The following is a 144179-nucleotide window of genomic DNA, read 5'->3' on the forward strand; positions in this document are numbered from 1 at the left end:
TTTATTTTATTGCATCTCTTCTGACTGCATATTTTCTGATTTCAGGTTTAATTTTCTTGTAAATCTATCCTAGCTAGTCTTCCTCTTTTCTTGAAACATTGCTTTCATGGAACAGCATGCAGATGAAGGGCTTCAGTCAAACTTCCATTTCCGTATTGCACACCACTGATTCTCTGGTTTGGAGGCATGTTTTGTTCTCTGATGCCTTTGATAGTTTCATTCCTGTAGTGCTGGGGCTTGCTGGAGTCCTGTGGAGGCAGTCAGGCAATAAATGCAGCAGAGCGGAAGACCTTAGGGGAGTGGGAAAAGTTAAGGTAAACTGGAGACCATGTCCCCCTTCTAAAGGAAGCTTCCACACCTCAGCTCCAGCTGAGTTTTTTGTTGTTGTTAGGTGGGAATGAAGCCCCGAGGTCTCACAAATCCGGTTTATTACAAAGATGTTGCATGATTTTTAGATGTTGACAAATTGTCTTCTATTTTAAAGAAGATTGATATTCTTAAAAGTGTTGCCAATACAATTCTATGAACAAACCCCTCTGAAGTCATTCAGCCCAATGGCTGTCAATTTATAAACTTTGCTGTAAGACAAGCAAACTTTACCAGAATTTACTCTTACAGAGTATTCAGAACTTTGGTTTTGTCCTAAGGAGATTGGCATTTTTTTTTCTCCCAGGACCTCAGCTTCTCTTCCTACCTTTCTAGGAAGGAAATACCTCCTTCATACACACCCTCTCCTTGGGATTCAATGAGTAGCCCAATCCCATCAATTACACTTTCTAAATATCTCTTAAATCCCTACTATCCTATTTCTACTACCATTGTTTTCCACTAGACTATTATCATCCCTTAATTGGGATCTCACCCATTGATCTTCTTCTAAAAATACCTTACCCCTCCCTCTACTTCCTGTCTTGTAGGTAGAATTTATTATTCCTTGTTTTCTCAGCACCCCCTCCTCCAGACTGTTATCCTTATTAACCCCCTATTCCTTATTATTGTTTTCATAGCAACCAGTCTGAATATCATCTACCAACTCAGTATAAGAAACCCATAGTAGTCCATTTCCTAGGTTCTCAACTTGAGCCCCACCATGGTGAGGAATTCAACTTCAACTATTCTTAGAGCTCTTTTGTCCCAAGGTTGTTGCCAAGTTTCTGAAGGACTCTAATGCAATACCAAGGTGTGGTGAGAGCCCTCAGTCACCCATCATTTTAGTTTACTGCTGAAATATACTTTTTCATGTCCATATGGTCCTTAGAGGTGTGGCTTCTCTGCTTCTTCCATCTAAGCTTGGGACAGGAGTATCACAGAGAGGGTAGGACCCTCAGTGGGATTCCCAAAATTGGTCCACCTCCCTGGGCCAGTGTTTCTCAATTTTTTTTTCTTATTTATTTATTTAGGTTGCATCGGGTCTTATTTGCAGGCACATGGGATCTTCAATGAGGCATACGAGATCTTTTTCATTGTGGCACATGGGCTCTTCGTTGTGGCACTTGGGCTTCTCTCTAGTTGTGGCTTGCAGGCTTTCTCTTCTCTAGTTGTGGCGTGGGTTCCAGAGCATGTGGGCTCTGTAGTTTGCGGCACATGGGCTCTCTCACTGAGGTGCGTGGGCTCAGTAGTTGTGGCGCGCAGGCTTAGTTGACCCGTGCCATGTGGGATCTTAGTTCCCTGACCAGGGATTGAACCTGTGTCCCTGCATTGGAAGGCAGATTCTTTACCACTGGACCACCAGGGAAGTCCCTCAACTTTTTTTTCTCAATACTTTTCTCTACATAGCTGCACTTTCCATCTGTTTAGTCTGTTGTGATCCTTTGGAAGGCCACAAAATATAATATGCAAGACTTTTTTCACCATTCAATAGCCAATTTTTGCTCTCTTGGAGTACCATCACCCTCGTTGATAATGCATGCCCTAGACCTGCTAGGAAGCCATGCTTCATGGAGTTTTGCCATGTCCTTGAGTTACCACTAGAGAAGAGGGCCCAGAATGCTAAGGTTCTAGAACAAGATGCATTTTTTCCAGCCCACCCCCAGCCAGGGTGATCTCTGTCTGGTGTGATGTAAGCACTTTTCTTGCACCTTCAAGGCATTTCTCTTCTTCCTTCAAATCATGTCATTTTTTGACAATATCCTTTGATAAACCATTAAAATGAGATACCAACGTATTTGCGCAAAAATTCTGTTTACCTTTCTTTTAAAGCAAGAGCAGGCCAAATCGTCATACTCTCCCAGTGGGTAAAAAATATACTTGCTTTTCTTCCTCTTATATAGTAAATAAGAGGAAGAGTTAGGTGAATCTATACAATAAAACTATTTAAAAGCTGTACATGTAGGGTATTTTGTCAGATGTACATTCATCTCTTTCTACTAGACTATATAAGCTTTGGTAAGGTAGAAATGATAATTTTTCTCATCTTTGTAATACTAAAGCTCTATAAAATTCCTGTCACATCATATGTGCATCATGTTCTTGAATAAATAAATGATCTAGGCCAAGGGTCAGTGTATTAGTCTACTTGGGTTTCCATAATAAAAACCACAGACTGAGTGGCTTACACAACAGAAATGTGTATTCCCACAGGTCTGGAGACTGGAAGTCCAAGATCAAGGTGTCAGCAAGGTTGATTTCTGATGAAACTTCTGTCCTTAGCTTGTACGTGGCCACTTTCTTGCTACGTCCTCACATGGCCTTTCCTCTGTGCACGCACAGAGAACAGCAAGAGCTCTGTGCCTCTTCCTCTTCTTAGAAGGACAACAGTCATATCAGATCAGGTCCCCATCCTTATAGCTTCATTTACTTTAATTACCCCCTTAAAAGCCTTATCTCCAAATATAGTCACAGTGGGGGCCAAGGCTTCAATGTGTGAATTTTGAGTGGACACAATTCATAGAGCCAGCAAAGAGTTTTAGGAAAAGTAGCAGCAACGTTTTCTGGTAAAAGGGGAAGACAAAATATTTTAGGTTCTCAGACCATCCAGTCTCTATTACAACTACTCAAGTCTATTGTTGCAGCATGAGTGAGTGAGTGTGGCTGTGTTCCAATAAAACTTTATTTACACAAAGAGGCAGTGAGTGAGCTGGATTTTGCCCATGGGCTGTAGTTTGCTGACCCCTAATATAGACTTGCAAATGTTCTACCTGCCTTACCTATCTATACATCTCTCCATTTCTAGAAGTACTTCACAAGATTCCTACTTGCAACCATTTAATGACTTCTGCTTGCCTCCGGACTATGACATAAACTCCTAGGCATAAGGAGGCTTTTTTTTTCCCTTCAGCCTCGACGCGAGGCTTGTGGGATCTCAGCTCCCTGACCAGGGATCGAACCTGTGCCCCCCTGAAGTGGAAGCGCAGAGTCCTAACCACTGGACCGCCAGGGGAGTCCCATAAGGACTATAAAAAGCCCATAAGGCTTTTTATATTGATTTGATAGCATGTCAGCAAACTTCTTTTCTACTCTGTACAGTAAATAAATAATGTTCGTTTCTCCAAATAAAACTGAGCCCCTTCGTAGTTGGTGTTTTTGCCTAGGGTATCTCTTTTCTATCTGGAGTATCACTCCCTCCGTAGCCATCACTGCCCCTGTCCCATTTACCTGGAGAGCGGCACTCAGGCTGCGCCATCTTTGCAGCAGCCCAAAGTCTAGTCAAAGTTATTCATTTCTTTTTCTTCTGAGCTAACACAGATCTTTATCATTATGCCATTAGGTAATTACTAACTCACCTTCCCCAATGCATAGTGAATCTCTTCTGCATTTCTATAACCCCAGCTAGTCCTCAGCATTTTGAGAACATTCTGGGAACTCTGTAACCCTTCTGCAACAGGGTTTTTTTTTCTCTGAGTAGAATTCTGTGCTCTAGACCAATAGCTCTCACCCAGGGGTGATTCTGACCCCACAGGAAATTTGACAATATCTGGAGAAATTATTGGTCATCATAACTGGGGGGAGGAAGGGTGTGTTTTTCCTGGCAACAAGCGAGTAGATGCCATAGATGCTGTAAACATGCTACAATGCACTGGATACTCCCCATGACAAAGAATTATCCCGCCCAAAATGTTAGTAGTACTGAGGCTGAGAAACTATGACCTACATCAGTCAAGGATATTCCTTTCCATTAAAATTTGCTTTTCCTATAACCACTGTTTTAGGTGATTCCCCATTCTACTCAAATGGATTCAGATGGCTTTGTACTGCTTACCTCTTTATCCATTTGTTTTCATAGTAACAAGTTCTGAAGATAGACTCTATTAAAGAGATAAGAGTAGCTAGGTCCATCTGGGGTCCATTTTCATTTAAGTACATGAAATATTTGTAGGGAAGACATAGGAATGTTTGATAAGAAGCTATAGTCAGAATATGTCTTGCTGGTCAGTGACAAGTAGTAAATTCATCCAAGTTTCTATCAGCATGCTCCCTCTGGGGAGCCTGGAAGTTCTGAAATGAAAACAGTGGCTTAAAGTTATTTCAGGATGAATCACCTGTAAATACCTCCCCTCTGTGTTTTATTTAGAGTTTCAGAACAGTAAGAAGAAATTAAGAACTTGTTTGCAGAACATGGAAAATAAATGTTATGAATAAAATAATATAAATCAATGTAAAAAACTGAAATATGAATTAACTTATACCTTCTTGAAAGAAGGAGAGAAACAGAAAGAGAGAGAGGATGGAAGGAAGGGAAGGGGAGGGGAGGGAAGGAAAGGGTCAGGCAGGGAGGATGGAGAGAGGGAAGAAGGAAGAAAGGATGGATAGATGGATGGATGGATAGATGGATGGATGGATGGAAGGACGGATGAGGGAAAGACATAACTAGTAAATTAGGACGGAAAGCATGAAGTTTGGGTCAGGCAGAGGCAAGTTTAGATTTAGTCACTGAATGTAATCAGTGGTATGACCTTGGACAAGTGTCTTATTTTCTTCTCTTTCCTTAGCTCAAAAATGGAGATAGTATTGTTACGGAAATTAGATGAAAATATATACAGAAAACATCACTGTATCTGGTACATAGAAAGTGCTAAATATATGCGTAAAAAATAATGTTTGACAATCTAGAGAGCATAACTTCCTGGAAGTAATAGAATGTTCCAAGATAAAGTATTTTAGGACCAGGCAGACCAGAGATATGATTCCTATGGAAATATTTGTATGGGTAGCAGTAAAGTTAATAAAAATCTCTGTTTCCTCCTCTCCCCAAAGTGAGTCAAGCATTTTAAATGAACCCCCGGTTGAATTCCTCCACTGCCAGTTCTGCTTTTAAAGTAAAATGTGCTATAGACAGATGTTATTACTTTCTGCTACCACACTAGTCCAAGCCACCATCATCTGTCACCTAGCCAACACAGGCTTCTCCAGGCCACCACAGATGGTCTCCCTGTTTCCCTTTTTTCTCTCTTCCAACTTAAAAAAAGTCCATTTTTTAAAGGTATAAATCTGCTTGTTTACCCTTTGTTTAAGATCTTCACTGGCTTTTGCTCTTCACATAAAATCCAGATGTATGGCTCCCAAGGTCTTGCTTGACCCCAATCCTGACTGCACCTCTGTCTCTCTCCCTGCTCCAGCCACAGAAGCCTGTAGACTTATCTTCAAGTGCACCACGTTTCCTCCCTCAGGGGCTTTGCAAAGGCTCTTCCTCTACCCTTCACAATAACACTGACTTCTGACACCTCAGGACTCAACTTGGAAGTCACTTAACTGCAGAAGAGTTTCCTTCCTTCTCTTTTAAAGTAAATCCTATGTTGCTGATCTCGAAATCTGCACTCCTTTTATTCCCTTTGTCATTTACCAGAAGCTGCATTTATATACATGTTAAATTGTTTACGTACATACATTTTGTTTCCCAACTAGGCTACCAATTCTATAAAGGGAGAGCCCACTGTGTATAGTTTACAACCCCATAACTAGAATCTATGACCATGCCGCGCAAAAAATAAATATTCAGTAAATATTTGAATGTATGAATGAATAAATGAATGATGAACAATAGGTTAGGAACTGATTTCCTTAAGAATTTACTAAACTTTTCTTGGACTTGTGGGAGATGGAAAAGGAGTACAATAAAAATTTTACAATGTCTTCAGTTTCAAGTAGTGATTTAAACATTTTTTAATAAAAATGCATGCATAGAAGCATAAAAGGATGACTTCTGATATTTCCATTCCTTGAGGTCTTTTTGTTCTTTATAGATAACAATGTGTCTTGTGTTCAGTAGGTACTCAATAAATTCTGGTTGAATTACAAATTGTCATAAAGAAAATATTCTAGAAATACAAGATGGTTTTTGTTTACTTTTTTTTTGGTGAAGAATGTTCGTATGTGGTACCATATTACTTAGGAAAGACAGTGTTTAAATTTTTTAAGAACTGAAATATGAATTGTGTTGAAGTAACATATTTTAATATCAAAATAATTCTAAAAATTCTAACATCATATAGTTAAAAGCACTTTTGTCATTGTTGTCACATTTATGATTTAAGGCAAAACGCTTGGGACAAGTTTTATTATCTTACATAAAAAATGATGCTCAGAAAAGTTAAAAAAGAAAACTTGTTAAAAATCACACAGCTATTAAGAAATAGGGCCAGGAGTAAAACTCTAATCAGACTTTAAAATCCATGTTTATACTTCTACATGACAGCTGTCTTTTCTGTAAATGCATACCTTTCCTTGTAAATCCACACCATCTATGTATCACTAAAGAGAATTTTATCATGGTTTTGAAATTAATAATTTTCTTTTTCTATGCTCTGTCACATTTCCTTAAAGCCATCTGAATGTCTAGACAGATTTTCTATGGGGCTATCAGTTGGATAACAGCCACCATATACACATTTTTGGAAAAAGTACTACGGCCTCTCAGCTATACTAGGTAATATAGAAGACAGAAAAGAAATACGAGACAAAGATGCTGCATTTTATGCGTATAAGTTGTATAAATTTTGATTCTCCAAGTGTTTGTTGTTTCATGCTATATGCAAGTCACTGAAGGAAGGGCCATGACCCATCCAAGAGAACACGAAGCATGCCAAAGTGCTTACAACTGAACAGGGGAAACAAATCATAAATACATGGATTTCCAAATAAAAGCATATGTCACTATATGACTATTTGGGGGGAAAAACCCCTGCAAACTCCTGGGAATAGAGTGTTGCTGTGGAAATTCAGGAGAGGGAGCAATTAATACAGACTATCATGGGTGATGTGGAATTTGAGTTACACTCTAATGTACATGCAGAATATGTCTAGACAGACAAGAGGGTGAGTCAGCAGTCTACACTGGGGTATCACATGAGTATTTCTTGTTAGGAACTCTGGAGAATTTATTTTAGAGTCTCTTAAGTATGAGAGAGTAACAACCAAACCAATTACAGAACACTATTAGATAATATATACTATTAAATCACATGGGGGCTTTAGCGTATCAAGTTGTAAAACTAGGGCGCCTTTAGAATTAGGCACTAACGTTAACTGTTGTGCTATTGATATATTTTCAATGGGTACGTATTCCTGTGCAATGTTGCACTTCTTGAGGTCAGCTTTCAGTCCAGGGAGTCAAAGAAACTAAGATAAACTACGAAAGGAAGCATAAATGCCCATCGGACAAACATATTCACTAGTTACCTACTTATAAATTTATCCCCTCCTCCATGATCTCAGTGTGTTTCTGGATCTGTGCCTTGCTGATGGTAGGCTATTATACACTGCTGAACGTTGTGTGAGAAAATCATGCAGATTGGTTGCTAAGTGAAAAATGTCCCCTTTGAAAACAATGCAAAATTTCATAAAGCCAATGAAAATGTTGGAGACTTATTCAGATTGCACACAGACTTGCAGTACACATATGGAAATACGTGTGTACTTCTCTATGTTTGTACATACAGAATAGGGAGCATGCATACATCATTTATACACAAAGAATGGATTCTTGGCATATTTGAATGTAACATTTGCAGTTTCATAAGTGACTCAAGAGGCTTATGATATTTTATACTATATAATAAATATCAATATTTACCTACCTCCCATGTAAAGCTGTTATACACATTAAATGAAATAATATATGTAACCTATTTAGAAAGAATAGAAAGAATTTGAACAGCACAAGCAGTGAACCTAACCTACTATCCTGTACTTATATAAGAATCAGTTATTTGTTAAATGCCTTTGGCAGCAAGAGAAGACATAAGAATGCATTCCTTATTAATGTCCAGAGACTCATCTATACATTTACCAAAAAAATAATTTGCTAATCTGATTCATCCTATTTTGTAATAGGGTTTCATTGCATCCTGGTGGCCTTCAAGAGGTATCGTTCATCCTCAATTATCCAACAATAAGAAAAATAATACAGTGTGAGTGTGTGTGTGAGAGAGAGTGTATATATACACGTGCATGTGTGTAAATTATTTTTATCCTATGAAACCTGACTTACCTTTAAAGCACCTGGGATGCTTTAAAGTTATGACATTATTTTCTAGGTGCTACCTGTATCTTTATAAATATTTATTCAACTTATAGAATGAGGCGTGCTGTTGCTTCTATTCTCATCTTACATATGGCATTTTGCATATGGCCTAGCTGAGGCACCAAAAGACTAAGTAACATACATCAGGTCACGGAAGTAATAAGGCTCAAAGCCAAACCCAGGCTTCTGGCTTCTGTGCCCGTTCTCTTAATCACCAACCAGTTCTCTGATTGAGTGGTTTACTCTGAAAAGTCATATGATGAATTCAATTCCATTTTCTTCTTTCGTTACAGATTAAATTTAGGACCAAATGCCACTCTAGGAAATTGTTTGAATCTCAAAATCTTTGGCAAGTTTTCGGAATTCATTTCCAGGGCCCAGTGGATGATAAGTTTCTTTATAATGAGTTCTTTAACACGTTTCACTTTACTTAGGTGATAGCTATAGGAAAATATTACGACCCTGTTTCCGAGACTGATCTTTCTATTTAGCTTCATAAATTGCTTGGTGTCAGCAGGACATAAATACAATCTGTACGTAGGCTCTGTGGAAGCCGATATCCTGAATAAATTTCCAACAGCCTTTTAGAAAATAATGGACTGCAGGATTAACTCTTCTTTGGTATCGGTAGACAAGCACTGAAGGCAACGTCATCTACTAAACTCAGAGGTAAATAACCTCAAAGAGTCTTCCCACACCACTTGAGAACTACAGTAAGAAATCTCACCCTCTGGGAGATTCTCAAGGGTTACGTAACTGTAAGTGTAATGAAAACGTCAGCAATTCTCTCTAGTTTCTGCTCGTGTTCTCTGCTAAGCAGTGGCTCTTCTAAACTGTCACCACACTCCTCAAGCCATCAGTAACCTCATCTCTGCAGGTAACACCTCCTACTTCTCAGATAAGTTAAGACACTGAGGGTGACCTCCTTCCATGTCCTGCCTCTGTCTCTCAACGTTTTTTGCACATAGTGAACTTAGCACTTTCTCGGCTCACGAGAGAGGTTTTACCTATGGCTAAAACTCCCCCATGCACGCTAGATTCCATTCCTTTCTATTCTCTGATAACTTGCCCATCAAATTTCCCTCTTGTTATTTTTTTCTTCGTCACTTTCCTTTTCATTGATTCCTTTTCTTTAACACAGAAGTATATTTATTTTACCTCGAAAAACAAAGACCTCACCTGATACTGGAGGGTCCTCTGCCTGTCTCTGCTCCCTTTCCATTCATGCTTCCTATAAGTTTGTCAACATTTTCTATCCTGGCTTCCTCACTTCCCCATGCATTTTGATTCCCCTGCAGTCTGGATTTTCTCCTGAAATCTTCAATGAAATGGCTCAGTATCCAGAGCTGCTTCATTTTCAAAGATTTTCACAGGTAAGAATTCCACTTTCTGAATTCCTTCTTTACTTCAATTTTGTCCGTCTTTCAAAATCTCTTTCAACTTAGGCTGAGATTAAGTTTTAGTTCCCATTGCTTCTGAGACATCTCTCTCTGGAGGGCATATCTAAGTCAAAAGGTCCAAACAAAACAAACCATACAGACTGACTCTCAAACCCACATCTGTTTTTCCTGTCTCGGCTAACAGCATAACCATCTTTCCATCTCCTAACCTAGAGAACTGGGATTCATTTCTTTCCTCCTCCTGGTAATTAAATCCAATCATACTTAAAAGTAGATATTCTAAACCTTCCGTCCTTTATTATTCCACTTATTCTAGCACATCACAGCTCTCTTGGACTACAATAATTAGTTTCATGTAGTGAAATAGCGACCCCTAGAATTCATGTCCACCTGGAACCACAGAATGTGACTTTATTTGGAAACAGAGTCTGCAGATGTAGTGAGTAAGAATCTCAAGATAAAATTGTCCTGGATTTAAGGTGGGCTTTAAATTAAATGACTAGTGTTCTTATAGTAAGAGAAGAGAACACAGATACAGAGAAGAAATACGAAGACAGAGGCAGAGTTAACGTGGTACAAGCCAAGGAAATGCCTGGGGACACCAGAGATTAGCAAGACGCAGAGAGGATCTTTCCTTAGAACCTTCAGAGGCAGCATGGTTCTACTGACACCTTGATATCAGACTTCTAGCTTCCAGGAATGTAAGAGAATCAATTTCCATTCTTTTAAGCCACTCAGTTTGCCATACTTTGTTATAACACTCCTAGGAACCTGATACATTTCCTAAGTGGTGTCCGTAACTTCTTCTAACTCCATGATTCTTTACGGAATGCTTTGGTAATCAGTTGAAAACTATAGAACTCCCAGGAAAAGTGCACAGACGTACAACTCCAAATTTCACATACAATTTCACCAGTTTCCAGAACCTCATAGGTCTGTCTATGGATCTCTTATCCTTGCAGCCAATGAAAAACTCCTTTCCTACACATAGTAACCAGAGTCCACTTACTACAATTCTGATCATGCCATCCTCTGATTTAAAAACATTAACATACTTCCTAAACTACACAACATGACTTGGTTCTTATACGCTACATCTCCCTGCTGAAACATCTTTTGTTTTTATCCCTCCAAACAAATACCTATTTCAGAGCATACATGCCTCTTTGCCTTTGCACTAGCTGTGCGTGCTGCCTTAAACTCCCTTCCTTCCACCAGCTCCCAGCCCTCTAAGGAATTCCTAGTCATTTTGATGTTTTATATTACTTATGTCATCTGTGAATCAAATGGTCTCACTGGCAAAGGACTATTTTATTTTTACAAAGTCATTAAAGTCTTTGACTGTGACATATTTATGAAATACAAGATGTTTTTGAGTGTAAGAAATTTTCAATTATATTGTAATATTTTGCTTAAATTTCTATATATATATCCACTATGTTTCCAATACTTTACATCAATAATTATAATTATATAACATATAACATAGTACTAAATATACTACAGTACTAAAATTATAGGTGTTTATTCCAATTAATATATATTGGAATCTCAGAATCGTAATTTGTGGACTTTTTGACCTTGAACATTTTATGATGTATAGAGATATCGAATCACTTTGTTGTGCACCAGGAACTAACATAGGGTTGTAGGTCAAATATATTTCAAAAGCAAACAAACAAACAAACAAACTCATAGAAAAACAGGTCAGATTTGTGGTTACCAGAAGTGGGATACGGGGAGAAGGGATTGGATAAAGGCAACCAAAAGGTACAAACTCCCAGTTATAAGGTAATTAAGTGCTAGGGATGTAATGTACAACATAATAAATACAATTAACACTGCTGTACGCTACTTATGAAAGTCATTAAGAGAGTAAATCCTAAGAGTTCTCATCACAAGGAAAAATATTTGTTTCTTTAATTTTGCATCTATATGAGATGGTAGCTGTTCACTAAACTTATTGTGGTAATCGTTTCATGATGTATGTAAGTCAAATCATTGTGTTGTACACCTTAAACTTATACAGTGCTGTATGTCAATTATACTGCAATAAAAATGGAAGAAAAAATACAAAAAGAATAAATGCTTAAACTTTATATATCTCAATTTTCTTCTATGTAGACTAGTAAAAAACATGCTTACTTACAGGATTGTTGTGAGGATTAGGAAGAAAAGACATCTAAAAGTTTAGCACAGCAACAGATATGTACTAGCAATTGATTTTTTATTAAATTTAACAATGTCTTCGTTTATAAGACTATAAGCAACATCACCTAGTTTATAAATAATACGGTAAGTTCCCTATATACAAACAAGTTCCACTCTGAGAGCACATTCATAAGTCCAATTTGTTCGTAAGTCCAACAAAGTTAGCCTAGGTACCCAACTAACACAATTAGCTATATAGTACTGTACTGTAATAGGTTTATAATACTTCTCACACAAACAATATTGATACATAAAAAGCAAAAAATAAAGAAAACATTTTTAATCTTACAGTATAGCACCTTGAAAAGTACAGAAGTACAGTACAACAGCTGGCATACAGGGGCTCGTATCGAGTGAACAGGCAAGAAGAGTTACGGACTGGGGGAGGGAGAGGAGGTGGGAGATGGTAGAGCTGAAGGATCGACAGCAATAGGAGAGGAGTGCAAGCTGCAATTTCACTCACGCCTGACGCTGATGGCACAGGTTCTAGTTCCTTGCTGGAACCAGATGCACTGTTTGCATCTTTGAAAGCTCGCAACTTGAAGGTTCATATGTAGGGGACTTACTGTACATCCAACCCTATTTTTTCTTATAATTTATCTGTTTCAGAAGCTGGTATGTTGATTGCATGTTCATGGTCTAGTTGAACATGGCCCTTTTTCACTTTACTTCCTGCAAAATGGCTGTTGAATCCAGAGACTTAGATCCCTGTGGCATGATTATACATGATGTTTGGCAAGATCTATAGAAAGCATATACTGCTTGGTTGTCTCTCTTTTTGTGACATAGTAGAAACTGATTGTAATGCCTATATCTATTAATTAATTGGAGGTTGCAAAAATGATGGTATTTTATTCTATAAGTTCTTTTTTTATAATTACTGGGGCTATTATAGAGATATATCCCCAAATCAATTATTTGGTGATCCAGTGGCAAAGTTCATATGGAATAAGCAAAAAAAAGTTTGACTGTTTCATTTCATGAATCAGTTCATATCATACTCTAAAGGTGACCAGTTCTTTTTCAGATGAAATTATGAACACATGGTTTTACATATATTAGATGGGTTTAAGTCACTTGCAATTGTTATCATCCTTGAAGCTCAAATTGTCTTATTTTCAGCCGGTGGAAGGCTCTTGAAGTTGACACTTGAGGCCTTAGCATAATCCTAGTAAGTCACTGCTACCTGGTATGTTAAGATGAGGCTCATATTGAACACTTCCTGCCCCAGACTTGGAATTAGCCATTTTTCCAGGAAACTTTTATTTTAGTGATTAATACAATTTCAAGACATTTGAACTGGATGCTAGAGAAATTTAATGTTACTGCATTGGTCACTGGTCATTATTTCTAGGTCTTTTCAGTGGAACAAGCAAGGATATACATATTCACACACACACAATACATATATATAAAATTTTATTTAAAATTTTAAGTACAAAATATTTATATTTATATATAGTAGTCAAAGTACCACATGAGATTATATTGATATTTTTAATTCAAAAATCAAAACTAGGGGTTTGGAAGACTTACTGGCAAGATGGCAGAGTAGAAAGATGTGAGCTCACCCCTTCTTACAAAAACACCAAAATCACAACTAACTGTTGAACAATCATTGGAGAAAAAACCTGTGAAACCTACCAAAAAAGGTACCCTACACCTAAAGACAAGGAAGAAGCCACAGTGAGATGGTAGGAGGGGCACAATCATGATAAAATCAAATCCCATACATGCCAGGTCGATGACCCACAATCTGGAAAATAATTATACCACAGAAATTCTCCCACAGGAGTGAAAGTCCTGAGCCCCACATCAGTCTTCCCAGCCTGGGGGCCTGGGCACAGGAGGAGGAGCCCCCAGAGAACCTGGCTTTGAAGGCCAGTGGAGTTTGATCACAGGAATTCCACAGGACTGCGGAAAACAGAAACTCCACTCTTGAAGGGTGCACACAAGGTCTAGTGCACACTGGGACCCAGGGAAAACAGCAGTGACCTCATAAGAGACTGGGCCAGACCTACCTGCTAGTATTAGAGGGTCTCTGGTGGAGGTGGGGGACAGCTGTGGCTCACTGGGCAGACAAAGACATTGGCAGTGGCAGCTCTGGCAAGTACTCATTGGCATGAGCCCTCCTGGAGGCCGCCATTTCCCCCCCAAGACCTAGCCCAACCCAACAGCCTTTAGGCTCCAGTGCTGGGATACCTCAGGCTAAACAACCAACAGGGCTGGAACACAGTCCAACCCATCAGCAGGCAGGCTGCTTAAAGTCTTCATGAGCATGACCCTGCCCACCAGAGGGACAAGACCTAGCTCCATCCACCAGAGGGTAGGAACAAGGCCCTCCCACCAAGAAGCCTGCACAAGCCTCTTAGACTGGCCTCATCCACCAGACGGCAGGCAGCAGAAGCAAGAAGAAATAGAACCCTGCAGCCTGTGGAATGGAAACTGCAATCACTGAAAGTTAGACACGATGAGACAGAAGAGGAATATTCCCCAGATAAAGGAACAAGATAAAACCCCAGAAGAACAACTAAGTGAAGTGGAGATAGGCAATCTACAGGACAAAGAATTCAGAGTAATGATAGTGAAGATGATCCAAGACCTTGTTAAAAGAATTGAGGCACAGATTGAGAAGATACAAGAAATGTTTAACAAAGATCTAGAAGAACTAAAGAACAAACAAACAGAGATGAACAATACAATAACTGTAATAAAAAATACACTAGAAGGAATCAATAACAGTGTAACTGAGGCAGAAGAACAGATAAGTGACCTGGAAGACAGAAGAGGGGAAATCACTGCCTCAGAACAGAAGAAAAAAAGAACGAAAAGAAATAAAGACAGGCTAAGAGACCTCTGGGAAAACATTAAATGTACCAACATTTGCATTATAGGGGTCCCAGAAAACGAGAGAGAGAAAGGACATGAGAAAATATTTAAAGAGATAATAACTGAAAACTACCCTAACATGGGAAAGGAAACAGTCACCCAAGTCCAGGAAGCACAGAGAGTCCCAGGCAGGATAAACCCAAGGACAAACATGCCAAGACACATAGCAATCAAACAGACAAAAATTTAAGACAAAGAAAAAATATTAAAATCAATGAGAGAAAAGCAAAAAATAATATGCAAGGGAACTCCCATAAGGTTATCAGCTGATGTCTCAGCAGAAACCCTGCAGGCCAGAAGGGAGTGGCACAATATATTTAAAATGATGAAAGGGAAGAATGTATAACCGAGAATACTCTACCCAGCAAGGGTCTCATTCAGGTTCCAAAGAGAAATCAAAAGCTTTACAGACAAGAAAAAGCTAACAGAATTCAGCACTACCAGACCAGCTTTGCAACAAATGCTAAAGGAACATCTCTAAGCAGAAAAGAAAAGGCCATAGATAGAAACAAGAAAATTATGACTGGAAAAGTTCACCAGTAAAGGCAAACATAAAGTAAAGGTAGGAAATCATCCACACACAAATATATCAAAACCAACAACTGTGAGAAAAGGAGAGCACAAATGCAGGATACTAGAAATGCATTTGAAATGAAAAGACCAACAATTTAAAACAATCTTGTTTATATATGATTATGTCAAATCCTCATGGTAACCACAAACAGAAAATCTACAATAGATACACACAAAAAAAAGAAAAAGGAATCCAAACATAACACTGAAGTTAGTCATCAAATCACGAGAGAAGAGAACAAAAGAGGAAGGGAAGAAAAAATACCTACAAAAACAAATCCAAAGCAATTAAGAAAATGGCAACAGGAACATACATATCAATAATTAACTTAAATGTAAATGGATTAAATGCTCCAACCAAAAGACAGACTGGCTGAATAGGTACAAAAACAAGACCCATATATATAATGTCTGCAAGAGACCAACTTCAGATCTAGGGACACATACAGACTGAAAGTGAGGGCATGGAAAAAGGTATTCCATGCAAATGGAAATCAAAAGAAAGCTGGAGTAGCAATACTCATATCAGAAAAAAATAGACTTTAAAATAAAGACTTTTACAAGAGACAAAGAAGGACACTACATAATGATCAAGGGATCAATCCAAGAAGAAGATATAACAATTGTAAACATACATGCAACCAACATAGGAGCACCTCAATATATAAGGAAAATACTACCAGCCATAAAAGGAGAAATAGACAGTTAAACAATAATAGTGGGGGACATTAACACCCCATTTGCATCAACGGACATATCATCCAGACAGAACATCAATAAGGAAACACAGGCCTTAAATGACACATTAGACCAGATAGATTTAATTGATATTTATAGAGCATTCCATCCAAAAGCAGCAGAACACAATTTCTTCTCAAGTACACATGGAACATTCTCCAGGATTGACCGTGTGCTGTGCCACAAAGTGAGCCTCAGTAAATTTAAGAAAACTGAAATCATATCAGCATCTTTTCCAATCACAACACTGTGAGATTAGAAATCAACTACAAGAAAAAAACTGTAAAAAACACATACACGTGGAGGCTAAACAATATGCTACTAAACGACCAATGGGTCACTGAAGGAATCAAAGAGGAAATAAAAAAATACCTAGAGACAAATGAAAATGAAGGCACAACAATCCAAAACCCATAGGATGTGGCAAAAGCAGTTCTAAGAGGGAAGTTTACAGCAATATAACCTTACAGCAGGAAACAAGAAAAATCTCAAATAAACAACCTAATCTAACACCTAAAGCACCTAGAGAAAAAAGAAAAAACAAAACCCAAAGTTAGCAAAAGGAAAGAAATCATAAATCAGAGCAGAAATAAATGAAATAGAAACAAAGAAAACAATAGCAAAGATTAATGAAACTAAAAGTGGGTTCTCTGAAAAGATAAAATTGATAAACCTTTAGCCAAACTCATCAAGAAAAAAGAGAGAAGGCTCAAATCAATAAAATTACAAATGAAAAAGAAGTTACAAGGGACACCACAGAAATACAAAGGATCAGAAGAGACTACTAAAAGCAACTATATGCCAATAAAATGGAGAACCTGGAAGAAATGGACAAATTCTTAGAAAGGTATAATCTCCCAAGACTGAATCAGGAAGAAATAGAAAATATGAACAGACAAATCACAAGCACTGAACTTGAAACTGTGATTTTAAAACTACTAACATACAAAAGTCCAGGATCAGATGGCTTCACAGGTAAATTCTATCAAGCATTTAGAGAAGTTAACACCTATCCTTCTTAAAGTATTCCAAAAAATTGCAGAGGACAAAGTACACCCAAACTCATTCTATGAGGCCACCATCATCCTGATAACAAAACCAGCCAAAGATACGACAAAAAAAGAAAATTACAGGCCAATATCACTGACGAACATAGACACAAAAATTCTCAACAAAATACTAGCAATCCGAATCCAACAATGCATTCAAAGGATCATGCACCATAATAAAGTGGGGTTTATCCCAGGGATGCAAGCATTCTTCAATACATGCAAATCAATCAGTGTGATACACTGCATCAACAAACTGAAGAATAAAAACCATATGATCATCTCAATAGATGCAGAAAAAGCTTTTGACAAAATTCAACACCCACTTATGATAAAAACTCTCCAGAAAGTGGGCATAGAGGGAACATACATCAACATAATAAGGGTCATAAATGACAAACCCACAGCTAACATCATACTCAATGATGAAAAGCTGAAAGTATTTCCTCTAAGGTCAGGTACCAGACAAGGATGTCCAATCTCACCACTTTCATTCAACATAGTTTTGGAAGTCCTAGCCACAGCAATCAGAAAAGAAAGAGAAATAAAAGGAAACCAAATTGGAAAATAAGAACTAAAACTGTCACTGTTTGCAGATTACATGATACTATACATAGACAATCCTAAAGATACTATCAGAAAACCTACTAGAGCTCATCAATGAATTCAATAAAGTTGCAGGATACAAAATTAATACATAGAAATCTGTTGCACGTCTATACACGAACAATGAAATATCAGAAAGGTAAATTAAAGAAACAATCCCATTTACCATCGCATCAAAAAGAGTAAAGTACCTAGGAATAAACCTACCTAAGGAGACAAAAGACCTGTACTCTGAAAACTATAAGACACTGATGAAGGAAATTGAAGATGACACTAACAGATGGAAAGATACACCATGTTCTTGGATTGGCAGAATCAATATTGTCAAAATGACTATAGTACCCAAGGCAGTCTACAGATTCAATGCAATCCCTATGAAATTACCAATGGCACTTTTCACAGAACTAGAACAAAAAAAATCTTAAAATTTGTGTGGAGACACAAAAGACACCAAATAGCCAAAGCAATACTGAGAAAGAAAAATGGAGCTGGAGGAATCAGGCTCCCTGACTATACTAGAAAAGTTACAGTCATCAAAACAGTGTGGTACTGGCACAAAAACAGAAATACAGATTAATGGGATGGGATAGAAAGACCAGAAATAAACCCACACACCTATGGTCAATTAATCTATGACAAAGGAGGCAAACTATACAATGGAGGAAAGACAGTCTCTTCAATAAATGGTGCTGGGGAAACTGGACAGCTACATGTAAAAAAAATGAAATTAGAACATTCTTTAACACCATACACAAAAATAAACACAAAATGGATTAAAGACCTAAATGTAACATCAGATACTCTAAAACTCTTAGAGGAAAACATTGGTACAACACTCTTGGACATAAATCGCAGAACAATTTTTAGCATAAATTGCTGCAATATCTATTTTGAGCCGTCTCCTAGAGTAATGGAAATAAAAACAAAAGTAAACAAATTGGACCTAATTAAACTCAAAAGCTTTTGCACAGCAAAGGAAACCATAAGCAAAATGAAAAGACAACACACAGAATGGGAGAAACTATTTGCAAATGATGCGACCAACAGGGATTAGTCTCCAAAACTTATAAACATCTCATACGGCTCAATATCAAAAAACAAACAACCCAATCCAAAAATGGGCAGAAGATTTAAATAAGACACTTCTCCTAAGAAGACATACAGATAACCAAGAAGCACATGAAAAGATGCTTAACATCACTAATTATTAGAGAAATGCAAATCAAAACCACAATGAGGTATCACCTCACACCAGTTAGAATAGCCATCATCAAAAAATCCACAAACAATAAATGCTAGAGAGGGTGTGGAGAAAAGGGAACCCTCCCACACTGTTGGTGGGAACGTAAATTGATACAGCCACTATGGAGAAAGGTATGGAAGTTCCTTAAAAAACTAAAAATAGAGCTACCACATGATCTAGCAATCTCACTACTTGGCATATATCATGACCAGAGAAAAACATGGTCCAAAAGGATACCTGAACCCCAATGTTCACTGCAGCACTATTTACAATAGTCAAGACATAGAAGCAACCTAAATGTCCATCAACAGATGAATGGATAAAGATGATGTGATACCTATATACAATGGAATATTACTCAGCCATCAAAAAGAATGAAATAATGCCATTTGCAGCAACATGGATGGACCGGGAGATTATCATACTAAGTGAAGTAAGTCAGAATGAGAAAGACAAATATCATATGATATCACTTATATACATAATCTAAAAAAATGATACAAATGAACTTATTTACAAAACAGAAACAGACTCACAGACTAAGAGAATGAACTTATGGTTACCGGGGGGAAGGGTGGCGGGGAGGGATAGTTAGGGAGTTTGGGACTGACATGCACGCACTGCTATATTTAAAATGGATAAACAAGGACCTACTGTCTAGCACAGGGAACTCTGTTCAATATTCTGTAATAACCTAAATGGGAAAAGAATTTTAAAAAGAATAGATACATGTATATGTACAACTGAATCACTTTGCTGTACACCTGAAACTAACACAACATTGTTAATCAGCTATGCTCTAATATAAAATAAAAATTAAAAACAATCAAAACTAGGAAGGCTTTATTTCCCCTTTCAATGCCGTTATGTGTCTTTCCTTCCATAGCACAAATACACAAAGACACACATAAATAAAAGTTCTCAAAGACACACATAAATGCTTGTTTATTTAATCCTTATATTACACACAGCAGTAGCAGAATGATAACAGTAATACTACCACTAATATGATTATGAAAACATTAAATTCTTTGCATGTATACTCTCCCCATTCTTCCCTATTTTTTAATAATTGTACTATTGCTATTATCAGAGCACATAACTACTGAATACTATACTCACTCTAGGGCTCAGCACTGGTTCCTGTGTTGCAGCTCCTGTCATTCTGGTTATCAGACTAGGTATCTTTGGTTATCTGAAGTGCATTTTCTAGCCAACATTGAGGAAGTACTCAGGGACAATACTCCCCCATCCCCAACCTACATGTTAATAGTTTTTCTGTGTCCTTTATACTTGAAAGTCAGTTTTGCTGGATATAAAATCCTCGGTTCATTATCTGTCTTTGGTTTTTGTTAATATGGTTCTCATTTTCTTCTGCCATAAAGCATTACTGTCAAAAAGTCTGATGAAAAATTGTGTAGATTTCCTGATGCCTGAAGCATTTTTTTCTTTTTCTGAAAGACCAATAATTTTATTAGAATGCCTTGATGTTGTCACACAGTGAGCTCCATCAACATGTAGATTCAGGTCTTTTATTTCAGGAAAGTGTTTATTTCTGGGAAGTTTACTTGAATTATGGTTTTAGTGATTGGCTTGTTCTGTTTTTCTTTTCTACTCAGGGATTCCTACTGTCCCAATGTTGGCCAGCTTTTACTATCATTTTCTTAGTATCTTTTGATCTGTTTTTCAAGGTCATCTTTAAAGTATGCTTTCATTGTCATCAGAGAATTTATTACAGTTGACCCTTGAAAAACTCAGGGGTTAATCCACTTATAATATACAGTGGGTCCCTCAGAATCCACAGTTTCTCCACATCTGCAGATTCAATCAATCACAGACCAAGTCTTTCTGCAGAATTTACTACTGAAAAGTATTCACGTATAACTGGATCCAGGTAGTTCAACCCCGCATTGTTCAAGAGCAACTGTACTCTCTTTTTTCCGACTGTTATTTTGTATGGGATTTGACCCAATATTTTCCTGTTTCCCATTTTTATGAGAAAGTTGTTTTCCTAGACTTTTAAAATGAGAAAGCATTCTAAATTCACAGAACTTCTCTTTTCTGTTTTGTTTTTTATTCTTTCTCTCTCCAACCTTTTTTTTTTTTTTTTTTTCTTTACTTGCCTGGCTCTACTCCCTTCCAAAACTTTGGTAAATCCTTCTTTTTACTTCATTTCTGATATTCCTGCCTTGTTCAAATTCATTTCGTTTATAACCTTCTTCCTTTCTTGGAAGGGTATCCTGATAAGTCCATTTTTGAGGCTCATAGGAACCCAACTGTTCCAGGCCCTTTGGTCCTTCTTCCCAATAGCCTTTTGCACTCACCTGCTGTTAAAGCCCCCCGGCCCCGCTCCGTGCTAGTTTCAGCCTCGTGTGCTTTCCACTTAGCTGATGCTCTCCTGTTTTCACATGCATCTGATGCTCCATGTTGATTCCTTCTTTTGCCTTTCACAGAGATGCTGATACTCTATAGGTGTTGTTTCCACCCACCTAAGATTTTGTGCTCATAAGAATACCTTGTCACCCAATTTTATTTTTTGGTAAATGCTGCCCATGTTATTTATTTATTTTTACCCATGTTATTTTTACTTATTTAATTTATTTTTGTCTGCGTCAGGTCTTAGTTGCAGCACACGGACTCTCTAGTTGAGGCGCGTGAGCTGAGTAGTTGTGCGTGGGCTTAGTTGCCTTGCAGCATGTGGAATCCTAGTTCCCTGACCAGGGATCGAACCCACGTCCCCTGCATTGGAAGGTGGATTCTTTACCACTGGACCACCAGGGAAGTTCCTGCCCATGTTATTTTTACTAAGTGGTTTCATTGTTTTTGTCTCCTTTATACTAGTATATTAGTTTCCTATTTGTTGCTATAACAAATGACAACAAGCTCAATGGCTTCAAACAAGGCAAAATGATTGTGTTTGAGTTCTGAAGGTCAGAAGGGAAAAATCAATCCCACTGGGCTAAAACCACGGTGACAGCAGGGCCGTGTTCCTTGTGGGGCCTCTAGGGGAGAATCCATTTCCTCACCTTTCCCAACTGACAGAGGCTGCCTGCATTCCTTGGCTCAGGGCCACCCTCTCCGTCTTCAAAGCCAGCAGTGTACCACCTTCACATTTCACTCTTGACACTCCTGTTTCTCTCCTTCCTTTGTGAGTGCATTGCACCCACAGACAATCCAGGTTAATCTCCCATCTCAGAATCCTTAATTTAATCATATCTGCAAAATATCTTTTGCCATATAAAGTAACATTCACAGGTCTAGGGGATTAGGACACAGATATCTTTGAGGAAGCCATTATTATTCTGTCGACCACAGTGGGTATTCAGTGAGATTAAAAAACCATGCTGCCACCATCTTCCCAGAATCCTCTCCTGAACTATCATAGTTTTCTCACCATAAATACTGATGCTAGCCTGAAATTCTGAAAGAAGATGAATTTGGATTATTACAGTTCTATCATGTTCCCCATAAACAAAAATTTTTGTCTGACTTAGTATATGCTACTTTAGCATATGTTAACCAGAAAACATTTTAAACAAACATAAGAATGAGATGCTAAATATCCTTGGTGTGTGTGTGTGTGTTTATAAATCCTTGACTATAACTTGGTAAGGTGCCTTACAATAACTAGATACATTTAAATGAAGAATGGTTAAAGTTTGCAAATCATTAAATCATGACAACAAAAAAAATCATTAATTCATCTGCATGTGGGTTACAGACAAGTAGTAACAGAAAAGCCATACCTCCCATATCTGGTCTGAATTAAAGCTCTTCTGAAGAAGGATGTGGAAGTCATTCAGGCTTATACATTCTTTAATTTCTTTTATTAAGGCCTGAGCAAAGTCAATGTAGCTAGAAGGCAATGTACAGCCTTCTAGAAACTACAAAGTGTAACAGCTGGTTCCAATTACTCTCAATAGAGTGTGACCATATGCACAAATGTTCAGCTTTCTGTTTAAGTTCACGAATTAAAAAAAAAAAAAAGAATTCCTTATAAAAATTTAAGAAATGCTGTGGTCTGTGCATACATTTGTTTCTGCTAAGTTTTAACCTGTTAGTTATGGTCAAATGTATGGATAAAACCTTTCAAATAAGACAAAGAGCCTCAGCTGACAGAAGAGAAATCTTTTAACTTTAAATTATCATACAATGCATAGTTTTTTAAAAGTTCATTTCCTGGAGCAAACATGTTTCAAGAAACACAGATTCTTAAGATAATCATTTAACAACTAAATCAAGCAGCCTTGTATTAAGCATATAGGCAGTATGTAAATCAACTATGCTTCCGTAAAAAAACACTTCTTTTAATAAAAAGATAAAAATAAAGTTTAAAATTAAACATTAAAAATAAAGCATATAGGCAGTGGGTAGTTTTTATAACAGCTGAGTAAGACTAATGTGATTTGGCATTTCTGACTCCAGTGACCTTTATGAAATAATAAGTTTTCTCATAAATACATCATATTGAACTAGAGATAACAAAGACAGATGCTGAATTGACCTTTTTAATAGCAATCTGAGGTTGAAAATCACACTTTTCATATTCTTTACTTGACGTGCCAAGTAGGTTTTAAATACTACAGTTGTCTCAGTTAATTTAAATTCTTAACTCTTTTTTTGAATCAATATGCTTTAGTTCCATTTATATTACTTACAGGAATGAGTGAAATGTAGCTAGCTCAGTTAAAAACACCTTCACTAACATTGAAACTCATTATCTAATATGTATCTTAATAAAATATGCCTTATTTTTCTTAAGTGGGAATATAGCAACTTGCTCAGTTGAGGAATATGCATCAACTCTTTAAGTTAGTAACAAAATGATAATAAAATGCATTTTTTGGTTAACTAAATGGTATTACGGACAAGTAAAGGAGAAATTATGTGCTGCATTGAAAACAGTATGTCTACCAAATTTAAGAAACAAAGCAATGAGAATAAGAACAGAGAGTATATTTATACAGGTTAGGAATTCCACAATCCCCCTCTTACAAGTATTTACTATTTGAACAAATGTGTTTTTCTGAAAAAAAAAATGTATTTAAGTAGGCATTTGAGGGCATAAGTTTGTAGCTACAATTATATTTTATAGAAATAGTAGTAGATGGATACTGTTTAATGTGTTCCCAATGTTAATTATGATTTATTAGTTTGCATAGCCTGGACAGGGAGAAATGTCAATAATTAGGCCTTCTTTCCAGACATATTTTAGTTACTATTAATTTGGAGGCCAGGAAGTGAAAATAAATTACTGGAAGGCAAATGGATTCCCATTTGTGTGGTTTGAGCTTTCTCCATTTGCACAGTTTGAATCAGCATATTAGAACACATTAACATGCTTACTTTTTGTATGAAACTTTGTTAAACTGGATGAAGCATATTCATCAAAGTCCCACTATCTAAACTTTATTCGAACATTTCACTGACCTTTCGCTACTGGGAAAAAATAAATAATAAATTTATTATTTAATTAATAAAATTAATATTTTATTAATAAATTAATAAAATGGCACTAACCTGTTCTAGGAATTCTATTGTAAAGAATTTCAACGATCTACTTGCACCATGTTCTAGAATTCTGACGGAACATACTTTTCCAATTTATTTAATATTTGGAGTACTAATTCATTTCGAAGTATTAGACACAATGCCATTCACAAGGTTGGAAATGTTTTCTGCATATTTCTATAATATACAAAATTTCTGTTTAATTTTCATAACTAAAGGGCAACCTTATTTAAATTTCACATTGTAGCTTATTAACTATCACTTAATCTCTTTGAACTTTATGCTGTTCTAAGCCTAAACAAGAACTGGTATTCCTCCAGCTATGTGATTCTATGATCTGTAAAAACACAACTCTGAAAGCTGAAAAGGCTCTTCAATCATCAACTGAATCTTTCATCATGCAACAGAAGTGTGAACATTAATGATCTATTTAAAATTCACTGTCAGAAAGATTTCAGGTTGACAGGAAAACACCTAATATTTCATTTTGGTATATTTCAGTAATAGATGATGACTCAACTTTAACTCATGTGTCAACCACAATATTGAATATTCTTCTGGGAAGATTATTTCAAATTATAAATCAAAATCCAAATAAACAACAGTGCTTCATTTGAAAATCATAAATGATTGCCAAATATCAGTGAGTGGCTTATTATACAGATGTCAAAGATTGACAGATGGGGTGGCTTGCACATTTGTTATTGCCATTTTCAAATCTGTCCATGTTTGGGAGTCTCTCAGTGTGATCAATAGGCATCTTAATAGGATGGCCAAGATCTTCAGGAAAGATACTGCTTTTCATTTTTCACCATGACTATGCTCTTCTACATTCTTTGCTATAAAGTTTTCTATTCCCTATTTGTGATATGTTTCAAACAGAGACCTAAACTACTTATATCCTAAAAAGGAAAAACAAAAATTTTGGTAGCTGTTGTTGTAAGTCTGTGGTGTATGGGAGAGGGACGATGCCTGTATATTGTCCCTTCCCCTGATCACTAAGGCAAGACCCCACTTACATTAGAATAGAACATCTTCAGTTTCTCCACATCTCTGTGCTGCCACTGCATTTAACTACAAGTGGAGGGTATTTATGCTTACATTCTGAAAAAAATGGCTAACTTTGGTAAGAGAACACCTCTGCATTGGAATTATTAAATTGTCCAGTCTGTGCAGCATCAATCTTCATTACTTCATTCTGATTAACTTTCATCGTGTTATGACTAAAAATATCATATGAGGTAAAATATCAATCGTAATATAGGAAAAGTAGTGTTATTATAAAATAATATAGCATAGAAAACTCATGAAGGAGGATCTCTCTTTCTCTCTCCCTCTCTTTCTCTCTCTGTAGCTCTCTAAAAACTATTTAGAAATGAACCCAAAAGAACAGTATGAAGGAAAAACTTAGGAGGCATAGGAAACATTCCATACCTCCACTCCCATATTAGAGACGCACATGATAGTATGTATCCACTATTGTTAAAATTTACTTTTATCCAAGTCACCATAATCTGTTCGGGCGCACACTAATGAAATGGACCATTATTCAGGTCAATACATTCTCTATCTATTCAAGACCGGTTGGTGTGGGATGGTGGAAGAAATTCAGCTAGGCAAGCTTCAGCGTGAGATTCTCAGAGTTAATGCTGGCAGTCTGTGAGCCTTCTTAGAAAGCAACGAGAAGGACAGCTTGGCGCTTCAGTGAACTTCCACAGGGTTTTTTTTTTTCTAGTCTACCTCTGAGAGTATGTATCTGAATCTATTCTGTGCTGTATTAACAGCCCTATTTTCCTTTCCACATTGGGAAACACACATGCTCTGCAGACTACTTATTGGAGGAAAGAGACCTTTGGGGTACACCTAAAATAATTATGTATACAGAGAGGAAATGTGGAGGTTTGAAAGGGGAGAGGGAGAACTTGGAATAAATTCTCATACTAATATTTAATATTAATAACTCCCCCTATACAAAAGTTGAATGTGGTATTATGAAGCTTCTAGAACAGTTGGTTTTTTGCAACTTTGAGCTCTATTAAGTATTTGGGAGCAGAATAAAGAACTATGTTTAAAATTTTCCCGAGTGCAAAAAACTTCTCATTCTAGGAAATTTCTTTCCTCAGGCCAATTCCCCCCCCAAAAAAGCCACAGCAGAATTTTCAAGGGGATTTTCCCCTAGAATAAAATATTCATTAATAGGAATTAATTTTCCCTGAGTCAATCCCAGAATATATTGTTACTTTTTAGTATATAAAAATGCACTTTTTAACTCAACCCAGGATTTTCAGGGTTGGCGAAGTCTAGCTTCAACCAGGGCCCTGTAGGCCTAGGGTTATCCCAGTAATTAAAATACTTCTGAGGAAAAAAGAAGAGGAGATGGAATAATTAAGTTTCTAGTTGAGTCTAAGAACAGAATTAAAAGCACTTTGGCTGGTGTAAGCCATAGCAAACTTGATACTAGAGTTTTCCTCCATAGACAAATCTATGATCCAGTCTCTTAAAGGGAGCGAGACAGGTGAATCACAGGTACAGTTCTACACCTGTTAATCTGAAACGAGTCGTCTTTTCTGTTCATTCTAGTGAAACAGTATTGAGATGGAAAAGGGCAAATGCAATCTGTTCAACATCCATGCTTTAGAATGCTCTAATTTTATAAATAGGAAAGAGATAATTCCTCTCACCTGGACTCAGTAGCTAAAGTCAAAACTCTTGACTCAGTAATTAAGCAATGGCTTAAAACTAAACATCTGTGAGCTCCTTTGCATTCTCCTTTTAAAATATATTCCTATTTGCTTTCCTCCTTCCTCCTCCTTAGTCTACCTTCCTCTTCCTGCACTGCTTCTGTGGCCCCTCTCCTCTCCCCACCCCGCCCTCCTTCCTCCTTTTCCTCTGCCCCCCTTCTCAGATGCCAAAGGAGAAATGGATATGAAGGAAATGACACAGATATTATAATCGTTTCCAGCTTCTATGGTCCCAAGCATGCCTTGGTTTATGGCAGCTTAACTCTAATCTTTACCTTCTTCTTCACATGCCCTCCCTGTCTCTGTGTTACTGTGCCTTTTTTCTTATAAGGGCACCAGCCATTGGATTTGGTACCCACCCTAAATCCAGGATGATGTCATCTTCAGATCCTTAACTTAAATCTGCAAAGACCCTATTTCCAAATAAGGTCAAATTCACAGACACTGGGCATTAGGACTTGGACATAGATTTTCTTTTGCATGTCAGTGGGGAGGAACACAATTCAACACGAAACAGAGAGTAATGACAAAATACGAAAAGATAAGGCTTCTTCTAAGTGCTGTTTGACTAGTTACGTTTTTATTTCCCCCTCATATCTTAAACACCAGTAGCTACATTAAACAGAACCTGCCAGAGGAATGCACTTTGTACATACTTCAGCAGCAGGCTCAAGGGGGGAAAAGAAATGGGTAGAGCAGGGAAACAAAACCCCCAAAGCTTAGGTGTTCCTCTTAGCCATTGATACAAAAAGTATGCACTGACAAATTCTTAGAAATCTCAGAATGTAAAATATACATGGATACATTGTCAGAAATAAACAGTATTTATTCTTTATATAGTCCCACCTTAATCTATAAAGATTTTGAAAGGTCTTACAAAAATAAAGTCATAAATAAGCTTAAATGAAGAAAATTAAAACAAAAATCAGAACATGGGATGTTTGAATATAATTAGAAAGTCAACAAAGGGGAAAAGTATTGTGCTGACAATACACATGTTTGGTCTTATTTATGACCATAAACACTATATGTTCATATTTGAATACTGAATTAGCTCTCAGATTTCTAGCAGTAAAAAAAAGACAGAATCAGCATAATTTGTTTTCAAACTTTTCAATATATAGAAGAAAATACTATTTTCTCCCATCATGTAGTTAGAAAGTGATTAATTAAATGGAAGCGTAATATAGAGAGGCACAGAGTAAATTTTTCAGAATGTTTTTCCATAGAAAGCAGAAAAATAATTTATTCCAAAAGATGGCAGAAATAAGAAATTCATCCCAGAAATACACTTTGGTATAATTCTGTTGGGACAGATCTTCCCTCTGAATTCGTTCTCCTGTTGACTGCCCCACTGGAGTCTTATTGTTATAACAGTTCTTAAACACTTTGCTGATTCCCATGTTGAGAGCAGGCAGGAGTCATCTTCACAGCCACAGGTTCCAAGGAGAGAGTAACACATTTCTCAGAAGAACAGCACTTTCTACCTCAGAGGAGTACATAAACGTTTTATGGAGTCAGCACAGTTTAGGTTGAATAGGCACATAACTCATCAAAGTATAAAAAAAGATGACAGGAAAAAATACTGCATTGTAGACATTCAAATGTGGTGTGATCATTTAAGGCAGCTGGTAGCCAAAAAGGCGAGTCAAGGAAGGCGGTCTGGGTATGGAGACAATTTTGCATCTAGAGGAGTTTTCTTCATTACCTCAATCACTGCACACTGGAGAGCACGTCTTCTTCCTGAAAGCCAATGATGCTTGTGGTACCAGATGGTTTCATTTTTCAACCATGGTCCAGAGACGCTTGAGTTGGGTCAGAACCAAAATCAGCCAGAAGAGAGCAGCAAACTGAACAGGTCGCCAACATGGTAATGATAACGACCTGATGGGGGCCTGAGGGATGAACCAGAATACCAGGAAGCCTTTGAAGCCTCAGAACATGCTCCTCATGGTGAGGATACCATGAGGCCCTTATACACCATGGTTGCCACAGGAGCTGCCAGCCCCTGCCCCACCGCCTCACTTTGGTTAATTTTTCAAAATTTTAAAAGTGAATACAGTAATAGTGCTCACATGTCAGGTTTTTCCAACATAAGTTTATAAAGGCAAAAAGGCAGCGTTAAAATCCCGCTAAGAGAAAGAAGATGAATCTAAACAAAACTAAGGTAATTTTTTCAGGCTTAATCCAATTTGATTGAATTGTCTAGAAGAGAGTGTGACTTTGAATCTTTCCAACTCATTCATAAATAGCCCTCTTATCTTTTTGGCCTTTGGAGGGTGTTTTCTTGAGGTAGTAGTACTCACCAATGACGGCAGTAAGGTCTACCAGTGTATTAGTTTCCTCTTGCTGCTATAACAAATTACCACAAATTCAGATTTACTATCTAATAGATTTCCAAAGGTGGTGGGTTGCTGTAGGTGTGGGTGTCTCATTGTTTTAGAAGTCAGGTGGGCTAGGCTAATGCCTCTGCTTAGTCTCACAAGGCCAAAATCTAGGTGTCAGCAGGGCCATGCCCCCATCTGGAGGTGAGAATCCATTTCCTGGTTTCTGCAGGGAAATGGCGAAATCTAGTCTCATGCAGTTGTAGGACTGTCTGTCAGTATGGCTTGTTCTCTACTTCTGAAGGCCACCACATGTTCCTTGACTCGTGGCCTTCTTTGTCTTCGAAGATAACAGTCGTGCATAATGCCTTCTCATGTCTCTACTCTCCTGCCTCTCCTGTTTATCAAGGCACACGTGATCACTCTGGGCCCAGCTGATAGCCCAGGAAAATCTTCTTAAAGTCAGCTGATTAGCAACCTTAATTCCACATGCAAAGTCCCCTTTGGGTCATGTCAGGTAACGTTCACAGCTATAACATCAGGGGATGAAGATGACAGGGACCAAAATCCTGCCTACCACACTAATCTTACATTGTTGGCTTAATGATAGAGCATACGCTTTAGGAACCAGGTGAGCAAAAGATGAGCTTGTAAACTTTCATGGAAACCTGAAAAGCTTAATCTGGTCTCCTTCAAAAGTCTGTGACTAACAGAATACCTAAAAGCAAAACCAGCATTTCTCTTTCAAGACTTTTTTCCCCTCCTTCTTCCTTCCTTTTTCCCTTTCTTTCTTCCTACCTTATTATTATTATTTTTGGTTCATGTGAATAATCACTTGAATTCCTCAAATTTTACTCAGTGGCACATGACTAATACAGTTTTAGCCTGGAAGATGTTTAATGTCATGTTACTAGTCAACCATTACAACCCTAGAAAAGCCTTACTGATGCTTTCAAGAACAGTCAATTTGGGCAACATGCCTTTCCATACTCCCATCAAACTGAATTAGGTACAATATGTATATAAATAAAACTAATAATCTGCTTTATATAAGTTAGAGATCAATTGAACTTCGGTAAATAGTTGTTAAAAACTGATATGCAAGTTTCAAAATAATCAACATTAAGCTAATGTTTTTGAGAGTATCTATTATTTCATACTGGCTTTTTAGTAAGGCATTAAATTGTTTGGTGTTCTTTGCAAGTATTTTAATGACCATGTAAATCCCTCCAACAAGGTTATATTATTTTCTTATCCACTTCTTTACTTGTATCCATTTTATTTAATTAATTAATTTATTTCACTTATTTTTGGCTGCACTGGGTCTTAGTTGCAGCACACAGGATCTTCATTGTGGCATGCAGACTCAGTTGCAGCATGCATGTGGGATCTAGTTACCTGAAGAGGGATCGAACCCAGGCCCCCACTGGACCACCAGTAAAGTCCCTTGTGTCCATTTTAAATTGTTTCTTTTTTATTTTCAAGGGTAGATGATATTAAATTCATTTTCATTTTCCAGCATTGAGTTTTTCCCCCCTCTTAATATTTTTTATTCTTCGCTAGTGCTACATTTGAAGATATGAGATTACTTGCTCCAAGTGGAATTAGAGAGACTTTCTAGTTGTTTATCAAAAAGGAATCAATCATTATTATCACTAGTGATGTAGGAGAATCATCAATTTCACTGTATCATACCAATAAGTCATTATTTTTTGAAGTTTTGCAAATTTTGGAAAAAAAAGTCTTTATCTAAATATGTGAAACCCCACATAAGTTCCTACCCTTTAATACTGTTTTCATGCATCTTTTCTCCCTCTCTGTCTCTCTTTTAAAATCAGGATTCTGGACTTCCCTGGTGGCGCAGTGGTTGAGAGTCCGCCTGCGGATGCAGGGGACACGGGTTCTTGCCCCGATCCGGGAAGATCCCACATGCCGCGGAGCGGCTGGGCCCGTGAGCCATGGCCGCTGAGCCTGCGCGTCCGGAGCCTGTGTTCCACAACGGGAGAGGCCACAACAGTGAGGGGCCCACGTACCGCAAAAAAAAAAGAAAGAAAAAAAAAAAAAAGAAAATCAGGATTCTGAGAACAGAGATAAGAGTAGATGGTTTCTTTAGGGAATTATATATAAATATCTGTCCTAGACTAAAAATAGTTACACTCAAAGGAAGTTGGTCAATTCAGGCTTACAAATAACTAAATTAAACAATGTTTGCCACAGCCTGAATTTTTAAAGAACTATTCTTTATTTTTTAAAAAAAGATATGCTTTTCTTTCAAACATTAATCCACACAATGATGTTGGAAGGAATGAGATAATGTCTCTAAAAAGTGTTTTGATTTATATGATGGAAATAATCAGATAAAAGCCTGCTATTATTATTTTAAATTTAGCTGAAATAACATTATTGCCTAAAGATTTCTTTGTTCCTCTGCTTGATTTAAGCCTAGCAAGCCTAACTTCTTTTTCACTTGTTTATTTTTCTCTCAAAAATCATAAAATATCTAAAGAGTAATTTTTGTAATAACAAACAAAAATAAAAATATGGCTTTTCATTAATTCATTCATGGGTACAAACGTTTTTCTTTGTTTAATATATAAACACAAGTTGCTCTATTAACAACTACAGAATATTAAATGTTTTTGAAGTATATTTAAATTGTCACTCAGTATACTCATCACTCATTTCTATAAAGTCAAGCAATGGGTGGTTATCCTAGATTTTTTTTAAAGGAACTTTTCACTTTAGAATGATTTTAGATGTACAGAAAATTGAAAAGGCAACACAAATAATTCCCATATACGGAACACCCAGTTTCTGCTCTTTTTAACAATTTACATTCATATGGTATATTTATAAGAACTAATAAACCAATATTGATGAATTATTGACTAAAGTCCATACTTCCTTTACATTTACTTAGTATTTACCTGGTGCCCTTTTTCTGTCCCAAGATACCATCTAGGATACTACTACAGCTTTAGCCAACCTTGTCTCCTTAGACTCCACTTGATTGAGATGGCTTCTCAGACTTCTCTTGTTTTTGATAACCTTGACATTTTTAAGGAGTATCAGACAGTCATCTTGTACAATGTTCATCAATTGGTATGTGTCTAATGCTTTTTCTCATGATGAGCCTCAGGTAGAAGACCACAGAGGCAAAGTACCAAAGGAACATCACATCACATCAAGGCTATGTATTATAATATGATTTATTATTACTGATGTTAACCTTAATCACCTGACTGGATTAATGTTTCTCAGTTTGCTCCACTATAAAGTCATTCCTTTCTTCTTTTCATACTCTACTCATTAGAAGAAAGTCACTATGAGTATCCCACGTTTAAAAGGTATTAGGATGGCAGAGTAGTAGAACATGGAACTCACCTCCTCCCCCACAAATACATCAAGAATACATCTACAAATGGAAAAGCTCTCACAGAACACCCACTCAACACTAGCAGAAGACCTCAAACACCTGAAAGGACAAGAAAGATCTCCACGTAACCAGGTAGGACAAAAGGAAAATAAAAAAGAGGAAGCAAAAGAGGAAGCAGGATGGGACCTGCACTCCTGGGAGGGAGCTGAAGGAGAGGAGAAGTGTTGCAATCTGGGAAGAGCCCTTACCAGCGGGAAGATCGGCTGGGACATAAAAGGAGCTTCAGAGGCTCAGAGGAGAGTGCAACAACCAGTTTGTGGCAGGCACGGCAAAGAGAGACCTACACGGACGGTCCATGCCACCATCCTGGGTGCTCCAGGCTGAGACGTGCATATGCTGGTGCAGGCAGGGGCTGGGTGCTGGAACGCAAGATTTAGAGGACAGACCCGGGGAGAGGACTGATATTGGCTGTGCCAAGACAGCCTGAAGGGGCTGGAGTGTGGGGCGCCATACCCAGGAGTGTTCGCTGCAAAAGGCCGGGCCGCCATAGAAGAGAAGCATCATTGTTAAGTGCCGTGTGAAGGGAGGGGAGGGGTAGCCACTGCAGTCTCTTTCCCTACACGCCAGCTGCCACCTCCACAGACTCCAGGAGAGGCTTCCACCTGGGGAGGTTCTCATGCCCCGGGTGCTACATTGGCCGACTCCAACCTGGACAGGCTCACGCACCCTGGCCACTGCCTCAGTGGCTCTTGGAACAGACACTGGCGGGTTGCCCACATGCAGAGGTGGGGCTGAGGCCCAGGGACTGTGCAACTTAGGAAGCAGAGCTAAAATCTCTCCCTGCAGCTGTGTCAATCGTGGATTTACACCTCCACTACTGGGTCTGTAAACTCAGCACCTGTGGGACATCCTAACAGAGAACAGGTGCTCCTGCAGCAGGGACAGGTCTGGCCTTAGCAGCTGTGGGGTTTGTGGGCATGTGTACCCATTGTCTGGGCTGGGCCAGCGTCTGAGTTGCCTCCATAGCTCCTACAGTGGGTCCAAGTACACACTTACTGCGGTCCTGGGACCTGACCTCACTGGATCTGTGCTGGTGGCCTTGTGAAAACAATGCCTGAGAGACACCAGGGCCAATGGACAGTATACCCATGACAGAGGTGGGGCCAGGGGCAGTGCCACCAACAGTGTTCTTTGTGAGCCCACACCACAAGTGACAGGTGACAGAACAGAGCACACTCACCAGTGAACAGCTGCAGCAGAGGAATACTCAGTGGCTCTTCTCCCAGTGGGAGCATGCCAGTCCTGCCTACCTTGCACTGCAGCTCAGAAAGAAATCTGGGGGCTTCTACTCCAACAACTAGGGAGCAGACCCTGCTCCTGACAATACAGTGAAAACCACAGAGCAAACAGGAGGTGCCACTCAATATCCAGTGCAGGCTCTGGTCACCACAACAGTCATACCTCCTATCAAGGGGATAATGGCCAGCATACACTGAGGAAAGAGGTGGCAGGCATCCACACTAAAAACAGCCCTCTCACCAAAACATATTAAACCCATGCAGGGTACATAGGACGTTCTCACAGAAACATAGCCCTCCAAGACCACAGTGGAAAGATAATTGTTTCTCCTAAACTCACAGAGTAAGAGAAATATCAGTCAAATGGAGAAGCAGCAGAAGCACTCCCAGTTAAAAGATCAAGAGAATTCCCCTGAAAGAACAATGAAACAGACCCCTTCAGTCTACTAGACACTGAGTTCAAAAGGAGATAATGAAAATACTGAAGGAATTAAGAAAGGCTATCGACAGAAATACAGATTATTGTAAAAAGTAACTAGAAACTATTAAGGAGGAGCCAAGAAAAATTAGAGAATTCATATGAAGAGATGAAAGCTGAGCTCAAGGCTATGAACAGAAGAATGAATAACGCAGAAGAAAGAAAAAGTGAGCTGGAAGATAGAATAATGGAAATCAACAAATTAGAACAGCAGACAGAAACCCAAATGAAAAAACAAATGAAAGCAATATAAGAGACCTATATGATAACATAAAGCATGCCAACCTACACACAATAGGGATCCCAGAAGGAGAAGAAAAAGAAAAGGGGACTGAAAATGTATTTGAAAAAATCATGGCTGAAAATTTCCCAAACCTAAAGAAGGAAACAGATACAGGAAGCATAGAGGGTCCAGAACAAGATAAACCCAAACAGACCTACACCAAGACATATTATAATAAAAATGGCAAAAGTTAAAGAGAGGATTCTAAAGGCAGCAAGAGAAAAACAAAGAGTTACTTGCAAGGGAACCCCCATAAGGCTATCAGCTGATTTCTCTACAGAAATATTGCAGGCCAGAAAGCAGTGACAATATATATTCAAAGTCCTAAAGGGAAAAATCTGCAACCTAGGCTACTCTACCCAGAAAGATTATCATTTAGAATAGGAGAGAAAGAATCTCTCAGACAAGCAAAAACTAAAAAAATACAGCAATACTAGACCTAACCTAAAGGAAACATTGAAAGGTCTTCTCTAAATAGAAAAGAAGTAAGACTCTATAGGAAAAAGAAAGTCACAGCTGGAAAGTAAATCACTTAAGTAAGCCTGTATACAGATTAAAAAAAAAAATCCAAAAACTTTTATTAAAGCGATGATAACCAAAATTAACAGCAAAAGGATGAGCATGAAGATGCAAAAGAGAACATCAAAAATAAAATGTGGGGGGTGAGAGTAAGAAAATGTAGATTTTTTTTTTTGGTTGAATATGTTTGAGCCTATATGACTATCAGTCTAAAGCAAGTAGATGTAGGAAGGGGTTAACATACTCAAAAAACAGGGCAACCACAAATCAAAAACATATAATAGATTCACAAAAACCAAAAGAGAACATAAGAATAAAAATCATCAAACCACAGAAGGAAAAACAAAAAGAAAAAGAGAAGGACAAAAAATGAAATATAAAATCAATGGGAAACAAGGTTTAAAATGTCAGTAAATACATATCTATCAATAATTACCTTAAATGTCAATGGACTAAATGCTCCAATCAAAAGACACAGAGTGGCAGACTGGATAAAAAAAACAAGAGCCTACAATATGCTCCCTACAAGAGACTTACCTTAGGGCAAAGGACACATAGATTGAAAGGGAGAGGATGGAAAAAGATATTTCATGAAAATGGAAATGACAAGAAAGTGAGGATCACAATACTCATATCAGACTAAATAGACTTTAAAACAGAGGCTATAAAGAAAGACACTACATAATGACAAACGGATCAATACAAGGAGAGGATATTACATTCGTCAACATATATGCACCTAATATAGGTGCACCTAAAAACATAAAACAAATATTGTACTAACAAACATAAAGGGAAAAACTGACAGGAATACAATAAGAGTAGGAGACTTTAACACCCTGCTCACATCAATGGACAGATCTTCAAGACAGAAAATCAGTAAGGCAACAGAGATCCTAAATGATACAATAGAACAGTTAGAATTAACTGGTATCTTCAGGACATTACATCCAAGAAATGAGAATACACATTCTTTTCAAGTATGAATGGAACATTCTCTAGGACTGATCACATACTAGGGCAAAAAACATGCCTCAACACATTTAAGAGTATAGAAATTATTTCAATCATCTTTTCTGGCCACAATAGCATAAAACTAGAAATCATCCATAGAAAAAGAAATGAGAAAAAACAGTTACATGGAGACTGAACAACATGCCACTAAAAAAAGCAATGGGCCAATGATGAAATCAAAGAAGAAATTTAAAAATACCTTGAGGCAATGACAATGAAAACACAACCATACAAAATCTTGGGATGCAGCAAAAGCAGTTCTTCAAGGGAAGTTCATAGCAATACACGCCATCTTTAAGAAACAAGAAAAATCTCAAATAAACTTCCTAACCCACCACCTAAAAGAATTAGAATAAGAATAAACAAAACCTAAAGTCAGCAGAAGGAAGGAGATAATAGAGATCAGAAAGGAAATAAATAAAATAGAGATGAAAAAAAATAGAAAAAAATCAATAAAACCAAGAGCTGGTTCTTTGAAAGGGCAAACAAAATTGACAAACCTCTGGCCAGGCTCACCAAGAAGAAAAGAGAGAAGATCCAAATAAAATAAGAAATGAAAGAGGAGAAATCACAACTGATACAGAAGAAATACAAAAAAACATAAGAGAAAACTATGAACAATTATATGCAAACAAATTTGACAACCTTCAAGAAATGGACAACTTTCTAGAAACATACAGCCCACCAAAACTGAATCAAGAAGAAATAGATAATTTGAGCAGACCAGTCACTATAAAGGAAACAGAATCCGTAAAAAACAAACAAAAAAAGAAACAAACAAAAAACCTTCCTACAAACAAAAGTCCAGGACCAGATGGCTTCACTGGGGAATTCTACCAAACATACAAAGAAGAACTTATACTGATCCTTGTCAAACTTTTCCAAAAGACTGAAGAGGAAGGAACACTCCCAAAGACATTATATAAAGCCACAATCACCCTGATACCAAAACCACACGAAGACACTACGAACAAAGAAAATTACAGGCTAATATCTTTGATGAATATAGATGCAAAAATTATCAACATGGGCTTCCCTGGTGGCACAGTGGTTGAGAGTCCGCCTGCCAATGCAGGGGACACGGGTTCGTGCCCCGGTCCGGGAAGATCCCACATGCCGTGGAGCGGCTGGGCCCGTGAGCCATGGCCGCTGAGCCTGCGCGTCCGGAGCCTGTGCGCCGCAACGGGAGAGGCCACAACAGTGAGAGGCCCGCGTACCACACACACACAAAAAAATTATCAACAAAATATTAGCAAACCAAATCCAACAACACATAAAAAAGGTCATACACCATGACCAAGTTGGATTCATTCCCAGGGTCACAAGGATAGTTCAACATATGCAAATCAATCAATGTGATACACCACATCAACTAAAGAAAGGATAAAAACCACGTGATCATCTCAATAGATGCAGGAAAAGCATTTGAGAAAATTCAACATCCATTCATGATAAAAACCCTTAAGAAAGTGGGTGTAGGGGGAATAGATCTCAACATAATAAAAGCTATTTATGACAAACCCAGGGACAATGTCACTTCAGCAAGTGGTCTTGGAAAAGTTGGACAGCCACATGTAAATCAATGAGGTTAGAACACACCATCACACCATACACAAAAATAAACTCAAAATGGCTTAAAGACTTAAGCATAAGACATGACCCATAAAACTTCTAGAAGAAAACATAGGCAAAACATTCTCTGATATAAATCATACCAATGTTTTCTTAGGTCAGTCTCCCAAGGCAATAGAAATAAAAATAAAAACAAATGGGACCTCATTAAATTTATAAGCTTTTGCACAACAAAGGAAACCATAAACAAAATAAAAAGACAACCCACAAAATGGGAGAAAATATTTGCAAATGATGTGATCGACAAGGGCTTAATTTCCAAAATATACAAACAGCTCACACAATTCAAAACCAAAACAATAAACAACCCAATCGAAAAAATGGGCAGAAGACCTAAATAGACATTTCTCCAAAGAACACATATAAATGGCCAATTGACCCATGAAAAGATGCTCAACATCACTAATTAATAAAGAAATGCAAATCAAAACTACAATGAGGTATCACCTCACACCAGTCAGAACGACCATCATTAAAGTGTCTACAAATAACAAATGCTGGAGACGGTGTGTAGAAAAGGGAACCCTCTTACACTGTTGGTGGGAATGTAAATTGGTGCAGCCACTATGGAAAATAGTACAGACGTTCCTCAAAAAACTCGAGTTGCCATATGACCCAGCAATCCCACTCCTGGGCATATACCCAGACAAAACTCTAATTCAAAAAGATACAGGCACCCCTATGTTCACAGCAGCACTATTTACAATAGCCAAGACGTGGAAACAACCTAACTGTCCACCAACAGATGAATGGATAAAGAAGATGTGGTGTGTGTATATATGTACATATTTATATATACATACATACACACACCATGGAATATTACTCTGCCATAAAAAGGAATGAAGCAATGTCATTTGCAGCAACATGGATGGACCTAGAGATTATCATACTAAGTGAAGTGAGTCTGAAAGAGGCAGACAAATACTATATGGTATCGCTTATGTGCGGAATCTAAAATGAACATATCTATGAAACAAAAACAGACTCACAGATATAGAGAACAGACTTGTGGTTGCCAAGGGGCCGTAGGGGTGGGAAAGACTGGGAGTTTGTGATTAGCAGAGGCGAACTATTATATATAGGATGGATAAAAAACAAGGTCCTACTGTATAGCACAGGGAACTATATTCAGTATCCTGTGACAAAGCATAATGGAAAAGAATATAAGAATATATGTATATATACATACATATATTCTTATACATTGTAAATCAACTATACTTCAATAAAAATTTTTAAAAAGCAGTATTAGTTAATGCTCTACCTCTCTGAGAGTAGGCTATCTGCAGAAATTATTTGCAATTCTTTTGCAAGGGAAATTTATCCCCATTTGTTTCCTTATTCACTTATCTCTTTACATTCGTTTAGATTCATGGATATTTAGTTTATACTTTGGGCAATAATTCAATACCAGTCTCCTTATTTATGGTACAAACTGTTCTTTGTACATTGAGAAGAATTTCAATTGGCACCTGTGTACCTTTGACATATCCCCCCCCCATCATTGTGAAGATTTTGTTTGTTTGTTATTTAAGTAATTCCTTACCTTTGGGCACTATGAGGTATTCTGAGTCATCTTATATATTCTCTGCCCTAGCTCTAGATTCAGTCATTTCTCCAAGTAGCCCTAGTTCCTTTTATTGAAGGATGATATTGGCACCAAGAGCTGCCTGCTAGGTGCCCTAGGGTATTTTTGATATCTAAGTCTGTCCTACAGGCAGAAACTCTTAAGACCATTTGCCCATGTGTATCTTTGACTAAGTCCCAAAAGTGTCCCTCTGATGCATGTTTCCAGCTCTGGGCAAATACAGGACGCCAGTCCACAAGAGTGTCATGGTGGTTTTATGATCTCCTGACACTGTCAGTCATGAACATATGTTGGTGCGTCAAGTTTATAATGTATCAATGTTGTCCTCTTCCTTTTATGAACCATAACATGGATTCTAAAATTTAAAAATGATTAGAATGAAGAGCTAAGATCGCTGACTACATGTCTCACTCTGTCAGCTATCCCCCTGACACCTCCCTCTGGAACCAGATACCAGAATGGTCACAACTTCTAGTCCTGGCCAAACCCACAGGAGAATCACTTACAAGGCCACAGTCTACTCCATTTATTTTATTGAGCAAAAATTGATTGAGCATTTACTTTTTTCCAAACACTATTCTAAGCACATTGAGTACAGTGTTGAACACAACAGAGAAGGGCCCTACCCACTACGTCATTCTAATGGTAAAGGTAGGCAAAAACCAGTAAACAAAGACACATAAGAGAATTTCAACGAGTGGGAGATATCATTAAAACAATAAAACAATGGTGTATTTTATATGTTCAGGAAAGGTGACATTTGGACTGAGACCTGAGTGACAGGAGGGATTCAACCAAATAAAAATATTACAGATGAGAATTCTAGGAAATAAGCCGGGCAAGTACAAATAAGTAGAGCAAGCTGGACGTATTAAAGGAACAGATTAAAGGCTGGTGGGACCAGCTAGATATAGAAGTGGAAAGTGGCACAAATGGGGTAGTTAAGTAGGAAGGGGTTGATTTCACATGTGACTTTCAGGAAGCTTAGAATCTATTCTAAAAGTGATTGAACCCCAGTGGATGGTATTAACAGAGGGCTGCTCTGACTTGATCTGGTGCTGCATGGTAAGGAAATTTTAAGAGGAGAAATTTGTAGCCGTTCCAATTTATCTAGCTCTTATGACATGCCCCGTACTATCTTAATGATTTTACATATCTCTTTTACAGTCATTACTTGACATAACACTATGAGGTAGGTATTAATAATTCTGTTTATATTCTAGGAAATTGAGGCTCAAAGACATTAAGAAATGAAGACCACCTAGCTAGTAAGTAGCAAAGCCAACATTTAAACCCCCCTAAATTAGCAGCTATTCCATAGATGCAAATTTTAAAACTGTATGATTAAGCCAGTTTAGAAGAACTGTCATATATGAAACAAGTATTAAAGAAAGGACATACCTAAGGTGTGATTTCAAATAATATTAAGGTGATTTTGGCTAGTAGTATCCATAATATTTTAATTCTGCCCTCACTCAAAACTATTTTACTCACAAAGACTTTAAGAGGAATATTTGTAGGAGGGAGACAAAAGAACAAATTGTTGTTCACTGGAGTGTTTTCTGAAATCCTAACGAAAAACTTGGGTAAGCTAGATTGGGCCGTACAAAGTCTGGAACTAAGTATCAGAGTTAATCACACTCTTCAACCTAGAGACAGAGAGTAAGTGTTAAAGCCATTTTCTGGTTCTAGTTCTTAGACCTACCTACGTTATGGCTTTTTGGGTAAATACTTCGTAAGAGCCTTTCTAGACTTTATAGGAGGAGAAGAGAGGCTAGAGATTATGCCCATTTGCACTCTTCCATTTTCTTTGAAAACTGTACTCAAATAATGTGCTTGAGCCACTATGACGCTCCTTCAGGGTGGACGTGTTTAATGCTGACTCAGCAGCGGGGCGTGGGTTAAACTTGAACTTCCCATAGAGTTCAGTACACTTTGTAGCCTGATGCTGCACATTAACACATTGAAGACTCCAAGATCCTTGCAGTAACGACACTTGTTTAACTTTAACCCTTCCCTATCATTTCAAAACAAAACAGTTTTGTTTTGCGGTACGCGGGCTTCTCACTGCTGTGGCCTCTCCCGTTGCGGAGCGCAGGCTCCGGACGCGCAGGCTCAGCGGCCATGGCTCACGGGCCCAGCTGCTCCGCGGCATGTGGGATCTTCCCAGACCGGGGCACGAACCCATGTCCCCTGCATCTGCAGGCGGACTCTCAACCACTGCGCCACCAGGGAAGCCCCGAAACAGTTTTTTTAAACGGGAATATTTTCTTTTCTACGTGGCACCTATTAACATTCTATAGGAAGGAAGTGCTGTGTTTCACATTGAGAAATCTTGCCTCGGATCACTGAGGACAAAACCTACAGTTTTGTTCCCTGAAGTTAAAGGTAATTCAGGTTTAACAGTGCCTTCTCCAGCCAGCGCCATCTTTGGACCAAAAAATCCAATGGTTTCGATTTCCCAGAGTAAAGTCATTATTTGTTGATGTCGATTGAGAAATGTGATACATACATGAACTCTGATTCAACTGCCAGAATTTACTGTCTTAAGTGCTGGGAAGAAACAGAAGGAGGATGGTCAGTGTCATATTTCTGTCAAAATCAGGGCCAGAGCGGTTTTTGCTCTGGGATGTGAAGTGACTCCTCAGAGAATGGGGAGAAGCAATCTCAGGCCCAGGGAAGGTGGAAAGCAGTGAGCTCACCCCAAACGTAGGATGGAGCAAAAGACACCAGTGAAAACAAAATGTGTGACATTTTAGTAAAGTATAAACATTAAATGACAATAAACTCATAATACCATGAGGAGGATGATTATCTGAGGTGGGTTTTTATAGCTTCGTCAACGGAAATGTAATTCTTGAATTTCCCTTGTAGAACTAGACTACACGGTGCCTTCTGACATTTGTGTCTAGAAATATCTTAACTTTAACACAGCAATTTCAAAACAGTAAGTCTCATGTCCTCTTACCTCACATAAACAAAATATTGGTATCCAGAATTTATTTACATTAAAAATATCAAATAAAATAGGGAGTGTTTTTCTGTCTGAGAATGAATAGTTTTTTTATATAAAGAAGAAAGAAGAGTTCAGAGAAGACTGCGGATTTGCACTAAAAGCTCAGATTCTATTTATTTTCCTTTTGGAGGGTCTATTGATATTTTTTTCCAAAATAAAGATAGTAAACTTATAAGTATCTTATTAAAGACAAACACAAAAAATAAAATTTCTCTGAAAAATATTTCTCTGTTCATCCTCTCTCCACCCTCCTACCTTATTTCTCCATCCTTCTCTTTGATAACGAAGTATTATGTCAAGCATAACCCTATGACACCAAAGTGTATGGTTAAGATCTCTGTTTTGAGTATAATTTGCTAACAGTTTATGTCACAGTATAGGGTAAATGACTTTCAACAGTATTATCTGCAGTATTCCTTGCACCGGAGTTTAAGTTTAATGTTATTTGTTGACCATTTTGCAAAACACTGTGGCAATTTTTGGCTTATGACATACATTATTCTTGGAATATTATTTGATACTCAATGCAGTACATTTTATTTAGATCTTCTAGATTCAGCAAGACTACCTTGAAATGAGGGATCAATATCTCTATTCTCAAAAGTACCATCTTTAAACAAAATGTGCCACATAAATGCCTTCCATAGCATAACTACTATGGTGATTCTGAGTGACATATTGATATATATTTGCTTTCTGTAGTATCCTCTCTCTATACCTACATATCGATGTAGATATATAGATCAATAGGCACCATGTAGCCTAATTCTACAAGGGAAATTCAAGAATTACATTTCTGTTGACAAAGCTATAAAAACCCAACTGCATATTTATATTTCTATCTGTGTGTAAATATATTTTTTCAGAAAGTAAGTGAATTTAACTTTTGTGATGATTTTTTCAAGAGATAGTTATAGGATAACTAATAAGCAACGACTACATATAAGTATTGTTTGAGATACTGAATGTTAACTTATCCACATGCTTCTTTGTTAAGTGAATTGATCTTTAATGAGACACTTACAAACCTTAAGTGCTATATACGTGAGGGAAAAAAGAGCACTCTGGGGCTTCCCTGGTGGCGCAGTGGTTGAGAGTCCGCCTGCCGATGCAGGGGTGCCCCGGTCCAGGAAGATCCCGCATGCCACGGAGCGGATGAGCCATGGCCGCTGAGCCTGCGCGTCGAGAGCCTGTGCTCCGCAACAGGAGAGGCCACGACAGTGAGAGGCCCGTGTACCGCAAAAAAAAAAAAAAAAAAAAAAAAAGCACTCCAAAAAAAAGAATTCTGAATGCAGTCGAATACAAAAAATTAAAAGTGACGGCAGAAGAGGCAGGTGTAACAGTAGCAATAGGTTTATAAAAGAAGACAGAAGTCATTTTTATTTATACTCCTATCTAAATATTTGAGAACTTTCCACATTAAAATGAGGTTCCAGGATGGGTCAAAGAAAAATAACCAAATGTTGCAGAACGTAATTGAAATAGCATATCTTTCTATATTAGGAAATGGTCTTGAACACATGCTTATACTAAGAAGTCGACTGTGATTTGGAGTTTACATTAGTTGTACAACCAGAAAGTTGTGGAATTTGCAAGCTGCAAAGCTATGAAAAAGCTGAGTGCAATAATGAGCTATAAAGCACGCTGTGTGAGAAAAGAAACAGACCCTAAACCCTCGCAGCTTTGCTCCCTTGGGATAAGCCTTGAGCTAACACGAGGAAACCATGCCTGTGGAGGTCTGTTCATTTTTCTATACTCCATGGACACAATTTTTTCCCTTTCTCTAGCCAGTCATTTTATAAACCCGTGTTATTTGTCACAAAAGGGACCAGACAAAGGAAATTATATAAACCTAGCATAATGATGTATCAGCAACAGTATTATTTTATACAAAGGGCATAACCATATAATCTTTCTATTATACATTATCCTCTGTTTACAAAGAATATCAGGATAGATTCTGGAAAAATATGCTGATATTTGAAATTCTAGATATGAACTTTCTTATTTACTTTTTTATAATATTGTATTTGTCCTCCCATTTCATATTTTACAAACAGTTTTGGTTTTTGTTGTTGCTTCTCATAATAAGAATATAAGTGAAACCTTATAAAGGAATTCTTGGTTTAATATCATTTGTGTATTAAAAGTAAACATGCATTGGGTGTGTTTAATCCTACAGCATACAGTACAATGATGAAATCACACAGCACTGTCTTCTTCCCCACGCCTTTGAAAACAACACTAAAAGAGCACTAATTCATTCAACTGATAGTTATTAATTAGGTCCCTCCAATTCCAGAGACTGAACTGGTTTCTGATTATTTAGTAATAAACCTAGGCTGGCATAGACCTTGTCTTCAAAGACCTCACAGTCTAATTGATAAGATATTTAAACAAAACAAAACCTATAAACAGAGCCATAATGTACAATAGTTGAAAATAGAGCAAACGAAGGACTTGGATGGTATGTGATGAAGTAAGACAGAATATTTTGATATGTAGCCGTTCTCTTTATGTACAATATGCTTCATTAAATCTGGATAAGCACAAACCCAACCATAGCATGACAATATTACACATACTTAGGAAGATAACATATTCCATGCACCTCTTGACTGTTTCAAATTAAGGCTTTTGAAATATTAAAGATGATCAAATATTAATGTCGCGTACTTCACCTATTCCGAAGTGTCTAAGGGTACAGCTTTACTGCACATGCTTACTTAGGAATCTAAACTTCATGTAACAGCAGAGAACTGCATCGACTTCCTGTTCGTATTCAAACACAATTAAGGTGCTGCTTGCAGTCTGTAAAGCTTTATTGCCTGAGTCTTCCTTACCTGAGGAACCACTTATCTGCTTTCCACGAAACAAACTTCGGAGCAGTTATGCTGACAGTTTTTTGCCTCAGTTCTGAGAGGCTGATGAGGCAGCACCACTCCTGGCAAACTGCGTGAACACTGGTGCTCCTGTTACTGCCATTTTGACCCGATCCATATTTGCAAGTGTAAGAAGACATAGCTGGGGCTTCCCTGGTGGCGCAGTGGTTGGGAGTCCGCCTGCCGATGCAGGGGACGCGGGTTTGTGCCCCGGTCCGGGGGGATCCCACATGCCGTGGAGCGGCTGGGCCCGTGAGCCATGGCTACTGAGCCTGTGCTCCGCAACGGGAGAGGCCACAACAGTGAGAGGGCCGCATACCACAAAATAAATAAATACACTATATAAGTTTTCCAAAATGAACAGCAAAAAATATTATTTCTATGTCCTTTCAAATACTGAGAAACTGTGTCCTGTGGTACACATGTATATTGCAACGTTCCAATGGACTGGTTTAATTAATTTTCTTCTCTACAGTCTTGATGACTCTCAGGATGTTAATTCACGATTATCATCATTGCCCACTTTCTAGAACTCACATTAGCGTAGTGCATACGAGGCTGTTCTTTTCTTTCGCTTAAGTAAATATCAATTTAAAAGTGGAGTAACTAAAGTTTCAGGATGACAGAAAAAAATGTCAATTTTGGTTCTGTAGGAAGATTTACCTCTATACTTAATTACTTCCACCATCTATGCTAGCTCTCTAGAACACAATCAATTTATTTAACGTCCATGGTTATTGCTTTCAGTACAGTGAAGCACGACAGAGTGAAATGAAATGCTAGGAACAAAATGGAAAGAAGGTCAGACAAATAAAGAATATAAAAGATAGGTGGCCACGCATAGAAGTTGTGTAATGATATTTGTATTTCAGGATTGCTGCCTCAATACACATAAAAATTATGAACTCTCATTTTCAACTTGCTTATCTGTTTAGAATGCAGCTTAAGAAGCAGACAAGTAGAGGGGACTCCCCTGGTGGCTGAGTGGTAAAGAATCCGCCTTACAATGCAGAGAACACATGTTCGATCCCTAGTCAGGGAACTAAGATCCCACATGCAGTGGGGCAACTATGCCCGCGCACCACAACTACTGAGCTTGCGCACCTCAACTAGAGCCCCTGTGCCACAAACTACAGAGCCCACGTGTTCTGGAACCCATGCCCTACAACTACAGAGCCCGTGCGCCCTGGAGCCTGCGCACCACAACTAGAGAGAAGCCTGCGTGCCGCAACAAAAATCCCGCATGCCTCAACGTAGATCCCTCATGCCGCAACTAAGACCCGACACAGCCAAAAATAAATAAATAATAAATACATCTTTAAAAAAGAAGTAGACAAGTAGAAATTTTTTGCCAAAGGGAAAATCATTCTATTACTGAGAGGCTGGATATATGGCATCATAACTGCTGCTTGAAAGTTGGAGGACAGCTATGGTGTCTTCTGCTCTCCTCTGTGCCAATAGGTTAGTTAGGTTCAAAAGGTTGGCAGGAATCATATCACATAAAGCATGGTTCCTCAGAATTAGATGGTGAAAATTAAGGGGAGCCATCCCAGAATTCTATGTACTGAAAAGATACCCTAACACTTTAGGAAGATCGATCTGTTTGCTAGAAGATTAATTTTAAGAGAGCCAAAAGGGGAAAAACCTGTTGCGTGCGACAGGTGCGAGATTTTAAAAAATGATGAATTGAACTAAAGTAATGATAATAATAACATAAACATACACTGTGAATGTTGCTCTTTCAATCTTCATTTTACTGATGTGGAAGCTGAGGTACAGTGGAGTTAAATAACGTACCCAGAATTACACAGCTAGCAGGAAGTAGAGCCAGGACTTACACATAGGGAGTCTCTATAATATACTGTTTGTAAGACTGGAGATAGTGATAGATTGTAGATTCAAGTGAGATTTGTAGGTAGGACTGATAGAAATTCGTCACTAAAAGGATGTAATAAGTGAGGGAAAACCAGAGGCTAGATGTATAGATCTGGGAATCATCAGCATCTACTGCGCAACTAACTCTACGGAAGAGGAAGAGGGAACACGTGTAGATGAGGAAAACACTACATCTAAAAATGACACCCTAGGAACCCCCTAGATTTAAAGGTATGTGGGAAGAAAAGGAGCCTATCATGGTGATTAATGCAGAAAAAATTTTGTCATAGATATCAAGGGGGGATGAGATTTCAAGGAGGGTGCTGTCAAGGGAACCAAATTCTAGAGAAAGTATAATAAATACACAGTGAAAGCTGACCATTGCTTTTTGATTTAATAATAGGTGACCAGGGAAAGATTGATTTCTAGGTGGTAGAGACGTGATCTAATTAAGCCTTAATTAGATCTAGCGTAGACTTGACACTGAACCTGATGATGTATATCTTGGAGAGCAGTAGGCTTGGAAAGGATACACATTTTGAGTATATGCTAAAAATAGGTATCGCCTAAGAAAGAACACGAAGAGATTTACTGGGAGAAAGAGAACGGGCTTCCCTGGTGGCGCAGTAGTTGGGGGTCCGCCTGCCGGTGCAGGGGACGCGGGTTCGTGCCCCGGTCCGGGAAGATCCCACATGCCGCGGAGCGGCTGGGTCCATGAGCCATGGCTGCTGAGCCTGCGCGTCCGGAGCCTGTGCTCCGCAGCGGGAGAGGCCACAACAGTGAGAGGCCCGCGTACAGACCCCCCCACACACACACAAAAAAAGAGAATGAAATATAGAGAGAAGGAAAGGGTATATTAAGTGATATTTTGAAAAAGAAGGTACAAATAGATCTAAAAAGTAGGAAATAACTGCTAAAGGATGACTCACTGAAGGATACAAAGGAACCATGACACTAGCATTATTTGAGAAACTTGTATTCCCCAAATGTATACCATATGGGATTGGTCACACTGTGTCTCTTCTCCCAGAGATTTATCACTTTCGAAAAATAAGTTCCTTTCCTTTTCAGTCTTTGTAATCTGTCACTTTGATGTCTCCACACAAGGTCTGTACTGACAGATATTTTTATGCAGAAAATAGCACTAATTTCCCTTTCTGTATATAAGTGTGTGAACGTATGTGATTATAAGAAAAAGATTTGAATCGTGAAAGCTAGGGTGAGGCCCTGCATCATTTTTTTTTTTTTTTACATATCCTTTAAAAATAATAATTACTTGAAGTCTGTTTCCAGAGTTATAATGGTTCGAGCCACACTGTTTTCTAAATGCTCAAATTTGGTATGTAGCTTTATGACAGGAAGTTGGCCTTCAGAGCAGGAATGTATGTAAACAAAGAAATGTGGCTCACAGGAAGGTTTAGTTAAATCAAATCCCAGAGGCTGCTCCCACTCTGAGCTTCTTTCTGGATCTTGATTATTTGCAGATGCTTCACATGAAGCTAGAGATGAAACCCAATAGCTAATCTCCCTGAAACTCCCAAAGCTGTTCACAGTCAGCTTGGAGTGTCAACCAGTTAAACCAAACAATGAGAAGGAAGGAAGAAATTTAATGCCATCCTGCTTCAAGATAAATGAAGTCTTTTTTCTCCCTTGGGAGTCAAACCTCAACACTGGACTTTGAAAAGAGACACAAAAAGTCAAATAATACAACTGCCTGGAATCATCACTCCAAACACGAAGGGTTAAATGTTGTAGTTGTTTGGCCCTTCGACATGATTATAAAATCACACACCTGCTGAGGTTCAAATGCTATTGTCTTGCCAGAAGTGCATAGCTCTGCCTCCTTTCTTGGCTGTAAAAGTGCTAAGACGCCAAGGGCTACAAATCGTTTTATATAAAGTCATGGAAACTTTATAGAATAAAATAGATGAAGAAGAAAAAAAAATGAAGACACTTTGGTCCGTCTTAGAAAGTCTGTCTGCATGAGTGAAAGCAAAACATTTCCTGATTCCTGCCATGCTGTCTAATACAAAGATGTAATCCCACTCCTCTGGAAACTAGGGGCTACTTTCTTTTCCCCAAGCTAAGCAACTAGGGGAAGTGGCAAGAAGGTAAAACTGGCGTGATGTTCTTGGAAATCTGCTGGGTGTCACGCTTTGTGTGAATGGCACAGTAGAGAAATGAGCTGAGAAAGGCCTGGCAGAGGGGGTCAAGGTCAGGGACCACCACACTGCTGCCCCAGCAGCTCCCACTTCCCAAGAAATATGGGAGGTGGATCCTGCAGGCGCCCAGAGGCCCTAGAATTAACCCTCAAACAGATACAGTTGGGCTGGGTGGTTTTGCTGACATTGCTACAGAGAGGCTGGCCGCTTGAGACCACCTACCTCCTGGGGCTCTGCTGGAGAGCATAGTAAACTCTCAAGGAACTGACAGTTCCTAAGGGCGCTGCTCAGAAGTGAGCTACCAGGACTTCCCTGGCAGTCCAGTGGTTAAGACTCTGTGCTTCAATGCAGGGAGCGCCGGTTCAATCGCTGGTCAGGGAACTAAGATCCCACATGCCGCGCAGACAAAAACGATAAAATAAATTAAAAACAAATTTTAAAAAGAATGCTCATTGTTATTAAAAAAAAAAAGTGAGGTACCAACTCTCCACATTGAGGCTGTGGATAAAGTGCTGGAACAGTGGGCATGGGTAGCAAGTGGGGAGACAGGCAGGAGGGTTGCAGCCGTCAAGTGAGAAAGGGTCTGTGTTTGCGTTCTCCTGTTCCCCTCACCAGTACCTGAGAAGCTGACATCCCGAAACGTGCGTAAGAAGTACGAGAGCCACATGAAACCCACCTCATGTGGTAGCTATTAGAACTTCAGCTCATACGGGGGAAAGGCAAGAATTTTTTAGAATATGATACGAACTTTTAAAATAAACAAGGGTGAGTTGTATAGACCAAGAAGAGACTGACTAAACTGAAAGTGGCTGAAAAACAATGAAATTGGGCCAAAGAATTATTAACAAATGTGACTTCTAGCCGGCGAAAATATGAGCTTCAATTTTGCAGAAATGTGGGCAAGTCACCAAAAAAAAATAAAATTGTTGCACATTTCCAACTTGGTCAGATGAGGCTGCTCGATAAACTCATTACATATGACAGCTCAGTTTTGGAGTGAATATATCAGACAAATTATTATGTACTCTCATTTTTGTGTTTCCTGTTTATTGACATTGAAAATAGTTCAATGAGTTCTTTATTCACAGGTAGGTAGTGCATTTCTATGTCTGGATATTTCCTGAATCTTTTGAGGAAAAAAAAATATGGGTGTTATGTTTTTAAAGAAAAATCTGTTGCCTTTCTCACTGTTAACACAGTCAAAAGCCCCAAAGCCTTTGGGTTTGTTGAGTTATGACCTCACACTCTGCTAATTCTACAACTTGCAAATTTATTTCTATTTCCACGTGCACTTGCCTAGTATACACACACACACACACACACACACACACACAGAGACTCTCATCTCGCAGATGCACACAGGTCTAATTCTAACTCTGTTTCATACTGACATGGTCCTTCTATTGCAGTGGGAGGGAGAAATGTACATGGCATCATGTCACCTGACTACAGTAAGCAGTGGTCTGGCCTGGCTTCAGGAGCCCTTTTTCTATGCGCACCGACCTCAAGAAGCTTGGCAGTTACCATTTTATTGTTGAGACGAGATCTTTCTCTTATCTGAGCTTACTTTTATGAAATTAGGTATGTTTTTCACCCTTAGGAGAATCTTTTTAAACAAACAGGACATTTAAGAGTGCACACTGACCAATCGAATCTGGGGCCAGAGCCTGGGTTTGGAGAGAGTGCTCATATACTGATCAGTGCCTCCAGAATTCCTCTGGGGAAATCAAAGCAGTGGCTAGGCATACAGTCATGCCAACAAGGCTTTACCTCAAATGTTTGATTTGGTTCACATGATCAAAATGTCAAAATAGCATTTATTATTTCCATTCCTTTCCTAAAAGAAAATAATATTTCACTTTCACTATGCTTTAGGTTTCATTGTTCCTATAATTATCTAAAAATATATTTTACTTTTTCCATGTGATAGATAGGAAATATCTAATTTTACTAATGCCAAAATGTTCTCTTTCTGATAATGTATAAATGTTCTTTTTTTCCCGTAATTTGATTTGTTGAAAGTAAGTTTTCATTAGTAAGCATGTCATAATAATGTAGACTTTTATTGTAAGTATTTCCATCTCCTCTAGCAAAGCTATGCATAGCATAGTAGACTTGCTAGGCTTCGAGAAGAGTAAGATTGCACACAGAGTTTGGGGGGGAAATGCAAATTGTACAAAAAAGGCAACATATGAAAAAAAGGTGAATTATTATGTTCATGTGAAAGAGAGCTAATGAGACTGAACAGAACCACTGAGTTAACTTCCTATGTCGTTGAAACTGAAGCCTAGGGAGAAACTACTTTCGTGGGTCATCTAGTTAGAACCAAATTAGATTCTCCTATTTTTCTTCCCCCCTGACTTAACCATCAAGTCGTCTCTTCTACTGCTTTTTACTGGTTTGGGATATTTAATGAAGAGGAGGCATTCTGAGAAGAGAAAATAGCTGTATGATGCTACAGATACAGACATGGAGAAGAGGGAAGTAATTCTAAATTAGTTACCTCAGTGGGAGAGCGTTCAGACTGAGGCACCCTGGGAAAAGCACCTGGAGAAACAGGTGTCACTCTCTAAATATGACTTACAGACTGGAGTCACTGTGAATTCTTGAAAAACGTTTTTCTTTGGAGTCCGAAATTTGGCACTAGGCATTCTCAGCCCTGAGGCTGGAGCGTCATTGAACAGTGAGGACTGGAAATGCTATTTGGGTCATCAGCATAGAGGAAATATTTAGAGCTATGAAAATTTATGAACTCTCCCAAGGAGTGAACTTAAAAGGTCATTGGTAAATACAGAATCATGGAGAAACTTAGGCATATGGGCCAGTAGGAAGAAGAGAAGAAATCAAAACGGATAGCATAGGAAAAAAACTGTAAACATTGAAATGGGATTCAGTTTTGCGCAGTATCAGAGTAACATATAAACAGACAATTTCAGGGAAGAAGCCATCTGTTAAGTAGAAAATAATGAAGAATTAAAATAGACATTTGGATTTTGTGGAAAAAAAATGTCTGTGAGTTTCCAGACTAATTTTAGTAAACAACAGCTTTTCAATTGCTTTAAAGACTTGAACAAATGAAAGAATAAATGAATAATTTAACAGATATTTATGGAGCAACTACTACATGATAGGCATATTCTATTGATGTTTTCATGTTATTTATGACCAACACCTTAGAACAGCACTTCAGCCTTAACTTTTTCCAGCATGTTTCTCTCTAGTAAGTATAAACACTCTCCTTCAAATTATTCAGTAATGCCATGATCTCTTTGGATTATTTGGTGCAGGAAACCCTTAGACAGAATGATCTTATGAGATTTCTATCTTTAGGACTGTATTTTGGCTCCAGTTGGGAAAAATACTTAAGGATCTTCATGAAATTCCTGTTAACTAGTTGGAAGAACAATTATTGTGGCTTACAGATGAGAAGGTTTTCATTTTAGTTCATATTTTATTTCATTTTTCAGTAAGAATTTCAGAATAAGGACCTTTGCTGTACGTCTCCTGTAATTTCCTATTTGGTTTGGTAAGATAGGACAGGCTAGTGGGATAAGTAGCAAGAATATCCCTTTAACCCCTGGAGTAAATAACTCTATGCAATGGTTGCTTCTTAACCTCTAGGTCAGTGTTCTCAAGAGACACCGAAATTCTTTCAGAAAGGAAAGGATAAGACACAGTTTGAGATCATAGGGAAAGGAGAATTTCAATATAACTAAAGTTATTTTACTAAAATTTTCTTCTGATCCAGACTTTTAAGAGACTTAGGCCAGGTCCCTATGCCAAGGGATGTCCATTCATTGTTTATTCATTCCATCAATATTTATTAAGCAACTATTAGGTGCTGGGTAACGGGCCTAAAGCAAGGAACAAGAGAGACAAGGATTTTTTTTCGTGTGTGTCTCTTATTTTCTAATATATAGAGTTATATAATAAATAAGTAAACCGTTTTGGGTATTTTGAAGTACTGTGAAGAAAAATAAAGAAAGCTAAGGAGAAAAAAGCAAAGTATATATATATGGGGGATGGGGCTAGGTAATGGCTTATTATACACACTGAAGCAGTGATATTAGAGCCTGGACCTCAGTGACATGAAAAAGTGAGTAATGCAACTATCTGAAGAAAAGAAATTCCACAGCAAAGAAATACAAAAGCACTGCCCTACAAGAGGATGAACTAGGGGCATGTTTGAGAAGCAAGAGATGGGGTGGGGAGGTAGTGGTAGAAATACAGCTGAAGAGGTACTATTTTTACGTCATCAAGTCGTGAATTGGGCTTTTATTCTAAGGGAGATGGGAAGACACACTAGGGTTTTGCATAAGGAAGTGATACTATCCGATTTTATTTTTTAAACATCACATAGCTACTTTGTGTAAGGTAAATTAAAGTGGGACAGGAGGGAAAGGAGAGGAATCAATTAAAGAGGCTGTTCCAGATGTACAGGAGACAGAAAAGTGGAGTAAGATGGCAGCTAAAGAGGACATGAGTGGTCCAGTCAAGCTGTGCAATATAATCAGTAGCAAGTTGAGAGTGCAAGCCTTTTTTTTTTTTTTTCTTGGGCAGATTTTATGACAAATAGGACAGTAGTTCTCCTAACTTTGGCATGGTGGTGATGGGACCAACGCAAAAAAAATAGCTAAAAAAGAAAAAAAAAAAAAAAAGAGCTATAGGGCTTCCCTGGTGGCGCAGTGGTTGACAGTCCGCCTGCCGATGAAGGGGACACGGGTTCGTGCCCCGGTCTGGGAAGATCCCACATGCCGCGGAGCGGCTGGGCCCATGAGCCATGGCCACTGAGCCTGCACGTCCGGAGCCTGTGCTCCGCAACGGGAGAGGCCACAACAGTGAGAGGCCCATGTACCGCAGGAAAAAAAAAAAAAGAGCTATAATCATGTGAGCATGAGTTAACAGAAGGAAAACCAGTTATATAAAAGTAAAACAGAGTTTCCTTACTTTAATACTAATCAGATAAAAATAATAGGAATTCAGATGATGAAAGAACAACACTAGAATCCAGTACTACCAAAATTTTGGATTTTACAGACCTTAAAAAGAATGACTATGTGATGTCCTCTTTTACTTCATCAACTAAGCATATTTTAAAAACAATAGCAGAATAAACAAACTAAAAGACAACCCACAGAATGGAAGCAAACAAATGAAGCAAACGAAAAGGGATTAATCTACAAAAAATTCATGCAGCTCAATATCAAAAAAACAAACAACCCAATCAAAAAATGGGCAGAAGATCTAAATAGACATTTCTCCAAAGAAGACGTACGGATGGCCAAGAGGCTCATGAAAAGATGCTCAACATTGCTAATTATTAGAGAAATGCAAATCAAAACTACAATGAGGTATCACTTCACACCAGTCAGAATGGCCATGATCAAAAAATCTACAAACAAATGCTGGAGAGGGTATGGAAAAAGGGAACCCTCTTGCACTGTTGGTGGGAATGTAAATTGGTACAGCCACCATGGAGGACAGTATGGAGGTTCCTTAAAAAACTAAAAATAGAGCTACCATATGATCCAGCAATCCCACTCCTGGGCATATCTGGAGAAAACCATAATTCAAAAAGATACATGCACTCTGGTGTTCATTGCAGCACTATTTACAGTAGCCAGGACATAGAAGCAACCTAAATGTCCATCAACAGAGGAATGGATAAAGATGATGTGATACATATATACAATGGAATATTACTCAGTCATAAAAAAGAATGAAATAATGCCATTTATGGCAACATGGATGGACCTGGAGGTTATCATGCTAAGTGAAGTAAGTCAGAGAGAGAAAGACAACATCACGATATCACTTATATGCAGAATCTTAAAAAAATGATACAAATGAACCCATTTACAAAACAGAAATAGAGTCACAGATGTAGAAAACAAACTTATGGTTACCAAGGGGGAAAGGTGGGGGAGGGATAAATTGGGAGACTGGAATTGACATATATCCACTACTATATATAAAATAGGTAACTAATAAGAACCTATTGAACAGCACAAGGAACTCTACTCAATACCCTCTAATGACCTATATGGGAAAAGAATCTAAACAAGAGTGGATATATGTATATGTATAACTGATTCACTTTGCTGTACAGCAGAAACTAACAGCACTAACTAACTAACTACTAGTTGTTAGAAACTAACATCTACTAGTTGTAGATCAACTAGACTCCAATAAAAATTAACTTAAAAAATAAAAATAGTGGAAATATCATCTCTTCTAATGCTCATTTATTTAATCACATTTTTTACCTTTATTATAAACTTTATCCATTCTTTATTTTTCTTGCTATTCAATGAAAAAATGAATTTTTTTTTCATTGACAAAATTTTACTGACAAATGAAAACTTCATGATCAGGCCCCCAACACTAGCCATCTTCTAAAGACTGACAACAAGCTTCAAGATTACTTTGTATAATATTAATTTTGGAGTCACTTTAGTACTTGCGGAGTAACTCAGTTGTTTTTATACCAATTTTAAACCAAAATTAGGATTGCCAGATAAAATACAAGACATCTAGTTAAATTTCAGACAAACAATAAATCATTTTTTAGTGTGTTTCAAATATTTCATAGGACATACTTACAGTAAAAAATTATTTGTAATTTACCTGAAATTGAAATTTAACTGAGTGTTTACATTTTTATTTGCCAAATCTGTCAACCCTGACCCAAATCCCTTCAGGAAGTTTCTACGTACATTTTCCTTTGTAGTTTCCACTGAAGTACCTAAAAATAGGTCGGTATAGATACATTTAAAATGTATCTATACTGTCACCAAGAATACTGGTACATTATCATTTTCAGACTCCTACAAAGAGCATTTTTTAGTTAATATACCAATCTCGGTTTCCCTATAAGCATTTTCTATTTAGTTATGAAAATAATGCAGTCTATCTACTGAAGTGGAAACAACTTCTAATTGCTGTCAGTGAAAGGTGCAGTACCTGTTACACTGATGCATAGGTACCGATTCATCTGAAGCCTGTAAGTCAAGTGCTTAAAGGAAAAGCATCCTTAATCCTTTTTTTAAGGGAATTTATTACCTTCAATAGTTTGACCAAGCTTGTAAATGCAATAATACATTCTCCTTCTTCTTGGATTCTGTGTACATATTATACACCTCCTGCAAGGCATGGAGTGACTAGATGAATGTTTGAAAATAATTGGGATGAAGTGAGTTTTCCTCACTTGTGTACACATGATTGTCCTGCTACTGCCCTTGGTATTGCTTTGACGATTTTGCTTCCTTCCATTAAATGCTAATACAGTGCATCATTTGGTGGTATTTCTAGCTAATGGATAGCAAGAGACTTAGGATCCTTATAAAGAAATGTTTCTAATCCAAATCCACATACTTTTTTTAATGTCTCAAATCTCTTTGCTATTTTTTAATAGAATCTTGGATGAATGTTATACAGAGGCAATCTATACCTCCATTGAAGCTTTTCGAAGTGTTTTTTTGTTTGTTTGTTTGTTTTGGTAGGAAAGAAGAAAGACCATTCTTTAAATTATACTTATCAATCTGAAATAGCAGCGAGTCTGAGGTCTTTGAAAAGATGGAGACACCGAGTAAGGGAAAAGAGAGAGACCTTGTTTCCTTGTAATTTGCAGATGTAATTATCCTGACTATTGAGGAGCAAGCTGAAGCAGCTGGCATGGATTTTGACCACATTTAAATTGTTTATAAGCAACGCTCTCCAGTAAACATGGGTGTTCCAGATGCAAGGGGAGATTGTGGTATTTGAAATCCGAGAAAGAAGAAAAAAACGGGTATACTCAGAGAGTATGCGGTAGGATACAAGGCCATTTATAAACAGAATGAACACCAGGCAAGCAAGGCTAGGCCTCTTGAACAAGCACTGACTATCTCTGCACCACTTTCAAGATGTGGAAATCTGACTTGAAACTCATTAAAAGGAACTGGAGAGAGAAAAGGCCCAGATACAGCAACTTAAAAAGAAAACAGTCATATACATTTCAATATGCTTATTCAGGATTGCATTAAGGCAGTGAAGGACGTTTATGCAAGTAACGAGCCCTAGAATTTCAACACCGGCAAGAAAGATTTATACTTCTAATCCCCCCCCCCCCAAAATGGCTTTGGATGCGAAAGGTGAAGATTGTAATTTGTAGCTTAATAGTACAGAGAGATTGAATATGTTTCTATACCATCTCTGCCATTTGAGGAGCTTCTGATTTTTCAGTTCAGATTCTCCTGAAGAAATAGAAGACTGAGGAGAGAAAATGTACCATGAGGCAAGGGTGTGCAGTACAGTGGGCCACACTGGGGCTTGCAAGCACTTATTAATGTGTGTACTGGATACCCGTGTTGAATGTCCCCTCAAGACACATCCACAGACGCTGGCGATGTCACACGGGTGTCACAATGTCTTACCTGCCTCCCTGGAACTCATCTCAGGGCCGAACAGGAGTGGGTCCAGTTCACTGACTGTGGGACTTTGTGCAACTTCAAGTTACTCAACTTCAGCCTGTTTCTCCCTCTAAAAACAAGAACAAAATAGATATACAGCCTTTACCTCAGGTAATGTTTTTTTCAGTTTTCAAACATCAACTCTGTTAGGATTATACTTCTCATTCAATCAAATTCAGTGTTTTGTGAGGACCTCTGACAAATGTATAGAGTCATATAAGCACCAGCACGAGCGTGATTTAGAACATTTGCATCACCCTAGAAAATTCCCTTGGGCCACCTGGCCATCATTCCTGCCCTGAAGACCAGCCCCTGACAAACTCAGATCTGCCTCCTGTGTCCTGTCACTATAGTTTTAACTTTTAAGATTTCATGAATAAAAGCAATCATACATCACATCCTCTTTGGTATCTGGCTTCCTTCACTTAGTAGAATGCTTTTAGAATTTACCCTCGTTTTGTGTATCAGTATTATTTCATCGTATCGACCTTATGTGTTGCCTAGATAATTAAGTAAGAGAGTTTATGGTAGAGGCTGGTGAGCAGTTCCTGATTTACAGAAATTGTTGAATGTGTGGCAACTGTTGTTAAATGATTCTCTGACTCAGACATTATTTTCTGTTGAGATTTAAGGAATAATAGCACATATAAGAAGTAATATTTTTGGCTAACGTCCAGAGGCTCCAGTTATAAATATAATAAGAAACTGGAGAATTTAGACATTCTCTGGAAAAACTGAAGCTGTCTTTGATTCAATTAGCGAACATTCTCCTTAGATTGATTTATCAAGTTACATTGTCTCAATTCTATTTTCACTCTGTATGTGTAGATAAGGCCACGCTTAGAAACATAAACTCCAAGGGTCAGTCTTTATTGTCGCAGACGTGACAAGTCATGTCATCGCACCTCTAGCAATCACAGTCTCTTAATGGCATCATAAAACCTGACACACCATTTTTTTTTTCCTTCAGGAGAGAAAATGAGGAAGTTCAATTTCAATATAGAAATGGCACTCAGAAAAGTGATCACAGATAAATCTCGAAGCTATTTTCAGAAAGAGGTTTAATTTCCTTGTACACTAAAAGTATGTAGTGTACAAGTCTTGTACACGAAAAGTATGTCTCTGAAATTAACTCATTTTTTATGTGTGACCACCATCCAAACCATGTTATAATTTCTACAATCCTCAAGTTACAGTCTATTTGATGCCTAGAATTAGAAGGCTAAATTTGGGAGGTAGCTTGACCTATAATACTTTACTAATTCAAAAGAGAACTGCATGCTAGCTCAGAACTTGAAATTTGAACTTGACTTTTGCTTCTGAGAACTGGTGATCAGGATTTGCAGTTTGCAACTTCAACCAATCCAGGATTCATTATTGAGATCAGTAGACTGCCTATAAACGCAACCCTAGGCTGCTTGCACTTAAATATAACTTAGCTGTAAACAGCTTAACTAGAACTTGTGGAAATGCCATCACTTTGCATGTGTAAAAACTTTACTCCATCACATATATTATTTATGCCTAAAGTATTATTTGGCAGGTTAGTTTTACTATTACTATGTTATTGATGGTCAGAAGCTTTAAACCCAAATTCTGATTTTTTTTCAACCCTTTGTACACTACTGCTTGATTGAAGACAGTCAGTTAATCATTACTGTGTACCAACTACAGCGTTCCTGGAGGGGCTGCATCAATGCACCCATGTCCTCTTTTAATTCCATACTCCTCAGTGTAAAAAGGAAAAGAGGGATATCAGTAGGCTGAGGAAGGTCTGGCATTTGTACCAAGGAAGAATGGAGCCAGTGTTCACCTGTATTTCAGTTCAGATCCATTTCACCTATTTGAAAAGCTACTGTCAATGAATTTGCTTACAACTATGATTCATATGCAATAACATCTTCCTACTCTTCAACACCAGGGGGAGGAAATGCCAGGAGAATTTCATTGTTGACACTATCTTCAGGAACCAATGAGGACTTGGCGGTGGTGGTGGTATGTTTTTCATACACTTTTTTTTTTTTTAATTTCTTTTTGGCTCCGTTTGAGGATGATGAAGACGAGTTGTGAATTGTGAACTCCAGAAGGGCAGAATTACCGTAAACACAGAGGTGGGGACAAAGGAGAGAGAGACATGGATCTTGTCTATCCACAAACTATCCACATAAAGTAAAGCTCTTTGAGATGGCTCACCGGGATGCATTTAATTAACAAAATAGCCTGTCTTTCCATTTCCAAAGAAATTTTTCATAAAAACATACTGTATTTTTGTCATCACCATATTTCTTGCAATAAGACTTCACATCTTTGTTTCCTTGTCTTTTTTCTGTCTCACACAGGATACATTTGTTAGGGAATATCTACACCCAGTGGTCTGAAAACATGTTTTTTTTTTTTATTACTGTGACTGAGACAAAAATATATTTTACATTGGCAACCGCATGTACACATTTATACTTAAATAGTTATAAAGTTATACTATAACTTAAATAAAAGTTAAACAAAACTCATATAAAACTTTACTTACCCTTACCATGAGTGATACACCCTTACTTTTCTATTCTATTTTATAAGAAATGTCTTCATGATCTACCATATTGATCTCACTACCCACGGATGGTTTGCAAACCACATATTGGAAAACTGGTATAAATATGTTTGCATCCTGCAATGGCTTGGTAGGATCTAGGTATGCCTGCGAAAAGTTGAATTTAGACTTTTTAAATATAGTCTCCCTGTAGTATAAAACTCTGTTCTTAAGAGGAAAGAAAAAATTGTTCATTTTGATTAATTTTTGTTGTATTCAATAAATTTTTGCATCCAAACTGTTTCTTAAACAAAGTATCATTAGTGTAGGAATCAGGAGGCCTGGCTTCTAGTTTTTGCCCTTCTGCTAATTAGCAATATGTCCTTGGGCACTTATTTCACCTAAAGGAGCCTCAAGAATTCTCTCTTTCTCTCTGTATGTATATAAATATAATATATATATGCATGTGTATGTGTGGATCTTTGTTTTGATTTTTTTTACCATGTGTTTATGTTTATCTTTTTAATAATATAAAGAAAAATGAATAAACTTAACTGGATTGCTTCTAAACTTCTGTTCAGGTTAAAAAAGAAGCATTCTGTTATTTGCCATCAGTAAGTTATAACCATGTAATTACTTCTCTAGTAGAGGTAACAAGATTGCCCAGCTCCATGGCCTTTTTCTTGACTGGTTCTCCTGAGAAATTTGGATCTCATATTTTGTTTGTTTGTTTGTTTTGTTTTTATGGTTTTTTTTGCGGTATGCAGGCCTCTCACTGTTGTGGCCTCTCCTGTTGCGGAGCACAGGCTCTGGACCCGCAGGCTCAGCGGCCATGGCTCACGGGCCCAGCCGCTCCGCTGCATGTGGGATCTTCCCAGACCGGGGCATGAACCCGCGTTCCCTGCATCGGCAGGTGGACTCTCAACCACTGTGCCACCAGGGAAGCCCGAGGATCTCATATTTTTTAAGATAACCTATTAGAGCTACCTTGTGGTACAGGTGATGGTGAGAAAATATGCAAGACTTGTAATAATCTAACACACAATCTCTGCTAATGACTAGCTGGTAACCCCTAACCCTAAATCTAACTTTATTTTTTAACTCCTTTTTTTTCTTTCCCAAAAGAAACCCATGATTCTATTGCTTATATGAGGTCTAAGACTTCTCTATATGGAACAGTGAAATGTGAACTATTCACCACAATGCTTTCCTCTGCTGTATTAATTTTTCAAGAACAAGTATTGGCTAAGAGATACTAAAATGTGATGCACCCTTATAATAACTTAATCACACTGGTAAAACTCAATTGTAGGTTCTTTTCTGTCCTTTTCAACAAGGGTGATATTTAATTAAATGTAATGTAAAGCCACATAAACAAAAAAACTTTCTTGTTATTATAAACTCTCACTTAACATGTTTTTCTTCTAGAAGTTTTGATATAAAGCTTTCAGATTTTCTTATGAATTATACTCTAGACGTGCTAAGTAAGATGTCTCTATTAAATTTGTGGATCCCTATTCAAGACATAAATTTATTGTTTGACCACTGCAGCATACACATACAGTGATACAAGCTTCATGTTTCTGTGCTGTATTTAAACCAGCTTCAGACATCAAAGATTTGCATTATACTGATGTGAATTGAACTATAGGGCCAAAGAATAGCCTTTTGTAGGGGGATATGGAGCTTAAAAGAAATAGCTAAGCGGTCATCCTTCACCCTTTCAAACTGCATATTTCATATTCAGTACCACAAGATGGTCTTTCTCTGAATAGCCTTCATTTCATGTGTCTGTTGGGGTGAGATAGCCTGTCTCAATGCAGGCTGGTTAAGTACTTGAGAACTGAAAGTTTCTTAATATACATACCCAGACCTCTCAGTCTGCAAGGGTAGATAAATTACAGTTTAATTGGAGATGTATACTGAATATTTGTTCATGTAAATATTTGCATTAAGGGTAAAGTTTTGAAATACTGTCTTTATAGCATTAGTTACATAAAAGCTGTGTGACATTTAGCGTGGATGACCAACAGGGACCTACTGTATATCTCAGGGAACCCTGTTCAATGTTATGTAGTGACCTAGATGGGAAGGGAATTTGAAGGAGAATGCATATATGTGTATGTATGGCTGAGTCACTTTGATGTACACCTGAAACTATCACAACATTGTTAGTCAATTATATTCCAGTATAAAATAAAAAGTGAAAAAGAAAAAAATTAAAGCTGCATGACAAATATGGAGTCCAAAAGAATAGGAGAAAATTTAGGAATCTGCATGTGGATTTCATGGGTTTCAGAAGAGGTATCTATCACACTATAAAAAGTACTTCTGGTGGCCAAAAGGTACAAACGTCCAGTTACAAAATAAATAAGTCCTGGGGATATAATGTACGGCATGGTGACTAGTATTAGTAATACTGTACTGCATATTTGAAAGTTTCTAAGAGGGTAAATCTTAAAAGTTCTCATCACAAGAAAAAAATGTATAACTATGTGAGGTGATGGATATTGACCATATTATTGTGGCGATCATTTTTCAATCCATACAAATATCTAGTTATTATGGTGTACAATTAAAACTAATACATCATTATATGTCAGCTATATCTCAGTATAAATACATACTACATAAATAAATGAATGAATAAATAAAATTACTCTAGTCCCTTGTAAATGTTCTATATGCCACATTTAGTTATGCATTTTTACTTGTAAAACTATAAAACTCAATAGTAAAAAGAATAACCAAAAAATACATAATAGGTACTCAGCATTAAACTAGCTTTTTGGCTAAGGGGATATTTAGGACCTAAAGTTGATTTTAGTCATGAATTGCCTCCCTGAGAGGTGATTCTGTCAGAACTGAAGGGTGATGTGGGAATTGAGAAGTTGCGAGGAGAATTCTGGATTGAGCTACTCTAACTTTACGTAAACACATCCCAGAACCTGCTTAACTACCTTATTCCTGCCAAAGATTTCTTTCAGATGAGAAACGTATCAACAAGATATAATAACATTTGAGACTCCATGAGTCTAATGTGAAGCCAGAGAAAGTATCAATATAGATTAAAACCTTCAAAGATTAAAAAAATCTTAATTGTATGTTTTCACTTATGACTATCAATTATAATAAAATAACCGTGATTAGCTGTCAAACTGACTAGAGCTAATTAGATCATTTTTATGTGTAAGTATGTACGTTATGTATCAGGATCATTAAAGAAAACAGAAACCACACTAGGTAATTCAAATAGAAAGAGATTTAAAATAAGGGTTTGAGATAAGGGAAAACATTTTTTTAAAATAAAAAAAATCAATGAAACCAAGAGCTGGTTTTTTGAAAAGACAAACAAAATTGATAAACTCTAGCCATGCTCACCAAGAATAAAAGAGAAAGGACCCAAAGAAACAAAATAGGAAATGAGAAATAATAACCGATACCACCCAGATATAAAAAGTCGTGAGTATACCGTGAACAGTTATATGCCAACAAATTGGATGACCTAGAAGAAATGGACAAATTTCTGGAAATATACAGGCTGCCAAGACTGAGGCAAGAAGAAACAGACAACTTGAACAGACAGATCACTGAAAGTGAAATTGACTTCATCATTTAAAAAAAAAACCTCCCAGCAAACAAAGGTCCTGACCAGAAGGCTTCACAGGAGAATTCTATCAAACATATAAAGGAGAACTAACACCTTCTCTTCTCAAACTATTCCAGAAATTTGAAGAGGAGGGAACAATCCCAAAGTCATTCTACGAGGCCACCAACACCATGATACTAAAACCAGACAAAGACACCACAAAAGAAAATTATATGCTGATATCTTTCATGAATATAGATGCAAAAATCCTCAACAGAATATTAACAAACCAAATCCAAAAATACATAAAAAGCATACTATACCATGATCAAGTTGGAATAATTCCCCGGTCAAAAGTATGGTTCAACATTCACAAATCAATCAATGTGAAACATCACATTAACAAAAGGAAGGATAAAAATTACATGATCATCTCAATAGATACAGAAGAAGCATTTGATGAAATTCGTCATCCATTAATGATTAAAAACTCTCACCAAACTGGATATATGGGGAACATATCTCAACATAATAAAAGCCATTTATGACAAACCCACAGCTAACATAACATTCAACAGTGAAAAGCTGAAAGCCTTCCTGCTAAATTCAGGAACAAGACAAGGATGCCCACTTTCACAACTTCTATTAATGTAGCCCTAGCCACAGCAATCAGATAAGAAATATATGGTATCCAAATTTGGATGTGAAGAGGTACAACTGTCACTGTTTGCAGATGACAGAATACTGTATATAGGGAATCCTGAAGTCTACACCCAATTAGAACCATTAGAAATAATAAATGAATTCAGCAAGGTTGCAGGATACAAGATTAATATATAGAAATCTGTTGTGTTTCTATACATTAATAATGAAATTTCAGAAAGAAAATTTTAAAAACTCCCATTTAAAATCACATAAAAAAATACCTAGGAATAAACTCGACCAACCATAAACTTAACTTAACCATGTCTTAACATGACATTTTTCATAGAACTAGAACAAACAATCCCCAAATTTATAAGGAACCACAAAAGACGCTCAATTGCCAAAGCAATCCTGAGAAAAAAGAACAAAGTTGGAGGCATACCCCTCCCAGACTTCAGACTATACTACAAAGCTACAGTAATCAAAACAGCAGTGTGGGGCTTCCCTGGTGGCGCAGTGGTTGAGAGTCCACCTGCCGATGCAGGGGACATGGGTTCATGCCCCAGTCCGGGAAGATCCCACATGCCGCGGAGCGGCTGGGCCCGTGAGCCATGGCCGCTGAGCCTGCACATCTGGAGCCTGTGCTCCACAACGGGAGAGGCCACAACAGTGAGGGGCCTGCGTACTGCAAAAAAACAAAAAACAAAAAAAAACAACAGTGTGGTTTTGGCACAAAAACAGACACACAGATCAATGGAACAGAATGGAGAGCCCAGAAATAAACTCACATACCTATGATCATTTAATCTATGACAAAGGAGGCAAGAATATACAATGTGGAAAAGACAGTCTCTTCAACACGTGATGCTGGAAAAACTGGACAGCCACATGCAAAACAATGAGATTAGAACATTCCCTCACACTATATACAAAAATAAACTCAAAATGGTTTAAAGACCTAAATTTAACACCTGAAACCATAAAACTCCTAGAAGAGAACACTGGCAGAACACTCTAACATAAATCACAGCAATATTTTCTTGGATCAGTCTCCAAAGGCAAAAGAAATAAAAGCAAAAATAAACAAATAGGACCTAATTAAACTTGAAAGCTTTTGCACAGGAAAGAAAATCATCAACAAAACAAGAAGACAACCTATGGAATGGTAGAAAATATTTGCTAATGATGCAATTGACAGCTCATACAACTCAAAGTCAAGAGAACAAAGAACCCAGTCAAAAAAATGGGAAGACCTGAATAGATAATTCTCCAAAGAAGACATACAGATGGCCAATAGGCACATGGAGATGCTCAACATCACTAATTGCTAAAGAAATGCAAATCAAAACCACAATGAAATATCACCTGCCATCTGTCAGAATGGGTATCATCAAAAAGTCTACAAATAAGTAATGTTGGAGAGGACGTAGAGAAAAGGGAACCCTCATACACTGTTGATTGGAATGTAAATTGGTGCAGTCGTTATGGAAAACATTATGGAGGTTCCTCAAAACTAAAAACAGAACTACCATATGATCCAGCAATTCCACTTCTGAGTATATACCCAGAAAAAAGTGAAAACACTAATTTGGAAAAGATACATGCACCCCGATGTTCACAGCAGCATTATTTACCAAGACATGGAAGCAACCCATTTGCCCACCAACAGACAACTGGATTAAGAAGATGTGGGATACATATGCACAATGGAATATTATTCAGCCATAAAAAAGAATGAAATACTGCCATTTGCAGTGACATGGATGGACCTAAAGAATATTATGCTTAGTGAAATACGTCAGACAGAGAAAGACAAATACTGTATGATATCACATGTGGAATCCAAAAAAATAATATAAATGAATGCATATGCAAAACAAAAACAGACTCACAGATATAGAAAACAAACCTGTGGTCACCAAAGGGGAGAGGTAAAGGGGGAGAAACAAACTAGGGTATGGGATTAACAAATACAAACTACTATATATAAAATAGATAAACCACAAAGATACTGGATAGCATGGGGAATTATACCCATTATCTTGGAATAACCTATAATGGAGTATAGTCTGCCAAAATACTGAATCACAATGCTGTACACCTGAAACTAACGCAATATTGTAAATCACCTATACTTCAATTAAAAATAAATAAAAAGGTAATAAAGCAAAATAAATAAATAATACAAGGGTTTGGGAGCTTAGAAAAAATCATTGAAAGGCTTAAGAGAGTTACAATTAAGATGGAGGTAGGTGTCATTAGGTTTTAGTTTTGGTGTCTCAGTTTTGCTCCTGAGAGTCAAAACCTTGTTGCTCCCACTTTGAGTTACAAAACTGTAGGACACAGGTGTCAATGACACAACTGATCAGTAGCCTCAAGGCTGGGTATTGACAGGGAAGCATAGTCTAGCTGGCCACAACAAAACCTTCCATCTGCCAAAGTCCATGGGCCCACAGCCCTCTGGAGCTAGAACAAATGCCACAAGGTGGCAGCATGGTTGGTATTCTGGGCTTGGTATTGGGGGAAAAAACCCAAAAAAACTATGCCTAGAAATATACTAGAAGAAAATTCACTAAAATATTAACAGTATCTTACCTATGTTATGACAGTAAATGAGATTTTGGTCTTCAATATATGTTGATTTTTTAAAATTACATGGGATTATTGTAGCAATTCCATTTCTACTGATATCAGTTTCTTATCACTGCATAATAAATCACCACAAACTGAATGGCTTACAACAACCCATTTATCATCCTAGAGTTTTTTGAATCAGAAATCCGGGCACAGCTTAGCTGGGTCCTCTACTAAGGGTCTTGTAAGACTGCAATCCAGGTGTCATCCAGGACTGGGGTCTCATGTGGAGGCCTGACTAGGTAAAAACCCATTTCTAAGCTCATCATACTGCTGGCTGAATTAAATTTTTTGTAGTTATAAAACTCATGGGGGCTTGCTTCTTTAAGGCTTCTGTGAACTCAGGGAAAACCTAATCCTGGTTTTAAATGTCTTACCTGATTATGTCAGGTCCTCCCAGGATAATCTGTCTTTTATTAACCTAAAGTCAACAGATTCAGAGTCCTCAATTACATCCTTTAGCTTTTTCCTATATGGAGAAAGTAACATAATCTTGGGAGTGATATCCCATCACATTCACAGGCCCTGCCAACACTCAAGGACAGAAGATTACACAAGGGCTTAGGTCACTGTAAATTATTTTAGAATTCTGCCTACCATAATTGTTAAAACAGAGATGTATTGGGAATTTTCTGCTTCATGCTACAGGGCACAACCTTTCAGGGTGTTCTTTAGCCTGGCTCCATCAGAGTATTAAGATAGTAAATTTCTGAGGTGGGAAGGGAGTGGTCATGAGAAGTATTCTTTTTCTCCACAGCAGAGAGAATTGGTACAATTTAATTCCGGAATCCTAGATTACATCATTCCAGAAACAGAATTTGCAGTAGGATGAACCTTGACATTCCTTAAAATTAAAAAAAAACCAAATAAACAGAACGAGAATATGGGTTGTACAATGTTATAGTTAATTAGAAGTGTAGCCACAATCAGAACCTTCATCTCTTGACTCCCTAATCCAGTAGCATTTTTCGTAATACCACCCTATTGAGGCCAGGAGATTATAACAGGCACATTTGTTTATTAGAATTACAACTGTTTTCCAATTTCAATATAAGAAAGATATGACTCCAATCTTGTGCCTCGTTTATTGTTTTAACTGTACATATTTTTAACTGAGGCCTTGAGATTGTTCTATTTGTGTTACACCCAAATAATGGGTATTTAGAGCACAGTGATACAAAGAAAAACAGTACCAAAAAAGAGATGCACTAGCTCCCAGATCTTCCCCTTATATTTCCATGGCCTGCTCTCTCATCTCCTTCAGGCCTTTAGCCAATGTGACTTTCTTATTTGAAACAAAAACACTCTCCCAATTCTTCCAATCTCCCTTGCTCCAAAGTACTGATCACCACCTTGTTAGCTTATTGTCTATATCAACCCAGTAGACTGTAGCCTGCATGATGGCAGGGAAATTTTGTCTGATGTGTCCAGTGTTGTACCTTTGGTACCCACAATAGTAACTGGATATGTGTGGAATGAAAAAAATGAAAGAGTGGGTTAATTAATATTTAGTTGTAAGAGATCAGGCTCACCCTGAGAAGCAACATGGCCAAGAAAATGCATAGAAAATATGGATAACCACCCGAGTAAACCTGGGAAGTTTTATTATAAAAATACTGGAAAAGTGGTAAAAACATTCGGTTGGCCTAGGACATTAGACTCACTGCTTTAGATAACATAAAGCTATGACACGGGCTCATCTGTCATGAGCAGTTTAGAATACCAAACAGTAAGGCCCTTGATCAAACAAGTAACCTCCAACTCTGCTATTCAGGCCCTGGGAAATATCTATCAGAGATATATCGTTGTTGCAGGATGATATCTTAAGGAGACATACTAGCTACTTACTGCTCAAGTATTTTATATGCGTTTTATATACATAACTGCTCAGAAACTTGCATCAACTCTTTAGATGCTCACAGAAATACATTTATTTAGTGCAATCCAGGCTTAGAGCTTTACTCTTCCAAAAGGCAATGTAAGAATTAGCCCTATAGGTTCTACATCTATTTTGGGGTTGGTTGGTTGATTTTTTTGAGAAACTGACATAGAATCCTAAATGTTATTCAGTACCTCCTATATAATGCTTAACCTAACTTTTCTTTGAATTTAGTAATTAGCAATAAAACAAGCAAACAACACACACAGACACCAGGTTTCACAGAACTGATATACTTTATTCCTCCTCATAATGAGTTACATGATAAATAGCAACTTTTCATCTTTGCTTTGGCTGCCAGGATGTTTAGAACTATTGTTATGTTCTTAGGGATGACCTGTTGCCCTGGTTCACCCGGGATTCTTGGGTGTCTCAGGACACAGGTCTTTCAGCACTAAAATTGGACAGTTTCAGGCGAACCAGGAAGGCTGGTCACCCTATATTTGATTACAAAAGAAATATATGCTTGTCTTTGAAACTGTAAAAGTTATAAATTAAAAAGCTGCATTTATTCAATAAATATATTTTACTTGTATATTTATACATTTATAAAATTAAAAAAAAAGTAAAGTAGAGGGGAGACTTTCAAGATGGCAGAGGAGTAAGATGTGGAGATAGCCTTCCTACCCACAAATACATCAGAAATACAACTACATGTGGAACAACTCCTACAGAACACCTACTGAACGCTGGCAGAAGGCCTCAGGCTTCCCAAAAGGCAAGAAACTCCCCATGTACCTGGGTAGGGCAAAAGAAAAAAAGAATAAACAGAGACAAAAGGATAGGGACAGGACCTGCACCAGTGGGAGGGAGCCATGAAGGAGGAAAGGTTTCCACACACTAGGAGTCCCTTCACTGGTGGAGACGGGGGCTGGGCGTGGGGTAAGCTTTGGAGCCACAGAGGAGAGCGCAGCAACAGGGGTGCGGAGGGCAAAGCGGTGAGATTCCCGCACAGAGGCTCGGTGCCGACCAGCACTCACCAGCCCGAGAGGCTTGTCTGCTCACCCGCCGGGGCGGGCGGGGCTGGGAGCTGAGGCTCGGGCTTCAGGCGGAGCACAGGGAGAGGACTGGGGTTGGCGGCGTGAAGACAGCCTGCAGGGGGCTAGTGCGCCACGGCTGGCCGGTAGGGAGTCGGGGAAAAGTCTGGACCAGCCGAAGACGCAAGAGACTTTTTCTTCTCTCTGTTTCCTAGTGCGCAAGAAGAGGGGATTAAGAGCCCCGCTTAAAGGAGTTCCAGAGACGGGCGCGAGCCATGGCTATGAGCGCGGACCCCAGAGACGGGCATGGGACACTAAGGCTGCTGCTGCCGCCACCAAGAAGCCTGTGTGCGAGCACAGGTCACTATCCACACCTCCCTTCCGGGGAGCCTGTGCAGCCCGCCACTGCCAGGGTCCCGGGATCCAGGGGCAACTCCCCCAGGAGAACGCACGGCGCGCCTCACGCTGGTGCGCAATGTCATGCTGGCCTCTGCCGCCGAAGGCCCGCCCCGCCCTCCGTACCCCTCCCTCCCCGCGGCCTGAGTACGCCAGAGCCCCCGAATCAGCGGCTCCTTTAACCCTGTCCTGTCTGAGTGAAGAACAGACGCCCTCCGGCGACCTACACGCAGAGGCAGGGCCAGATCCAAAGCTGAGCCCCTGGGAGCTGTGAGAACAAAGAAGAGAAAGGGAAATCTCTCCCAGCAGCCTCAGGAGCAGCGGATTAAAGCTCCACAGTCAACCTGATGTACCTGTATCTGTGGAATACCTGAATAGGCAATGAATCATCCAAAAATTGAGGCACTGGACTTTGAGATCAACAATATACATATTTTTTCCTTTTTCCCTTTTTGTGTGTGTGTATGTGTATGCTTCTGTGTGTGATTTTGCCTGTATAGCTTTGCTTTTACCATTTGTCCTAGGGTTCTGTTTGTCCTTTTTTTTTTTTTTAGTATACTTTTTAGCGCTTGTTATCACTGGTGGATTTGATTTTCGTTTTGGTTGCTCTCTCCTTTTTTCTTTATTATTACTTTTTAATTTTTATTTTTAATAATTACTTTTCACTTTTTATTTTAATAACTTTCTTTTCTTTTCTTTTTTACTTTCTTTCTTTCTTTTTTCCTCTCTTTTTTCCTGAGCCGTGTGACTGACAGAGTCTTGGTGCTCTGGGCAGGTATGAGGCCTGTGCCTCTGAGGTGGGAGAGCTGAGTTCAGGACGTTGGGCCACCAGAGACTGCGCAGCTCCACATAATATCAAACAGCAAAAGCTCTCCCAGAGATCTCCATCTCAATGCTAAGACCCAGCTCCACTCAATGACCAGCAAGCTACTGGGCTGGACATCCTATGCCAAACAACTAGCAAGACAGGAACACAATCACATCCATTAGCAGAGAGGCGGCGTAAAATCATAATTAGGTCACAGGCACCCCAAAACACACCACCAGACACGGTCCTGCCAACCAGAAAGACAAGATCCAGCTTTGTCCACCAGAACACAGGCACCAGTCCCCTCCACCAGGGAGCCTACAAAACCCACTGAACCAAACTCACCCACTGGGGGCAGACACCAAAAACAACGGGAACTACGAACCTGCAGCCTGCAAAAAGGAGACCCCAAACACAGTAAGTGAAGCCAAGTGAGAAGACAGAGAAACACACAACAGATGAAGGAGCAAGGTAAAAGCCCACAAGACCAAACAAATGAAGAGCAAATAGGGAGTCTACCTGAAAAAGAATTCAGAGTAATGAGAGTAAAGATGACCCAAAGTCTTGGAAATAGAATGGAGAAAATTCAAGAAATGTTTAACAAGGACCTAGAAGAACTAAAGAGCAAACAAAATGATGAACAACACAATAAATGAAATTAAAAATTCTCTAGAACAAATCAATAGCAGAATAACTGAGGCAGAAGAACGGATAAGTGACCTGGAAGATAAAAGACTGGAAATAACTACCACAGAGCAGAATAAAGAAAAAAGAATGAAAAGAATTGAGGACAGTCTCAGAGACCTCTGGGATAACATTAAATGCACCAACATTCGAATTATAGGGGTTCCAGAAGAAGAAGACAAAAAGAAAGGGACTGAGAAAATATTTGAAGACATTATAGTTGAAAACTTCCCTAATATGGGAAAGGAAATAGTCAATCAAGTCTAGGAAGTGCAAAGAGTCCCATACAGGATAAACCCAAGGAGAAACACACCAAGACACATATTAATCAAACTATCAAAAATTAAATACAAAGAAAAAATATTAAAAGCAGCAAGGGAAAAACAACAAATAACATACAAAGGAATCCCCATAAGGTTAACAGGTGATCTTTCAGCAGAAACTCTGCAAGCCAGAAGGGAGTGGCAGGACATACGTAAAGTGATGAAAGGGAAAAACCTACAACCAAGATTGCTCTACCCAGCAAGGATCTCATTCAGATTCAATGGAGAAATTAAAACCTTTACAGACAAGGAAAAGCTAAGAGAATTCAGCACCACCAAACCAGCTTTACAACAAATGCTAAAGGAACTTCTCTAGGCAGGAAACACAAGAGAAGGAAAACACCTACAACAACAAACCCAAAACAATTAAGAAAATGGTAATAGGAACATACATATTGATAATTACCTTAAATATAAATGGATTAAATGCTCCAACCAGAAGACATAGACTGGCTGAATAGATATAAACACAAGACCCATATAAATGCTGTCTACAAGAGACCCACTTCAGACTTAGGGACACATACAGACTGAAAGTGAGGCGATGGAAAAAGATATTCCATGCAAATGGAAATCAAAAGAAAGCTGGAGTAGCAATTCTCATATCGGACACAATAAACTTTAAAATAAAGATTATTACAAGAGACAGAGAAGGACACTACATAATGATCAAGGTATCAATCCAAGAAGAAGATATAACAATTGTAAATATTTATGCACACAACACAGGAGCACCTCAATACATAAGGCAAATGCTAATAGCCATGAAACGGGAAATCGACAGTAACAACATCATAGTAGGGGACTTTAACACCCCACTTTAACCAATGGACAGATCATCCAAAATGAAAATGAATAAGGGAACACAAGCTTTAAATGATACATTAAACAAGATGGACTTAATTGATATTTATAGGAAATTTCCTTCAAAAACAGCAGATTACACTTTCTCAAGTGCTCATGGAACATTCTCTAGGATAGATCATATCTTGGGTCACAAAGCAAGCCTTGGGAAATTTAAGAAAATTGAAATTGTATCAAGTATCTTCTCCAACCACAACGTTATGAGACTAGATATCAATTACAGGGAAAAAATGTGTAAAAAATACAAACACATGGGGGCTAAACAATACACTACCTAATCACCAAGAGATCACTGAAGAAATCAAAGAGGAAATCAAAAAATACCTTGAAACAAATGACAATGAAAACATGATGACCCAAAACCTATGGGATGCAGCAAAAACAGCTCTAAGGGGAAGTTTAAAGCAATACAATCCTACCTTAAAAAGCAAGAAACATCTCAAATAAACAACCTAAACTTAAACCTAAAGCAATTAGAGAAAGAAGAAGAAAAAAACCCAAAGTTAGCAGAAGGAAAGAAATCATAAAAATCAGATCAGAAATAAATGAAAAAAAAATGAAGGAAACAATAGCAAAGATCAATAAAACTAAAAGTTGGTTTTTTGAGAAGATAAACAAAATTGATAAAGCATTAGTCAGACTCATCAAGAACAAAAAGGGGAGAAGACTCAGATCAATAGAATTAGAAATGAAAATGGAGGAGTAACAACTGACACTGCAGAAATACAAAGGATCATGAGAGATTACTACAGGCAACTATATGCCAATAAAATGGACAACATGGAAGAAATGGACAAATTCTTAGAAAAGCACAAGCTTCTGAGACTGAACCAGGAAGAAATAGAAAATATAAACAGACCAATCACAAGCACTGAAATTGAGACTGTGATTAAAAATCTTCCAACAAACAGAAGCCCAGGACCGGATGGCTTCACAGGCAAATTCTATCAAACATTTAGAGAAGAGCTAACACTTATCCTTCTCAAACTCTTCCAAAATATAGCAGAGGGAGGAACACTCCCAAACTCATTCTACGAAGCCACCATCACCCTGATACCAAAACCAGATAAGGATGTCACAAAGAAAGAAAACTAAAGACCAATATCACTGATGAACATAGATGCAAAAATTCTCAACAAAATACTAGAAAACAGAATCCAACAGCACATTAAAAAGATCATACACCATGATCAAATGGGGTTTATCCCAGGAATGCAAGGATTCTTCAATATACTCAAAGCAATCCATGTAATAAACCATATTAACAAATTGAAGGAGAAAAACCATATGATCATCTCAATCGGTGCAGTAAAAACTTTCGACAAAATTCAACACCCCTTTATGAGAAAAACCCTCCAGAAAGTAGGCATACAGGGAATTTACCTCAACATAATAAAGGCCATATATGACAAACCCACAGCCAACATTGTTCCCAATGGTGAAAAACTGAAACCATTTCCAGTAAGATCAGGTATAAGACAAGGTTGTCCACTCTCACCACCATTATTCAACATACTTTTGGAAGTTTTAGCCACAGCAATCAGAGAAGAAAAAGAAATAAAATGAATCCAAATTGGAAAAGAATAAAGCTGTTATTATTTGCAGATGACATGATACTATACATAGAGAATCCTAAAGATGCTACTAGTAAACTACTAGAGCTAATCAGCGAATTTGATAAAGTAGCAGGATAAGAAATTAATGCACAGAAACCTCTTGCATTTTTATACACTAATGATGAAAACTCTGAAAGAGAAATTAAGGAAACAGTCCCATTTACCATTGCAGTAAACAAAATAAAATACCTAGGAATAAACCTACCTAAGGAGACAAAAGACCTGTATGCAGAAAAGTATTAGACACTGATGAAAGTAATTAAAGATTATACAAACAGATGGAGAGGTATACTGTGTTCTTGAATTGGAAGAATCAACATTGTGAAAATGACTCTACTACCCAAAGCAATCTACAGATTCAGCAATCCCCATCAAACTACCAATGGCATTTTTCACAGAACTAGAACAAAAAATTTCACAATGTCTATGTAAACACAAAAGACCCTGAATAGCCAAAGCAATGTTGAGAAAGAAAAACAGAGCTGGAGGAATCAGACTCCCAGACTTCAGATTATACTACAAAGCTACAGTAATCAAGACAGTATGGTACTGGCACAGAAACAAAAATATAGATCAATGGAACAGGATAGAAAGCCCAGAGATAAACCCACGCACATATGGCCACATTATCTTTGATAAAGGAGGCAAGAATATACAATGGAGAAAAGACAGCCTCTTCAATAAGTGGTGCTGGGAAAACTGGACAGCTACATATAAAAGAATGAAATTAGAATACTCCCTAACACCATACACAAAAATAAACTCAAAATGGATTAAAGACCTAAATGTAAGGCCAGACACCATCAAACTCTTAGAGGAAAACATAGGCAGAACACTCTATGACATAAATCACAGCAAGATCCTTTGTAACCCACTTCCTAGAGAAATTGAAATAAAAACAAAAATAAACAAATGGGACCTAATGACTTAAAAGCTTTTGCACAGCAAAGGAAACCATGAACAAGATGAAAAGACAACCCTCAGAATGGGAGAAAATATTTGCAAATGAAACTGACAAAGGATTAACCTGCAAAATTTACAAGCAGCTTATGCAACTCAATATCAAAAAACCAAACAACCCAATCCAAAAGTGGGCAGAAGACCTAAATAGACATTTCTCCAAAGGAGATATACAGACGGCCAACAAAAACATGAAAGGATGCTCAACATCATTAATCATTAAAGAAATGCAAATCAAAACTACAATGAGGTAGCAGCTCACACTGGTCAGAATGACCATCATCAAAAAATATACAAACAATAAATGCTAGAGAGGGTGTGGAACAAAGGGAACCCTCTTGCACTTTTGGTGGGAATGTAAATTGATACAGCCACTATGGAGAACAGTATGGAGATTCCTTACAAAACTAACAACAGAACTACCATACGACCCAGCAAACCCACTACTGGGCATATACCCTAAGAAAACCATAATTCAAAAGGACTCATATACCACAATGTTCACTGCAGCTCTATTTACAGTAGCCAGGACATGGAAGTGACCTTAGTGTCCATCGACAGACGAATGGATAAAGAAAATGTGACACATATATACAGTGGAATGTTAGCCATAAAAAGAAACGAAATTGAGTTATGTGTAGTGAGATGGATGGACTTGGTGACTGTCATACAGAGTGAAGTAATTCTGAAAGAAAAAAACAAATACCATATGCTAACACATATATAAGGAATCTAAAAAAAAAAAAGGTTCTGAAAAACCTAGGGGCAGGACAGGAATAAAGACGCAGACGTAGAGAATGGATGTGAGGACACGGGGAGGGGGAACGGTTAGCTGGGATGAAGTGAGAGAATGGTAATGACATATATACACTACCAAATGTCAAATAGATAGCTAGTGGGAAGCAGCTGCATAGCACAGGGAGATCAGCTTCGTGCTTTGTGACCACCTAGAGGGGTGGGATAGGGAGGGTGGGAGGGAGAAGCAAGAGGGAGGAGATACTGAAATATATGTATATGTATAGCTGATTCACCTTGTTATAAAGCAGAAACTAACACACCATTGTAAAGTAATTATACTCTAGTAAAGATGTTAAAAAAAAAAAAAAGTAAAGTAAGCTGTAGGCACTCAGTCTAAAAGGGAAATTCTATTTTACTAGTTGGATTAAGGAACCAGAACTAAGGGTGAGAGAGTGACTAAAGGAAAGGATTTGAAAGTCACTGATATGGAGAAACAGCTAAAGAACAGATGGTCCCTTTATGTGCCCTGTTGAGAGAAGCAAGAGACAGCAAGAGACAAATATTAAGTGGTAGGAAAAAAAGAAAATGGAGAACACAAGAAGAGAAGCTTCATCTTTTATTATTAGCTACAGCTCTTGTATTTTGTTTCAAAGTCTTCTTATCAAGATTCTATGTTCCTTGGTAATTTCTTTATTGATTTTCACATTTTTAAACTGAGACTTCCTATCTTTAAACAGTGTTAAAAATTAATGGATTAGGTAGGTGCTAAGTAAGGAGAAATGTCTAACCTAAGATAGCAATCTAAGAAGTTTCGGCCGAAATACTGTCACTGGAAAGTGACAAAGCTCTGAGTGGAGATGTTTGGGTTGGAAATGATGCAGAAAGAATTCCAGCCACGGCCACATATTGCAAAGCACTCCCTGGTGTCCCTCAATCACCACTTTCTCAGCCTGTCCTGAGCCAACATATTGTTTTTCTGTCCAAGTAATTTTCAGTAACACCCACAGAATCCCCAGCAGTGACTGCATTGAACATAACACCTGGCAAAAATTCAACTTAATGTGAGCAAAATGGCATCACAGATTTTATGCTCCTGAATGAAAATCTCCCTCCACATTCTGAAAGAGAGGAAAGGAAATGAACAAGCTCATGGTTATGAAATTAAGCAGTCTTTAGCCACTAATTCCAAGACAAAATAAATAAATAAAACATGCATATTTTATAACCTTGTTCCAGCACCACTAAGGAAACCAAAATTATACAATTCTACCCAGAGAGCATCTGCGTGATAGCAGCAGTTTAATAATTAAAACCAAGTCCTTTTCAGAGCAGCTTGTTCCATCAGATTCAGGACACATTCAAGGGGTCTTTCTTATGTTCCAGGGACTATCCTGGTTCCATTCACTTACACCATTATTTCCATCAGAGAAATTTCACCAACTATAGATGACTTGTAAATTTTTAAATTCACTTTGTATCATACCATCATTTTACACTAAGTTTACCATAAATGTATCATTTCTGACAACGCAGAGATATAAGAGAACGAAAACTGTAAAAGTTGCCAAAACATTTGCACTGTTTTGCTCAGATTTTTATGTATTTATTTATTTTTGGCTCTGTTGGGTCTTCGTTGCTACACGTGGCCTTTCTCTAGTTGCGGTGAGCAGGGATTACTCTTCGTTGCGGTGTGCGGGCTTCTCATTGCGGTGGCTTCTCTAGTTTTGGAGCACGGGCTCTAGGCACGCAGGTTTCAGTAGTTGTGGCGCACGGGCTTCAGTAGTTGTGGCACGGGGGCTCTACAGCGTAGGCTCAGTAGTTGTGGTGAACGGGCTTAGTTGCTCCGTGGCATGTGGGATCTTCCCGGACTAGGGCTCGAACATGTGTCTGCCGCATTGGCAGGTGGATTCTTAACCACTGCGCCACCAGGGAGGCCCCTCAGATTTTAAAAATTCAATTAATTGCTCTGTCACATGGAAAATTGGTCACCTAGATGTAGATTTTTCATGCACGAGACTTAATACCCACAAATCCCATTAGTAAATAACAGGATCTACAGGGCTTCGTCTGAAAATGTGCTCCCTTTGGTTTAAGCTGAATTTTGTCATGTGTACTGTTGAATAAATAGCCCCACCGTTAGCCCCATATCCACAAGCTGACATCCCAGCCTTGGCTCTGGTATAATGTTTTATGTTTTGTTTCGTTTGGAGGTACAGTCCTTAATTATACTAGAAGCTATTATAACCCCCTCGCCAATAAGACAGCTTGCTCTTGGTAGGGCCGTTCTTGCCGGACCCCACTGCTTTACGAGTAATGGTTTTTCATGACATTGATGATAGGACATGATCCTCTCAATATAGGTCCTTTTTGCCCAACAGCTGGTGCTGTTTTTCTATTCCACACACAAGTCTAGAACACACAGGAGAGTGTTCGAATAGTTGCAGAAAAGAAAACTTTTTCTCCAAACATTTTTACTTAAGATATTGTTTTATTTACTTTGTACTCTGTGAAAGCAACTCTCTCCAGTATCAACCTGCTTTTCCACTTCTTATGCTAGGATGGAAAAAAAACACTTTAAAAATGGACAAGCTGCACTCACATCGCTCTAAAGTTTCATGTCCAGTTCTGGGTATTAATAAAGCACAGTGGTCAAAAAAGTGACCTATGTCATTAGCTGACCCTGGTTTTGAAACCTGACTTTTTCTTGTATTACCTAGTGACTTCTGGGAAGTGACTCAGACTCTCTATGTAGGAGTTTACCCATCTGTAAAGTGTACATAATAATAAATATCTACCTCTTAACGTGTTTGGGGAAGTTAAGGAAATAATGCCAGTATGCATTAGTAGTATATCTGTCACATAACTGCTGGTTATCATTATTGTTATTAGAAGACATTATAAAAGTAGGTAAAAATAGATCTTTATATATCTAGAAAATTAAGATAACAGTCCACACCTTTAATAAGTATATAAGTTCTATGGTAAAATTGTACATTTTTTAAAAGAAAGTAACAGAAAAACACACATGCAAAAAAGTGTAGAGTTCCACATTAATAAAAGTGTTTTAATTCTAGCAAATCTTTTCTTAAAACATCTGCTGATACTAGTTCTGAGAATTCTCTGAAAACAGCGTAATAACCAATATTTACCCAAATCATTGATCATGAAGCAAATTATTGAAAGGCATATTGTTCAGAGAGACCTATTTCAGCATTTGCCCCAGGTCACACATGGATATATACTTAAGGGCTCTTCATAAAACTAACATTTGAAAGATAAGAAAGCAATTCCTCCCTGTAGCTCAAATTGTACCCACCAGGAATGAAATAGAATTCTTAGAGGCACAGGAAAACACCTGCAAAGATTATGACACCTAAGACACAATTGTTTGTTCTGATAATGTAACACCAAAAAAAAAAAAAAAATCAAAATCACACCATTTTCAAGGAACTCTGACACCACGTATGAAAGTAATTGGTGCTGCCCACCAATTCTGGCAGGCTAGACCCATGATGGCTTTTGATGCAGAATGACAGAAGTTTCTAAGATATCCACAACAACTACAGCAGTGTTTTCAAAGAGCTTACATCCATAGTCACTGAAGCTATACAAAATAAGCCCACATAGAAATTTCATGGCCACTAGTGTTTTGCTTTTTTTAAAAAAGAAAGGTGATATGAATATTTTCTACTAAAAAGAGACCCAGTCAGCCTCTTTCCTGCCCATTTTGAGGGGGAGGTACTATCCAGGGTGTGAAAGTGGTTATGAGGCAGGTACACAGGTTTTCCATATAAGATGCAGAAAAAAAAAACCAATCAAGCAAGAACACCCACCTTCATTCCGTACTTTTACTATTTGAAAAAACAGCCACCACTGCGCTTCCAACACACACACAGCACAGAACATCAGTGGGTTTTGTTTCATTTTTTTTTCCTTTTCCTTCCAATTCCAGAAAGAACTCTGTGCCAACAACCTTCTGCAAACAGGGCCTGGGTAAATTCTTTGGGAAGCCCCAAAGCCCCGGCCAGGAGAAAGCATGGTTGCTTACACTTAGTATCCCTGCTTGTGCTCTTGTTTGCTATCTCCCTCCCAAACAGAGGGACATGCAAGCGGGAAGATGACCAGAGCCGGGCCCTGGGCAACAGCATTTGGAAACTGAGAACAAATTATATAGGGGAGTTGTTAGAATCAGTGAGAGATCTGAAAAAAGATGTGGAATGGGGAGGTTTCAGAGAAGAGGGACATGCGTAGTGAAGAGGGAATGGAGGGCTTCAGGTTTCCAACAATTCTGCAACTAGCAAAGTACCGGCAGTTAGGTGGGTTCATATGTAATTCCATGTGATTAACGTCAGGCTTGCGCTTGTAACGGGATTATTTGGAAGCAATTAAGAATAATAGATGTGAGACCATTTCATAAAAATTCAAGCACAATATGAATGTGAAGTTTTAGTTGTAAGTGGTTATAGCTATTTTATCAAATGAAAGGCTTGGGGACATGGAAGAGATTTAAATTAACAGGATATTAATTAATCCATAGTTCATTCATTTTTAAATTCTTTTCTCATTAAAAAAAAAAAGAGGGGCTTCCCTGGTGGCCCAGTGGTTGGGGGTCCGCCTGCTGATGCGGGGGACGCGGGTTCGTGCCCCGGTCCGGGAGGATCCCACATGCCGCGGAGCGGCTGGGCCCGTGAGCCATGGCCGCTCAGCCTGCGCGTCCGGAGCCTGTGCTCCGCAACGGGAGAGGCCGCAGCAGTGAGAGGCCCGCGTACCGCAAAAAAGAAGGGAAAAAAAAAAAAAAAAAAAAAAGGAGAGGGTAGTATAGGTATGAAAAAAAAATCCATTTGCCCAAATCCACATACCTCTTCATCTTCTAAATAGCACAGCAACTGCCTCAGTACCTCTTCAAGTCTTACAAACTACATTACCACAGTTGCCTGAAGATTCCTCAAACCACTGGCAATTGAGTTTTTGCACAGGGGTCATAAGACCCAACAGACTTACCCGGCTGATAAACCCTTCAATTGTGTGGTCTGGAGTCAGACGATTCGATTCTCAGAGTCTTTTCTCGTCAGCCAGAGATCACGCTGGCGTAATAGCTTGCATCGGGGCCCCGGATGCGTCACCTGGCCTTTTATAGGTGCCCTTTGCCACGTGACTTTGTAGCTCCTCCTTCTAGAAGGATACAGTATATTTTCTTTCCTCTGACTTTGGCCTTGGCCATGTGACTTGCTTTGGCAAATAGAAGATGGCAGAAATGATGGTGTAGCAGCTCACTACCTACGCCGCCTCAAGACGCCTTGCAACTTTCAACTTGCTTTCCTAATCCTCTGCCGTTGCCACGAGAAGGACTCGCCCTAAATATCCAGCTCATTAAAGGGAGATGACAGACATGTGGGGAAGAACGGCCCCAGATGAGCCCAGTTTAGGTTACCCAGCCCCCAGGTGCATGAGATAAACCAATTCTTATCTTGTGTGCTGCTGAGAACTTGTGGTTGTGCGTTAAGCAGGTTTATTGAAGCAATTGTTAATTGATACACTGACCCTCCAAAGTGAATCACTTCTGCTGGCATCATGGGAGTGAGGTCAGCACCAAACCCTTCAGGCCCCCTTCCACTTGGTCTCTTTTTCATTTGTCTCTCTATTCGCTCCACACAGCATCGATAGCCACTCCCCTAATCAATCTGCAGTCCCTTTTTTAAGCCATAGTTAAAAGAAATTAAAGAAAAAGAATGGAAAAATCCATGCATGGGAATATGCAAAACTTCTTGCACAATCCCTTACACCCAAAGGTTTAAATCCAGCATTTAAGCTGATCCGAATGTATAGCCACTAAAACGAAACAAAGCAGAGACTTAAAATCTGCCATTACATTAGCAATCACACCTCTTGGGATGATACGAATTAGGATGGGTTAAGAGTGACTCAGCTGTAGAGACACAGATGTAGAGAACAAACGTAGGGACACCAAGGGGGGAAAGCGGGGGTGGGATGAATTGGGAGATTGGGATTGACACATAGACACTGCTGTGTGTAAAATCGATAACTAATGAGAACCTGCTGTATAGCACAGGGAACTCAGTGCTCTGTGGTGATCTAAATGGGAAGAAAATCCCCAAAAGAGGGGATATATGCATACATACAGCAGATTCACTTCTCTGTACAGCAGAAACTAACACAACATTGTAAAGCAACTATACCCCAATTTAAAAAAAAAAGAGTGACTCAGCTGTGCTCTTGGATGAGCACAGACATACATTTGGAACCAGGCCAAAGCAGGTTACTGAAGGTAGGCACCAACTAAGTGTGTACACTTGGGAAGCTAAGTACATTTTGCAAGCATCTCTGTCTTTCTTTGCCAAAGTGTGGATAATAATCTATTTCCTCAGCTTATTAAGAGGGACAAATGAGAAAAACATACTGGAGGCATTTATTGGAGTTACAGGCAGCCTCCCTTTTCTAACCAAAGATATGTATCCCGTAGTATCCTTACTATACTCTCCTTATTTTTGTTTAAACAAGTGATATTGTATTTCATGGTCCTTGCTACTACTAAACAGTAAGACATATATTATTATCTCAAATGGAACTGTGTGAAACTCAGCTGAAGAAGCCCAGGGCACATACAATTTTTTCACCCTTATTCTACAAATCCATGCTCAAAGAATAAACCCCTTGTGTTTTTACTTTGATTTGGGATTCAAATAAACCTGAAAAGCCTACCAAGTTTTTTTTTTTTTTCTATTTGTGACTTTATCTGCTGTATTTCTTCCCTAAGCTCATAGGGATGGCTGAGAAGTCGATACTGCTTTTCTTAACCATCATCACCTGAAAAGCTCAGGATCCTCAATTAGCCTTTGGATCCAAGGACAGACTTGATTCCCACAAAATCAAAATTGGTAAGATTACTGGATACCCACTGTGCACAAACAAAAATTATGTTAACTTGATTGTATAAAAATTAATAAACACTAGTGTATTTTTTAAAAACATATGAGTATAGTGGCTTGTTCTAGTAGTTTAAAAGTGGAGCAAAAGAAATGGGTTACTTTTTTCCATTAGAGCCTTTCCAAATAAGCTAATAAACGTGAATAAATGTATTTCAAGATTTTCTCTGCTACATAATCCCCTCCCACAGATGCTTTCAGACCCTAAAGAAATTTTCGAAGATTAACCTTTGGAAAAAGATGTCTTTTTAGAAAAGAATAAACAAAAGGAAAAAAACAAAACAAAACTATGTGAAATTTCCCAGAAAAACTCCATCTAATTTACAGTAATGGGCATGCAGGTCACATGGAAAATTAAACACCAAAATCTAAATTTTCAGGGCAACAGAATTTATGCACACAAATCCTATTACCAGCTAATGGGATTTGTGGGGATCCCCAGTGGCCTATTTAGAAAATTTACCCCCTGCTGTTCAAGATGAATATACCATGAGAGCTAAACCAGAATGCACAGTCCTACCGTTGGCTGTATCCCCAGTCTGTCAAGTGATCCCTCTTTGATTTCTAAAAAATGCTGGCAACCGTATCAGTTCGCATATCTGATTGACACTGCAAGATGACATCTATATTTTCTACCTTAAGTTCTCCAAAACTTGTTTCAAATAATTGTTCAAGTCTTCTTCCTTCCTTTCTCCTTTCTCTCTCCCCTCCCCTCTTCTCTTCTCCTCCTTTTCTTCCTTCCTATCTTCCTATTCTCTTCTCCTTTTCTTCCTCCCTGTCTTCCTAGTCTCTTCTCCTCCTTTTTCTCCTCTCCTCCTTATTCTTAAATGTAGAAAAGAAACAAAGCAAGCATCAAAGCATTAATATTCTCTTTCTGTCTGTACGTGGCTGAAGACATTGAGGCTCGTGTCACCACTGAAACACGTATCACCACTGTGGTTTCAGAACTCTCTCTGTGATACACACATACACACATTTTTGGGAAACGATTCGTATCGGGACTATCAGGCACTGAGAAAACCAAATCACTGGAGTGACCAAACATGTGGAAAAGTTTGGTGGTGGTGAGATTGTATTCCTCCCTGTATAATGCTCCTTTGGCAAAACACCTATTTTCTCTGGGACATGGGTTCTCACTACTCTCATGCAGTGCTCTGACTGGATATAAAATCACTCTTCAGATGGCATTGCCCCCTCCTTCAAAAGGGCATGTTTCTACTTACCAGCCAATGAAACATCTATCTCCTCAAAGCAAAAATCTCAAGTTCTGTTTTGCAACATGCCCTCTGAAAACAAACATATAAAACCAAATCAAACTAAAGCACAATTGAATTATTCATCCTTAAACATATGAATTTTAAGAATGTTTTTATAACTAAAGGATTAAACTGTTTGACCGTGATGAGATACCAGACAACATCTAAGAATTATCAGGTAAGAAAAGAGTTTGGACATGAAATTCTTGGCATTACTCAGATCACCATACATAATCCCACAGAGACACTGATAAATTAAAGATGGGTAAGACTTAAAGTAATTCAGAATTGGATTTATGTGAAGCCAGAATAATGATATACAATAAAATAAGGTTCTTTATATAAGCTCTTTCTTACTTAACACCAAAAGGTTAGATTACTTATTGTTCAGCACCTGGGCCTTTTAAAACATGTGGAAATCACAATTTGTTTGGATATATACAGTTTATTATTGCATTCTTAGTTTATTTATTTCATGTAGAAGTTGACTTTTCCTCCAGAATTTCAGAACATCCCTAGCAGATGCATTCTGTACACAATCATCGACTGTTTCACTGTCTATTGATTTGTGTATATCCATGACCTCTTGGCATCATTCTTTTAACTCTCAGTATTGCTGAGAGTTATTAGACTTCTGGGTCATTAGACTCAATTTTAACTTTTGAGTTTCTTTTTTGAGCATTTTGTAAGGGTTGATATTTCATGAATCTTATTCTTTCTTAAAGATTTCCAAAGTTCAAACATAAAATTGTTAACAGAATAAAATTCATTCTATTTTGTAATTACCATAAGCATTCATGAGTCACTTTTATTTTTTAAAAAGATATACTATGTGAAATTAAGGATCTGTTTTTTCATGTCTTGAAATACTTTCGTATTTTGTAATTCTAGAAATTATTTCATCTCTACTCTTCATTACACATCAATTGTTCTCAACTATCCAAAAAATCCCCAAATAATAAGAATCAAGAAGAATGATGAAATATTTAGAAGGACAATACAAAAGTGAAATAAATTATTCTTCAGCTCTCTTACTGTATTGTCCAAAGTAATGCGTCATCCTTCAAGAAGGCATAAAGGAAATCTGCCTGTCATTATTTTTTGTAATCTGCTTTTAGCTTTCACTGAACACAGTAAAATCTCTGAATTTTTTTTCTGCCTATCTGAGCAAAGAGGAGAAAATTGACGGAGAAAGACATTTCACAACCATTAGACAAATCAGAAGGTGAATGCAAAGAGAAAGAGAACAGCTCTCTGTACTACTACATCCTGGGGAAACTGATCATGGAAGCAAAATCTCAGACTATAGGTCTTCAGATTGATGATACCTTACAAGAATTTTTCAAACTCAAAATTGATAAGGAAGCAATACACTTCTAAGGACAAAAGGTAATATGGTTTTCTCATCCAGTCAGCCAATCAACAGGAAGAAAGACTTCATAACATAAAAATTTTGACAAAAACCTAGACCATCACATTTTGTTGGAAGGATATATGACTGTATTATTTCATATTTTATGAAGCAACATGCCAAAACTTACTTGATAAAAACAGTAAATGTCTTGATACTACTGTTAATATTTGATAGTTTTGTATAACAAAATTGATGAAAATATTAATAAAAATTAAGTAAATTAAACTTTTAATTTAAAAATTCTACAGATTACTTATAAAATGATTTAAAATATTTTGAAAATTAAATTCAAAGTGTTTATTAGGTCCAGAGAGTAAACAGTTATGATTATTTTTCCTGGCAAATTGAGGGTGAAGCTGCCTATATTCTAAATGAGAGAGCTTGTGTGTTCTAAATGAAAGCATTTTAGCAAATCCAATAAAACTATACTTCCTCATCTGGACTTCTAACGTTGGCAAAAGAAAGGGCTCACAGACTGATCGTTGCTACTCCCGGACCTGCAGGATATGAAAAACTGTAGAGCAAGGAGCCAAAATGAGAGGACAAAGGTCCTGGAGTGACCTAAATTTTCTCTGAATGTATTTGCGTGCGCATACTATTTTCCTCATTTATTTCATATGGAACATATTACTGTTGAGTTTGGCATTTGAAAGATCAGCGCCGCTGATCAAATTACCAACTAGGCTGGTTTGAGATATTTCTCCAAAACTTTTGGATCCACCTCCCCAGTTCATCCCAGGCAGCACCATCAACACTCATGGCAGCAAGAGGGTACTATAAAAGGATCCTTTGTTGTTTTATGAGCAAGTGTCAAGCCAAAATTCCCATTGTGCACCTACATAACCAATTATCAAGATCACCATGTCAATTCAACTACAGTGCACTTATGTTTCTCCTTATTTGCAGACCTGTAATTACTTGCATTTAGCTCATACTACTTATCTTAGAAAACAGCCATAAAAAATGTCATTGGCTATACACATACGAGTAGGCCTCATTTATGCTGTTGAATAAAATCTATCAATCCAATTAAATTAACCTGCAAGCTATGCTGAGTGGCAGAGGTCTCAATATACTGGTTCTTTTGATGATGTGGTAACAAAACACGTCCATCAGGTCCCAGGTCCCACTCATGTGTGTCAAGGACATTCAGCCATACAGATTGTTCAGTTAAAACTCATCTGCTTGGTCTCTATTCATTAAAGTCTCCCAACTGTGAACCATTAGTAGCAAGAATCAATCCAAAGTTTGGGGCAACACTGCCTCCAGCCTGGCCCAATCTCTTAGTTCCTATTGTAAAATTCTAGCCTTAACCTTCACGTAGCCCCAAAAATAAGCTTCTTAATACTCAAGGCTACTAGTTTTCCACAGTTCCATCTTAAGAGAGGGAAACTAAGAGTCTAGCCTTAAATTCATGTTCTTTACTTCTCCCCATTTCTCTCAATTGTTTGTGTAAATCATAATAGCATTTTCAATTTATTTTTATTAAGACTATTTGTAGAGCAATTTTAGGTTCACAGCAAAATTGAGGGGAAGACACAGAGATTTCCCACACAGCCCCTTACCCCACACATGGACAGCCTTCCCTATTATCAATATCCCCTACCAGAGTGGTACCTTTGTACAACTGATGAACTTACACTGACACATCATAATCACCCAAAGTCCACGGCCTACATTACTGTTCACTCTTGCCATTGTACATTCTATGGGTTTGGACACGTGTATAATGACTTATATCCATTATTATGGTATTGTACAGAGTATTTTCACTGCCTAAAAAATCCACTGTGCTCCACCTATTCATCCCTCCCCCTACCTGATTCCTCACAAACACTGATTTTTTTCTTTATAGATTTGCCTTTTCCAGAATGTCATATAATTGGAGCATACTCTACATAGCCTTTTCATATTGGCTTCTTTCACTTAGTAGTAATAGACATTGGTTTCCTTTATGACTTTTTATCACTTAAGAGCTCATTTCTTTTTAATGTTGAATAATAGTCCATTGTCGGGATATACCACAGTTTTCTTTTCCATTCACCTCCTGAAGGACATCTTGGTTGCTTCCAAGTTTTATGAACAAGGAATTACGAACAGGCTGCTATAAACACCATGTACAGGTTTGTGTAGTTTTAAGTTGTGAACTCCTTTGGGTAAATACCAAGGAGTGCAATTGCTGGATCATATGGTAAGAATGTTTGGTTTTCTAAGAGGTCACCAAACTGTCTTCCAGAGTGGCTGTACCATTTTAGATTCCCACCAGAAATGAATGAGAGTCCTTGTTGCTCCACATCTTCACCAGCACTTGGTGTTGCCAGTGTTCCAGGTTTTGGCCATTCTAATAGGTGTATAGTGGTATCTCAGTGTTGTTTTAATTTGCATATCCCTGATGACCTATGATATAGAGCATCTTTTCATATGCTGATTTGCCATCTGTATATCTTATTTGGTGAGATGCCTGTTAAAGTCTTTGGTCCATTTTTTAATTAGGTTGTTTGTTTTCTTATTGTTGAGTTATAAGGGTTCTTTGTATATTTTGGATAACAGTCCTTGGTCAGATGTGTCTTTTGCAAATTTTTTTCCCAGTCTGTGGTTTGTTTTCTCATTCTCCTGATCCTAATTGGATTTAAATTTTTATTCTCCAATGGACCTTCTATAAGAGAAGGAATGTATAGCATAAAACTCATAAACAGGTTTATATACTATAGAAAACAGTATAGATGAACTTGATTTCTCTGGTTAAAGAAATATTTTAGAGAACCTACTATGCATCAGGTTCTATGCTAGTCTCCTGGAAGAGTTGGAAAAAAAATAAATAAAACCAAAAATCTAAACAATATGTTGTGTCACAAGAGAAGTTTATATCAGACTTTAGCATTCTATGGAATCAGGAAGGAGAAAGCACCAAGCTTCCATGGGAGTATAGGGAAAGATTCACAGGGAGGGTGATGATTACTACGAGAATAATATTCTTCCAACTATGTGCCTATCAAATTGATCAATTTGCTATTTCTCCAAGTGATAGTGGACATTCTCTCTCATTGGGCTCTTAGAATCTCCCTTTGTTTTTAGACCAGAGCTGCCTTCTGTGAAGTCATTCTAATAATTCTCTAGTCTCTTGGACCAAAACTTTTATTTCTTTGCAAGACTCCTCCACCTAGCCTCATATGCCCTTCCTAGGAAAAAACGCCTGTAATTTTGGAGTCTTTCCTGACTAAACTGCTTATTGAGTTAATTGAATATAATTGTTAGTCCCCTACAACTCTCTGCCCCTTGAATAAATCCACATCCCACCTCATTCCCACTTCCTTGTAACGGCCTCTTTTCATCTGTGGCTTCATCCTTTCCAGCAGCTTCTGCTGATTTATCATTCTAAATCCATTTTTAATTTTATAGCTTTTACAACATGAAAGCATAATCCTCAATAAAGCCGGGTGAGAGACGATTACTGTTTGTAAATGCTTTAGGGTTCATCCAAATAGCTCTGTTATTTTTTTTTAAATTTCCATACTCTTGATAGGCAAGTTGAATGCATGTTGAATTCACAAACATTTGTATGTGTGTGCGTTTCAGTTTTCAAAGATCTGTGAATGCCACATGTAGAGAATAAATCACACAAAATCAAGCTAATTAGTAAAAAACAGCCTAGAGGAAACAAACCTGGAATTAATGGGGACTCTGCCAACCTAAGAAGGCAAATGTCATTCTACAGGAAAATCCCAGAACATTCCTTTCTTCTTCTGAGGGTCTTAGGATCAGACGAACAAATGCCGCAAAGGTAAATAAAAACCCACATAGCCACAGCAAATGTTGTTTGTGTAGACCAGACCCAAATAATCATGTTGGTTCAGAGCAGAGCTTTTTAATTGGAGACCTTTTGTGCCCAACTGAAGATGTCTTAATGAGACAGAACCACAAAAGGGAAGGTATATTAACACAAAGCTTGTTTATAAGTCAGCTGGAAATCATTATTTTCATAGGAAGCATTCCAAATTTTGTTATTTTCTACTAGTACTAGATAACTACTGAGTATTTTACAAATAGAAAATAAGAATAAGTTAATGAACTGGCAATAACAGAGTTGTTTTTTGGAAACTTTACCAAAAAAACTCAGACAAAACCACTCATACATGTGAATAAGCAAAAATCTATTCTTCTTTTTTCCCACATATGCTTTCTTGTTATTGAGTTACAAGATATAAGATGAGCAGCTCCCTTTCACTAGTGGAATTCCAAAGTTCATTCATCTTGTCAAAGTTCACCTTTGGGTAGATTTTGGTCTTTCCTCTTTAATACAGAGAAAGATTCAAAATCAATTTCATGAGACAAATTAACTACATAGCTTTTTCCCAGTTACTATTCAAGAAAGCTTGTTCCAGTGTGGCTTCATTTGAATAAACAGTCTATTCAATGAATTTGACCTTATTTACTGAGTCTTAGGAAAAAAAGAGAAAGAATCTGAGGGCTAATGGGAGCCACTATAAAGATTTTTGTCCTTCCCACTCTCTTTGCCATTCTCATCTTGAAGTGTATTTCATTAAAGTTTTCTTTTTCAGTACTTTTTCTGCAGTTCTCTATAACGGGAAAATCATTTTACTAATGGAAAAGTTTTATTTTTTTTACCTCAAGGTCCAACTGAAACAAATTTGGAACTAGAATATCTTTGAGAGAGGAAGGGTTAGAAAACCCTGAAATCGTTCATTGTGTTAACCCGAGGGTACATGATTGCAAAGAGTTTATTTTGGAGCATGTAATTCCTAATAACTTAGGTTGGGAAGTAGAACTGAGGAGTGTAGGGTCTTCTCTGAGCGTATAAGCAGGGTCAATTTATTTAAATTAAAACAGACATTGGCTTTGTAGTTTCTGGGCCAACATATATTATATATAAGATATATATTATAAATGTTGTATAATGTAATATTAAATAAATACATATTTTTTATATATATAATATTCAGTGGTAACAAGGAGCAATATAGCATATTATTCTTGGAAACATCTGATTTTGAATGGACCAAAACAACTCTTCTGATCTGCTTTTTAAATCTAGTTAATCCTCTGAAGCTATGTACTGAGATAGTATAGTTAATTTCCTTTTGTATCTTGCATGTGTTTCTATTACTTAGCATTAAATATGATCTGTTTTAAGAATTGTTCATGTATATTTTATACAACTATCACACCAAGTGAACCATTGTAGTAGTAAGATATAATGCCATATACATTTTGCATATTCAGTCTAGCATAATGAATGTCCTTTGATGTCAAGGTGTTTAAGAACTGAGATGAGGTGACTCTAGATTTTAAAGTCACATCAGGGTTGGGTAGAGACTTTCTAATAAAAAGAAAACTAAACTATTACCCCTCAAAAACACCACTTCCCATGACTGTTCATTGACATGTACCTGGTCACCCAAGAGTTCTGATGGAGATGTACAATGAGATTAATGTTGTTTCCATACTTACTAACACATTATCCATTCTGTAGCCCATGAATCAAGGAGTAATTTCAGGTCTTGTTATTCAAGAAATACATTTCATAAGGCTGTAGCTGTCATAGATAGTAATTCCCCTGATAGATGTGGGCAAAATAAATGGAAAACCTCAGAAGAGGATTCATCATTCTAGATGCCTTTAAGAACATTTGTGACTCATGGGAAGAGGTCAAAATATCAACATTGCAGGGGTTTGGAAGAAGTTGATTCCAACCCTCATGGATGACTTTGAGGGGTTCAAGACTTCAGTGGAGGAAGTAACTGCAGATGTGGTGGAAACAGCAAGAGGACTAGAATTGGAAGTGGAGCCTGAAGATGTTCCTGAATCACTGCAAATCTCATGTTAAAAATTTCACAGATGATGAGTTGCTTCTCATGGATGAGCAAAGAGAGTGGTTTCCTGAGATGGAATCTACTCCTGGTGAAGATGCTGTGAAGACTGCTGAAATAACATCAAAAGATCTAGAATATTATATAAACTTAGCTGATAAAGCAGCAGCAAGGTTTGAGAGGACTGACTTCAATTTTGAAAGTTATGTGGGTAAAATGCTATCAAACAGCATTACATGCTACAGAGATATTTTTTGTGAACAGAAGAGTAAATCAATGCAGTAAATTCAATTGTTGTCTTGCTTTAAGAATTCCCACAGCCACCCCAACCTTCAGCAATCACCACCCTGATCAGTCAGCAGCTATCGACATTGAGGGAAGATTCTCCACCAACAAACGGATTAGGACTCGCTGAAGGGCCAGATCATGGTAGCATTTTTTAACAATAAAAATATTTTTAAAAAAACACCACTTCCCTTGATAAACTTTGAAGTCTTACTTTGCTTAGTTGTTTTTTTTAAATAAATTTATTTATTTTATTTATTATTTATTTTTGGCTGTGTTGGGTCTTCGTTGCTGTGTGCGGGCTTTCTCTAGTTGCGGCGAGCGGGGGCTACTCTTCGTTGCAGTGCATGGGTTTCTCATTGCGGTGGCTTCTCCGGTCATGGAGCACAGGCTCTAGGCACGTGGGCTTCAGTAGTTGTGGCACGCAGGCTCAGTAGTTGTGGCTCACGGGCTCTAGAGCACAGGCTCAGTAGTTGTGGCGCACAGGCTTAGTTGCTCCGTGACATGTGGGATCTTCCCGGACCAGGGATCGAACCCATGTCCCCTGCATTGGCAGGCGGATTCTCAACCACTGTGCCACAAGGGAAGCCGTGCTTAGTTGTTTTGAATGTATCATAGAACAAATACTGTCTTGATTATATGATGCCATAACTTCTGGGCAATTATTTTCATTATTTATTGTAATTGTAACGTAAATAACTTGGTAAATTGATATTCAAGAAACAGCACATTATAGCTCAAAAAAAGTAAAATTGAAAATGGATAAAACTTCTTAGCAACAATGAAATACAGTAAAGGAGATTTATAATTTTTTTAACACATACCATTTGGGATGTATTTGAGACAATATGATTTTTAAATGCTTTAGTTTTCCCCTACTTAATAGAACTTTCTTTTCCCCAAAGAATCCAATTATTTACTATGCTAAAAAGGTGAAAACCATAAGATAAAATCAAAATCAGCTGAACTATCTCTGGTTTAATTCGTTATTTCTCCCATTCCCTTAAATGAAGATGCCTACAGAAATAGTAACATTTTCATAAGAAACTAGAGACCCCAAAATGAAACCATATGTCCTGTTGAGCTTATTTCCTTAAGCTCAGGAAATACCAATTATCTTCATTGTTTTTTTTTTTTCTTTTAACTCCTAAAAATGTAGACATGGTTTTGAATTCCAGTTTGGCAACTATATGTAATTCCCCATCAATGTCACTCACCTTTGTGCCTTTTATCTTTTTTCTTTAAGTTATGTTTGATGTTTTCTCAAATAATTGTTTTCTGAATGAAAGGAAAAAACTGTGATTTTAGTTCACAGTTTAGTTTTGAATCTTTCTTCACATACTCAAACCAACTCTGAGCAGGATTGGTGGAAACATCTTCTATTCTTTGCTAAAACTGAGTTTTATGGCTGCTGAAGACTGATCTCATTTTTAATTTTACAAGTATTTTATGGACTAGAATGTGCTATTGCTTGAATATCCATTTACCATAAGTTATTTACATGGAACTTTTAATAAATAATGAGAATTAAAGAAATGTGTCACTTTGCTGCTTCTCATTGGGTGATATCTTCAAAATCCTCTTTTCTGCTAAAATTTCCTGGCTACTATTTCTAAATTTACCCAGGAATGACCTATATCTACCATTTTAAAGTTTTCTGGGCCATAACTATGAATTCATCCAGTAAATATTTATTAACTGAACTATGGGATGAGAAACATGGTTGTAGAGCATCTCTATACAGGCTTTCTATCTTGGGCACTAGTGTTATTTGACAGTGAAGGGCTTCATCTTTTTTTTCTTTTCTTTTCTCATTTTCTCTGTTCCACATAAAGCAGCAGGTGGTGAGTGGCATACTAGGAGAATTCCTTCTGCCAGTTACTCTTCTGTTACCATTAACGTTTTTCACGATTTAGTTTTCAAACATTTCGAAGTTTTGTTTGTATGTTTGAAATCAATTGTTTAACAATTTGGAAACAACTAAAGCTAATGGCAGTCCCTATTACTGGTAATTTTGTTTGTCTTGCTTTGTGTAGATAAAGCTTAGAGAAAAGAACTGAGATCTTTAATTTCTAGAGTCAAGTGTTTATGTCTAAGAACTATAATTGCAGAAGCGGTAGATATTTACAAAAATGGCAAAATCTTACTATGTCCTGAGAACTTAACCTGGTAACTGTCAGGTTGGGAGCCTCAAAATATGGCCAGACAGAAATGTGGGTTGAACTCCAGTTGCAGCTAGGGTCCTACCAAACTGCTGCCAGCCCTCAGGGGAATGACAATGGCCATTAGAAGGGACATTTGAATCAGATAAGATTAGTTTAAAAGTGCACTTAAAAACAAGGGCTTCCAAATCAAACAAACAGAATGGGATACCTATTTTAATTTGTACACGGTAGTCTCCAAAAGACTTCAAAATTCCAAAATAACTTCATTGAAAGATTCGTTGTAAAAGGCTAATGAGGGCTTCCCTGGTGGCGCAGTGGTTGAGAGTCCGCCTGCCGATGCAGGGGACACGCGTTCGTGCCCCGGTCCGGGAAGATCCCACATGCCACGGAGCGGCTGGGCCCGTGAGCCATGGGCGCTGAGCCTGCGCGTCCGGAGCTTGTGCTCCGCAACGGGAGAGGCCACAACAGTGAGAGGCCCGTGTACAGCAAAAAAAAAAAAAAAAAAGGCTAATGAGAAAATTAAAGATATAAGACGCACCTAAAGCAAAAGACTATACGACGAACTTAGCTCCAATTGTTCGCTTCCTTCCTTTACTTGTGCACTCATTCTAGTAATCCTCTTTCCAAATCGGTTTTTTTTTCACTCTAAAAAGACTACATGACCATAAGCAAAATACCAAGTTAATGGCCTTACAGATACCCCCATAGCTTCTTTCAAAGGAGGACCCCCATATGACCCTCTCCCAAAGCTGATGACACTCTTGAGGGATTTCTTTCTGGAAAACTGCTATGTTATCACTTAACACCCAGGGGGAAACTAAAATTAAAAGCAAAATTCCTACCAAAGTCAGCTCTCCCAGATCTCTGTTGGTAGTAGCCAGTGGAGACAGGAAAATAAAATATCTTTTGCACCCGCTTTGGGGACATCTCTTAAGTCCAAGGAATCGTTCAATATTGCCAGAAATATTTACTGACTGTCCAGCTAAAATATTGACAAGATATTTAAAAAGGATTTTTTATTAGGTAGCTCTACGGTCAAGTGTTGCTCAGAGATTGAAAGCTGATAGAGCCCAACAGAAATATTTTTCAAGCTTTCTCCCCTAAGCAAATTGAAGATAATGTAGTCGGATGGTAGATCAACCTATGACTTTCTTTGACTTAGTTGATTTTGATTGGTTTGGGTCTTGGGGACAACGGCTCTGAAGTGCCCCCCAAACACTGGGAATTATTCTGCTCATTATAATCAGAATAATATCCCTGATGCATTGTATTCTCTCAAAAGCTTTAAATGTGTGTTTGCAGCCGCTAACCATTAAGCAAATGATCTCCCTAAGACTGGAACGTCAGAAGAGGAATGAAGAGAACCTGTGAATATCATAGGACTTAAGCAAAAACATCATGACTTGTGGATTCCACACAAGGGATCAACAAAGCTTTGAGAATTAGAGTGGTAGCTAAGAGTGGCACTGATGCCTTAAACTTTGATGACATCTCTCAGTTAACCTGAGAGTCTGATTATAAAAGTGGGGAATTGGAAAAAAAAAAAAAAAAAAAAAAAACACCGGGCCCGAAATGGCATCACTTGTGCTAAGCTCCACATCAATAAAACAAGACTTAATACTTAACTTAACTGCAGTTACAATCTCCCCCAGGAATGTAATCTTAATTGGTCAGTCTGGAATTTTCCGGTCAGCACCAATGAGGTAATCTGCCACATAGCTCCCTTCCATTCCCCATAGGTACTTTACCTAAGCCTGGAACAATCTACTCTTTTCCCCTTTCTGCCTATCAAAGCCTTCCATTTTGTATAGCTCCTTGAAGCTCCTCTCTACTTCCTAGGTGGGATAGCGCCCAATTCAGGAATTTTTCAATAAAGCCAGTTAGATCTTTAAAATTGACCTGGTTGAATTTTTGTGAGCTTCGTTTTTCTTTTGGTGATATATGATATAAACGGTGATAATATTTGCCCTGCCTTCCTCAGGGATTTTTTTGAGGATCTAATAAACTAATGTGGGTAAAATCACTTTGTAAAATGTAAAGTGTCATAAAAATATAATCTGTTATTATAAAGTATTCATATAGTGAGAATTCTGTAATATTCGATTTCTAGATAATGTGTTCATTTCTTACAGTTTCACTGGGAAAGAGCATACTTTTTAAAAATACGATTGTGTCAAACGGAAGCAAACACATTTAGTAATAAGCAGAGCTGAGAAAATAATACAGTCTCCTAGCTTCCTAAAGAAACATACCTTGTGTGTTAAAGTTACTTTAAAATTTAATGAGGGGCTTCCCTGGTGGCGCAGTGGTTGAGAGTCCGCCTGCCGATGCAGGGGACACGGGTTCTTGCCCCGGTCTGGGAAGGTCCCACATGCCGCGGAGCGGCTGGGCCCGTGAGCCATGGCCGCTGAGCCTGCGCGTCCGGAGCCTGTGCTCCGCAACGGGAGAGGCCACAATAGTGAGAGGCCCGCGTACCGCAAAAAAAAAAAAAAAAAAAATTAATGAGTTGGAGTTTATAGTTATCCTTCACTAGAACTCCAACTGGATAGACTAGAAAAAGGAACAACTGCTATCTGTAAACCTGTTTTTCAGATTTCTGTTTCACAAAGCAGATCTGAATCCCTTGCTCTTAATGGGGAAAGAAAAAGAAAAATCTTCCAAACCATCAGCCCCTGAGAGCTGTGTAAAATGAAATGGAGGTGGGAGGACAAAACCTTTCAGGGTGGAGCAGAGGCCATGTAAACAGATGTGGCTGCAGTGAACAGAACAGGGTGAATAGTTGCTTTGTGGCTTGCTTTCTGTTTGTATCACAGAGGGTCCTCTCTATACATATCTTTCTGGCAGATGATGTACCACATAACTCTTACTGCCTGCAGAAACATACAGAACCTGATTTGAGCTAAACACAGGCACCCTCAGCTCTTGGCTCTGTTTATTTTAATGAATGTTTATTTTAATGAATGTTTCACGTGAGACCAAACATTTATGGTCATTGTGAAAGAGAATTTATGAAGAACATAAATGAAAAGCCCCTATCATTTTGCTTTTGAGTCTACTGGAAGATAACCATGCATCTCAGACTACACTGAACAAAGAAAATCACTATATACGAGTTTTTAAAACTTGCATGTATAATTGACGGGCATTAAATGACTTTATAGCTAAAGAGAGAAGGAAGGTATGTTCATAGTAAAACTATTTATGAAAAGAAGCCCTGTTAGGAGGGTGTATTATGAACAATGCGTTGGGATGAGCCATGTAAGCTTCACTCTATTTTTAAAGATTTTGGTGGAATAGTACGTGGCAGTGTTGAGGTACTCTACGCATGTCCACTGATCTACTTCATGAGGAACTGTCATTGTTGCCTCCTTGTAAAAGGTCGGACACCAGAATCTGGAAGCTTGCTGAGGCTCCTTTAAATAACCCGAGGGGCCTGGCATACTGTGATCCAGGATGCCTTGTAGGGTGGGTGGACCGTGGTTGAGAGAGGTGAGAGATGCCTGTTCTACCTTTTATTATACTCTTACGTTCATCAAATAAAATCAACCCCAGCCTCGAAGGCCAGCAACAGTCTACAGCAATAAAGCATAAAATGTTCCTTCATCAATGTATATGGTCATATTCAACTCTTCCCCTGTAGTAGAGGGTTTTTTTCATATGGAACAGAATAAATGAGTCTCCTGAAAGCTGGCGGATTTACAGCTTGAATGTACTATTCTTCTAGCATGGTGTTAACTTCACCAATAAAAATGTTGTGTCTGCTTTGCAGAAATTCTCCACTGAAACAAATCATGCATATACAGGCACAGGAGAAGGATGCAAGTTCAAGAAGAACAAGAAAGAGGGAAGAAGGGAAACACTGAGAAGGCGCCTTTTTTTCTTGAATGACATACTAAACCATAATAAATAATAAAAGGCATAATCTTAGAAACTGCAGTTAAGTTGTTATAATCAGAATTCTCTCCTTAATGCCTGTATCCTCGTGTATTATCCAGATACTGTTCTTTCATGAGTTACTTAATTCATGTCAGTGTGTAGAATGATTCCTCACGAGAAAGGAAAAAAGGATGTGGTTTTCTTGAAATGTATCTGTTTTCCCCTTCATGTTTAAACACATGTTGCTTGATATACTCTCTAGAGATATTTCAAAGTGTGTAAATAAGATGACTTGCTTTAATTCTCTAATTTCTTGTACTGCCCCACATTCTGACTTTGTCATTAATGAACAAATATGTTTTGGGCACAGAATTAAAAAAAGAAAACGGAGGGAAGGAAAGGAGGGGAAAAGGACACACTGAAAGGAAGAATTTAAATTTGAGGCCCAGGGAGCTCCCTCTTTCTCTGTCTACATGGAGTCGGCACTGTCAGCATCCGTTTGGTCCTACCCGGCAGGGCTGGAGGCCCTGCTATACATGACTGTGTCCCATGCATTCATGGCCCGCTCTGACACCACAGCCCCTTTTGTTTGGAGGCAGGTCATCACTCTCCCTGCTCTCAGCTGCCATATGGTGCAGTGGAGACCCAAGTACAAAGACAGAAAGAGGAATGGAAGAAAGAGCATCAAGAGCTAGCAGATGAAACTGATTTATGTCCAGTGTTGAAGGGGCAAGTAGGCAAGGTGGGGCTCGGAAGAGAGAGGGGAAAGGGGGGGCGGAGCGGATGTTCTTGGAATATGAAACTTCTCACAGATAAGCAACCGGGCTATTTCCTGTGAGACGTGGGCTCTGATTCTTCTCCAAATATGGTGTTAAAACCAGAAAATGTCCACTATGGTTGTGTATCTTTTGTTATCATCTTAAAATTATTTCTGTTACTCCTCATGGCCAGGACTTATTTTTATCATAATGATATAGTTAACAAAACAAATATGCCGTGTTTTTATGCATGCGCTCACATACCTGTGCTGTGATCATTTTTAATATTGTGGAAAGTCGATCTCTTCATAAGAAAATTGTAATGTACACGTGTTTTCTTCCCCTTAGTCAGTAGATGCCCTCCCAAATAATTCTCTGAACATCATATTGTATTTTGAGGACATCTAGGGAGCCTACTGTTTCAGGAGTCTACGGCCAACCTGTTGGGACAAAAATTCATACTTTATTAAAGCACATGAACACTCCCAAATTATAGGCTTTTGTATCAAGACTTCGATTTTTAAAGTCAAGGTGGCCAGAATACATAATGCTAATGTATTTTGGCACCTCGAAAAAATATTTTATGCTGATTTGGTTGAAACATTTGATTTTCCCGCCATTTATTTTCTGTATAATACAATGTACTGCCGTATTTATCATGTTTCATAATCCAACGAGGCGGAAGTATAGCTCTCTGCCCTAAGTATAGCTTGATAATTTTGATCATTTTCTTCAATGAGGAAGTAGTACAGCAAATAGTGCAGCCGCCCAATACTTCATATTTGACTCTGACCTCATAATGTTTGATAAAATAATGGTGTATGAAAATATTACTACTTCACACGTCAAGGAGTACTTAAATATCCACAAATTTCAGGGTGATATAAGTTATCAAGAGTTTATCTCAGATATAAGTATGCCACCCATTAGAAAGAGTAAAGGCTGCTTGAAATTCTGTCTTTAGCTTGAAGTCCAGTCCAGCACATTCTGCTAGTTTTACTGCTGCACTTTGACAGTTACCTCTCAGTACATGTTGCTGATGTTTCCTAATCTCTCTATCTCTTAAAGTTGGAGTGAGCGAGCTGCTCAAAGTTGGGGTTTCTTTTCATCTCTCTCTCTCTCTCTCTCTCTGTCTCTCTCTCTCTCTCTCTCTCTCTCTCTCTCTCTCCACTTACTCCCTTGGGGATCTTATCTAATCTCGTGCCTTTAAACACCATCCATATGATGGCAGCACCCACATTCACGTCTCCTAAACTCCACCTGCGTATTTCTAGCTGCATCTCAGCAGTCTTGGGTTCATCTGATAGGCATCTCAAACTTAATGTGTCCAAAACTAAATTCCTGATCTGCACCCACTAAACGTGCTTCTCCCATGGGTTTCCCAATCTTAATTACCAACCATTCTACCATGCTAGACCCTTAGGCCAAAATTCTTGAAATCATCATCGACTGGGCTCTTTCTCTCACACCACACATCTAGTACAGTGGCAATCCTTGTTGATTTTATCTTCAAAATACATTAAGAATCCAACCACTTCTCACCAGTTCCATGGCTACCATTTTGGTCCAAGCCATCAGTGTTTCTTTACTGAATTTTTGTGATGATCTCCTTATTTGTTTTTCTGGTTTCATTCTTGTCCTTACACTATCTTCTCAACAGAGCAGCCAGGGTAAACCTTGTATACTTTTTTATGTTGTATCTTTTCCTTCTATGTACAAAAACCTGTGAACAATCTGCCTACCCATTACCTCTTTAATCTTGTCTCAGTCATACTGGCTTCCTTCCTACTTGCAAATGCACTAATTACACTCCTGCCTTTGTACCAGCTGTTCTGTCTTTCTAGAACGCTCTGTCCCCAGATTTCCTCACTTCATCCAAGTTTCTGCTTACCTGTCACCTTCTCAGTGGGAGCTTCCCTAACTCTCCATTTACCATTTTAACCCTCCTCCCAGCACACATCATCCCCATTGCTTGTTATATTTTTTCCCACAGAACGTTTCACTTTCTAACTTCCAAAAGAAAATTTCTTCCTGTGAGCGTAGCAGCATGAGGCACTGGAGTCACTGAAGATATATCAGGTATGTCTTCTTGTGAAGCCTAAATCATAGTTACCATGTCTAGTTACTATCAGAAATAGACCTAGAGAGAAACAGTGGTTTTATTTTTTCTACCTTATATGATTCACCAAAATATATTTTATAATCGCTTATTTTTTTTTTCTCGGCCATTTCCAAAAAATGAAGAATTGATGTATGTTAGATGCCAGGACCTACTCTTCAGTTCCCCAAACTGAACTGACTTTAAGATACAAGGAAAACTGCCAATAAAAGAGAAATTAAAATTAATATTCTATAAAGAGAAAAGTAACTGATAGAAAAATAAAAGCGGCATCCTAAATTAGCCTAGATATTATCCCTCAAAACAGGTAAATTAAATGAAAAACTTAGGGAAAAACATATGCATTTAAAAACAAACAAACCAACAAAAATATGCATTTTGCCATAAGAACCGAAACACTTGGTATGTTCTGTACATTTAGTAAATGGTGAGGAGAAAAGACTCTTCTGTTTAGAAGTAGATAAAGGTTCTAAGTAGCCTGTTTTTTGTGCTCACTTTTCTTCTATTGCTGCTACCGTGTAACGCAAGAACTTGCTGAAGATAGGTTCTCTGGTGAAAAAGTACTCAAAACATGGAAAGAAGGTCATTTGAATTCATATAACCAAACCAAAACCTCAGAAGTTATTTTTACATGGAAGAGCCTGGGACCTGGAGTCATCAGCACTGGTTAATATCCCAGCTCATATGTGTAGCTGCCTCAGTAGCTTAGTCAAGATACTTAAACATCCTGAGCCTATTGCCTCATCTGTTATATTTGAATGATAGCTATCTCAAACCATTGTGGTGATGATGATAATAAATGCCTCTAAGACACACTCTGGCACATGTAAAGTACTCACAGCAAGTGCACGTATTATCAGTGTTAATATAATGAAGTATTGAATGATATATAAAAGTTAGAGGTATGGAAATCACTTTCAATCATGTTTCTCCTTTTAAAATTTAGAAGTTCATAATATTTCAATTTAATTTTACATAACCTGCTCTTTATGGTTTTCACTAGAGCAATAAAAAAAGAGAGAAACCCTGATGAGTAATGGGGACACCTGGTACCTTGATCATCACTATCTGTTTCTTCTCAAATGAATCTCAAAATATACAGAATCCCTACTTGATAGCATATAAAGAGAATTTCCTGAGCTCAACCTAAGGCTTGCCTAATAGCCACAATTTGATTTCTTTAATTTTTCAAAAACGAGGATAACTTACTTCAAGGGAATCAGCACGAACTTGCTGTTCAACTCAGAAACTTTGGGGAGCTTCAGTCCATGACATGTTGAGGGAGGGTGTGGTTATAAAATGAGTGCTTATGTTGTGCTTCTGTCAGCTCAGGCTGCCCTAACAAAACACCACAGACTGGGTGGCTTAGATAACAGACACCTATTTCTCGCAGTTCTGGAGGCTAGGAAGTCCAAGATTGAGATGCCTGCACATTCAGTTCTCTGTGAGAGCCCTTTTCCTGGCTTTCAGGCAGTAATCTCCTCTCTGTGTCCTCACATGGCAGAGAAAGAGAAGGAGAGAGAGCTCTGATGTCTTCCTCTTCTTATAAGGGCACTAACCTCATCATGGGGGCCCCACCCTCATGACCTCATCCTAATCTGAATACTCTCAAAGCTCCAGCTCCAAATACCATTCACATTGTAGGTTAGGGCTTCAACATAGCAATTTGGGGGATGCATACATTAAGTCCACAGCACACTGCCAAGCAGCAGATGATCTCTAGTGAATTTATGAAACTGGTGGAAAGTATTACTGATTAAAATAGTGATGCTGATTTCCAAGTACAGACTCCATTCTTAGACAGTTCCTTTCTCTGCATGTCTACCCTTTATACTTGTAGTTGTCATCTAGATTTTGCTTAATTTATACACTCTTTTTATCTGCTGTGGAACTATTCTAGGCTCTGCTGCTGTTTTCTGGCACTTTAAAGCCTTACCACGTTATTTGAAGCAGTACAGTGCCAACTTTTACATTGTCCTCCCCTCTTTCTTCTTGAGATGGTTTCCATTTTGTTCACTGTCTGAGCAGTCATGATCCAAACTGGGAAAATGATCAGTACTATATGTCAAAGATGGCAGATGGGCTAAGTCTCAAGGTTTTCTGGTTGGGCAAACTCTCCCCAGTGTCATATGACATGTACTAAGCTCTGTGTGCAAGATATTAAGCTCAACATTTTTATTGACCTTCCCTCATTTAACATTTGTGTTACCCTGTATGAAATATATTGCGCTCCTCATTTTTCAGCCACTGAAATTGAGATCTACAGTGATTAAAATACCTTGTCTCAAATCACACACCTAGTATAAAAAGAGATCCAGCATTGAATACATACCTTGTGACTTCAAGTCCAGGTAATTCCATTACAATAAGTTTACTATCAAACAGGACCCACAGGTGATACAAATCCTATTTCATATGGACAAAATCAGATCTCTCTGTCATTTGGAGAGGTGGATGGTACCAGTATATTACAGGACTTAAATTTGAAGCTTTTGTTTTCTTTCTGTGAACTGTCCTACCACAGTGCATTCTGGACTTCTTGGCTTACTAAATATTCATTTCCATCAGTACATTCTCACATAATGTACTGTCTAAAAAACAATGCAACAATAAACTGATATATAACATTAAGAGTTTGAGCTTTGACCACCTTTAATTTCACCTATCATTCACTGTAATCCAAAGAAAGGCCACTTGAGTTAAGTCTTAAAATATGAGAAAGGCTTTTCTAGTGAGGATGTGATGTTACTATACAATTTATTTGAGGGAAATGCCCTCCCAACTTCATCTTGACCCGTAGGAACTCTATCTCTGTCTGTTTTGTGTTTGTGTGAAAAATCTACTTCTTATTTCTCAGCTGTTACTGGAGTCATCACAATTAGCCCTTCTGCAGTTCTTGAGTACATCCTTCATTAAGGAATGAATGAGTGGCAAGTGAGAAATGGAGCAAAGAAGTTATACGGAGAAAAAAGTAGCAGAGGAGAGGGGCTTGGTACGCAACAAAGAACCATGGCTTGGACAGAGAATCCTCTCTGGTTCAAATCCTAGGTCTGGCATTCATTAGCAGCAGGACTTTGGGTCTCTTTGAAATTAATTCCCCTTATGTTCAACACAGGTAACTTAATAGCATCTACCTCAAAGGATTTTTACGAAGCACAAGTTACAGAGCTTGTGTGAATATGGGATTGAACTACAACAGGTACTCAATAATTATTAAGTTCTTTTCTTCATATGTGTTTATTTATTTTCCCAATTAGGGTACAAATTCCTTTAGACCAAGGTCTCCATTTTAGCATTCTTTATCAAACAAAGCTTAGCATGGTATTTGTAATGTAATAGTCCCTCAGTAAGTGAAACTACAGAAAGAAAAAGAGAAGAAAAAGATGGCTAGAAAGGAAATGAAAATCAACATATTAGGATATCTTCAATAAATTGCTCTGGAATTTCTCACTTTCTGAGCAGTACTTTGCTTAGTTGAGGTATAGAACAGTTTAAGTGTAAACTTTTCAATCAACAAGATTTTTTTTCACAACTTGCCCAATAATGGGCCCGGTTCAGCCTTTTTCTCAAACTGTGTTATTTTATTTTAAAATTTATCTAAAACCAAAAATGAGCCCATTTGTGCTATTTGTTGAGAGACAAGGATTCCCATACTACATCATGAATCGGTCTCCATCTCACACACATACACACACACAGACAACACAGCTCAAACTTTCAAAGTGTTGATTAATTCATTCTTCACAAAAATATAAATTGAAACTCAAGCCTTATTGGGGAGACTCACGAATTAACTGAGGTGAAATAATTGTATTCCTTTTCTTCTGTTTTTCTAAGAGGACTGACACCAGCTGTGATGAGGAAATATGACCTCCTACGCATGTTTTCCATGAGGAATATGTTCGTTGCACAGCCACTGAGTTAAAAGCAAGCTTCATTCCCTGGTGCACAAAGGTAATTTGGAAAATGAGCCAGGAGTCAGGACTGCTATTTCTCAGTCTGCTTTAACCAGTGACAGACTATTTTTATACCAACTGTAGAGATATTCAGGTGAGACAGACACCCCAGAGAATATTGGAGAAACACTTACTTCCACATGGGTATTACGTTATGCTCACTAACATATTCTAATAACATAATTCCTGTTTCAAATGTAAACAACTTTTAGACTATTTGGTAGAGTGCCTGAGACTAATCCTTCTTTCACCCTCCAGATTTCTCATATGAGGACACCCACGGAAATTTGTCCTTCACTGTTCTTGAATCCAATTAAGGTAACGCTGTCTCTAGTTTGCATTCTGATGAAATCACTGAGGTATCACTTTCCCTGACCAATACCCAGATATCTTAATGAGGTCAATGTCACTACTTGTCTAAGTAACTTTTATTTTCAGGAATTCACACTCTGGGAGTCTCCACTGGAATATTGATGGGGTTCAGGACATACTACCCCCAAATCTGGCACCTTGGCATGAATAATATTTTAACCTGAAGGGAAGTGAGAAACAGCAAGTGCTGGAAAGGCTCTCTGACCTCCTCCCATGAGGCAGGTCATTAGATCTTCATGTGAGGGGTGCCCTCCCTATACCCAGAGGAAAGGAGCATCCTTAACTCTGAAGACAGGGACACTGAAAGGAATCTAAACCAATAGACTTTCTAGGTTTCCGCCAGTTTACTACACCTAGCTCATACCCCTTGTCCCATCACATTTTCCTACAACCTTCCACTCTTCATCAAACCTAGCATAAAACTGTTCAGGTTTAACTATTTCTTCAGAGCTCTATTTCCTTATGAGGGCCCCTGTATTAGGCAAAATTTATATTAAATAAGTCTGTGTGCGTTTCTATTGTTAATTTGTCTTTTGTTACAGAGACCTAGCTAAGAACCTAGAAAGATAGGAGGAAAAAGATATTTTTCCTCCCATACAACGTCTTATTGAAAGGAAGTGCCGTTATTAAATAGCGTACAGTAAAAACTATCTCTGTATATGAGCTTCCCTGGTGGTGCAGTGGTTAAGAATCCGCCTGCCAATGCAGGGGGCACGGGTTCAAGCCCTGGTCCGGGAGGATTCCACATGCCGCAGAGCAACTAAGCCCGTGCGCCACAACTACTGAGCCTGTGCTCTAGAGTCCACGAGCCACAACTACTGAGCCTGTGTGCCACAACTACTGAAGCCCACGTGCCTAAAGCTCGTGCTCTGCAACAAGAGAAGCCACCGCAATGAGAAGCTTGAGCGCCACAACGAAGAGTAGACCCACTCACCACAACTAGAGAAAGCCTGCGCGCAGCAATGAAGACCCAACGTGGTCAAAAATAAATAAATAAATAAATATATATATATATATCTGTATAACTCCATAATTGAGGAAATTGGAGACTTTATATAGTTCTTTTAATGAATGTATTTTAAAATGATAAATTAATGGTCAGTATTTCAAAGAGAATGAATAAAGTTATGTTTTGGAAAAAAACTTTTTTACTGTATCTTATCTTTATTTGTATATTCTCCTTTCTAGAAGCTCTCTGAGTATTCTGATTCAAAGCCCAGGGGGGATGCAATTTATTAACCATAGCTCTTTGAATCTTGGATTACTCAAAATTGTTCTTAAAATTCTTGAGCAATTTAGTGTTTGGAAAAGAAACCTCTAGCCTTAAAGATACTAACACTGAATATGAAAATCTAGACTCTATTGCTAACCATGCGAAGAGGAAAATGTCCTCTGGGTGTTTGAATAATTTTAGTTATCTAGCATTTATTCCCTCTGATTATGTATTTTTAGAGCAGACTTTTTAAAAAGCTTAAATTTAAAGGAAGGAACAAACATTTTCTTTTAGAAGAATGTTAATAATCCCTTGGGTAGGTACTTTTCTTCTTGAACACACAGATAGGCATTTCTCCATTATACATTTGACATAGTTATATGTCCAGTGCCTGAAACTTCAACATATTTTATCTAATGGGTAAAATCAGCCACACTAAGGAAATGTAAAAGTGAAGGTATTTTTACATGATAAAAGTCACATGAAGGGTTTGTGCAACTTTGGCAAGCATTTTCACTCTTAACTAAAGTTCATATAGTGAGACTTAAATGAGGCTAATACAAAAGGGGCATTTCTCAGCCTCCCTCCCCTTTTTTTTCTAAAAGACTTTTCAGTTTTGAATATGTCTAATATCACTGTACTAAGCTACTCATTAAGGGTGGTTCTGCCTTGGTTTACCTGCTAGTGATTCACTGGTTTATGGCACTTGCAAAAAATACTGTTAGAAATCAAACACCTATTTCATCAATTGACCTTAACCCTAAGATGATCACAGCTATATGCCTGACACGTGATTTTCATCACTGAAAAGGAAGCGATAGTATATGTTTGAGTACACGTACTACGGTATGAATATGTACTTTTCAATTTTATCTTTAAGGCACTGAAGGTAAGCTGAACTCTGGATTAGCAATGTTGGAGGTTTTAATGATTGAGAGATTTTTTTTTTATGCCTACTAGCCGCAAATTATTTTTCTACTAGACACTGGGATATGAAACAGACCAACTTCTTTAGATAACTGAAATGATTAAGTCACTTAGGTTCCTCCCCATTCAACCCAAGCAGCAGCCATTCCTGACTAACAACTTCCTCCCCACCTCCTCCCAGCAACTCTAAACCAGACAGATTTTTAAAATATAAACCAATGCTTTAGGATAAAATTTGTTTCTCATATAATATACATCTTCCAGAAATGTTGGACACGGTGGTTCATGAGAAGGCGAATTGTTTTTTCTTGGCCTATAGCGTTTCATGTTAAAACTGAAGCAAGAGCAATTATATTCTTCATAAAACTACAATTTAGTGACTTCTGACCTCTCTCCCATCCGGTCCCCAAGTATTCCTCATTCCAATAGTAACAGCATCAGGGAAATAAAAAAAAGACCCACATTTACAAGAATTTAGCTTCTGGCAAGCATCATTTTAAAGAATTCACTTCCTGGCTCATGGTTTACATGACCTGTCTGTCTGCTCTCGCTTTTTTCTTTCCCTCCGCCCTTCCCCCCTCCTCCTCAGGGCAAGCTGAGTTTTAACTATTGCATTCACCGCTGCTTCCTGCCTCTTTTGCTTTCTATTTTTCCCATCCGTGGGAATGGAATCTGCTCAGAACCATCAGACCAATATCCCCACCTATCACCACTGTTCATGCTACACCAGCCACCATTGACTAGAGAAGTATTAGCATAATTAATTCAGAAATAAAACTACCTCATAAACTATTAGCTGAGTTAACTTCTGTAACGTGTCTTCGGGTATTCTTGTTTTTTTAAAGCTGTTATTCCAAAGAAAAACTTGATTAATGTTAGGATCTCATTTTCTTTGGGGGCACAAAATATGTAATCTTACGCGTAATTAAGGAATGAGTTTATCTTATTATTTTTAATACCAGTTTGTATTTCTTGTATTTCATTATTTTTTATAACCCTCCCCAAAAACAATTCTCACTCAGAAGTCGTATGTATGAAGAATCAAATTTCCATTCTTTGTTCTATCAGGAAATGGGAGAATCAATCTTGAGGCAAAAATTAAGGGAAAAAATTAAGTTATTGTAACCCAGTTTTTAAAATCAATGCATCCTTGAAACATTAGGAACAACACACAAGAGAATTATACTGGTAAATGTGGAAAAGGTTTTCATTTGTCTTATTTTTAGGTAAATAAGATTTCTAAGTAATTTCTGAAACTTGAGAAAGTTTCCAATTAAAAATAAAATTACATACCTACTTAAAGAAATAGTTCAAAAGGAAAAGAGCAACAAGAATTTAGCCTTACAACTATATTCATTATGGTTTTATTTTATCTACACTTTTTTTTTTTAAGTTAGAGTTCAAAAACATCTGTTTCCAATACAGTGGGAGAGGGTACAATTAACTTTTTTTTTTTTTTAAGTGAAAGGAAGCTAACTGTTTCCTTATTCTAGTTTTGTTCATAGGATCATCCTCTTCTCTTGATCTGATTCTTATTACCTATATATTCTTGTTTCTAGTTCTGCTACTATGGAGCTATCCTAACATTTTTCTGTTCAAATTCCAGAGAACGAATATATGACTAACAGCATATCGCCACTTTCCCTCTTAGGGATAGTTTTCTGTGTCAGACAGGACCAGCTTTGCTGACCTGTGGTTTTCACTCTCCTAAAATCAGTGGTCACCTCTTCAAGGGATGCCCTGGGCTCTCCCTCTTCAGTGGGTGTTTCCAGCAGTGCAGTTTCCCTTCGAAGAGTTGGGTAGACGTAACAAGTGCTGAAAGCCACATCTTAAACAGTGGAGAAAATGTGGAGGTAACTATATAGTAATCCATTTGTAATAATATGACATCATTTATTTATCCTCTGATGTAACTATTGCAAAAAGTATGGCAATTGAATTAGAATTCTTAGGTCATAAGGTATGTAAGTTTTAGTTTCTATAGATATTACATACTTCCTTTCAAAAGTAGTTACAAAAATATAACAGGAGATTTCCCAAATGCTTGCTATCTTTTAAAAATCTTTTCGTATAATGATCAACCATTCTTATTTTAGTCTTCTGTGAATTACCTAATCATATTCTTTGAAACATTTTCTACTGAATCGCTGGCTCTTTCATGCTGAATTATATTTTTTTAATATATCTGTGTTATAATATATTCTCTCAGTCTATGGTCTTACCCTGTTTATACTGTCATTTGTCACAGTAAAGTTTTAATATTAACATAGTCATACTATAATACAGTACAGTCATATATTCATAATAAAGTTACCCTTTTTGTTTTATTTTTGTTGTTGTTATGTGTTAACATCATTGTTCTTTATCTTGATAGCATAAAGATATTTATATACTTTTTAAGAAAGATTTATTTTTAATTCATCTTGAATTTATATTTTTAAAAACAGATTTTGTTACTCCTCTTGAATATACTGTAATTTTGTGGCTTCAATATTTTGTTTTTTACTATTTCTGGAAAATTTTCAACTATTACCTCTCCAAGTGTTGCTTTGTCTTTATTCCCTATTCTCCATCCTCAGTCTCCTATAAAAATACACTGGCCTTCCATTCTATTCCCTAGATCTCTTCTGTTTTGTATTTCTCACCTCTTTATCTCTTTTTGCAGCTTCTAGATAGCTTCCTCAGATATATATTTAAGTTCAACAACATTCTTTTCCTGTGTTCCTAATCAGCCTTTTGGCCTGTCTAAAGAGTGTGTTCATTTGTACATTTTCATTTCTAAACAATTTATTTGGTCCTTGTTTCCCTTGTTAATCTGCCTCTTTTTCATTCAAAGCATTTTGCATTATCATTTAACTTCCTTCTTGTAGCACCTTAACAATTATACATTATAAAGTACCATTTATATTGTTCTATTAGCTCAAATCCTTAGAGAGTTCATCTTGTTACTGTGTCTGTTGAATCCACTTCATGGAATAGTACCTCTTTTGTGGTTCAAAATTTTTACAGAGATAGAACCTCAAAGGATTTCCCCTTTTCTCCTGGCAATCACTATTGCTCTGGTTGGTGGAAGTGTCCTCTTAGAGACACTGTGCGTGTTTTTTTTTTTTTCTGCTAAGTAGCTAAGAATGACCTCTCCTAGATAACTTTTTATGCTTATTCTTTGTGAGTTTTGACGTCATGCAGTACTGAGACAAGAGGGAAGGGGGCAGAGCACAACCTTTAAAAAAATGACAGAGCCATTGAGGATATGACAAAAACCGGTCAGAACCTCCTAGGCCCAGGATGATGAAAGATACGACTTCCATTTGACCTTAAGCCTCATTATACACTCATTGTAATACATCAGCATGCTAAGTGACACACCCACAGACGCATGACAGGCAGACCATAAAGGGCCAAAAAGTGGGCAGCGGCCCAATTCCCGGACATCCCCACCCTTTATCCAAGATTGAGTATTCCTCCCACTTGCTAGCTTATGAAATTACCCAGCACATAAAAACTAACGACCCTGCACCCCGGGGCCTCTCGCCTTCTGAGATGGTCTGCAGTCTGCCTATGGAGTGTGCATCTCTCTAAATAAACCTGCTTCCACTTTACTGTGGCTGCTTTTGAATTCTTTCCTGAGTGAAGCCAGGGAACTTCACTTGGCAGCGGTCCCAGGAACTTGCCCAAGACTTAGGACAAGACCATGCTCGCACAACACCCTGCTCTCCTGCAACAATACTGTCATTTTAGACCTACACCCATACAAAAGCTTTGGTTTTCCTTTTCACAGGAGAATTTTTTCTATATGGAGCCATGCATAGAAACAGCCTGCTCTTTTGTGGGTCAGTGGGTATTTTTTTCTCGTCCTTTGTTCAAGGAGGCTACATTCATTCCAGCATACTGGCTTTTTGCATGGGTCTCAGTTCCAGACTTCCTTTACTGTTTTGGACCTAAAAGCTGCAGCCCTTACGGTTAAGAGTCCTTATCAGATCAGATAATCTTTGGGTTATTGTGGGTTTTATCATTTGTTTAGTAGTTCCTTCTTTCTTGTTTAGTAGTAGTTCCTTCTTTGTCACCTCTGGTAATTTTTTCTTTCTTTAGAACTTCCCTCTTCCCTCTCTCTTCTCTTCTTTTCCCTTTCTCCCCTCCCCCCAATGCGCCCAACACCATTTTGTTCAAATTTTCTGTTTTTGAAGGGAGGTCTTAGGACACAGGACAATAAATTACCAGGTATCCCTTAACTCATTTTGACCGGACCATTTCAATATAATCCCAACATTTATTCTTGTTTCCAGTCTGCCTTCTCCAATCCATAGCATAAACTGATTCAAATTTTCTCTTCGTGACCAATATTCTTACCATGCCAAACACCCTAAACTTATCTTTGTTATTTTCTCTGATCTAATTTGTGAGGCCAAACTTACGATGGGAAGCTACCTACAGAAAGTAGGTATTCTCTGTATTTTTTTTTAATTTTTTTTAAGATTTTTTTTTTTTTTGATGTGGACCATTTTTAAAGTCTTTATTGAATTTGTTACAATATTGCTTCTGTTTTCTGTTTTGGTTTTTTGGCTGCGAGGCATGTGGGATCTTAGCTCCCCGACCAGGGATCAAACCCACACCCGCTGCATTGGAAGGCAAAGTCTTAACCACTGGAGCGCCAGGGAAGTCCCTCTCTGTATTTTTAAACACAGAGAATATTGCATTCCTTAACTATGAAAATAATCATTAAGAGGGCAATGCATTAAGTAGCCATAATAAAAAGAAGGATTATTTATAATTGTAACAGTTGAGATTCTAAACAAAGTAATGATTAGCAATTACTGCCTCTTTGAAGACTGTACTTAAATCTTATTAACTCTCAGGCAACTATTTGGAAGTATCTCATTGGTGACATAGCAGGTCTTGTTTCTAAATCCTTAAAAGTGATAGATTTATGTTTTTATTATCTATTCTAAAAAAAAAAGAAATGACCTACCTTATCTAAAATACTTTGGTTTTTTGTGTATGAGGTTTGTTGATCATTGGTAACACACAACTCATGTTTTCTGATGATTTTTCCTTCCATCCAAGTTTAAATTAAGTTGCATTTCCTGAAAGTACACACAACCTTGTTAGAAGAAATGAAGTCTGGTCGCATTCTCAACTGAGAAAATCTGCCTTATGTGGAAAACGCTCACCAGTAACGTAGTCAATGAGACATTTATATTCATTAAGATGAAAATAAGCCTCCTCGATGTAGGCTGTTTCATTTACACTGTGCTTCTCCAGAGCTGTAGATCTCTTTCAAGGATATTTCACCATTCTACACAGTAGTTTGTATTCTTAAGACTTATTCATGACTTATCTAGAGAGTTGTACAGTTTTATTCATGAAATTTTTAAACAACGGGGTGCTAGATGTATGGTAGTAAAGTCCTTCTGATTTGTGAATGTAATATTTACAACAATCTTAAGAGTCAGGTATAGCTTTTAGCATCATTTTACAGATAAAGAAACTGGCCCAAGATCACATGGCTGTTAAGTGATACAGCCAGGATTTGACCCAGACGCTTTGCCTGTTGATACCTTGCACTTGACAATTGTGTTATACTATTTACCGGTTCCAACTGGTCATCCACCATGTGAGCAAACTGCAACTGTACTATTGAACTGAATAACTTTGTCTCCAATTTGGATACGGTCTAGTCTTTTCAAAATATTTCTGATGAACAACTTACTGGTGTGACTAATTGCATCTTTGTTATAGAATTATTTTACTATTATTTATTATTTCCAGAAGCACTGAAAAAAATATGTTACCTAAGTAATCTCTTTATTTGGGAAAATAAGTTTGGCATTGCTCTTAAATTCTGACACCAGAGCAAAACTGATTAGAATACTCAGAAATGAATCCATGAATGCAATTAAAAGAGAAAAGAGGGGCTTCCTGGTGGCGCAGTGGTTGAGAATCCGCCTGCCAATGCAGGAGACACAGGTTCGAGCCCTGGTCTAGGAAGATCCCGCATGCCACGGAGCAACTGGGCCCGTGAGCCACAACTACTGAGCCTGCGCGTCTGGAGCCTGCGCTCCACAACAAGAGAGGCCGCAATAGTGAAAGGCCCGCGAACCGCGATGAAGAGTTGTCCCCTCTCGCCGCAACTAGAGAAAGCCCGCGCACAGCAACGAAGACCCAACACAGCCAATAAATAAATTAATTAATTAATCAAACAAAAAGAGAAAAGAGATGGTTAACTGTGTTAATGCACACTCCTCTTCATAACCTGCAGATGGCCCCAATTAATTGAAGAAATAACTTTTATCTCTCCAACTGGTGAAATGTACTCACCACTCGTTGTTCTTCTTGCTGCAACGCTTAAGGGCTTTTTATTTAACTGACTGTAGATGTTGGGAACTGATGAACCAGTATGAGAAACTCCGCCAGCTAAATGGAAGGAAACATGTTTTCATAAACTTTGCATTCTGAGTTTCATCATACAAATAACAGTCGCTATGCCAAATCTATGTATTTAAAATTACCAACTCTAATGTTTGAAGACATGTTTGTCATTATCATATAACTAAAGTTACATGAAGTACGATTTAAATCCCCTAAGGAAACATTTCAAAATGTGGTATGCATTAGGGTTCTTTCATTTCTCAAAAGGTGATTGGAAGAACGAGGTCTAGAAAAATGGTGTGCTTGGCAGTTCTTTGAGTTTCACACTCCCATCACCCATTTTTGCATTTAAACAGATCATTTACTGGCAGCAGATGGGTAATAGGATAAAAGTTTTCAATATGGTGTGGTGGGCATATATATTTCCAGACACAACACGACAGAGTACAAAGCAGAGTTCTTTAATGTGATTAACAAAGAGCCATGGAATCTGCTATCAATCTTCCTTGTTACTGTCATAGCACTTCCCAGGACTGTTAGAGAAACTTTACAATAGCTGCATGCATGTTACACATACAAATGGGGAAGTGCCTCAGGCAGTTTGGCAAAATTTGCTAGGAGTCCATTTTTGGAATTTCTGCCTTCTGAGTCACCATTTCATCTGAGTCTGACATTTCCATCACAGAAGTCCTCTTACCTTAATGTTGACACGGCTGTATTATTTCATAACCATGTTTGCTGCATTTGAAAATTTTTATTAGCAACAATATGCTTCACTGAGACTAACACTAAGTGACAAGATGCAAGCTTATTTTAATCTATTTGGGGGCACATTCCCCCCCCCCCCGTGGTCTAGGGAAATCCTTTTCTCAATTTCAATTTTTCTAATTGTAGAAAAAAAATTAAGGATATGTATATCATGAGAATTTTTTGTGAACAACGTTCTAATTGATGTATTATTTCAGTAAAGCAGTGTAACAATTCATACGAGCTACTAGTTGCAGACTCATTAATTATAAAAGACAAAAGATATAGCAGCACCATTCAAAGTAGTGCCAATGAGAGTTCTGTTTGCTTATTTATTTTTAACTTAATCTTTACTAAAAATGCTTGGCTTTGGAACCTATTAATCTCTGGTTCTAATCAGAACCATGATATTAAAGGGAAGATTTTAAATGGCTAATATTTCCTGAAGAAAGTCTTATAATAATGTTGAATGGATTTTCTATACCCATCAACTATGGAGGACGTCCCTAAGGCTTGCATTACTGTTAGACTAGGGTCCTATTCAACCCATCATGATTCCTAGTTCCAATTTGGAATACAAAGATGATGAGATTAAGAGCCTGGGTGAAGTGTTTGGTGTTCACTGAGAGAGATGGAAAATGAAAAAAAGTGAGTGACAACCAAGGTACATTTATATGTGAAACAGGAAGTTGAAGGATACTCATTTAACGTTAATCATAAATACAGAGTAGGAGAATAGAATAATTTCAAAATGTGTATGGGAGCTTAGGCTAAAGTTAAGGAGAGTTGAACAAGAAAATATTGAAATTGGGAAATCCCAGTTTTCTCAGCAGTGATGCAGGCCTACCTGAGGTTTGGTAGCTTGGATTTGTAGTGTATCCAAGCAACCTCGTTTATTAGCTTTTTCCAACAGTGCTCAGAGATCAGGAAGAGGGCTGGGGGATTAAATGGCAGTTATGACAGAAAGTCGAGACCATGGAGATTCTGGAGTCAAGCAGAAGTATGGAAGGAGGTCAAGTCTCTGGGATGTTGACTGACTGAGGATAAAATTCAACTTAGGAGAAAATGACAGACCTCAGAATAGTAAGTAGGGATCAGGGAAGGAAATTCTAGAAATCTTGATATCAAAAGAAGGAGAGATTGGAATAATGATGACACCAAAATGTGTGGCCTGTATACCATAAATATTGTATCATTATCAAAATGTATAGACACTGGGAAATCAAGGAGTTATAAGGACAGATTATGAGGCCACCATATTTAAAAAAGGTTGGATCTTTATTTTTAAATGTTATACATATTTACAAAGTTTCAGGTCTAATTATCAAGTACATGCTTGAATATTAATTTCACTCAAAGGATATTTTAAGGCACGAAATTATTCTGAGACATCTTTTTTTTTTTAATCCAAGGCAGAAACCAGCCTGATTCATTTCCTAATAGAGGAGAGAGTCTTCCCAAATTAGGAGACATTAGGTGTATAAAGATTACTTTCCTCTTCACAAAGGAAGGGACAAGTTCAGACACTTTGTGTGCTTTTTGAAAATAATAAAGTCACCCCCTTCCTTCAGTACATCTTTTACGTATCTTGTTGCCTTCCCCAAAATGTTGGCTGTTACGTTTGCTTTTTATATTCATTAATAACCATTTGCAAAGTAATTCACTTTCTCTTCATCTGTTTTTTTTCCTTCTTCTTCTTTTTGCTCTGACACTTTCATCCTGCTGACATCTTTCAACACATAATGAAAACCAGCTCTGCCTTTTTCTGGTCTCCTCATTTCTGAGCACTATGGCAACGGATGCTAGCTGACTTAGTAAAACTTGAAAATGTCACATTGCTCTTCATTCTTTGATGAATGCACACTCATGAATACAGCTCAATGCAAAAGCAATTAAAGGCAGTCTTAAAAAGCACCATAACCAAAGTCACCCTCAGATGATGCTCCCCAGGTGTTGCATTCAGAGCAAAACATGGCAAGCCATTCCTGGTATTAAAAGGACAAGGCTTTTTGTCTCTGAGAATGATTAGCAACCCCTTTAGAAACATTTTTTTATGAAACACAATGATTTCTGTAAATAAATCATAATTCCAAATCACTGAATTCACTCAGAATATATTGTTTCCTCCAAAACCAATGAAATCCATTAAAAACACATAAGGAAGAAGAAACAAATAGACAAATTATTTAACACACACATAAATTACAACTTAAACCTAATTTCAGTGACACATATAAAACACACACAAACATACACACACATACAAATTTTAACTTACCTAATTTTCACAAGAAGTTGCAAAATAGAAACATTTAAGAATGGTTTGCTGTATAATGGCAAATATTTGCTCATCAGACAGAGACTGACTCTATCTTTATTTAATAATCTACACCAAATTGGCTATATAGAATTACAATAACAAGAGTAATACTGGATATTTGTTCTTTTCAAGTTTAAATGAAAAATAATTCATTACACTTATGAGTATATGCTTTGTCATTACCTATATACATTATCTGGTATTGCTATGATTTTTATTGCTGAGTCTATATTAAATCACATGTACCATCTCATATTTTTACAGGGTGCTGTTAATGAATTATATTCACTTACCGTATTACTTCATTTCTTCATTTCCATTCCAATTATCTCAATATCTATGCCATGTATAAGTGGCATATATTATTATTTACATTTTACAGCTGAGGAAACCAAGATTCGAAAGCTTAACATTTGAAATCACAGAGTTTTGAAGTGAGAAAACTAAAATGTTACCTCGGTCTCTGACTTTATATTCGGGGCTCTTTTCTTGTTATCTTACATCCTTTATGTACATGCCTTAATTAAATACATCTTCCAAATAGTCTATATTCCTTGGGAATATTGAAGCTGTTAAAAAAGAATTTTCTAAAGCAGCCAGCAATGAAGAAAATCAGTGAATTCCAGCCATAACGTTTTGTGACATGTTCCTGGGTTATCAGCACAGAGACATCTTTGAAGTCTGTAAAAATGCCATATCTGAAAGAAGCAGAAGCAAAGCAATGATAAACATACCCAAGGCTTGCTCACAATCATTAATTAATTAATCCTGTTTCATTGAAAGGCACAATAAAATTTGTAATAAAGTTAAAGTTTTGGGGGAAAGCAACATTTCTACATAAATAATTTGAATGTATCAAAGAACGCTATTCTATTTAAAGCCAGCATTTAGAGAACCTACACTAGGGAGCTTCAAGAAAATTTCCTTGTGGCAATTCCCTGTGGTCTAAGAACAGACAACAGGCTTAAAGTGAGTCTGTCACAGAAGCTAGAAACTTAGAACTTAGGGCAGCTTTAAAATGCAATCATTCCTGCAGGAAAAGGTCATAAATGAGGTTCGTGTAAGTGAAGCTTAAAATAAACAGTTTGAGCTTCCAAATGGGATTGCATCTTGGCCACACAGTCATACAGGGGACCTACCCGGAAGCTCATTAAAAAGAGTGCCAAGGCTCACTCAAGAAGCAGTAATGGTGAAGGGGTTAAACGTGTGAACTCTGAAATAGGACAGATTGGGTTCAAAGCTCAGCTCTGCCAATTTCTACCATGTAAATTTAGTAAAATGTCTTCACCTCTCAGGTCCTAGTTCCCCCAGATGTAAGATAGGAATGATAATAGTAACCGATATCAGGGGATGTTGTGGGAAATGTATGTGCTATAAGAGTAAAAGCAAATATATCATTTACTTGGGCCCCATCAATAAAATATTTTCAGGCTGTGTAACATTCTGGGATTAGTCAGATTAGTAGAGCAGCTGTCAACAGTTGCTATTCCTTAGTAACTCACCACCAGCCTTCAAGGTAACATAGAAAACCATCTATTAGATTGCATTGAACGCATTTCAAAAGTATAGCAATATTAGAAAATATAAAGATTAAGAGGAATTTGAGCATACAGAACTAAACGCAAATGGCTAAAATGTCATAATCAAGATTTAAAAACAGACAATATCGAGAAAGAGAATTTGAAACAAGTAAGACCTCGAAGTGTGAGCATCTTTAATATACAAAATCCATGACAAGTCAGTTAAAATAAAAATAAATTCAAGATATGAACAAGTGTTTCATAAAATCTAGAATACAAATAAGCAAAAAGATAGAAAAATATTCTCAACCTAATTATGAACCAAAGGTAAACGTTAAAGTTACTATAAGAAAGCATTATTTATCATTACAAATGGTAGAATTTTGAGACTAGGAACAGGTAAAAAGGGGACTATAAGGTGTTTTCCTAGCTTGTTGATAGGAATGTAGAACTGACATACACTTTCTAAATGTCAATACGGTAAAATAGGTCAAAAGCTTAAAAACATGCATACCATTTTACCAGGTATTATATTGTTAAAATTTACAGTTAGAAAATTAACAGCTGTGCAATGTTCTTTACTCTGTTTATCATTTGAAGAAAAAGCAGAAACAAAATAAGAGTACTTCAAGGTAGGATTAATTAAATACACAGAAAAAATAAATATTCATGCAATAAAATATGCTACCCTTTAAAATAATGATGGGTATCTGTTTTCATTGGCATGAAAAAATGCATGATTCAGCATTAACTATACAAAGCAGGTTACACAACTGTGTAATATCTCATTTTTCTTTAAAACACACAGAAAGAGGAATGAGGCAATAGACATACAGAAAGGAAAGAGAGAGGGAAAGACAGCAAGAAAAAGGAAAAGAGACAGAGAAAGCAGGTAAACAGACACCAAAATTAAAATGAGTAGATACACGTGATGTATGCTTTCTTCATTGTACTTTTCTTTGTTTTCCACACTTTTAACAGGAACATATATTTAGTTGAAAATAAAAACACTTCCATTAAATGAGGATAAAAAATATTTGGGCAATAGCCTTTCTGGATAAAATAATCTTCCAGGCTGGAACATAGCAGCTCTGCTCCAAACCAAAGAATCTTAATATGATAGCTGAAAAGTAACAGAATAGTTTCACTGTCTTTCAGCTATGAGGCAGTGATCCTTTCAACCACAATATAAAATGGCTCATCTTCTGGGAATGTTATTTTGCTCAAAGATTTTTGAGGAAAAAAGTGAATTTTTGCACTGTTAAAATATTTCTGTAATATAGGAGCATCTTGTGTCAAAAAATATGTATGCTTCTGGATTTTTCCGAGGTGTTCATTAGCATGACTTAGGAAAAAAAAAACAATGGGTGGGTACTCTTCTTTGAAAAATTCATATTTTTAGACATATTGATAATGAAAATGAAATCATTTTAAATGCCTGCTTTTTCACATGCATGCAGGCTTGCATAGGTAAAAATATATTGGTAGGCCAAGTTTTTAAGTAGATTTGAAAGATCCATTTTTCTCATGAAAAGACAAGTAGAAACAAAACCAAATACGTTTTTAAAAAACTGGCTTAATGTAAATGAAATCGTTTTAATGGAAGAGAGGCTCAAAAAATTATTACATTTAGTGGATTTTATTTTCAGAGTTAAACTATTCTTGCAAGTGACAGCTAACTGCAGAAAATTCAGTGGGAGAGACAGATAAAGAAAGTTGATTCTAGGCAGAGGAATTTGAGAGGCTTAGTTTATTTACATATTTAGAAAATATACAATTATCAGTGATCTTTATCTACAGAGAACGTGTTTTGACAAGTATTTCCTTGAAATGAAATAAATGGAGTGACTAGTGGATCAGAGAGTATTTCCTTGTGCTGTAGAACCAATCAATTTCCAGCATACTACTTCCTCTGAATAACTCTTCCACTTCAAAGTCACTTGTTAGGTTTTAGCCATTTAAAAGCTGTTATAAATATATTAGTACACAAATGGCACACCAATGTTGATGTTAGGATCTAGTATTTGAAGATGCTGCTAGGATCATGTTTTTGCCATTAAAATAGGCTGTGCATATCCTCTATGACTCACAAATTCTCTCTCACCAAGGTGACGTTCGTGAGGTATTTGTTGGATGATTTAGTAAGTATGGGCTAAATAAACTACTGTTACCCATGCCCTCCCTACTGCAAACTCATCCTGCTTATCAACCTTACTCCCAATCACCTTCAGCTTTCAGGAAAAGTTAGAAGACCTGGTGTGCCCCAGCTTTCTCACTGGCTGAACATGGGATTTGAATAAGTTGGTCCCTTTTACTTGCAGACTGTTACATGACTAATTTATAATCAGGAATAATATTAAATTGTTTTTGTCAACCTGAGGATTAGTACGAGGATCTTTTGATCAAGTTTTTCTATTTTGTTCCCTGACACCTTGTTCCTTTCTATCTAAAGTTAAGTATAGCAAGTAAAGTCACTTAATAAATGTAAGCCCTAAACCATTCTTGCAAACAGCAAATACTACTCACTCCACATACTTTTTTCTTTGCCTTTTCCTAGATTTATCATTTCTCTACCACTTGACTTTAAAATCAAAAGATCTAACAATCTGTGAGACTTTAGGCAAGTCATTTAATGATGTTAGGCATCTCTATCAGTAAAAGAGGACTAAGTATGGCCAGATTACAGAGTCCTTAGGAGAATTAAATTGAATAATGCACTTGAAAATACTTTCTAAATTGTAAAGGTCACACAAGTTGGCAATATCATGTATTTCCTACCTTTGCAGTTTCTTTTCATTCCATAATACAAGCATTATTTTCATAGACTTTTACATTTTTGTGGTGTAACACCTGTACATTAAAAGCTAGTCAACATTTCACTCACATATGAGTCTGCAGACAGGATATGACATTTCATTAGGAAGTACTGAATGAAACGATGCCATCGGGTCCATTTCTGATTTTTCACTTTAGCAAGTTGCTTATTAGAAGAGTGATTTCACATGAAAAATGGCTGGACTTTTATCAGTTATTCTTCCACAAAGAATATTTAAAAAGCAGTCCTTTAAAAAATTATGTGGGTTATTTATAACTTCCCGTATTCCTTGCATCTTAATGGCAACACATTATATGATATTTTATAACCCCTGTAATTTCCATTATCAGTCTGAAAGTCTGCATTTCTTTCTTTGTTGACTCATATATTTGCAAATTATTTATTCATCCCAAGATACACCCATGCAGTTGAAAGAAAAGAATAATGTCAAGGCTGAACATGAGTAAAAGTGACTCAGTAAAAGGCACATAAATCTCTCATTTTTCTCTCCATGTCTGAAATTACAGTAGTACCAAAGTTTTAGAATAAGTTTTAAAAATACTGAAAGATGATTTCTGTGAATAAGGGTCCACTTTCTTTTATACCTTGCTGATGTTAATTTCACTTCCTCCTCTATTCCAGGTAATGTTTAATTGTGTTGTAAATAAATGTATTCATCATTTTTGGAGATTTCCCATGGAAGATGGGACTTTTCCTCATTTAGATTTTTATTTGTTTTTATAAATTTAGTATTTCACATGGATTATTATTTCTATAAACTTTCCTAGCCTTTATCTTGTTTGTGTCTTCCTAGAATGACTGATTTCATTTGATTATTTTAACTTACTATCTGTGCTATTGAAGGTCACCATCCTCAGACTTACTTCCTTGAGAACTTTCCAGTTTCACATTCTGTGTTTATAAGGCTATAACTGACTTTCTAAAATTATCTAATATTACTAGTAAAACACTCAGTTACAGAGTGTTCAAGGAATACTGGGTCTGAGGATTGTTTCTGTGCATAAGGTATTCTTTGGCAGTAAGAATCTGTCAGCACCCTGACATTGAACTGACTCCAGAACACAAATGAATTAGTCTAACTTGCTATTTATTGTCTTCATAAAAGAGAGCTATATATTTCCTATCAAATACACTAACCTGTATTTGACTATGCTTAGCACTGAGATGACCTCCCTGCATGAAGCTAACATAATTTTCCTGTCACATATGCAGTCTAAGTGTTACTATATGCATGCCTAAATCAAGTCCATTTTCTAATTTGTAACAAACTGCAAATACATAAGTGAGCAGAACAAAATAAAAACACGTAATTTTAGGATACTAGCTAACTTAATAAACATTAAGGGTCACAACATACATCATAAACTTTCTTTGTGGGAATCACAAAAATAAAGGCCTGAAAGATGGTAAATTTCACATGGGTTCCAAAATTAGTAAATGTTGCAGGACACACAAAGAAGGAGCTCATCAGATTTAATCTAACAGTTATTAAGCAACAACCACGCACAAGACATTGAACAAGAAAATAAAACGAAAATAAAGATAAAAAAGAAACTGCTTTTGTTCCTAAGAAAGTTATGGGGAGATACAGAGGTGCATCAATACGTTGGACTGAACGTGGTATCATAATGAAATCTAATATGGAGGAACAAAACAAAAGCAATGAAATCAGGGAAAGGGAAAAAATTAATTATGACCTAGAGAATCAGGAGATGGACGTTTGGATAAGATGCCCATGGACAGAGATGCAAGAGATATTCTTTTTAGAGACAGTGGTGTGCACACAAGAACAGAACTGACAATGTACAGTGTGCATTAAAGAACGATGAGACAACTTGAGTGCCTTAGAAAATAGTATTTGAAGGACAGGAGGTTCAGATCAGATTACAAGGAAAAACTTCAATAATACTCAATAATACTAGATGAATTTCTATACATAGTATGCAATCAAAAGTTTTGGAGCAGAAAAGTTAACGATCAGAATTATGCTTCAAAAATGCCATTCTGGGGTCCTACAGGTGGGCTGAATGAAACAGTGTGGAAAAGAAACGTATTTAAGGGACGATTGGAATAATCTAACTGAAATAATGACAACTTAGATTTACAACAACAAGTTATAGTGTAGTCAAAGAATTGATTTATCAGCTGATTTTAAATTGGGAAAGAAGAAGAGGAAATGTTTAAAAGTGACTCTAGAATTTCAAGGCTTAAGGACCATATTGGGCAATTAAGAATGCACAGAACATAACAAGAAAAAACAACTTTCTCTGAAATTGTTAGTTACCCTCTTCTTCTTTGTACTAAAGGCTGAAACTATTAATGCCCCTTCACTCTCACTATGGTCATACTACATTATTCCTGGACCAATCCTTACTGTGATGTATCTGCAAATAGCCACATTCTCTAATCTTTACCAATATCTTCAATGATAGCATTAAGTCACCCTCATAGACTCAGGAAATACAGTCTTTGGAATAAATGGTAGTCTCCCATTCTGCTTCTTGAGTTTCATTTGATGCCATTTACTCCAAGTATATAATGTCCCCCCAAAATGCCCATTTTAAAAATCATTAGTCACCACTACCCTTGTCTAGGCTTCTATTTTGTTTTTTGCCCTTGTCCTATTCTGTCTAGAAGTTGTATTTATTATCAGAAATCCTATGTAGAGTCTTGAACTCAACTTCAGCACCCCAGTGCCATAATATTGTCTTTTTCTTACCTCTTATTCCTCTAAAAAATGACTTTTTATCCTATGCTGAATACTATTGACTTTTTCTCATCCCAGTCTCTGAGCTTTGCTTACTTTTTTCTAGGTGCTCAATCTGACCTGTATTATTATAGATATCTTTATAAATAGAAAAAAAACTAAACAGAGAGATATAAATTTTGAATGTCTGTGGCTAGTTTACTTTTCTGGGTTAGTCTAAGTATCTGTCAGTACCTTACCCATCTTTGTGTGTGGCTACTGTTCTAGGTGCTACATAAAATATGTTTCCTCCCAGATACCAGAATATGTCTTGAGATTTTATAGATATCATAGGAAGGACGGTGACTTAATTTGGGAGTATACTGATCCAAAGTAGAGGTAGAACAGTCATTCCCAACAGGAAGCCGGATTAATGGCAAGAGAGCAATAATTTGAATATTATAAACAAGTCCATTGTTAATGGGCTTAGGTTTCAAGATGTCCAACTTGCCCCATTCATTTAACTCCTTAGCCACCACTGAACTGATTGTACAGGAATTTTTTTTTTAAGTCTTAAAGGTCAATAATATTGAGAGAGAATACAACAGAATATAGGATATTTTGAAAGATACATAGCAGACGAAGGACTGTTTTACAGCCGAAAGTGTGAATGAAGAAGTGATGGTGAAATATTTGGAAGTTAGTATAAGAAAGAGATCACAAAATTTCTAGTCTAAGGCCAGAATATTGGAATTTAACTTCTGACAACACAAAATAGAATTTAGGCTTAGAGTTTAGGCTTGTGAGGGAGTAATGCTGAGGAGCAAGACTATAACAAAAGGGATTAACTGGAGGTCCATATATGTAATATAAGTTAATGGGAATTGCCAGAGAGATTACATATATCCAAAATAAGATAAAAGACTTAAATGAATAATTCAGGAAGTCTAACATCCAAGTAATTGAAACTTCCAGAAAGAGAGACCAGAGTAAACAGAGGAAGGGAAATTATCAAAGACACAATACAGGAAATTCCCCCAGAATTGAAGAGCATTAGTCTACATAATAAAAGAGCCCATGGGGTGCTCGGAAAAACATGGAATTATCAGTGTTACGGCACAGCTTTCAAATTTGTCTAGGATAAAGGGAAAAGGAATAAGCAATAAATAAATATTTTAAAATCTTCCCAAGATTATTAAAATAGAGCACAAATAAAAGAATAAGGAAGAATGACATTGAGCTTCTCAATAATAATATTATACCCCAAAGGACAATAAAATTACAATGAAAGGACAATTTATATTAATAACTAAAATATGACTTCCAACCTAGAATTCCATAAGATAGCAAAACTTTTAAACTATGTAAGGACAGAATAGATTTTTCATATACACAGTGACTAAGAAAATTTAATATCTTTGACTAGGGACCTAGTTGAGAAAGGCTTCTCATATTCCAAAGAGGAAGCCAGCTTGATTTCATCTATGGACTTAATCAATGGCTTCCCTGCATCCATTCCCTTTGGTGATATCCTCTCAAGAAGAGTCTTCACTTTGTCATGTGACTTGTTTTGAACAGTGGGATAACAGTAAACTTGATGAAAGCAGGGATTTGAAAGAGCGCTTGCACATTAGCTTTTCTTTGGGTTCTATAAATTGCCCTGAGACCATGTCAAGAGAACAGGGTTAGTCTGCTGGAGAACTGTGAGAGACTTATGTATGTGGGAAACCTGTGAAGGGTAGTTGAGTCAACCATGCTACCTGAGACCCTACTAGACCAGCATGACCCAAGCTGACCTAGACAACTAAACATAAATATATGAGTGAGCTCGGCCAAGATCAGCCAAGTCCCACACAGTCAGCAGACCCCCCACCCCTCCCCGCCTTAAGAAAAATGTCAATAACTATCTTTTGGCTTTTTATTTTAAACCACTAGACCACTAAATGTATATAACAAAGATATGGCCAACTAACAGAAATAAAATCTAAAATGGGTTAATTTGGGCAGAGTAGGACTGAGGGGTGCAGTGTATATGCTTTCTCTCATTATAGCCTTTTAATAGCAAATAATGTTTTTAAATCACGAGCATGTTTTAAATTTTTTAAATGATGACTAATAGGGCCCTAAATAAATCATTCTGTGCCAAAGGAGTTTCAGCGTTTATGTTGTTGCTGTTTTGTTTGATGTGAATGAGAGAGAAAAAGTAAAAATCGAGGAATACACTTGGGTTGGGGGAATATGAATGCTGTCTTCTAGCCTGAAAACATGAAGATCTAGAATAATAAGTAGCTGACAAGAACCTAGAAACCTTAGGAATAGAGATAGGTTTCTGTTGAGGCAAGACTGAAATTGATGTAGTTTGTTTTCTAAGGAACAGAGCTTCCTGGGGAGCACAGACCATTGTAAGTAAAGGAGTTTTGGAGGCAGAAGTTGACAGTAAGGGACTGTATTTTTGCCTTTGATTGAGAAACTAGGCATAAAAGGTACAGATCAACTTAAAAACTTTGAATACACCTCTGTTTAAAATATTTTTTGGTGTGAGAATTGCTTGAAAACCCCAGGTTTTTCTGGGCTTGGACTTCTGCAGAAATTTTATAAAGAGTTCACATGCAAATGTAAAATGCAGCTCAGACTCTAATTTCAGTATCCCAATACGGAAATACCTGATTCTAAATTAATAAACTGGTGTTTGTACAAGAATGCATGGATTACAGCTGTTAGCCAAGGAAATACTTCTGTCAAGATAGTGAAAATAGAAGCTTTTCCTTTATCTGAGGAGTATGCAGGATGAAAATACATGACTGGAAATTCCAACGTATCATTTAAAAAGACAGTTAGGTTTCAAAGTCTCCTTTAACTAGAGGACAAAACTTTTAAGTATAGTGTGATATAAATGTGCCCGAGTAATCACTGTGCTTTGATGGAGCAAAGGTTATCATTCAAAGTAAACCCGTTTCTTCTTCTGTATGGAACAGACATTACAAGAGATAAATGAGCTAACAACACAGTCATTAAGCAAGGATAAAAATGCTCAGTGATTCTGTATTTAACAAGAATATATTAATAATAACTTCAAGTGTATCAGCCCCCCATAATCTCCTTGAGTCTCCCTCAAGCACACAAAGAAGCCTTCCAACTCAGTAAGCACAGAAGCATACAAGATCAAGACAAATCAACTAATCTCTGCTGTCCACATTCCCACCCTAAGTACCCACATAGACATTGTTGAATAAAGAGTGATTTCTCTGCTAATCCCCACCCGTTTCCAATCACACTGGGAGCCCCAGACCCCTGTACGCATGTATGTATCTATGTATTAAAAACCACCAGTAATCTCTCTCATCTTTAATTTACCCAAATATGATAGGTCAAATAACTCAAATTGATCTTATATAAATTCTTAAAATAGCCAATGTTCTTCAACAAATAACACTTTGACAATATGGTATCATCTAGTTAAATAAAGAGAAATTTAAAGGAATGTGAATGATTGCACTGCTTTGTAACATATATCTGCTAACTTGTGATTTCCTATGAGAGTAAGGAAAAGAATCAGGAAGATTGTTTTCTTAGGTGGATGTTTAATGAGATCCTTCCTCCTGCAAGTTGCAGTGGATGCTACAGACTGAATTCAACTAACATGTGTATTATCCACTACTGAAAGAAAATAAAAGATGATCTCTAGTGCTACATACATTAAAGGCGGAACTGATAATATTCTTTTGTTGTGAGAATGTTGAAAATGGTGCCCATAAGAACTCAGGCTGAAAGTCACCAGAAGTCAGGTTCAAATATACATGAAAATGTAGAACCAATAATTTCCGTTAATGAGATTGGAAGAAACAGGGCTCATTTAGGTTGACAATTATTCATGGATGTGGAATATGGAAGAGAGAAGGTAGTCTATTATCTAATCACATGACCTGAGTAGAGTTAAGAAGTAACAGATGACCTGGGACACTTCTCAAACCATCAAAACTCAAGTAAGAAGTATATAAATTTTAATATAAAATAGTGAAAAATTGTGACATCTTATTTTTGCTTCTGAGATCAGAATAATACACAAATCTCGATTTTGCTTAACATACATTTGAACTTAACATGAATGAGAAGTTTCAATAATGACTATGCTGGGAATTTTTGTTTTTGCCTAATTACATGCATGGCCATAAAGCATAAGTGAATCCTTATCATATCATCATGTAAAGGACCTCCTGAAGATCCTTGTTTTCTTGTATATTTATTTTCCTGGATATAATCACCATAGTTCAAGCTCTGGATTTCCACACTTTAAAATGCTCAAAAGCTGCTGATATACTGTTGTTTAATCACAACCTATTTCTAAATGACCTCATGAAAGAATTGACCAAAGAGAACCCTAGTAAGACATGGCTTAATAATTTTAGGTAAAACTTGGACTTGGTTGCCCTTCTTAATCATAATGGCAAAACGCTCAGATTTTCTTTTCAAGGACTAGTTAAAATTATTTTTGAAATTGGCAAGGGTGGAAGAGGGAACCGCTACTGTGCTTGGCTTTGTGAGTGTGTGTGCATGTGTATGTGGGGAGAGCTTGTCAAATGAGAACATGGGAAGCGAAACTGAGCTTTTGTCTTACAATATACGCTTACCCTAAAAGAGGAGCATTTTTGCACCAAAACATATATACTGTATAAGAGTACATGAGAATATATATTTATATGTATACATACATAGCATATATTTAGTAATTTCAACGCATACATATAACTTAATTTTAAATGCCTCATATCGTTCTTAGTTTTCTAATTTCACCACAGACCAGTGAATACCTGGTCTACACAGTGATGAAGAAGCAAATGCAGGTAAACGACCATGTTTGCACCACTGACACAGAGAAAGAGCCCTATTGGCAAATGACTATACCCTGAGTAGATACTACAGTTCCATCAAAGAGTGATACTGTCATATTGCACAGGTAGAACTTGTCACCAATTAGTCTGATATGTGGATATATTACATATATGATCTTATTTTGAAAAAAAAGAAAAAGGAAAACCTTGTACAGTCTGATATGATAATGAGAATGAAGTAGTGAAGATGATTATTATGGGAGAAGTGGAAGAAATATCACACAAGGAATACTCAAAAGCATTGGTTTATACTCTAAAGCACTAGTCTTTAACACACTATTTAAAAATATATCCAAAGATGCCCTTATCTCTGAGAATGCTATCTTAATTTCTATTAGGAATTCCAGACTTGCTATCCTCTGTTTTTCACATATTGAGATCAAAAGTCTGTGAACTGTGTGAACTACCAAACATCTATGTTCTCACAGAGTTCAATGACAGAAGAGGAATTTTGCCAGTTCCTCTAGGCTTGAAAAACTTAGGGTCAAAGGAAAAAGCTAAAGGAACTAATTTATATGAGATTATTTCATTAAAAAGTCTAACTTGTCCAAAGTTGAACACTGACAATTTTTAAAATGATTAAATCCTGATTAAAATGTGGGGCTTTTCATGTGTGCATGAATGTATCTCTCTTCTTCCTTATCTAGATTTATTTGATATTTTCAATCATGGGTTATGGATAGAGAGATTTTAAAATATTGTATCATTCGTTTCTTTTTATCAAAGGGGATGTATTCACCAACACATTTCCCTAAGGGGAAAAAAATTAGCAAGCCCATATGAGAGAGGGAAGATTGTACTACTGACTCAGTCCATAAAAGAGCATTTTAATCATTCATCAGAAACTGGAAACAGTTCTTTCTCTTGCAGTCTTAGGATGTATCATTTTCTAGACTTAATTAATTAAGTTTTCTCTACCAAAAAAAGATAAAATTGATAACACAAGAATCTGTAGAAAACTCGTCAGATTTTTTCTCTAAATTGCTTTTTTCCTATCTTGCTCTCAAAATATATTCCTCCTGCCTTAGTTGACTACAGAATAAATTGCTCCATTTCTGCAGCTGGAAATAAGAGTTCAGATTCTAAATGTCAGGAAACTTATAAAGTGAAGGCACCTTTAAAAATTCAGTGGTTTTTTTTAAAATATATATTCAGTAATCTCATGATTTTTTCTCACTTTCCCTACTAATCCCTTTCAACTCTCTATATTTATAAATACTCCAATAGACCAATTAAGAATATATAAAGACAGGTATAGATATGTGCATTTAGACAAAATAGGTGATAAAGTGATACATGTTTAAATGATGAGATAGCATAATCAGGATAATACCCAAGGAACCTCAAAAATACCTTCAGCAGTAAAAGTATTTTATATTAATATCACTGCTTAGAAACCAGAAGCCAGTGAAGTCAAAATGATTAGCACTGTTAGTATAAAATTGTCAATGTAAGCTATTTACCATATATCAAGTATAATAAATAGATTTAAGGTAATGCAATAACTAATGTGGCTGCCTAGAGTGCTGAGTTAAAATGGGATGTGAAGCTGTCCTCTTTTTTTAAAATTAACGAGCACTAAGATTGATAAGGAATACTTCACTGTAAGAGAGAATAGCACTTCTGCTTCCGATTTGTCATTCCTAATATAAAGTTCAGTTTAGAATGATTTATTATATAGAGAGTAAGCTATCTATGATCAGTTTCTATTAAAAAGGTTTCTGTATTTGCCACAATATTTATTTTCAATGCCTTCCTTTCACTGGTGATTTTCTCTATGCCTTCAAATCTCAAGGAAAAACTTCATTCACCTGAATCTATAGCCCCGTCTTCGAACTTTTGTATCCATCTTAATCATTCTCTGCAGCTCTCCATCAGGTACATCTAATGTGATTTTTCTTTGACCTCATGAAGACTCTACATATTCATTGCCATGTTTATCCCCTTCCTAACCTTGTATGAAATTTATCCTTTTTCCTACATAGCTTAGATGCTAAGATCTCTCATTTCAAACATGATTATGCCACAAGAACGGAGATTATCAGGAAAGTCAGCTGCCTTCCCCATGATTCTGTCCCTTCCCCCAATTTCGGTATTTTGTGCCTTTATATACATCCTTACTTACATCTTGCTCTTCTGACCCAGAAGAGAACACATCTGTCTTATTCTTCACAGCCTGTTTCCTGACTGTTTCAAATGCCATCCCCTCCCACTTCTCCATGACCGTGTCCTATAAATTTCTCCACTCTTCCTTGTCTCCATCTCTACCAATATATTGCCCTCAGCAAATAAACACTCTTAAATCGACTCCCTCTTAAAAATCACAGCAACAACCACAGAAGTAGCTCCCTAGACTATAAATTTCACTCAGTTATAAGCCTCTCTCTCTCCTTTTTCAGGCAAACTTTTCCAAAGCGGCGTTCACATTCTCCGATTCACAAAAGAGGCAGTGCCTCCCAGGGTTTGACAATAATGAGCCCTGAAGTTAGTGCAGGCTGGAATCCTGTGTGACTTATTCCTTGCGATGTAACATTAGGCAAGTTATTTAAACTGTCATTGAAATTTTCTGTATCCGTAAAAAGAGATAACATATGCTCACTATGGGTATGTGAGGACTAAATTATTTAAATTATGCAAGGAATTTAGTACACAAGAGTGATAGCTTTGGTACCGTCCAGTTGATTCTTCTGTATCTTTCCCCACATCTTCTGTCCACTCCCAGTAGTACCTTAAATCTTAAGACTTTCATCATTTCTCACCCAGGTTACTCAACAGCTTCTTAATTTGTTTTATTGCCTACTACCAACTTGCTCTACCCCATTTTTGTCACTCAACTACAAGAGTGCTTATTATTTTCACAAGGAATCTTCCCCTGTTACTGCCTGGTCAACACTTTTAAAGGATTCTCATTACCAAGCAGTGTTCCAGAAAGTTTTATCTAATTATTTGCATTAGAATTACCTGGGATGTTGGCTAAAAATGAGTATGTCAAAGCCCTACCTTCTGAATCAGAAGCTTTAGACAATTACATACCACTGCACTGTAGGCAGTGCATTCCCATTTATTTTGCATTAAATATAAGGCCTATAATAATTGCACATTATCCTACATCATACTGAACTTTTACTGAATTTTCCCAGACATGGACCGTTTCCTCATATTGTATTGCCTTTGTATATGACTCCCCAGAAACATGGAATATTTCCATATTAATTAATTCTTCAAGACTCCCCTGCTTCAAGAAGTTTCCATTGACTATCAACTTCCATCTCTCCTCCCTCACGCTTATATGGGTTTAATGCCCTTACTGCCACTTATGTTTATACTATCATTATACGTACCTCACTTTAATGTCTTTCCCATCAAATTGTAATTTTCTTCAAGAAAGAAAAAAGTCTTTTATCTCTGAATCCTAAGCACTTAGCACATTGTATTGTTCATAATAAGGACTGTACGTTGTCTCGTCTCTCCATCACTAACCTAGTTATCTATCCATCTACTTATTTATCTATGTATTTGTAAATACATTTATTTCTTTATCTGTTCATGGATTTATTACAGCAAGCATCAATTAGTTCATTCAATTACATAAAATATAAAATAAATTTATCAGCTATGTAAAGGGAATAAACAAAGAAAGTGAGACAACTTTATCATAGAAGAAAATGTATATCCAAACCTACCCTAATGACTTATACACCTACCTACATTACGACAAATGAGATTTGTCCTTTACACAATAGCCATTGTCCATTAAAAAGTCAACATCATCAAATTGCTCAGTGAGAATTCTCCTGGAGTTCAGAAATACTGAAATTAATAAAGAACACCGTCTTCAATAACATTGTTGCTAAGCCTATGCTATGCTTTAACAGAACCCCAGCTATCTATATTACACAGCAGTTAGATAGAGCCATCTGACTGAGTTCTGTCCGAAGTAATATGGAAAGAAGTAAGGTTTATCGAATCCAGGTATGGCCTCTAACATACTTTTCATGAGACCTCCCATGCTCTCCCCCCTCCCTCTTCTCTAGTCCAGAGGGGGGCATCCAGTGGGGGGCTCTGAGGCTGTCACAGTGAGAAAGCCACTGGATAGAAGGACCTTGAGTCTCTCAATAACCAAACAGAAGGCTGCCCAACTAGACTGAGATGGAAAACATAAGTAAGCTTCTATTGTGTTCAGTAACCAAAAATTGTTTTGTTTTTAATTTTATAACTATTAGCCAATTTTAGCTCAAAAAAAATTGTCATGGTTGATCCCTCAATGAGCTAGTTCCTTAGGATTTTTGTTTTCATAATTACTTTAGCCATAAGATAATGCCCCCCCCCAAAATGCATTTTTTTCTGAAGTACAAATACAATTACTAGGTACACAGATTTCTGATGATCTGGTGTAATCTAAGAATATACTTTAAATGTATGGATGACTTCATGGACTGACTATATATTTTTAAAGTAATCCTCACTCGATATATTATGTTTCTTATCCTGGCTTTTGATAAATAGTCTAGAACTGCGAAGCCGTGGGTGTTTCTTAAGTTTAAATAGAAGAGTGAATTAATTTAATACATCTCAATTATTTCCCCTGTGGCTCTAGTTAAGAGAATAAAGAAAAAAATTATGGAGAATAGAATAGAGGTCAAAACTTCCATATACGAAGACAAAGCACCTACTTTAAACTGATTTAAGAACAGAATTTCAGGAATGGTTTTTCTATACCTTAAAGCTCTAGCATTAATCTTTCTGCTAATGTTAATTCTTTTTTTTTTTTTTTTTGGCTGCGTTGGGTCTTCATTGCTACACTCTGGCTTTTTCTAGTTGTGGTGAGTGGGGGCTGCTCTTCGTTGTGGTGCATGGGCTTCTCATTGCGGTGGCTTCTCTTGTTGCGGAGCACGGGCTCTAGGCACGTGGGCTTCAGTAGTTGTGGCACGCAGGCTCAGTAGTTGTGGCCCATGGGCCCTAGAGTGCGTGGGCTTCAGTAGTTGCGGCATGTGGGCTCAGTAGTTGCGGAGTACGGGCTCTAGGGTGCACGGGTTTCAGTAGTTGTGGTGTACAGGCTCAGCAGTTGTGGCTCATGGGCTCTAGAGCACAGGCTCAGTAATTGTGGTGCACAGGCTTAGTCTGTGGCATGTGCGATCTTCCTGGACCAGGGACTGAACCCGTGTCCCCTGCCTTGGCAGGCGGATTCTTAACTACTGTGCCACCAGGGAAGTCCCTCTGCTAATTCTAATTCCAACTATATCCTTCGTGTAAGCTCTGAAATGCCCTGAGGATATAGAGTGACATTAAATGCAAATCTAGCTGGTGACGGGTGAAGATCAGGTTTCTCTTACACTAGTAATCCTAACGGTATTATGGATATTTAAATACGGGTTAAAAATCATAGAAACAGCAATATCTTTACGTTACCTTTGTCTAAGATAGTTTTACAAGGTGATTTGTATGTTTTCAAAGATACTGGTAACTGAAAACAAATAGAGACACACTTCTCAAATATTCAATGGAAAAGGGTACAAACCACAACTGAAGTTGCCGATAGGTAATTCTTTCAAGGATCAGTGATTGAGCTCAATATGGATGGGTATGGACTAAATTTTATATTCTTATTCAAAGCATTTTCACCACAACCATCACGTCTTTGACCAAAGTTAATGCTGTAATTCTCTCACAATTCTGATTTTCTCGTGATATTTTGAGCACTTCCTGCTTATGGTTAATAATCTGGTGTGTGTGGTAAGAAATTCTTCCCAGTGTTTTCCCCCTATTTTCCAGCCAAGGAAGGGTGGAGGCATGTGAAAATAAAAACTAATGGGGAAATGAATGCTAACAAATATTTGCTATGTTTTGAGTAAAGGACTGGGTCAACTTTCAGGTCATTCTATGTAAATCTCTCCTTATATTTGAAAAATTCAACTGCAAGAAAGGGTATGGAATTACAATATAAAATGCAAGTTTACACGACAGGACCTGAGAGTCTAGCATCATCTTCATTTACCAAAATGAAAAAAAAATAGCTTTTTTTCTTTTAAAAAAACGTTGTCTCTTCAATTACTTAACTAGGTCGTATTTAAGTTGTGTATATACAGTTGCGAAAGTAGTTTCCATAAACCATCCATAGAAAGCAGTCTTTTTACCTTGGTCTCACTGCCCTTGCCTAAGGGAATAAAAGCATAGCTACAAGTCATCCTACCTCTTGTCCATTTTAGGTACCATGTACGGTCATTATTTTACCAGTCTTTCTCTCATTTGCATGCATCTCAGCCTCCATTTCATTAAGCTGTCAGTGTCAGGCTGAAAGGAACTTTTCCTTACCTGAGCTGATAGACAGCAGTGAAGCTTGTTCCCTTGTGTCCGCATCTTTCAGTGAAAGAGCAAGCTTGGGAAACAGATTTATAACAATACATGGATGCACTGAATTAGAAAAGACAGTTTCAGAGCAATGACATGCTTTTTTTCTCCTCTGGTGCACACTCCACTGAGATATGTCAAATACACTGTATTAAAGCTTTACAAGTTTTAAAAGGTTGGAAACCTTTTCCAACCTCTTTCTTTTGTTGCTGATGTTTTTTTCATTCTTCCTTGTGTTGTTTTGTTTATATTTCCTCTGAATTAGGAACACACTTTCTAGACTGCTATATTGGGAAGAGGGTTATAAGTGATAGTTTCCCCTCTTACCTTCTGTGACTAACTGTTAAAAGGGGACCAGCAACTAAATTTCTTAAAGGAAAATCTTACAAAAAAGTAAATCTGTCACATCAGCAGAGCAGCCCACATCCATCAATGAAGGATGAAGTTCTCTCCATTTATCATAAAGAGCCACTGCTGGAATAAAGATGCTTTGAAAGTCATTTCTAAGGTGAAATTAATCCCTTACTTAAAGGAAATGAAAATAAATTCAGTAGCTTTAAGTTTTTAATCATTTAAAAAATACTTATTTATTTATTTGGCTGCATCGGGTCTTAGTTGCAGCACGCACGATCTTTGTTGCCACGTGCAGGATCTTTACTTGCGGCACGCAAACTCTTAATTGAGGCACGTGGGATCTAGTTCCCTGACCAGGAATCGAACCTGGGCACCCTGCATTGGGAGTGCGGAGTCTTACCCACTGGACCACCAGGGAGTTCCAAGTTTTTAATCTTTACAGCCAGCATAATGAAATAATGTGACTCATGCCAAAATTGTATGTAATGTTACCTGAGTCCACAAGTTCTGTCCATGTATCAGGGTTATTACATCCTTATATGTAATTAATGAGACAATAAGTGCTATATTTTCAGATTTTATTTACAGATACTGTATTTTCCTAAGCAAGATCAAACTAGGTAATAAGTTTGTATGTGTTGCCTGGGAATTTTCCTGAGTCCAATATTCCCTCTAATATATGGAACTTTTCTATCAAATCCCAGAAATACAGCGCACGCAGCCTGTTTTTCCCCTCGCACTATGGAGCACTGTTAAATTGAAAGGGAGCACAGAGACTTACAGCATTCAGATGGCTGTTCGGTTGATAATGGACTTCCTGTAATATTCATTGTAGACCCAAAGCATATTGAAATAATGCAACAAATGTCATGAAATTCACCACTCCTAACTCTCTGTTACTCCTCTGAACTCAAGCACATTCATTCCGAAACACTTATTAGAAGTCCACTGTGTTTAGGAATGTGGTAGGTACCAGGAATACACCGGTCAACAACACAAGGCTTACCCTACCTTGAGGAACCTTACGGTGGTCTAATTTGGGATGAAAAGTATATGTAGGTTATTACAAAATAATGTGACTTTAATGTAATAATGATATGTATAGATAGATATGAGAATATATATGGAAATGCATTTTGTGCTGGGATTTCTGGGAAGCTTTCTGGGAGAAAATGATGGAAAATCAGATTGCTAAGCAATGAGTAAGAATCAGGAAAGTGAAAAGATAACACAAGAAAGAACCAAAAACATGACTGAAACTCAAATCTAACATAACTGTTGTGTAACTGCTAAGTACAAGGCTTCCACATTTATTCTTCTCAACAGTCTCACACAGTAAGAACACTTTAATCCTGATTATAGGTAAGAAAACTAAGGCTCAGAGATATAAACAGATTATTTATGGTCACACAGCTAATGAGTGGAATATCCATCTGATGAAAACATTTCTCCTCCATGGGACTGTAATTTCGAGGAATGACAGAACCACCATACACAGTGTGCACTCAATTTTTTTTTTTTTTTTTTGTGCGGTACACAGGCCTCTCACTGTTGTGGCCTCTCCCGTTGCGGAGCACAGGCTCCGGATGCGCAGGCTCAGCGGCCATGGCTCACGGGCCCAGCCGCTCCGCGGCATGTGGGATCCTCCCGGACCGGGGCACGAACCCGTGTCCCCTGCATCGGCAGGTGGACTCTCAACCACTGCGCCACCAGGGAGGCCCATGCACTCAATTTTTGATTGTTAAAATTAATGAATGTGTGAATGATTCCAATGTCATCCACTTATTTTTATAGTATGCTTTTATTGTACTAGGCAGAGACAACAGTTTGTATAAATGCCTGGAGGCCAGGTAAAATATGATGGATGCTTTTAGAGATCTGAAAGTGCACTAGCCTAACCAAAACTTTTATTACTTATTTAAAAATTCCCAAATGTAATACAACACTTTTTTTTTTCTCTAAAATTTTATCTGCATGGCATGGTAAGACAGTGGCCTGTTACATATTATTAGGTGTCTCCCTGTAAATGTGATTTAAAAAGTAAAACGTTAGATTTGAGTTTCAGGGGAGACATTTACTTGATGTGTGATCATGGAGAAATAAAAATATGAACGTTTTCCCATGTGTAAAATGCCATAAAAATGATACCTTTCCACCAGCCTATTGTAAGGTTTAAATTGAACTGCCTATATATGGTATCTATCACAGTACCTGTGACACTGAGTACTCAGTAAATGTTAGTATCCTTTCCCTTGCCCAATTTTTTAATTGAATTTATTACTTTTCATGAGTTGCTATTATTTTGTTATATCAATCTGAAAATCAGGTTTTTCTCACCTATACGATCGTTAATATAAAGCCTAAATTTTTGGTGGTAGAAAATACATTATAAAGAATCATTCTTTGTAGTATGTTAAATTTAACATTTATTTACCTAATCATTTATTACCTAATCATTTATTTATTTGTCATTTATTTGTCATTTATTTGAAGGGACGCTCCAAATGTTAGTTCATGTTTCTTTGGAAAACAAAGACCACAAATGACAAACTATACAGCCTCTGTGTGCCATTTACTCAACAACTATATGTCACGCCTAATTTGTACAGGGCACTATACAAGGTGCCCCAAGGCATAAAACTATGAGTGAGCCTATAGCCTGTCAGGGGCCGATGATAACTAGGGTAGTGTTCAAAAGAAACGATAAGGGAAGGAAGGAAGGGAAAGATACTCTGGAATTTATAACAATATTATTTAAATACTGACTCGCTGTGGTTGGTTTGAGAGAGTAAGAAATTAAATATGACTGAGGTTTTATACCTGAGACTATAAGAATGGGGGGGGTCATTAGTGGAGAGAGGGAACTGAGAGGATGAAAGGTTTTAAGGAGGATTCTCAGCTTAGCTCTGTTCACCTTGGACTATCTGTTCGGGATAAGTGATGTAAACTGTACCGAAAGCCATCTGGAGTTTGATCTAGAAATGAGAATTTCAAAGCTGCTTGCAAACTGATTAAATGGCAAAAGGAATTCCCAGGGAAGAAAACAGATAATTGATTAATAGCTAGCTAGCTAGCTAGCTAGCTAGATGATAGGTAGGTAAATAAATTTTTAAAAGTCAAAGATAGAACCTAAACTGGAGGAATATTTGTACTTTGAAGGAAGAAGCCTAAAGAGAAGACAGCAAAGGAAAAAGTGAAGGGTTAATAAAGAAAAAAAAAACAAACAAACAAAGAAAGAGAGAGAGGTAGGAGGGAGAGAGAGAGGGAGGGAGGAGGAAGAAAGGGAGAGAGAAGAGAAGAGAAGGGTCAAAAAGAAAGGATTGTTATTAGAGTTTAATTTAAGGTGGTAGAAAATTCTAAGTTAAAAACTAAGAAGGGACCACTGGGTTTGGCAAATATATTTTTGTTCATTATATCGTACTCAATTTTTCCTGCTTACCTAGAACTATTTAAATTATTAAACATACCAGCCTAAGGGAGATTCAGAGACATTTGCAAATGGCAAAGAGTAAATAATCTTCTTTATTAGAGGTTTTCTGGCTTGTTTATTTCACATCTCCTAACTAGACAGAGATTATTAGAGAAGATCCTGCTTACTCTCATTGATCTGACTTTTGAAAACTTAGAAAAAACTTTAGAGAATTATGTAGAACAGTAAGTTTTTTGGTAGTATGAATTCACTGACATTTTTATATTAATTTATTATGGATCAAATCATATTTTTATTACAATATTTTCTCAATTTCGTATTTTAAGATACAGTAGAAGGAAAAAGTAGTAAGATAGCACAAAATCAGGAGAAACTCTCTTAGTTAAAACTATCATGTTAGTCACTGTTAAAACTCTTAATACATCTCATAATTAGACCTGCTAGCCAAGGTAAGCTTTTTTCCTCTTGTTGTAAAGAATCAAGGTTTATGTAAACTTGATCAGTGATCACAAATTACCTCATTCTATTCTATTACTTTGGCTGCTTAGCAAGATTTTTCTTCCCATTAAATTAAGTTTTTCAAATTTTCCAAAAGTCTCCCCAAAATTCTTTCTTTCAGGAAACTATTGTTTTTCATTTGTTGCTCCTGTACTATTAATGCTTGAGGAATAATTCAGATAAGCAGTTTAGAAGAATAGATTTTTTAGCTAAGTATTTTTGAAAATTATGGTTTATTTTAACTATAATCCTTTGGTTTATATGGAAACTTCCATGGGTATGAATTATGATAATTCCAGTTGTTCTCACTGCTAAATTACCAGAATTCTTAAAAAAAATTGTTTCAGCTAATGTTGGCAAACTAAGAATTGACTTCTTCTACAATCCAGAATACATACCCAGGCAACTGATATATTTATTTATTTATTTTTTAAATTTATTTATTTTCGGTACGCGGGCCTCTCACTGCTGTGGCCTCTACCGTCGCGGAGCACAGGCTCCGGACGCGCAGGCCCAGCAGCGGCCATGGCTCACGCTCCGCGGCACGTGGGATCCTCCCGGACCGGAGCATGAACCCGCGTCCCCTGCATCGGCAGGCGGACTCTCAACCACTGCGCCACCAGGGAAGCCCACGACTGATATATTTAAAATGAAGAAATGTATGTTTAGTATTAGGGATATTTGTTTATTTTATGCAAACATCAGAGGCAATATACACATAAACACCACAGCCTATATAAATTAAAAATAGCAATGGCTGCAATGGTTTGATGAAGAACCGAATGCATTGTTCTTTCATCTCTCATTTAGTATCACTGAGTAAGTAATGGAGCATAACTAGTTGATATACTTCCTTGTCTCATGGCTAAGTTCAACCCAAGTTGAACAGATTTCCTAGAGGCTGAACCAGTTTTGTCACCGTCCAGGCTCAAAAGGTAGGTCAGATTGACCTGGATCTACCTTTCTAGGATGTGTAAACCCAGATCTGCTTATTCTGAATGTCTTAGAATGGCTGGCACATTTCCCTCAGTAAGTCACTGAAAGGACACTACGTCACATCATGGCCATTAAGTGCTCTTTCTTCTTTTCTGAGCTTTAATTTTGGGGAGTCATGCCTCTTCTTCCACTCCATGTGGTTCTCCTAGGATTAGAACACAAGGATATACCTACATCGCCTACTACCGAGGTAGGTTTATATCCTGAGGTGGGGCAAAAAAATAATTTCAGAAGACTTATATGTACCCTGTGAGAGAGAGAGAGCTCCTTTACTTACCCTGAGATCAGTAACTATGAGCTTGGATTGGCTAGTGATCATATTGATACCAATTATAGAGATACTGTCTGAAAATGAAGCCAACAGAGAACATAAAGAGAGACTGAGAGAGAGAGAGAGAGAGAGAGGGAGAGAGAGAGAGAGAGAGAGAGGTGGGGTGGCGGGGTGGAGAAAAGGAAGCCAATAGTGTTTACACCTCAGATTCTACCTTGAGCATCATTCCTTGGCTTTCTCAGATATAAGAACTAAGAAATTACACTTTAGTCTAAAGTACTTGGAGTTGAATATACAAAACTTGCAGTTGAAAACGCCTGCCTTATTTCAAGCATATTAGATTTAGTTTGAATTTTTCTTAGAAACCTTGTTGTATAAGAAGAAAAGGGAACATGATACTGAGCCATTATTCTCAAAATCCTCCGAAAGTCCAGAATGAGTATCATTTGGTAGGTATTCGTTTACTCGCTGACTTTTTATTGAGTGTGTATTTTGTGCCAGGCATTGTTCTAGGAAATATAAGTATGGTTATGCCCTAGATAAAGATTCTTAAACCTCTAGTGTGGAGTGGTACACATTAAACACACACATAAATAATTTCAAGTAGAAATAAATGCTACAAAGAAAAAAACAACAACAGCTAATGGGCTATTAAGGGAAGGATAGTTAGGGAAAGCTTCTTTTTTTTTTTTTTTTTTTTTTGCGGTATGCGGCCCTCTCACTGTTGTGGCCTCTCCCGTTGCGGAGCACAGGCTCCGGACGCGCAGGCTCAGCGGCCATGGCTCATGGGCCCAGCCGCTCCACGGCATGTGGGATCTTCCTGGACCGGGGCACGAACCTGTGTCCCCTGCATCGGCAGGTGGACGCTCAACCACTGCGCCACCAGGAAAGCCCAGGGAAAGCTTCTTTAAACAGAATCTTGAATGATGAGGCAGCTTAACACACCATGAGCAGGGATAACACAAAAATGTAATGAGCTGTCTTGTTCAAAACACTTAAAGAAGGCCAGTACATAGAGAAGCAGTGAGTGAGGGGGAGAGCAGTAGGGGGTGGTGTCAAGTGCTAGGGTCCTGTTGGAACATTTTAAATAATACAGTGTTATGATATGTATTTTTTAATTACTACTAACTGTTCTGTGGAGAATATATCAAGAGAGAAAGGGTGAAGAAGACCAATGAGAACACTGTGTTGCAGCATGGGAAATAAAAACAGTACATGGAATAAGGTAGCAATGGATATAATAATAAGTGATGGGCTTAACTATGTATTTTGGAAAATAAAACTGACCAGTGGTTGGGGGATGCCGGGAGAGGGGGTGGTCCATAACAAGAGAAAGATCAGGGATGAAACTTACATGCTAAGAGGAAGGAGAAGATTGTATTCCTCCACTGCCCTTGTATTCTCAGGATTAGAGATTCTTCTGGCTTACAGAAAGAAATAGGCGTAGTGGTTTAAGTTTTGCTCTGAATTCAGAAATGGCTGATTTCAGTTCCTAACTCTACCACTGCTTGGATTTGCGACTCCTTATTCATTCATTCAACACTCAGGCATACATTTGTTTCTGTTGGCAGGCTAAGCGTTGGAGAGGCAAAACTGACAAAGACAGATCTTCTTTTAAATCCTAGCGGAGAGGCAGGCAAATGCCAAGTAAACAAATACATAGATAAAACAGTTAGACATCATAGATAAGTGCTATACAGGAAACAAAGAAGGAGTAGCGGAAACTGGCTTTAGATAACATGGCAACCACAAAAGGCCTCTCAGATGAGGTAATATCTATGATGAGATCCCACTGTTGGGAGGAAACAAATCAAGCAGAGATTGAGGGAAGAATAGTCAAGGAGTAGGATACCCTTCAAAAGAGCCTTGTGGCTTCAGTTTCTTCATCTGTTAGAGAAGGATGATAAGCTTTGTACACATTTTTTTTTTTTTTTTTTTTTTTGCTGTACGCGGGCCTCTCACTGTTGTGGCCTCTCTCATTGCGGAGCACAGGCTCCGGACGCGCAGGCTCAGCGGCCATGGCTCACGGGCGCAGCCGCTGCGTGGCATGTGGGATCTTCCCGGACCGGGGCACGAACCCGTGTCCCCTGCATCGGCAGGCGGACTCTCAACCACTGCGGCACCAGGGAAACCCTCTTTGTACACATTTTTGAAAATTAAATGATAGAAAGCATAGGCAGGACTCAGTACAGTTCTGGAGGTGCAGTAAACATTAAATAAAGGATATAAAACTCTCCTAATTAATAGAATTGTTAAAATAGGAAGTTAGTATTGCATTGGTGTTATGAGCACTGGTTTGATTTCAGACCAGTGGATTTTATGAAATCCACATCTTCCATACACAAGCTTTATCATCTTAGGCAAACTGTTTTTTAAGATCATAGAATATCAGAATGGGATCAGTCCTGGGAGACCAGCCTCCTGGGCAGGTTAGACAAGGACAGAGACAATCTGGAGGACCCAAAGAAAACAACCAGCACAAGGTCATTATGTCACCTCTACAGATTAAGGGACTGTGGTGAGAGAGTTCGCATAATTACTGAGTCCTAGAGGCAGAGTCTGAATCCAAAGACTACAACAGATAACCTCTCATTGACTGTGTATCTTGACATGTTAAATTCTCTTTTAAAGCTGAGAACTATATAGATGACCCCGTATCCATTTAGGAAACTTAGAAAATTTTTCCATGCTTTAAGACAGAAGTTCACAACCCGGGATAGGGGCTCAGAGGGGTCTCCTAGGAGACATTTGGCAATATGTAAAGACATATTTAGTTATCACGGTGA

Source organism: Globicephala melas, chromosome 5, assembly GCF_963455315.2.
Source record: "Globicephala melas chromosome 5, mGloMel1.2, whole genome shotgun sequence".
Classification (NCBI taxonomy): Eukaryota; Metazoa; Chordata; class Mammalia; order Artiodactyla; family Delphinidae; genus Globicephala; species Globicephala melas.